The 144179-nt window shown below is 32.9% G+C and overlaps 13 protein-coding genes, 1 long non-coding RNA gene and 4 other non-coding genes across 21 annotated transcripts in view; 9 read left to right on the top strand and 9 right to left on the bottom strand.

Moving 5' to 3' along the window:
• Positions 1-3831, bottom strand: part of LOC122589267 (ATP-dependent Clp protease proteolytic subunit 3, chloroplastic) — a 5359-nt gene extending 1528 nt beyond the window's left edge. The window contains exons 1-2 of the mRNA XM_043761535.1: positions 3407-3831; positions 623-737 (exon numbers count right to left, since the gene is read on the bottom strand). Of these exons, the coding sequence (XP_043617470.1) occupies positions 623-737; positions 3407-3733 (442 nt within the window). The 5' untranslated portion in view covers positions 3734-3831. The remainder of the gene's footprint in view (positions 1-622; positions 738-3406) is intronic.
• A 4744-nt stretch (positions 3832-8575) lies between these two features.
• Positions 8576-14179, top strand: LOC122586443 (E3 ubiquitin-protein ligase SINA-like 7). The gene is made up of 2 exons (XM_043758431.1): positions 8576-9109; positions 13387-14179. Exons 1-2 carry the CDS (start codon positions 8636-8638, stop codon positions 14038-14040), a joined length of 1128 nt encoding a protein of 375 aa, XP_043614366.1. The 5' UTR covers positions 8576-8635; the 3' UTR covers positions 14041-14179.
• A 5820-nt stretch (positions 14180-19999) lies between these two features.
• LOC122586445 lies at positions 20000-26487 on the top strand. 2 transcript variants are annotated; one of them, XR_006321994.1, is made up of 9 exons: positions 20000-20083; positions 20248-21077; positions 21160-21453; positions 21546-21753; positions 22276-22581; positions 23293-24603; positions 25088-25624; positions 25736-26053; positions 26165-26487. It is a non-coding gene; the product is annotated as an uncharacterized LOC122586445 (long non-coding RNA). The 2 variants fall into 2 exon arrangements; XR_006321995.1 differs by having other exon boundaries at positions 21541-21753.
• Positions 26488-29143: 2656 nt separating this feature from the next.
• LOC122586444 lies at positions 29144-31555 on the bottom strand. Of its 2 annotated transcripts, none has more exons than XM_043758432.1 (6): positions 31419-31555; positions 31280-31318; positions 31088-31202; positions 30878-30983; positions 30474-30585; positions 29144-29952 (listed from the first exon to the last, which is right to left on the bottom strand). In XM_043758432.1, exons 4-6 carry the CDS (start codon positions 30948-30950, stop codon positions 29487-29489), a joined length of 651 nt encoding a protein of 216 aa, XP_043614367.1. In that variant the 5' UTR covers positions 30951-30983; positions 31088-31202; positions 31280-31318; positions 31419-31555; the 3' UTR covers positions 29144-29486. The 2 variants fall into 2 exon arrangements, with proteins under 2 accessions (XP_043614367.1, XP_043614368.1); XM_043758433.1 differs by having other exon boundaries at positions 31088-31193.
• Positions 31556-36255: 4700 nt separating this feature from the next.
• On the top strand, positions 36256-40160 carry LOC122586441. The gene is made up of 8 exons (XM_043758430.1): positions 36256-36462; positions 36960-37093; positions 37186-37243; positions 37333-37467; positions 37543-38145; positions 38227-38370; positions 38836-38964; positions 39062-40160. The coding sequence occupies exons 1-8, from the start codon at positions 36406-36408 to the stop codon at positions 39641-39643; spliced, it is 1842 nt and encodes a 613-aa protein (XP_043614365.1). The 5' UTR covers positions 36256-36405; the 3' UTR covers positions 39644-40160.
• A 16498-nt stretch (positions 40161-56658) lies between these two features.
• LOC122588628 (methionyl-tRNA formyltransferase) lies at positions 56659-61210 on the top strand. Its single transcript, XM_043760783.1, has 11 exons — positions 56659-56855; positions 56995-57057; positions 57208-57342; positions 58161-58263; positions 58616-58686; positions 58767-58871; positions 59407-59541; positions 59695-59754; positions 60158-60361; positions 60465-60580; positions 60696-61210. The coding sequence occupies exons 1-10, from the start codon at positions 56700-56702 to the stop codon at positions 60558-60560; spliced, it is 1128 nt and encodes a 375-aa protein (XP_043616718.1). The 5' UTR covers positions 56659-56699; the 3' UTR covers positions 60561-60580; positions 60696-61210.
• Positions 61211-69416: 8206 nt separating this feature from the next.
• Positions 69417-70791, bottom strand: LOC122589686. Its single transcript, XM_043762010.1, has 2 exons — positions 70554-70791; positions 69417-70284 (listed from the first exon to the last, which is right to left on the bottom strand). Exons 1-2 carry the CDS (start codon positions 70717-70719, stop codon positions 69494-69496), a joined length of 957 nt encoding a protein of 318 aa, XP_043617945.1. The 5' UTR covers positions 70720-70791; the 3' UTR covers positions 69417-69493.
• A 2373-nt stretch (positions 70792-73164) lies between these two features.
• LOC122589638 lies at positions 73165-74603 on the top strand. The gene has a single exon (XM_043761953.1). The coding sequence runs from the start codon at positions 73224-73226 to the stop codon at positions 74451-74453; it is 1230 nt and encodes a 409-aa protein (XP_043617888.1). The 5' UTR covers positions 73165-73223; the 3' UTR covers positions 74454-74603.
• An 893-nt stretch (positions 74604-75496) lies between these two features.
• LOC122588891 (protein AAR2 homolog) lies at positions 75497-79851 on the bottom strand. Its single transcript, XM_043761111.1, has 13 exons — positions 79671-79851; positions 78725-78807; positions 78550-78607; positions 78285-78344; positions 78072-78201; positions 77329-77552; positions 77141-77233; positions 76996-77067; positions 76880-76912; positions 76638-76778; positions 76401-76457; positions 76036-76131; positions 75497-75867 (listed from the first exon to the last, which is right to left on the bottom strand). Exons 1-13 carry the CDS (start codon positions 79764-79766, stop codon positions 75808-75810), a joined length of 1203 nt encoding a protein of 400 aa, XP_043617046.1. The 5' UTR covers positions 79767-79851; the 3' UTR covers positions 75497-75807.
• Positions 79852-82600: 2749 nt separating this feature from the next.
• LOC122589276 (pyridoxal kinase) lies at positions 82601-88241 on the bottom strand. The gene is made up of 13 exons (XM_043761549.1): positions 87950-88241; positions 87769-87870; positions 86933-87026; positions 86751-86855; positions 86542-86625; positions 85772-85845; positions 85389-85453; positions 84310-84373; positions 83731-83796; positions 83526-83582; positions 83393-83437; positions 83236-83289; positions 82601-82911 (listed from the first exon to the last, which is right to left on the bottom strand). The coding sequence occupies exons 1-13, from the start codon at positions 88004-88006 to the stop codon at positions 82771-82773; spliced, it is 1008 nt and encodes a 335-aa protein (XP_043617484.1). The 5' UTR covers positions 88007-88241; the 3' UTR covers positions 82601-82770.
• Positions 88242-92562: 4321 nt separating this feature from the next.
• On the bottom strand, positions 92563-106192 carry LOC122586802 (protease Do-like 7). Of its 2 annotated transcripts, XM_043758789.1 has the most exons (25): positions 106099-106184; positions 105694-105981; positions 105532-105602; positions 104411-104545; positions 103949-104007; positions 103449-103485; positions 102695-102820; positions 102376-102465; positions 98668-98733; positions 98517-98573; positions 98365-98430; positions 97730-97837; positions 97223-97303; positions 97089-97138; positions 96840-97005; positions 96314-96751; positions 95999-96181; positions 95754-95859; positions 95509-95679; positions 95275-95390; positions 94984-95208; positions 94631-94846; positions 94372-94529; positions 93693-93804; positions 92563-92962 (listed from the first exon to the last, which is right to left on the bottom strand). In XM_043758789.1, the coding sequence occupies exons 2-25, from the start codon at positions 105965-105967 to the stop codon at positions 92792-92794; spliced, it is 3282 nt and encodes a 1093-aa protein (XP_043614724.1). In that variant the 5' UTR covers positions 105968-105981; positions 106099-106184; the 3' UTR covers positions 92563-92791. The 2 variants fall into 2 exon arrangements, with proteins under 2 accessions (XP_043614724.1, XP_043614725.1); XM_043758790.1 differs by having other exon boundaries at positions 95311-95390; positions 105694-106192.
• Positions 106193-110798: 4606 nt separating this feature from the next.
• TRNAL-CAA lies at positions 110799-110882 on the top strand. Its single transcript has one exon. It is a non-coding gene; the product is annotated as a tRNA-Leu (tRNA).
• A 1602-nt stretch (positions 110883-112484) lies between these two features.
• TRNAL-CAA lies at positions 112485-112568 on the bottom strand. The gene has a single exon. It is a non-coding gene; the product is annotated as a tRNA-Leu (tRNA).
• Positions 112569-114218: 1650 nt separating this feature from the next.
• Positions 114219-117655, bottom strand: LOC122589341 (U-box domain-containing protein 4-like). The gene is made up of 2 exons (XM_043761628.1): positions 117292-117655; positions 114219-115301 (listed from the first exon to the last, which is right to left on the bottom strand). The coding sequence occupies exons 1-2, from the start codon at positions 117546-117548 to the stop codon at positions 114446-114448; spliced, it is 1113 nt and encodes a 370-aa protein (XP_043617563.1). The 5' UTR covers positions 117549-117655; the 3' UTR covers positions 114219-114445.
• A 6871-nt stretch (positions 117656-124526) lies between these two features.
• Positions 124527-128114, bottom strand: LOC122588980 (double-stranded RNA-binding protein 6-like). Its single transcript, XM_043761205.1, has 6 exons — positions 127888-128114; positions 126646-126908; positions 126253-126463; positions 125174-126158; positions 125014-125107; positions 124527-124893 (listed from the first exon to the last, which is right to left on the bottom strand). The coding sequence occupies exons 1-6, from the start codon at positions 127925-127927 to the stop codon at positions 124876-124878; spliced, it is 1611 nt and encodes a 536-aa protein (XP_043617140.1). The 5' UTR covers positions 127928-128114; the 3' UTR covers positions 124527-124875.
• A 10791-nt stretch (positions 128115-138905) lies between these two features.
• On the top strand, positions 138906-139841 carry LOC122589045 (calcium-binding protein CML24-like). The gene has a single exon (XM_043761284.1). It carries the CDS (start codon positions 139019-139021, stop codon positions 139469-139471), a length of 453 nt encoding a protein of 150 aa, XP_043617219.1. The 5' UTR covers positions 138906-139018; the 3' UTR covers positions 139472-139841.
• A 2077-nt stretch (positions 139842-141918) lies between these two features.
• LOC122590366 lies at positions 141919-142009 on the top strand. Its single transcript, XR_006322502.1, has one exon. It is a non-coding gene; the product is annotated as a small nucleolar RNA snoR14 (small nucleolar RNA).
• A 46-nt stretch (positions 142010-142055) lies between these two features.
• On the top strand, positions 142056-142154 carry LOC122590362. The gene has a single exon (XR_006322498.1). It is a non-coding gene; the product is annotated as a small nucleolar RNA Z101 (small nucleolar RNA).
• Positions 142155-144179: the final 2025 nt, after the last annotated feature.

Here is a 144179-nt window from a genome sequence, read left to right as displayed (position 1 = left end):
AATGGGACCCGGGAAAAAAAATGTTAAATGCCCTGAAAAACCCATTTATTTATTGTCTGAAAATATGTTTGCAGATGAGCTTGTAACCTTTTCTGAACAACGCACAGACACAAAACTACACACCACACCTATTTACTACCCCAACCACTTGACTGAGGATACAGCTCGGAAACCACTAGGCGAAGACCTTTGGTTATAAGTTTAGGGTTTAAGAATGCTTACCAAAAAAAAAGGCATAACATATCAGTGTATCACATTGTTAACATTATGGTGCAAGATTGGTAACATATTATGCATACCAATCTGCATACGTGTATTCTCTACGTTGGAATTCAAGCCTAATTTCTATAGCTGGAAGCATTAACTGGAGAATGAAACAAATATATTTGTCAATTTGCATACGTTTTTAAAGTGGCCATGACCTGCAGTACTTTTGTCTTTTCAGTAACTCACACACAAATTGCTAACCATGATATTTATAAGCTGCAGTAATATATTAGTGATTTTATTTGAATTTTATTGCCAAGTGATCATCTCCAAGTGGTTGAGCAATACAAAAACCATAAATCATGAGTATAGTAACAAAAAAAACAAAACTAGTTAACATAAGCCATACGCATACCAGCAGTAACAGAACCACCAGGCGAATTGATGAACAATTTTATATCCTTTTTATCATCCTCCGCATCCAGAAACAACAATTGGCTGATTATGAAATCAGCTGACATATCATCCACCTGCACAATTCCATTCTTGTCATACTTCATACTTATTCAATAAGATGTAAACAGGATAATTTAACAAATAAAAACTATGCATGAAGTATACACAATAAAACAGGATATGCCAATACGCACAGCTTTGCAACACTTCATCCACGGCAACTTTATCATCCTATACTTTGATGTGTGTTTGGTTTATTTTATTTGAAAGTAACAATTAGTGTTTTCGTGCCAAGTTTTTTTTGTTCTATCGATATGTGCTGGCTGTGTTGAAAAATGTTGTTGCACGAAACTTTTACCTGATATCATAACAAAAAATAACTATATAGTATAGGATCATACATATAGTGTTTCAACACACGCTTTAATATACTGATAATATTTGTAAGACAGACCAAAGTTTGCTAGAACCAGTTTACTCGAGTATTGATGAGCTCCTCGGAACATTCATTCATGTAGGAATAAGACGTTTCATGTTGTTCTAGGTCGATTCAAGTTATTATTTCTACGAGCCTTTGGTGAAATCAAAAGTTATGCTTTTGAATCATTTAGATGTACATAACCACATAAAAATTAACTTAAATAAGTATATTACAAGAAAGATTAATCACAAAATATTCACAAGTTAGTGGATTAACATACTTTCTGAATAAGTTGTTTCTTGGAGATCAAGGGGCGGATGTCTGTTTCTCAATTCAAGGAGTTTATTGCCTAGCGTTGAAAATCAAAAACAGTGGATTAAAAATCATATACCTCTTAATCTCTTATTCCTTTGTGATAACATGTCTAGATATATACGGAGTATTTGAGAGTGGTACCACTATTGGCTTGTTCGTCAGGTAACCAAGACACTTTATGGCACAGTGCTGCGGGAGTGTTTGTGATGTGACTAACAAGCTTTCTAGAGACTTTCTGGGGATCTTGACTACGCCCCAGACGAGAGACTTAATAAGTGTTATCAGAGTCTGAAACCATATGTGAATCAAGTAGTGATTATTGCTCCTGTCTCCTGTGTCTCCTAGGTTTAATGGGTAGTAATAAGTTCTTAACCAGCAGCAAGTGCTACAGCATTTATGACACATGTAATAGTATGGGATTGCTGAGATCTAATTGAAAAATATCTTCTTAACAAAACTTTTTAGACATCTTCGCAACAAAGATGTGGGCGAGGCTTTTCCTATGTGACTTAGAGATGATGCTGCTGCCAACTGAGACTTGTGGTCTCTTACGGCTCAGGAATAAGGATTTAAGTACATGACTGTTAACAATTGATGAGAACATCATGTTTAGGAAGACAAGTGTGCTGGTAAAATCAAAAGGTTCAATCTTTGAACACCACTGAATCAAATTCGCCTTCCAGGATTGTCCTCCTCACTTACCCAAAAGACGGTAGCTCTGCCACTAAGCAGGCCGGCAGAGAGGGTACCAAATGCCTAAACAAGACAAGAACTATATGCTTAACACAAACTGGTCTATATTCATTAATGGGGTTTAGTCTTAGTAAATATCTACGTGTATAACCTGACAGAATAGCATAAGATTTTCTAACCTGCTATCAGAGTTTGAAATGAGTTTCGCAAGATTTCTTGTGTCCCACACTTGTGAGTGAATGAACTTTTCGTGGGTATATATATGTAAGTATGTGCACGATATTAGTTAGCGTTAGACCTGAAGGGAGGGTTCCAAGGGTGCAAAACACCCAGTGCGGACCGTGAAATTGGACTTGAGGGACTCATTTAGGCAAACTTGGCACATTAGACATCAAAGCTCTTACGTTATGAGCACATGAAGCAGGATGTGCAAGTAGTCATATAAGCCAGCTACATGTACACCATCTACATTTCTTGAAGCAATTAGCAATCATTTAGATATAACTTATGTGCGTGAATGAATTGGTACCGAAAAGCGGGTGGGAGGGCTGACTTGGTAAGCTACACGAAATCGAAATCGTCAAACCCAACTCCCTGATCCCTAACAAAAAATAGAATCGTCTATAGTTTGTCTCAAGCGCTGAAACACAAATCTTGTAAAAAATCATTCAATAACATACAACTCGAAAGCAACACTTAAGATTTAATCATTGAAATATATGATATTAACAAACCAAATATGATCATGATTTTTGCAAAGAATCGGGTAACTGGGATTGACAATTTAACTCTATGTTGCCTAATTTGTCACCCTTCTCTCCCAGTCTCCCTCCCTTTCATTAATTAGTTGGCTACACGCAAAAATTTCACTTTTGGCTGCTAGTATATGAGAACTTAGACCTACTAATGGCCAGGGGTGTATACACAACGTTCATATCTCACATCCAAAAGCACAAGCACTGAAACCCCTCACCATAAGGCTTTCACGTCTTAAACATCGAGTTAACTTTGTGTATATGCTTACATAACCTATGTCAAGTAGAACATAATAAAATAGGCCACTATCATTTTAAGCTCCAATAATGCATCCTAGGGAGCATTTAACACAAAAAGTCTAATACTTTCTTGCCAATACATAATTACCTAAGTAACAACTACATCTGTGACCTCGAAAACACGAATAGCACAAACAAAAACCCCACAAACCAAAGACCCACATAAGAAACCAACAATATAGACAAAATTGATACACCAAATTGAATAAAATCAAAACCCCGAAAAATAAAAACAACAAAGTTCATAACTTTATTATACCTGAGACCCCAAGAAAACAATGCGTTGACGAAGAAGCATGTTGGTAGTATCAAGTTCTTCAAATCTAGGCATCCAAGAAGGCGCTGATGCTGAATTTGACAAATTAGTGTTTACATCCCAATTACTTGATAAAGTTTGAGTCTTGAACGATGATGATAATGATGCTTTCACAGATAATAAAGTCCTGCCGGAGCTGCTTGTGGTATTAAATTTTGTGTAATTAGTAGTAGTATTAAGGGATGGTAAATGGGTTTTAGGATTTGTGGGTTTTGGAAATAAAAGTGGTGGTGATGTTGTATAAGCCGCTGATACACAACCATTCTCCATCTTTCTTTCTTTCGGGTGCTTTGTGTAGTGTTGTGGATTGTGTGTGTTATGGTCTTGGTGTACTGTGTGTGTTATTTGGATAGATTTTTCATTTCAGACGCCAACTATGTTTTCATCACAAGTTATTATTTACCGGTATCCCTAAACCCGACCCGATTGAGGTACTCCTGAGTCATGACAAAAAGTTTAGGGGTTTGTGTTAGGTTTTAAAGTGAAAATGATCTAATGAAATAGTGGTATGTTAAACATCCCAATTTTTATTTATAATTAATTATAACTATTTACCTTTTGTTATACTGATAAAATTCAATTAACTTTAAATTTTTACTTATATTCGCAACCCAAACTAAATTAACTTTTTTACTTGGTATGGAGTATAACTGTATGAGTTCGAACCACTTCCACTTATATTTTTGCATAGATCGACATCGTCTTCTCATCTCTTATATTTTTTTTTTATCTTTAATTATTCACTTATCATTTAAACTCCATCTTTATTTAATTAAAAAACATAATAATAAGATTATTCGATCCACTTGCAAAAGAATCGCATGAACCACAAATAATAAAAGTAATTGGTGATCCAATTGGTACCCAATATTCGAACCCTGTAGGTAGATAGTAAACGTTCACATAATGACATCGCTTTTTATCATCATTCACTTAACTGACCCTTTTAACATTGGTTTAAGAGACATCAATATCTTGTTGTATAGTTCGGGTACAATGTTAATTTTCATAAGAGATATCAATAAGCTAATTTCATGAATTACTAAACTTCAGTCACAATTTTATAAAGTCGTCAATTTTTAATCCGATCCTCGTCTCATTTCATTAATGAAAGTATGGACAGTGGTTTGACTAATGCTTATGTTTGATATTATATCATTAATCAACAAGCTGTTCTACCTCAAGGAATTATCCCCTTTTTTGCTAAATAATGATATAATGTCCATCGACCATCAAGATATATTTAGCTCCGGATTAGTTTTCGTTTTGTAGTTTTCGTGCATTACTGATCGACGTGTATGTTGTGTTGAATGTCGGTATTATATTTATGCATTCTTAATTTGAACATATAGTCTAAAATGGTAACCCAAAGGGCAAGTTCACACACAACCAGCTTGTAACATGTGCAACAAAACTCGGAAATTTTCATAAAAAACATGTTGTACATTGCCTTGCATATATAATCCAATGTTGCAATCTCTAATGTGTTCTTTGTTGTTACATGTTAATATCTGGAATGTTATAGCTCTACCGATCACTCTAGTGTACTACATTTTGTCTCTTTTGTCCGTCTTATTTGAAGATAAGTTTTTGGCTGATGAGGATTTTGTTAACTTTTAGTGCAAAACCCTGAACACGTACATGTGAGTGTGTAAAACAAGATCGAGTATATATATATCCAACCAAAAAATTAAGCGGTGAGGCACTTAGGTCTTACTCATGAGGGGCAGAGGTTCAATCCTTGACTTGGCTTTTGTGGGGGTTTTCCCGGAATTGGTGCATCTTGGTGGGTCTCGGCTTCATTTCGACTACAGTAGTGGTCGTTTCAGCCCACACTAGTGGTAGTCTTTGTCCATTGAGCTACCCGGATGGAAGTCCGGGTTTTGTGTTTGTTGGCTGTTAAAAAAAATAAATTAAGCTTAAGCTTTTCTTATACTCCGAAATTTTGTGAAAAAGCTTATTAAATAGGTTACTCATATAATTTAGTTTTCTAACTAACATGGTTATTGTTTCTTCTCTTTATTTTCCTTCCATCTTTGTACTATGAAAGGTTAACATATGACATCAGGGACTGATCATAAACTTAACAAGTCTTTGTCTTCCATGATACCAATTATTGTTACAAGTAACTTGTTTTTCAATTCAATGTCACCCATTTCGGTATGAAGTGAATGGCAATATGGTTTCACAGATATAGTTAGAGTAATGATTTCTTCCTATTTTGGATGTATACATGTTGTTTAATCTAAAACCCGCAAAAATATTGTTTAACTTCTATCATCATCTACAGGATTTAGTTGTGTAATTTTATTGGTTTTATCATATTTCAAGTTTTTGTGTGTATGTGTGGTATTGCAGTGTAGGAAAGGGCACGTAGCATGTTCCTCTTGCCGCTCCAAAGTGCAAAGAAAATGCCCTTCTTGCCACAAGCCTATTGGTGATTTCCGTTGCCTAGCTATTGAGAAAGTCATCGAATCAGTTAAGATACTTTGCCAAAACGCTCACAATGCATGGTTGCAAAGAGATGATGGCTTACAATTAGAAGAGTAATCACAAAAGATTAATTGTGTCCCCATGTTACATGCTTTTGCCCGTTCCCATCATGTCTTTATGCCAATTCTTCCAAAACCCTCTACCTTTACTTTGGCAGTCAACATGCCACTTCCACCACTCTTTTCACCTACAACACCAGTTTCACCACTCTTGTAAAACCAGATGACAAACACATACTTCTTCAAGAACAACACGAAGGCGTCATCTTTATCCTCAATCATGAAGTTAAAGAGCATTGTCGCGCTTTTAGTATTGATTGTGTGGGACCAAGAATGTTAAAATATTCTTTTGTATATCAACTCACAACTAAAGGCATGGGGGCTACTCTCTCTTTCCAATGTGTGCCCGAGATATATGAAAAATGGTCTGAACATACAGCCAAGCTGACTTACTTGATGGTACGTACCATCTGATTTTCCATGCGACAGTGGGGTGGTTTCACTAGATGTGTCCATAACGAAGGCTCTCTGATGAGTATGAACAATGTTTTGTTTGCAAAGTGTTGTTTACTTTTTATCCAGGTGTTCTTAAGCTAAATATAATGAGTTTTAATTAAGGCATGCATTGTTAAGATATTGTTGATGTAGCTTTTGGAAAAACCAATGTTAGGGGATTTCTTTCTTATGAATGATATATTGTTCGATGTATTTGGTTCTTATGTCTATTTAGGACATGACTAGTTAGGATTCATGAGTTTATACAATACGAGTATATGTTTTGATGCTATTCTGTATATGTGTGACAGTTTAAAAGCAAGTGGTAGGCTCATTTGTCATGTTTAGTCGTTTGTCTGCTAAAAAAGACTTGGAGTTGACTGGAAAGAAAGTCAAATGTGAGAATAATTGTTCACGTTTTTGTTGCTACGCCTAAAACAAGTGGCATTTATGGACATGGGCGGATATATGTAGCTACCTTCGGTAACACATGGCTACTAGTCAATTGTTTTTAAGTTGTTGTTAATTTGCTCATGACAAAATTGTTTTTAAGTTGTTCGTTTGGCCTTCAGTGTTGTTTGACTCGTCACGTTTGCAATCGTAATTCCTTCTCTCACTCATGGTTTTAAGCCGGGCCTGTAACACTTCTAAAGTTTGGACTCTTTCTTTTGTAATGAAAGTTGGATGTTTTGTTTCTCACTTGGTAGATATAACCGAACCCAGAAATAATAGGCTTAAACTTTTTTGTTACAGAAGTTGCTTATGCTATTAAGATCTCGTAACTTGCAGTTTTGTTATATCAAAGTCACATCAACATATATAAATTTAAATTGTCATATCTAAACGAACATCACCTCACCGTTTTCTCATCACGTTTGTTTTTTATTCTTATCAAATATCAGTTAATTAAGCATAATAAGTTAAAAATAGATATTTGAAAATAAAACATTATAAGTAGCTTAAAACTGAATTGTAGACGTGTGACATTGAACCTGTAGAATTTTTTTGGGTGGTTGTGGACCATTGTTGTTGCATGACAGCATGAGTGATAGCTCACACCCAAAAGTCCTCCGACGCGAGTCATAGTCGTTGTGGTCCGGTCAATTGGACATTTGGACTTGGTAATTTTGCTATATCTTGAATGCTTTGATCCATCTAAACCCATACCTCTGGATTTTTATTTAGATTATATATGCAACTAAGCCTTGTTATAAAATTTCTTCCTATAAATTTTGCCATCTTTTAAATATGACTTTGTTACAATGTATACTGTAATACTTTATTATTACATTTTATATATATGTTTGTATAGCCTCAAGTTTTCTTTGTTGATTAATCAAATTGAAGTAGTATAAAACTTTGTGAATATAATGTTATATGAAACATCCATTTATTAAAAGTTTTAACTAGATAATAAAATAATTTTATCTCAAATTATGGATAAGATATTTGTATTTAGACCTGTATAAACTTGCTTGCAATTTATTACGATTCGTATAATTGTTTTATCATGATTTTGTTTAGCATGTAATTCAATTGATTTACTTTACTAGTTATTTTATAATAAACCTATCTATGGATATAGTCATATAGAAAAAAAAAGAAAAGAAAGTTATGAGTATTATTAAACGTTGCCTATATGGCTGCAACTCATAAAATAAAAAAGAGGTTGAACTTTTTATATAAAATGCATAAATTTTTTATGAACGTTAGGTTTAACATTTCCTAAAAATTAATTTAAATTACGTACCAAATGAGTATAAAATCTATAATACCTTATAAAGCAAACTGGATTCCTCCTTTAACTTAATTAAGAACCTGATAAAACAAAAATGTCCTTAAATAATCTTCCTTGCTAAGCACCCTCACGTGATATACCAACTATGCTCTTCAACCATTTTCGTCTCTAGCAAAGTAAAACCCTATCAACGCCACCACCAGATTATCTTCCCTACTACCGTCGCATTGCACGGATACTATGCTCGTTTCTTCAATATATAAAGCCATTTTTCCATGTAAAATTCCATTTGGATTAGGGTTAAAAAGTTTTAAAATGAATTAAATATATTGACACTACTTTCGTGCGTGTGAAAAATATCCACACAGACAAACAAAACTAACCACAAAATCTCAAACAACCGAATGGAAAGTAGTAACAATAATAATAGAAAATAATAATAATAGAATGGCGAGATTCTCAATAGGCGACGAAGACGAAGATGCTCCACTCACCTATAAACGTGCACGTTGCTCGGAACCTCCGTCTCAATCTAACCGTGTTATTGATACGGCAGAAGTCGATAACGACGACGATGAAGATTTTGCAGTTACCTTTGACGCTCACGAATTGACTACGGTTGATGACGTGGAATCCGATTCGGGAGATGAAGAACTTGAAGAAGTGGATGAAGATGGATCTGATGGTGATGAAGAAGAAGAAGAAGAAGATGAAGATGATGATGATGAAAATGATGATGACGTGGATGAGGTTCCGCCTGTATCAACCGCTAGACAGATTAATTGCCTTCCGCCTGTTTCGAGACCGGTGACGGAAACGGTGTTTAATAATACGAATGGAGCGTTGCAGGTTGTATTGACCGATCCTGATGTTCTCGATTGTCCGATTTGTCTCGATCCGTTATCCGCTCCGGTTTTTCAGGTATTTTTATCTTTATAATTGTATATATATATGTGTGTGTGTGTATGTATAGATATGGATTTATATATGTATATCTGTGTTGGTAACTGAATTGTTGTTGGATAATGAATGATGATGATGATATTGAAATGTTTTAGGAGATTAGTAAAAGGAAGTTGGAAACTTTGTGAGGAGTTTTTTTAGGTTTTAGTTTGGTGAAATCGAGCAATTAAGTACATTTCTTACTAGTGAAGTGGGAGGCAGTCTATAAGGAGTTTGAGTTCATGAGGTGTAGGTTAAGATCTTGAGAATTCCAGGTGCCAAATTGTTTTGTGAGTTCATGTGTCAAGTGTTTGACTGATTTTTAGGTCTGTGCTAATATGCTACTAAGTTTTTCACTATAGGGCAAGTAAGGCGATTCTTTGTTAGGGAGGAAGACATCAATTGCTATGTGCTAGGGAATATATCTTGGTGTATCTGAAGTTCTGAACCATGAGCCTTTTTGTTTGGAAATATATTTGTCAGTAAACCTGAAGTTATATTAGAATCTGCCTGTCAAAACTTTCTTAATATATTCGTCTGTCTCGAAACCTTTATTGTTGTAAGTTGTTACACTTTCTGTAGCTCAGACCCCATAAAGGGAAGCGAGTAAGTAGGTAACTATGGAAATAGCTAATACCTTTTTGGATTTTGCTAAGTGTATCCCTTAGGGTGTGTTTGGTAAGGGGAAATGAAGGGAGGAAACGGAAATGGATGTATTTCTGTTGTTTGGTAGGGTGAAATGAGAGTGAGAAATGTGAACATGGAGAAATTATTTTCTCAGAGATTAAGTTACGTACAACTTGATTTCCCCATCTTTTGTAAAAAAAGGAATTCTCAACTTTTATACTGCAGAATTGACAGCAAGGAGAAATCAAACTCTCCACCGCAACATTGTAAACATAGTATAAAGTGAAAACTCACATGACACAAACAAAAATGAAGTCTCCTATAACCTACAGCCATTTTTACTGGCGATTGAGCCAATTAATACGATATCGTCTACTCTTTACTTTTAATTTTATACAATCCGATCCCTAAAGTGATCATCTTCCCCCTTTTTGAGCTGTCAATTTAGAACCAAAGATCGGACCGTTTAAACAAGTATTAAAAAAAACCACAAGTTGTTGGCCGGAAAAGTACAAACTTACCGGAAATGGGTTTTATAGATTTAAAGAATATAAAGAAGAGAAGAGTGATTTTCTTAAGTGATTGTGTTGATTAGAAGTTTAGAAAGAGAATAGCTTGCTGTTGTTTTTCTTGTTTATTTGATCGAAAGAAATATCAGAAAAGTGTAATACTTCTTTCAAATTGGCATCATCACACCTTTGTTTACGATGATGCTACGCATTGACAACTAAAGCTGACCACTTGTTATGACTTTTTTCATTAATATATTTTGTCTATGTTCATTTCTCTAGATATTTAACCAAACATCAAACATGATTTCCCGGGTTAAAATCTCAATCATTACCAAACAAGAGAATTTTTTTGAATTTCTTAGCCAATTTCTCTTTCTTACATTTCATTTCTCTGGTTCATTTCATTTCCTTGAATTTCTTCTTACCATACGTGCCCTTAGGGTTATGTACGACACTTTTCAGCATGTCAACCAGAGATTCCTAAGGGCTTTGGTTAGCAAAATAATATCTTTTTTAGTGAGGTCACATACTAAAGTATCTTTGGTTAAGTTGATTGGTTTAAGCGTTCTTCAAAATCCAAAAATCTTAATTTACGGAAATTTGATGTTGCTCTAATGGTACAGCTCTAATACTTTATTGTAATAATACTGTCTGTAGTCACTTATCTATAAGCCTAAAAGGGACACCCTGACATGTATTCTTTGGTTGCACTCTGATTTCATAAATTCATGCTGCTATCTTTGGTGAACATGAGAACATCAAGATATTAATCTAGACACCACTAGTCCTCCAGGCAGTTACTGCTTTTTATTAATTTTTTGTCCATGCTTATGGTTAGTTTAGTTGTATCCTGTAGGGGTGTGCTAACTACATTATTTTCGTTCTTTAGTTTTATATTGTCATTAATCTTTTCTCTCTATGTGAAAGTGAAAGGTCAAATTTTTACCAAAAAAATAAGCGAAAGTTGCCTAAATAGACGTATTGATGATGTGTTATCTCAAGCTAGCCCAAGATGTTTCAGATTTACCCAGTTGGACATAAATTTTGTGTAAATTGGGAGGATTCCGTGTAGATGAATGAGGAAAGACGGCCCCGTCATTCGTGACACGTGGATCGGTTGTAAAAGGATCTGTATAAAAAGAATACATCTGTGTAAATAGGTTTAGATGGTTTTCTAAAAGCTCACTGCTCACGTCGACTCATCATAAATTTATTTGTAGCAGTTTGTACCTTACTTTAACCTTTTATTTAAAAAACATTTTCCAATTCTCTGTTGGCTACAAATATTATATTCAACATCTTTTTCTGTTTTAAGAATGTAGTTATACCAAAAATTAAATGCTTAAAGCCTTTTTATATGTTAGTAAGCCAAGAAACATATCTGTATTGTTGTATATGAAACTCCACTTATGATTTTTAAAGTGTAAAACCATCGATATGTCTATTTGGGTCATTTTACCTAAGAACAAACATCAGGGGAATTCTTTGTTTTCCAGTAGATGAATTAGTGATGCATATTTGTAGTCTTAATCAGTATGTGTTTGGGATAAATTGATAATAGAGTCAAGGCTATTCTCTAGTTCAAAGTTACTCTAATAGCTAAATGAAATAAATAAAGTTTTCAAGTAGATGACTGAGGGGGTGTTTGGGGCAAAGGTAGCTTATGAAGTTATGAGCTTAATAGCTTTTGTAAAAAGTCACATTAAAGGTGCTTTTGTGAAAAGCCAATTTTTGTACTTCAAAAGGCTAGTAAGTACTTCCTTTAGAATTTCTTGTTTGGGTTTTGTTATGTTTTAAGCTTGTAAGCTATTTGGCTACCCCACCCACTGAAACAATGCATTGATGGGGTTCTATATAGTTGGAGTTTTAACTTAGTGTATCGTATGGTAGGGTTTAAATACTTCTTATGTTCCAAGGAGAAAGACATTAACTAGCAAGGAGATGTATCTAAGTGGCAAATATCTTGTCAGCAGGATTAAAGTTCTGCGGGAATGTATCAGTTCAGGATTATCTTATTACATTTGTCCATTGATATGAGGCTGATTGTTGTGACACCTATTATAGCACAACGATCATCAAGTCTAAGATCTACTACTCTGTAATAGATTAATGTTTATCTTAGTAGAGAGACACTCTATAGAATCTTCTGTAGAAGTTTATGTGTTAGGATTATTGGCAGCTGGATTCTTTTGAACAATTAGTGATGCTACTTCAATGAGTTTTGGTGTGTTATCAACTTATGAAGCACATATGCAATATTCACGCTGAATTGATATGTATTGTGGATCAACTGTTATTAGATTTAGGGAGACTGGTGAAAGGAAGTCAGGAACCCACAGAAAGTATTTTTTAGTTATTTAATAATTAAACACTACTTTGAGGTGTAACTAAGGGTTGAATCAGTCAATCATAGGTAGTGTACATGTAGTTTGAGGTGTAAGTTACTAATCGAGAATGCTAGGTTCCACGTTTTCTTGGTATGTTTTATGTTATAAAGATGAGCATGAGTAGACTTATAGCTGTGACACGATGGGGCTTTTCATGGAGTGTTCATTTAGTGAAAAAGACATCTAGTAAAACGATCTATGTTATTATTTATGTACTATGGGCCTTTTTGTCAACAAGTAACAAGTATGTTGTCTATAAAGTATATTTCTATTAGAATACATCATGTTAAAGTATCTTAATCAACTATATAGACTTTGGTTGTTATAACTCCTACTAAAGCGTAAACACTGTCCGGGTTAACAAGTAACAACATTTAATCTATGAAGAAATAAATGCTAAGGCTATTTCAAGATATTAAGACCTGTATCCTTGAAATTGTTATGTTGCAACCCTAGAGATGCATTCTGGAATGAAATACTTTGCAGTTACATGTGCATGTATGTTAGGAGAATCTATGATGTTATCTTTAAAAAGAACGATCTAGTATACCTGTTTTCTTTACTCCCAAAATGTTATTGTATATAATTATGCATTAGATTTCTAAGAATAGGAAATAGAGTAATTATATTTTGGTATAGCAAATTTAAGCAACACAATTCATTGATCTTGTTTAGTTTATAACAAAAACAGACATTTTGACAGTCGATTTCTGTGTTTTTGGCATTGCAGTGTGAGAACGGCCACATAGCGTGCTCTTTGTGCTGCTCCAAAATAAATAGAAAATGTCCTTCTTGCTGCATGCCTATTGGTTATAACCGTTGCCGAGCTATTGAAAAAGTCATAGAATCAGTCAGAATATCATGCAAAAATGCTCAATATGGTTGCAAAGAGAATATGACTTACAGTAAGAAAAACGAGCATGAAATAATTTGTCCGCACGCTCCATGCTTTTGCCCTCACCCGTCATGTCCCTTTACTGGTTCTTCCAAAAATCTCTACCTACACTTCCGTGTTAAACATGCAGCCTCTACCACCCGTTTCACCTACAACACCACTTTCACTCTTCGTGTAGAATCTAATCAAAAACACGTTTTTCTTCAAGAACAACATGAAAGTGTCATCTTTATTCTCAATCACGAAGTTCGTGAACAAGGACGAGCTTTTAATGTTGATTGTGTGGGTCCAAGCACATTAAAAACTTCTTTGGAGTATCACCTGACTACTAAAAACGATGAGGCAACTCTGTCATTGCAATGTGCTCCACAAATATATGCAAAGTGGTCTGAACATAAGCCCGCAAAGAATTATATAATTGTCCCGTCTGACTTTTCACATTGCAATGGGGTTCTGTCTCTCGATGTCTGCATAAGGAAAACCCTGTAATCTGTATGAATGATTTCTTGTTTTCTGTTTTATTTTTTATTTATAGAAATTACAATCTTTTCTAATGCAAGTGTAACTGCATATGTAACGTATATTTTACTTTCAGTTGAATATACTGTAAGAGAATTGGAGTTTGGTAGACTCCAATATGTTTTTTTTTTTTTAGTTAGAACGACATATTTTGTTAAAAGGGGTAAAGGTGGCGGGGTGGGTTTCAAACCCAAGACCCCAAGAGGCAGTCATATTTGATTTATATGTGATTTGATTTATATGTGATTTGATTTATATGTTAGTTGCAGTCATATTTGATATTTGCAAACAATTTTGGTTGGGGAAAGTTTAAGAACTCGTCTAGAACCCAATCCCAAACAAATATCGTTATAATGCTCCATATTTGCTTGCAAACAATGTTGTATTTTGAGCATCTGTGTTTTTGGAACGAGGTAAAATTGTGTTATTTTTCTATATAACTAAGGGACGATATATTTTATCTTTTTTGACATTTTTATTTAAAAAACTAATTAGAATTTTTGCTTAGTTGTCAATTTGTGGGTAAAAGTCTTTATATTAAGTTGCACACGTCATTTTATTTAATATTATAGTTGGCAATCTTAGTTAAAAAATTTAAAATAAATTTTAAAAAAATAAAAATTTGATAGATATAAAAAGTTGCCATTGCATTTGTGAGTTGAAATAGGAGGGTTTTTTTTTTAATATACGAGAGTAGGTACCCGCGCGTTACGGCGATATAACAATGATGATAATAAAAACAATGGGAGAGAAATTGATATGCGTGTATATAAATAGAAAGTAGAGAAAGAAGTAACTGTGTGTTAGAATCACTTAGATCTTGCTAGGTGTTTGTCTGATGGTGTTTAGAGATATAAATTTAGAGGTAATGTGTGAATTATGGACAATATGGGGATCTTGAAAAAATTGATTAAATTTCCTAAAATAGATTTCTAATATATATTATAAGAGAGTATAGATGGATAAGGATAAAAGAGCATCTTTCACTCTTTCGTTGGAAAAACCAACGAAAATCTCATATTGACTTTCTTTCGCCCTACTCTAAGGGTACTTTAAAGATTTTGATATTTTTTTTATTATTTATATTATATAAGGCCCCAGAACGCTAAAAGGTGAGGGAACCAGAGTTCTCTTTCTAAAAAAAAATATAAATGACTATAAGGAACCAACTATTATCGATTCTTACTAAACCTATATACTTAGACATAACCGTTAAGAGATAAAAAAGATTACAGTATATAATATATTGAGATTTATTATATTAATTATTCATCATCCAATTCTTTATCGAATATAACAACTAACAAATAAAAATAAATGTAAAATAATTTAAATCTCTTATCTAATTTAAATATAACAGATAAATGTATATGTATAAATGTTGTTTTACATCTCGGTAAATTAGTTGCTAGATAATCTCTCATTAAAAATTGAATAAACAACTTTGCATGCGAACGGAAGTTTTTCTTCTTTGACAATGAATATTCTGAAATTTGATTTCTAACTTCATAGAAAGCTAGGTTGTGTTTGTTTTTGTTAATTTGTACAATAATTTAACATTAATGAAAAAAAATTTTGAATTCAAATTGGTCGAGAAAAAGAACCGCTACAATTGCTTCGGAGATACTATCGGTATTGGGAACAAGGATAAGCGAGAACCACTTAAATGGAGGAATCGATTGAATTTCGTCCTTTGTTTCAAAGAGACCGGAACTGGTAAGCGATCGTGAGCTCGCCGAGATCACCGACCCATCGGGCAGGAATAATCATTCTGGTCCTGAGAGAGGTGGCGACCATTCTCAAGAACCAAAAAGACTGAACTGAGGGGAAGCCCTATGACTCACTGAAACGACGGTATATGCATTGATTTCTTTGGTTATAGAAACTATTCCCTTTTTCTAGAACGACAGAAAATATTATTAATGAACGGGCTAGCTAGCAAGATGCTAGAAGGTCAAAGTACAAAAAATACAATCTAGAATACACTAGTTACACATCTAGAATGATCTCAAGGCTTCAACTACTAAGACTGTAAAAAGGTTGAAAAACTCGTGCCTAATAGCTGACACACGAGAAAAAACCCCATCAACGAAACTGCGCCGTTATTTTTTAACTTTATTATACTATTGTTTTTTCTAAATTATAATAATTTGCAATCTTATTTATGTGTAAATGAAACATTTGTATGTTCATTGTTTCTTATTTAGTTATTCACTTATTTGGACGCATGACATGTTATTAAACACTGGTATTGAAGGTCAGTGACAATTTATGGATTTCATTTTTATATTACTTCAGGTAGATTATTCGGTTGATTTTTATGTTAATATATTATTACACTTTCATTGGTGTTAAATAACAGGGGAACATGCATGTCTTTTGTTTATCTCACAGTCATTTGAGCATCATCTATTATTCTCTTATTATTGGTAGTAAAATGTTTGTGAATGTAACTCTTGAATTTTATTTATTGCATGGTTATTGTATTATGGCGGTTGTGTTTAATTTTGTGGAAGATTTCAAATTACATGTGAGTTTATTTTCATTTTTTCTGTATTGGATGGATGTCATGTTTTTCTATTGTTTACAATGAAATGTCTTCACTCATATTTTTAATGTTGATTTTTAATGTTGATTTATTTTTCTTGATTACTAACCTTGATGGTTGATTTGATTCATTTCTTTTAATACCATCCAATCATGCAAATATTAATTGGAAGTCGTGAATCGACCGTAGAAAAAGCTTTGAAGCGTATTTTTGCAACCAAGCATTAAGGTCAATAATTAACAAATATACTATCTTTTTTATATCTTCTAATTATTTAACGTAATTTCACCGTTTTTAAGGTAATTTTACTTAGAAAATGACATGCATATTAAATTTCTGTGCAATATAATTTGCCATCTATCAAAAAAATACAATTTCTTTTATTTTCGTTCTTAATCTTGGTTTTGGTGATGTATCATTACTTTTTATTTACGTTTTCAGTTATTCTCATAGAATGTACGTGTTTAATCTAGTTTGTATATAAAATTTAACATCAAATAAAGAATTAGGATAATACAACTCGTATCTGTTTTTTATAATTATGAGGCATATCCTTGATGGATAAGATTGAAGCATTTTTGAAACGACACGACTCGATAACTCGAAAACAAAAAAGTTTTTTTTTTTTATATGCCCCACTGCGCCGCAGTGAGGTCGAGTACTCCCACTGCGCCGCAGTGGAAATTCTCGGACCAAAACTGGAAGAACCTCCACTGCGCCGCAGTGGGCTTGGCCCGCTCCCACTGCGCCGCAGTGGGAAGAAAAGAAATTTTGGCAGTGGGATTCCACTGCGCCGCAGTGGGCTCGGCACACTCCCGCTGCGCCGCAGTGGCCCACAACCCAACATCATCAAACTTTGCCCACTTTAAGACTTAACCAAAACCTTTGAACCACAACCAAAATTATAAGAAAATTACATTCCATAATTGAAAGTAAGAGTTAACCCGAAAACATTCATATTTGTCAAATTAGTTTGATCCATGATCGACCATGCAACTATATGGGTCGATTACCCATTTGACATGCTACAACCAAACCAACTAACTTTATCAACTCCAAAAGACATGAACATGACCATTTACAAAACATATCAAAATGTGACCAATAACAACCAAAATGTACCATGAGCCAATGTCAAGAGGGACAACTAGGTTTCTAACCAAATCATGCTATTCTTCCGAGAATAGCCAAGATACCTTCCAACTATCTACAATCCCTAGCAACTTCGTTCTCTATTCTTCGAGACAAGCAAACCTAGTTCCTTCTTCCGGAACCACCTATAATCAAAAGGGTAAACATCTGAAAGGTAAGCGAATGCTTAGTGAATATGCTTGCATAATATCATATAAACGAAGGAGGACAATGCTCAAGGGACTGTTGCATATGGACTATGACACCGTCGTGTCATATCCATAATACTCACCCTTGGGCTAGGCTTTACATGGATCTATATAAGCAAATGATTACAATCACACAATTAAAACAATAACAAATGCTCCACATGAGCCTATGGCCACCACTTAGGCCTGTAATCAAACTCAACCATAAACATGGGACTAAACGCCAAATCAATTACCACCATGGACTCACTCAACATGATTGGTAATTGACCCGACGAATATACAATATATGCAAGTATACTCACCTCCTTCGCGACACAACAAATAATCAAGATAACCGCAAATACACAAACCAAGCTTTCAACCTATCAACATATCATAATGCACATATAAGACATCATTCACATTTCCTAGCTATTTCACTATAGCTAAACCAACCTTTCACTAGCATTCCTAACCTTAACCCTTCCCATTAAGTCATTGAGTTGCTTACTTAACAAAATCTCATATTAACCCGAGAATTCATCATCAACATCATCATATAGCTAGCAAAGTCACCATTTCCATATTTGGAGTTTCACTACTAACATTCTCATTATTAAAGATTTCAACATGCAACTCAATGACACAATCATAATATACAAGAATTTTGGGGAAAAACTCATATAGACACCCATTACTAGCAAAATCTCCAATTTCACCTTACAAGAACCCTAATTCAAAGAAAGGAAAAGAAATTAGGTTAAGAATTCTATACCTCAATGATGGAAGATAAAAGATTAGGGTTTTCAAATCACAAACTCTTCCCTTTTTCTTTAAATAATTCGGCCACCACCACTACTCCAACTCAAACCCTAACTTTTCAATTTCTTGATCAGATAAGGTTATTGTTATGATGATTCTTGGATAAATTAGTAGTATTGCAAGAAGGATTTAGTTGAGGTTTTCTTTGAATTAAGAAGAAATATGGAGATGAAGAAGAAATGATGAGTTAGTGGAAATATGAATAACCCACAACAATGTGGCTGGCACTCCATATGGATGCCACAACCCATTTAGGATTTCTGATGATAAAACACCAGCTATCCGTTAACGTTCCAACTAAATTAACCCCATAATCAAAAATAAAATATTAGGAACTTATTTTAATGTCAAAACTACAAAAAAGGTTATTTTATTACCTTAAAATTATTGGGGTGTTACAATTTTCTAAAAACATGACACTTTCCCTCACCAAAAATTTCTTTTCAACATATATACCTCCTTTTATAAGAGATAGGTTATAAAGTGTCAGCAAATATCATATTTGTTTTGAAAGCTTGAAAAATGCATTTACTACATTTTACATTGTATTTAGCTTGGATGCGATTAAATGTATCATTTTTTGATGAAGTTAGCTTGAAAATCAGGGGTATTTTGGTAATATATCAATCATTTATATAATACTAACATTTTACCCACGCAATGCGGCGGCGGTAGCGGCGGCGGTGTGGTGGCGGCGGCGGTGGTCGGTAGTGGTGGTGGCATGATGGGGGTGTTGGTGTGGTTATTATTGTAAAAATAATTAATTGAAAAGAGGTAGTGTAATTAATTTTAGGAGTTGATGAGTTTATGTAGTAAATTATTTAATTAAATGTATTATAAGTTATTTAAATGAAGATTTTTAAATTAATGAATGAAAGAGAGAAAATTGATTACTTGAGGGTAGAATAGTTATTTCGCATAAGAACATTTTTATGAGAGGGATTGTTGAAAAGTGTTAAGAGAATAAGGGTGATAATTTTTATAAAGTTGTATAGATGTGAGAGGGATGAGTAAGATTACTGAAATACCGAAACCGTCGGTACCGATAGGGATTCGGTATAGGTTTTTAGTTTGAGCTATTTTAGGTTTTTACTGAGATATAAAATTTTTTTATGTAATTATCTATCATTTCCCATGTACAATTTTCTGATTTCTTTTCTTTTAATAAAATCTCGGTATTAAACAATCACCAAAGGAGGAGGAGGAGGATATATATGTAACTTGTACTACTACTAAACTGAAGAAGATTATCGTTTTACTTTGAGCACACTTTGTGTGTGTGTCATTTCTTCATCAATGGCGTCTTTCACGAGTTTACTCGGTAATTAATCACCTTCTTTGCACAATAATTTCAATTTCAATTTCAGTATGTATAGATATACAGGTTGTAATTATATATTTTCACCCTAGGTTAATTTTTATTTTCGTATAATTCTGAATTATATATATATATGCTATATATATGTAAGTTGCACATTTTTGCAGGTGGATGCATTTGTGAGGAAGCATGTGATTTCATTTCACCAAATGGTCAAAGGATTTTACTTGATTTGTTAAATTTAATTTTCGTGATTTTTTTCTATTTAATTTCGTTAGTTCACTACCTAAGAAAATTTGGAGTCAGTGAGAATAAGTTTAGGAGAAGTGACCGGAAATTTCTGGTAGCAGTTGCATTTTGTTGTTTTCTTACTGGCTGTGCTTACTTTGGTGATTGTTTATGGGAGGTGGTAAGTAGAACTAGATGCTTTACTTGCTTCGATTGGATGATGGATGCTTGTAGAGTATTAGTATGGGTGACTTTCACCGTTACGTTGCTTGTTGAAAGATGGAAGCTGATTAGGATTTTTGTTTCTATGTGGTGGATTATAGTGTTTGTGTGTATCACTACGACACGGATCGGAATTTTAGTAGAGAAGCATGGGGTTTTAGTTTTGGAGTCCATCTTGCTATAATTGTTTTGTGCGCTGAGCAATGGCATAGTCATACTAAGATAGTTTTTTTTATATGAAACGGTAATTATGTTGATTTGAGCCAACGCATATAGAGCATTACCTAGATTGCATCATTATAAGTATATTGGTAGAAGTTGTCACATGTACTAAACAGAAACAAAGAGATGCTTGTAAAAAGTAGTTAAACTAATCCTGCAGGCTTCAACAGATTTAAGTGTATTGGATTTTGACATAGCCTTCTCGTTTACTTTTGTGGTGACTTCCGGTATTGAATTACTCACTACAATCACTGTGATGGCATCAGTATCATGGGAAGTCCTTATCGTAGGCATCTTTGCTATAATAGCTACAAAATATTTCCAGGTGAATTTTTAGCTCCATGTTTTTTCCACACCAAAAGGAAACAAAACATTATTTAGATCAATAATCCTTTTGGTGCATGCAGGGTTATTATCAACCATCTGCAAGGGAACTTATTAGAATCAATGGACCACGGAAGCACCTGTGGTAAATTATGCATCCGAAACCTCTCTTGGAGTGGCTACAATCAGGGCATTTAGAAAGGGGGACAGGTTCTTTAAAAATTACTTAAAACTAGTAGATATCGATGCACGTGCTTTCATTTTTACAAATGCGACATTGGAGTGGTTGGTTTTGAGAGCAGAAGTGCTTCAAAACTTGACACTATTTACCGCTGTTTTTTTCCTGGTTTCACTTCCAAAGAGTTATATTCCTCCCGGTATGTATGTTTCTGTTTCTTATTAAAAGTTTGTCATAAGTGTCAAATGTAAATATACTTATCAAAAGAATTTGATACGTTTGCAAGGTTAGTTGGGCTTTCACTTTCATACGCACTGGCACTGACAAATGCCCATGTGTTCTTGACACGTTGGTATTGTAACCTATCCGATTACATCATTTTAGTAGAAGGAATCAAACAATATATGCACATTCCACCCGAGCTCCAGCAATTGTGGAAAACAACAGGCCGCCAATTACTTGGCCTTCAAAGGGTAGGATTGAGCTCCAGGATGTCAAGGTCAGCCTATTATTTCTACTAGAAGCTGTAAAATGGGCAAGTCAGCAGTTTGGGTTCCGGACCAGAATGGTTGGGTGACTAGGGTCAGCCAGGGTTGACCAGAAACAAATCCCTTCCACCAAATTTTGAATGGTTTTATAACTAATCGCTGTGTCAAATATGTTTATGAAGGTTATATGATTGCAATATCTTCCAGTTGTTTGGATAAACGGACTTACCAGGTTTTCATTAAAATTACACTTTTGGGTGACTTGCCTAGTTGCTGCCCATTTGACCCATAGTCATACTAAGATAGTTTTTTTATATGCGTTGGACATAAAAACATAGCCATAGTCGACTTATTAAAGAAATAAATTGGTCGAAATTGTCACTTCTAACTTTCTTTAAGGTCCATGAAAGTAAGAATAGGCTTAATAGAAATGCTTATTATATCCTGCTGTTGCATTTTTTTATTCTGAAAGGTTGTTGCATTCTTTCAACCCCCATAATGTGTTAATATATGATTTTGGCTGTATCTTTCAGATTAAGTATCATTCAAATGCTCCACTAGTTCTCAGAGGAACCACATGCGCATTTAAAGAAGGCACCCGTGTAGGGATTGTCGGAAGGACGGGAAGTGGGAAAACTACGCTTATAACTACACTTTTTCGTTTGGTTGAACCTGATAGCGGAAAGATTCATGTAGACGGTGTGGACATTTGTTCCATAAGCCTGAAGGACCTGAGGATGAAATTAAGTGTCATTCCCCAAGAGCCGACCCTTTTTAAGGGTAGTATACGAACAAACTTGGATCCTCTAGGACTTCACTCGGATGATGAAATATGGAAGGTAAGAAAAATTAAACATATAAAGTTTTGATTAATCTATATCATATCTAAAAAGAAGTACTCATTTTGATTATAGCTTAAGTTATTAGTCTGTAACATCAGTTCTTTAAGCAATCATCACTGCAAAGTATAGAGTGCAAAGTAGAGGTGGCCTGAAACATGTTGGTCTGACCTTAAACACTTTTTGTTTCTATGTGGTGGATTATGGTGTTTGTGTGTATCTCTACGATAGGGATTGTGTTGGTGCATTTCCTAGTGACAACAGCATTTGTGAAATGTAGTTTTGAGTCTTTAGTTAATGTAATAAAGTCGAACGGGAAGTTTTCGCGTATAATAAAGTCAACCTCGAACTTTGACCAGTTAACCTCGACCTTTGACCAGTCAAACTCGACCATTGACCTGGTCAACCTCGACCATTGACCAGGTCGAGCTTGAGGTCGAGATTGGGCTTGGGTCCGTGAAGTTCGAGGTCCGTTTAAGTCTATTATGTTTAGTATAAATAGAGATTAACCTTATGTTTAAGGTTAATCTTCTAGTTTTGTTTTCTCTCATACTCTTGCACTTAGGGACTTGGTATTTACTTGTAATTGCATTTACTGAAGTAATATACGGTTCCAGTTTATTCATATTTGTGTTCGTATTGATATATTGTTGTTGATTGTTTTTGTATAAGATTTTCCGCACTTATACATTAGATACTTAATCTTGTTAGATCCGATGGCAAAGGGACTTACAGATTGGAAATTTAGTAGAGAAGCATGGGGTTTTAATTTTGGAGTCCATTGAATGGCTTGTAAGCTTCTTGCTATTGTTTTGTGCGCTGAGAAATGGCATAGAGTTTGTTGGCCAATGGGGAAGTAGACCTTATTAGATCCTTTATTGGATAACAGAGTAAATGATGGGAGCCCAAGTTAAGTAGAAGAGCCTAGTTTTTCTAGGAAGTTAGTATTTTCATGGGTAAATCCTTTGATTTCGCTAGGGTATAGAAAGCCACTAGTACTTGAAGATATTCCCTCTCTAGCGCCAAAAGATCAAGCTCTTGTCGCGTACTTGCGTATAAACGATTCAAGGTATCATGGGAGTCACTTCAAAGGGAGAAGAACAGCACAAATATTGTTAACCTGGTAGGCAGGGCATTACAAAGGGTTTATGATAAATAAATGGTAGTGGTAAACTGGTAGGGATTTATGCATTGCTTAGGACTACTGCCGTCATAGTTGGTCCACTGTTACTCTATGCGTTTGTTAACTATTCCAATAGTAAGAGAGAAAATTTACAATATGGACTACTATTGGTAGGATGCTTGATTGTTGTCAAGGTAGTTGAGTCGTTGTCTCAAAGGCATTTTTACTTTGATGCAAAGAGATTAGGTATGAGGATGAGATCGGCCTTAATAGTGGCAGTATATGAGAAACAACTCAAACTTTCTAGTTTTGGGAGAAGAAGACATTCCACGGAAGAGATTGTGAACTACATCGCTGTCGATGCTTACAGAATGGGTGAATTCCCTATGTGGGTTCATGTAGCTTGGACTTCTTTCGTTCAGCTCTTTCTAGCCATTGGTGTTCTGTTCTCTGTAGTAGGAGTTGGTGTTCTCAGGTTTAGTCCCTCTGAATTTGTGTGGGCTTCTCCACGTGCCATTTGCAATAGCACTTCAGAAATGTCAGTTACAGTTTATGATTTCTCAAGATAAGAGACTGAGGTCCACTTCTGAGATCCTAAACAATATGAAGATTATCAAGTTACAGTCATGGGAAGACAAATTTAAGAATTTCATCCACTCTTGTAGAGACAACGAATTCAAATGGCTTAAGGAATCTCAGTATCAAAAGGCTTATGGCTCGGTTTTGTATTGGATGTCACCTACAATCATTTCTTCAGTTATCCTTTTGGGATGTGCGTTTTTCAATAGCGCTCCTCTAAATCCTTTTGGGATGTGCGCTTATAATGAAAAAGTATTCAGTGCGTACTCCATGTATCCTTGGGCTGTTGAAGCACAGGACATTGCATTAAAGTTGGAAAGGTATGGCTCTTAACTATGAAATATCTTGATTTTAAATGTGTTAGAGACTAAAGTTTAAAAAGTATTAATAATATTGTTGCTACTGCCTACTGCCCCTGTCTTTGGCTGCTGCTACTCTTTAGTTTCATTGTTTATGTTTATGTTACCGTTTAATGCTACTGTTGCTACTGTCTTGTTTCCATGTTTCTGCTAGGTTTCTCTCTCTTAATGCTACTGCTGCTAAGTTCTGTTTAATGTCTGCTAGGTTCTGCGTGTTTCTGTTTCGTAGCTACTGCTGCTAGATACTGCTGCTATGGTTTTTTTGGATCAATTAGCTTTCTGTTAATGTTTCTGTCTTCTGTCTATGTTTAGTCTTCTGTTTTGTTAATGGTGCATTGGTGCTAGTATTCTGATTAATGTTTTTGGTCTCTGAATGTTTCCATATGTTTCTGTAATGCGTTGGTCTTATTGTTTCTGTTGTGTTTCTGCTAAAATTATTTTGCAGCATGAGCGTGACACGTGAACAGGTTTTGCGTCATCCATGGTTGTTTATTCCAGACAATCGCATATACTACGTATGTGAAAGCGCCCAAGTTTTAGCTGGCCTGAATTGTGATCATGATATGAGTCTTAAGTAAAAAGAGTTTTTTACCCAAAACGATTGGAGGGTTATGATTCCGGAAAACCTTATGAGTTACATGGACAATTGGAATTCTGACGGTGTTTCTAATAATGATTCTGGATGTAATGCTGACAATGGTAAAGCTGTTAAGATGGATAAATCTGAACCTTACAAGGGTGGGAATCCACGTCATCTGCTAAAATTTTCTCGGAATATATATCGCCACCGTCTAGACATAAGGAAGAGCGTGGGAGAAATGGATTTTCTTGATAGTGAGAACGCATTTGAACATCAACTCTCTCTATGGTTTCCAAAACTGTTGCTGGGAACATACAACTATGTTGAAAGATTTATAAAAGCAACGAAAGAAAAATAAGAGAGGGAAGTTTGGAGATTTAAAAGCCTACCATACCGTTTAAGGTCAGATTCTTATCCTTAGTTTTTAATGTTTGCATCTTTAGTTTTTACGAGGGTTAAAGAGCCCATGGATACATTAATGTTATGTATATTCTAATCTAATTTTTTTTGTAGGCACAAAGTGTTGGCAATACCAGTCCTACTACAACAAACACGATGGATATTCAAATGCGTTCTCACTATCAAGAAAATCCATTTCTCCCACGCTCTTCCTTATGTCTAGACGGTGGCGATATATATTCCGAGCAAATTTTAGCAGATGACGTGGATTCCCACCCTTGTAAGGTTCAGATTTATCCATCTTAACAGCTTTACCATTGTCAGCATTACATCCAGAATCATTATTAGAAACACCGTCAGATTTATAAAAGCAACGAAAGAAAAATAAGAGAGGGAAGTTTGGAGATTTAAAAGCCTACCATACCGTTTAAGGTCAGATTCTTATCCTTAGTTTTTAATGTTTGCATCTTTAGTTTTTACGAGGGTTAAAGAGCCCATGGATACATTAATGTTATGTATATTCTAATCTAATTTTTTTTGTAGGCACAAAGTGTTGGCAATACCAGTCCTACTACAGCAAACACGAGCCAAGTTCTATATGTTGCAGCCCAGAATAATCAAGCCCGATTGGATTCTGAAGCTCAAGACCCAAGAGACAATATTTGGGTGTCGATACAAACTGAGAAGTGAGGGCTTTTATTAAGTCAAGAGAACTTCATGCCACATGTGTTATTTATTTCAGTTTACTTTAGGTGTTGACAGTGTATTTCATGCCTTATTTGTAGCTTTAGTAGTGGGTAGTTATTTACTTACAACTCTATTTGTACGTGTTTTGAAAGAAGTGGCAGATTTGATGTTTAATATTAGTATCTTAATCTTAATATATATTATAAGACAGTTAAACTATTGACTAATTAACTAATCAAATCACGTGATTTCATCAAATTGACTATCGCTTATGTCATCATTTAGATTAACTATAAATTAAAAATCCCAATAATCATTATCCAAATATATTATTATATTAACATTTATATTACCTTCTAGAAAAAGTATCATTAATTTACAAATTTTTTGTTTTCCATCAATAATTTACACTTTTAGTCCTGGATACTTAATTTATATATACTATAAGACAGTTGAACTATTGACTAATTAACCAATTAAATCACTTAATTTCATTAAATTGACTATCGCTTATGTCATCATTTAGATTAATTATAAATTAAAAATCCTAATAATCATTATCCAAATATATTATTATATTAATATTTATATTAACTTGTAGAAAAAGTATCATTAATTTACACTTTTTTGTTTTCCATCAATAATTTACACTTTTAGTCCTAAATACTTAATTTATGTTTATTTTTAGCCATAACTTGAGAGGATTTTTTAAAATTTACAATTATTTAATTAATTAAAAAAATTTCAATATATGAAATATATTGTCTATAAAAAATTATTTCAAAACCTAATGACTTATTAACAAATGTTAGATTAGATTTTCATAAATTATAAATATTAATATTTAGCTTAATATCTAATGTAAACACAATTTGTACTCTAGATACATATTTCAAACATAATAACAAATGATGATATACAATGTTTTTATCCTAAACACAACAAGAATCACAGAACATGAGACAATCACAAAACAACACACGATTTACAACAGATGTTTACTAGACTATTAAATCCAAATCAATATGAACTCATTCAAGATTTATTCTATCTCTCAATCAAATAGGTATATAATATTCTCCTTTTTTATATATTAGTTTTGCGCATTAATGTTTGAAGTTACAATTGTCACTCAAATCAAGAGTCTTAATTATTATCAAAGAATATAAAAACAATCCTAATTGCTATCTAATTATCATAGGACAGGTGATTGAAAATAAACCTATGCGTGCTATGGGTTCGCATCATGATCAAGTACATATACTTGAATATCAAGTATAAGATCACAAGCATGTTTATATTTTAATTCTTATTTATCTTTCATAATAATATCACACTATGAGTACAACTGGTTTCAAAAAAATTTATTATAATGAAATTATTGTAGCATGTGGCTTGTGGAATGACTATGACAAACAATTCCACCATATGTCTCAGCTAATAATGACAGTGATCCAATTGTGGTACTGGGGCTAAGTTTCCCCCATTACCCTAATAATGACAGTGACAAACCTATGATTACTGTACAACAACTTACAAAGTATAACACTTGAAACCGTATATCTTCAAAATTATAAACTTTTATAACTTAAATGTATCTATATCTAATATTGATAATATTGTAAACCCGTGTCCAGTGTTGGACACGAGTCTAAAATCTAGTTACTTGTCTAAAGGTATGTTTGACTAAATGAAATAACAATGAAATGAAATGTATGAAAGGAATGGAATGAAAAGGGTAATGGAATAGGTCATTATCATTACATCCTCATGTTTGGTTGCCCCATTGGATTGGAATGAATCATAAAAATATATTGTAAAAATTGACATAAATAGCCTTGTTAAATGAACTTTGCCCATCGAAATTAAAACTCGTTTTTAGCTATAAAACATTATAAAATGCATACTTATTTTAATTAACATATACTCATATTAAATAAAAATGCAAACAAAATTATCACATTATCATTGAAATATCAAAAATTTCTTTTAAGTTTAAATACTAATATATTCATCATATAATCTGAGAACAGACTATAGATATGGAAATCAAATTAAAACTAAAAACCCAATTTTATGGCAATTCTGAAAGCGGAAGTCGTTAACTTAAACAAACAACCAAAGTTATAGATTAGTCATTACATACATTGCACTTAACAGACAAACAACCAAAGTTATAGATTGGTCATTACAGAAATTGCAAGCCATGAGACATAAAATTAAAAGTACTACTTCAAAATGGTCCTTAGGAAGCATATCAGTGAGCATTACTCACTCTTCCTTCACCCTTAAGAACCTCAAAAACCCATAGTAATTTATCTTCATCAAGATCACCATCAAATCCTCATCGCGTGAAAGCATGTGTACAGCTTTGTCGCATTCACGAGAAGTGAAACCAACAACTTTTTTCATCTCCGCGTGAAGCTTCTTACGAAGCTCCTCACGATCCTTTCGATTCCCAGAACTGCGGTGAAGCTTTTTGTTGCTTGCTCAATCTTTGGTACCAACTATATCCGCCAAGTCTTTCAAGTTGTTGATAAGAGGATCTAAACTATTGCATCGTTTTCTCTTTTGACGTTTGCCCGAGTCTTCTCTTAAAAGGGGAGGGGCAGATGGAATGGATGGAATAGTGTTTGATTGATTATCAAAAGGTAATTCTTCTAACCCATCATCAATGTCTTGTGTATCGTCATTTTCCATCTCGGAGACAATATCTACCGTGTCTGGGCATCTTTTCCATGTGCATAAACACCTACCCGCCCCAGGGACTTGCGAGGACATGTAATGTAGTAATGCATAAATAAGTCATTCAAACACTTGTGAAGGACATGTAATGTAATGCATAAATAAGTCATTCAAACACTTGTGGCAAGTTCACAGATTCATGATGATAACACATCAATTCATACGATGGTTTTGTTTTGCAAATAAACATACACAAAGCAGGTACACGGAAACAATTATGCAACAGGCATGCATCAGGCGGCTTCCAACTTCACCTATACATTCTCTCCAAGCTTCATATCTATCACAAGGGAGAATGTTGGCTTGAGACTTCTCATCACAAGAGAGTTCCGCTTCTTGTTTTGACATTAACATTCGCTTTTGGATTGTGCTGAACTTTCTTCTCAGTGAAAGGGAGAGTCTTTTTTATTGGGTACTGTTTGATTCCCCGTGGTTAAACAATTTCATCATCTGCAGTGCCTTTATTCTTCTCATTGTGACATTGGCCCACCTTTTTAAAACTTTGGATTCCGGGCGCTTTAACATTAACACTCTCCTTGTGAGACGGTTCCAACTGCTGTATAACATCAACATTCTCTGCGGCATCTTTCTGATGTTTCTCCTTAAGGTAAAGAACCTTTTTTAGTATAGAATTGGATATGACATCAAAAACAGAATGTGGATCTTTAACGTCTAGTACTTGGCTGTTTCCATCATTATTGGCATGAGCAACGAAGATACCAAGCTCCCTCCTCCCATACTTGAACCGACCAAGCTCTAATTGCAAGCCCCTGCGCCCCTTCATCTTAGATAGGACGTCATCTTCCAATACAAAGAGGTTGACAATATTTACGGCTACACCGTGCTTTTTAAATAAATCTCCATAGTGGCTCACCAATGTAGAAACTATATGTGTAGGACTAGCAGCAAAAAAAAAAAAAAACAAAAACAAAAACACAATTAATTGGTTAGCATATATATATATATATATATATAAATATTACCTATCCATAGAAATTTACTAGGGTCATAAATTTTATGGACAATACAAGTATATCCAAAAAAAATATAATTTGTGCAGATAAAAATGAGGATAGAAACTCTTTTTAATGAGTAGAAAAAGAAAAGAACTTTTTAAAAATTAGTATAAGAGATCGTCCTTTTATTTCTAGTTACGTGGAAGCAATTTTCAATTAAAGTATTCGCACAAGTTCATATAGTTAATCGGTGCTATAACGGTCCAACTAGCTGTGTTATAGCGTTTTTTTGGAATTAAATAAAAAAAAAAAAAAACTGGCCCAATGTCAAAGGAAACACTAGCATTAAAACTAATGTTTCAAAGATTGACACTTTCAAGGTTAGACTTTATATTAAGTATTAATAATCAAATATGGGTCCTTGACCACTATTTCAGTATAAGACTTGGCACAGAAGTACATACCTTGCAACAAAGAAAAGCAAACTGTTATTCATATTTGGGGGCCTATTCAAAAGATGACCCGCTGCCAACACAAGCGTATTATCAAAATCCGCCTTGCCGTAACATTCTATACCTGAGAAACAAGCACAGACCCGTCAGGCACGGTGGTACCAGGAAAGAAAAAAAAAAAACTGGCTTAAATAGCAATCCTTGGCCAGGGCATTAGCTATGAATTGTCTAGAAAGGTAGCAATAGCAAAAATCGATCACACAACATGTACTAGAAAAAACTAATGTGTTTGAGGGGTTAACACATATTGAATCTGTGACACATTAACAACCTATGTATTAATTGATTAATAAACAAGTATATAAATTAGTTAGTGAATTGAAGGCAGTATATATAGAAAGAAGCCAACTTCGTACCTTCAAGGCATTCTCGGACTTGTTTGATATCATTAGTGGGAGTATGCAGAATTCCAAACTGTTTTGAACTCATTCCGTATAAGCCCACCAAATGGTTTGGATTATCCTGTAATTAATTAAGAAAACTCCTTCATATGAATGAATATTTATTGATATGAAATTAATAATAAAACAATCTTTTGGAAGAATTATTGGGGCATGAAAAATCACCTGAAATATAGCTTTGCAATACGTTTCAACAGCCTTAATTTGAGCCCTAAATGCAAGAACCGGCTTTATTAATATCCATCATTTCCCCAGAATTGTCGATACAGATCTGTGTAAGCTGGTATTATACACAAACGGTTATTTTTATACTAATTATTATGAAAATCTAATTAAATAGCAAAAAGAAAAATATACCTGCGTGGGCTTCTTCGGCATTATCAAGCTACGGTACTTCTGCAAATTCAAACAAAAAAAGAATCACAATTTCATTAAACATCTATAACAACACGATGACGGTGATGAATTAATAAATAAATAAATAAATAATCCTTACCCAAAAAAAAAAGGAAACAAATTAGGATCAGCGTTTCAGATGGATCAAGACCTGAAATCATCAAGGAATTATTATTGTTAGATCCAACAACGCCTTGGATTTATCCATCCATCGAATCGAACTAAATAAATATAGACCATACCTTTTAGATTAATAATTGCGTATAATCGTGTATATATATAGAGGGAGAGGAGTGTAAATTATGCGGACAGTCCTTCTATTTCGCTAATGTTTCTTTCCAACCCCCTCTTCCAACTTTTCATTATAGGTCAAAACCCGGAACCTTGATTGGCAGAAATGGGGACCCGAGGCCCGACATCACAATTTTCGATAATCGTGGTGCTGGTGGTGGACGTTTATAAACACATTGGGTTAAGTTTCAACTTACTGCGTGTTTTATTTTTGTAAAGTTAGCTTTGATTCAGACGTGTTAGAGGTAATTTTAACCAGCGATTTGTTGGACCTCCAACCGCCTTTCTCATTAAAAATACCTTGAGATGAGAAACCCAAGACTCGAATATGAGACCTTGAGAAAAAACTCAGCTCCGAGACCCACATAATCGATTTAGAAAATACCCCTATCGAACCCACCTTTTTTTTCTTTTTCTTTTTTGTAAAGTTAGTTTCGATTAACACGTGCTGAAAGCAATTTTAACCAACAAATCGTTGGACCTCCAACCCCCTGTTCATGAAAAATACCTTGAGATGACAGTTTTAACGAACCCACTTAAATGGAGTTGGTTAAATCACAGTGTGTCTTACTTACACAAATTTTAATTTTTATATTATCACAACCCATACACTTAATTACTTAAGAATAGTTTAAACATGTCTTGTCAATTCAGTTATTTATACGTAGATTTTATTTTATATATTTTTTCTTTTCTTTTTATCTTTAATTCTCTATCTTCAATCTATCTTCAAATACGACTCATTTCTTATACAATAATATATATACATCTATATTTAATTTGATAATAAAACATCTTAGTACAGTACCCGCGTAATACAACGATGGTCATGGTGGCCACTATTGGTGGTAGAGACGACGTCGAATAGTGTACATAGTTAACATAAAAGTATTTTTTTTAATAATAATATCATCATATTTTAACATATCTTAACCATTGATTATCTATACTATCTATTTATAATATAACTAAAAAAAGGAGGAGGTTAGGGGTATACTTGGCACCCCTAATCTCCTTCCTTTAGCCTAATTCTCCATCCTCATTAATCTTCTATTTTTTAAATATTTTTTAATTATTAAATCTATATGACGAGCTTATTATTAATAAAAAATCTTTTATAAGATCAAGTATTGGGGGAATAATAATTTCTTATAAAGGGTCACACCCCAAGTTAGCAATGAGAGTGCGAGGCATCTAACGCGCCCAGGTCTGGGACTAGGTCGTAGGCGATGAGGCGTAATGTGACGTTTTAGTGGCGCACTTAGCACGCTCGCATCGTTGTGAGCCGCTTTATAGTCGCCTTTGTTTTTGGCTCGACTAGGCTTGGCTTTTGGCTAGCCGAAAAATGGGTGATTCCAGGTTTGACACCATAATACATGATTACATGATATTCACTTGCTGCAGATAAAAGTGTAAAACTATGAAAATAATATCAATATCATAAAGTAATATTTCATGGGAAAATTTACTAGTTGCTGATTGAACTTCAAGATGCTTCAACGGTTCAACCTCTACACTTGCTGAAAATCAAATCTTGAAACAATATATGCATCAATTTATGCATCATACATTCATATATAAGTATGCAACAACTTGAAGTAGATGATGGAATACATCGAAAGATAAAATAACGCGAAAATGTGTTGCCAAAAGAGTAAAGCTGAAGCTTCACTAACGGCATAACCCTTAACTCGCGATTGCACCAAATAAGATGGCACTTGGTGTGGTGTATTGCAACAAAAGCACAAACTGGAACATCCCATCGCCTTGTATCAACAAATTCATTTTATCGGCCAAGAACACAACCCCAATACCTAACACAGGAAGAATCAAAAGCCTTGCAACTAGAATCCCAACTGTGGTTCGTAGCCCCAGTCTAGACTCATTAGGACCCTCAACTATCATTCCACTAAGAACCAACCCTCAGCTACTGCATCTTCCAATGAATCAGGGTCCGGTGTGGAAGTCTGTCAGATATACTTGCAAAAACCCGTGTAATAAACGGGGTTTTGCAATGTTCTGTCTCTTTCTCTTCCATACCAGGCCATTGTGCTTATGTAGAAGTGGCCTACTGAGGGAGTGTTTGGCCTATCTTTTGTATTTAGGCTTATGCTTTTTTGATAATGCTTTTATTTATAAGTTTATAAGCTTTTTTTTAGTGTTTGAATTAGCTTATATTTTATAAGCCGATAAACTCTTTTTGAATGTTTGGCTTAGCTTTTTTTTATTTAGCTTATGTTTGTAAATGACCAAAAAAGACATGTTTATATTTCATATGTATCTACTTTGTTTTTATTAGTTATATATAAGCATATATTTTATATAATCTAATCATTGTTTATAGAGATGTAGTAATCCATGGATTAAAGTGTTTATACAGATGTGGTGCTGAACAAAAAGATTTATATTTCAAAGAAAGTATTCTTGACAAAGCAATCTTGCCTCATTGATTATCGATTATGATTATAGAAAGAAAAAAGAAATCATAGTTTAAATCATTTTATAAATTGATTATGTCCATTGAAAAGATAACTAAACAAGCCATGTATATATGTCAACAATTAAAATATGTAAGTATTGGCCATTGATTGTGAAATAGATTATCAGAATAGAGTGGAAGATACCTCATCTGTTTTCCTGGCAGACAAGCCACAAGGTGGAAAGAAACAGATTGAAGGAAGAAGGGACACAAGAGTCTTTACAATATCCTTACAAAAAAAAAGCCAAAAGCTTTTGTTTCAAAACCAATGTTGGAGTAGCTTCTATAAAATGACTTATATAAGCTTAAAAGCCATAAACTCAAAAGTCAAATTAAACACTAAATTAGCTTTTGTTCTTCAAAATAAGCAAATAAGCTAGAAGCTAAAGAAAAAAAAAAACTAAGCCAAACACCCTTGAGATCGTTTACGGGAAGATTCTATCTCAATTTCACCATCTTCTTCCACAACTTCATAATATTCCATTGGTGGTTCCATCATATGGTAAACTAAAGTATAAACTAGTAACACGGACACCCATTGAGCCAAAGATACATAAGCAGTACCAGCAGTATGACAATCTGGCCCAAACGGATTGTCTGCACTATGACAAACCGAACCAACTATCGCTAAAATCAAATTACCCGTGTTCCCAAAACCTGTCACAATGACAGTAAACCTGAAATACTGGTGATGGCCGACAAATTACGGCCACCAACAAGCCCAAAAAACAAAAAATAACGTAAAAGTGTATACATGGCACACCATATGAGCTACCACGTAGAAGTTTTTGATTGGTCAATGTAAAAAATTTACATTAATCGTTTAAATTTAACAGGTTAGTTGCATACAATGAACCAAATGAAAGTTACATTCATACAATAGGAAAAATATAAAAGTTACTTACACTTCAAGATACTTAACTTATAAATGATTTGATTGTTAACAAATAGGATAGTGAGACTGAAAAGTGTAAATTCCATTTTATAGTTTTGTTTAATTGTAATGTAATGTAATTGTCTAACTTTCTATCATATTTTGAGTTAGAAACTTAGAATTATTAGATTTGATATGATTTATGACATTAGAAATTAGGTATACCAAATTTGAGTGAATTTCAAAGGGTAACTAAAGTACTAAACTAAAGTATATGATGAAATCGTTACACTCAAATTAAAATAAGCCCACGAGGATTTTTAGTTAGAACAAACAACAATAATAAAAAAAAATACAAAAAATGAAAAAATACTTGATAATTTATTTCAGTTCTAATAATGTCTTCTGTTTTTTATACGAGTATATTAATCGTGTAACTCTTTTTTTTTTTTTATAAAAGTATAATTCTTCAATAATTTGTAGCCATTTATTTTATGAGTAACTAGATTATAATTGCGCGTAATACGCAGTATGGGATTACGCGGGGAATATAATATAATTAATGACATGTTAAACTGAGTAAAAATTGAACCACTAAAAAAACGTGAAGTTAGATTGATGGTCTATGAGATTCCGGTTAACGGTGACCGGCCGGTTGGAAAATAAATACATTATCAATTAGAGGTCTTGCTAAGTAATGGTATTTGTTTTTTTTTTCCAGTTCTTCATTAACTAAAAATTGTTGAGTAATTATTGAAAAGTTATGTCAATATGTGTATCATACCAATTGAAATGAAAATTTTATTTAACAAAAAAGTCAAAATTTGATTTTAAAGATGAAAAATGATATAAAGATTTAAAAAATATTAATTTCCATAGTTATATCACTAAATAATATTAATAAATAATGTCTACAAATATATATATAAAGAAATAATAATTATTTAATTTATTAAATTAAAATTAAATCTAAAAAGTTTAAAAAGCTATATGACATCAACATTTTGATCTAATAACTCGATAGTGTATAGAGGAGATTGAGATGTAGACAGTCTTACGTCTACCTAGATAAATAAGCTGCTTAAGATTCTATTTAAATGATAAGAAATGACCCTCGGTGGCCCGGTCTTTACGTGGAGTAAAGATTGAACCCTTGATCTTTGTCTCTAAAATGTTTTTTTTATCAAAATTATCAAAACCAGGCCACATACGAAAGACAATCCATAAAATAGGGACCAATTATGTAAAATATCACCACTATCAGTAAGAATGCAAAGATGGGGGGCAGTTTCAATTGGCATCCGATCAGAATCAAAACAAAACAATAATAAAAACAACACCTTCATTCCCCTTTTCAATTATCTGTTATACTAATCCAAACCCAAATTCACTTCTCATTCTTATCAAACCCCATTTAATAAAAATCAAAACTTTCTTGAATTAATGGTTACTGATAGCTCTCCTAATTTTGATGATGGGACTGACATTTTCTCACCAATGGTATGTACTGATTGATTGATTAATTGATTCATCAACCCTTTTCATATTTATACAATTTTTAATTTACATTATTGAGTTTTGTTATATAAAGGTGGAAACTTTATGAGTTTATGATCGGTTTTGTTGTAAATATATGTGGGTGTGTTCGATTTTTGATTATTATATTACAAGTTTGATGCTTTTTGTAAATGTGAAATTGGGTTTTTGCTTGTTTGTAATCTGGTATTAATTTGAGTGTGCTATGAGTGTTTTTATCTGAATTTAAGTTTATATCTTTTTGGGGATAATTGTAAATTAGGCTAAAATCGGTGGTTAGTGTGATTATACAGTATATATTTTTGATCAATTAATGTTTTAATTATTAAAATAAGAAATGTTAATTTTGTGAAATGGGTTTTAGTGAACTTTTAGAGCTGTTTGTTAGCTCAAGGGGTTTTTTGGTATTGTTTTTTGTTGATTATATATTAATGAGTTTTATGTATTATTTTCTGGAATAGATGCCGAGTGAAAATGATTCCTTGATGGGGAAGAGAAAAGAAATGGAGGTTGTAGAACTTGAAGGAAGCAGGAGGAAGAAAAAGAAGAAGCAAAATGGGACACCTCGTCCGGCTTGCTCTTGGGTACATTTTAGGTAATAAATGTATACTGCTTTTTGGTACTTAATCATATGCTGGAGTTATAAATATCTGTTACTGACGTATCTCGTTGTGAATGATGTTCTAGCCGGGAATTTATTAAGGAATATAGCGCTTCCCATCCCGAATCATCTGGTCTGAAAGTTGTAAGTGTCATGGCCTGGATTTAAGTTTTGATGATCCAATTTTTTCTCGTGTAAAAATGCTAACTGAGTTGATTGGATACTCTTTTTAGGCGACAAAAGCAGCTTCAGATGCTTGGAAAGTGATGACTCTTGAAGAAAAAGCAAAATACACAAAACGAGCCCGTGAAGTTTGGGATGACTACTTGAGCTCTGCTCCTGCCCGTGAACCTAAACCTAGAAAGCAGGTGATAACATGGCAGTTCTCTTTAATTATTTGTTGGTTTCCTTTTATATTTTACTTAATGGGCATTGCTATGCAGGCCAACCTAGTCACCAGGTGTTCCCCTGGTCGTTTAGTCAACGTGTTAAAACATTTCACACCTGAACAAAAAGAAGATGTGAAAAGTATGGGATTTGGTAGTCTACTTGATCTCAAGTGTAGAACTTTGAGGCGAAGTTTGTGCTTATGGTTGCTAGAAAGATTCAACACCATTAGACGTAGCTTAGAGATTTGTGGCGAACGGATTCCTTTATACCCTCATGACGTGGAACTTGTAATGGGATTACCAGCTAATGGTAAGGATGTGGTCAACTCAGGTCCTGATGACTTAGTTGCAGAGTTGCGCCAAAAATACAATGCCTCAAATAGAGGAATTTCAGTTCGTTTTCTTGAAGAAAGATTGGCTCAACCAGAAGGAGGAGATGATTTTAAAAGAGCGTTTCTTTTGTATGTTTTAGGGACACTTCTTTGTCCTACAGCAAGGCTAGATGTTAGCCCTTCGTTTCTTCATCTTTTGACTGATATGGATTGTATCCATGAATACAATTGGGCAAAATTCTTGCTTGACAGGCTCGTTAGGGAAGTGTCTCGTTATCGTCAAGGGAAACAACGTGCCGTGGGTGGTTGTCTTCTGTTTCTTCAGGTAATAGAGAATGGATTTATATGTATTCTGCTTTTTTATGAAATTTTTGTTTGGAAATCTAAGATGTGTAAACATCCACAGATATTTTACTATGAGAGTGTTGCCATTGGAGGTGCTTGTGAACCGGGTCCTGTTGTGGTTCCATGCTTATCCTTGTGGACAGAGGAAGCTATTTCCGAGAGAGAAAAACAGGAGAAAGAGCTTGGTGGTTACGGATGTGGAGAGGTATGCTGTGTGTGTAACTGTGTATGTATGTATATACGTAGTAGACATATACGTTACACTCACACTACAAAGAACTCTATCTTTGTATATTCATCAAATAATTGTATTTGGTTTTCTATAGCTAACAGACCATCACATAAAGATCCAGTGATTTTTGTTATAATACTGTTCTTTCTATAAATAAGGGGATTAATACTGCACCTTATATGAATGCATGAATTATGATTAGAGAAACAATACTATATTACGATAACAATCTGAATGTACAAATAAAATTCTTTACAAGTTTTTATTGGGTAAACATAGACTTTTTAAGTTTTTTGTGGGCCGACCATCTGACCCATTAGAGATCAAGTTTAACCCAAATCAGCCCATTTGCAAGTAAATGGGTCAACACTGCCGTATCATTGACTACTCATGTTTCTTATATCTTCATTCAAGTTCACAGATTATGGTTTTGTGCAGGTGATTTGCAAGGAGAGAGGTCTTGGATTAGGGTTGTTGCATGACAGGTATCATACGGACGTGCTTCCATTAAGAGAGGTGGCTACCAGAGTTAATCGTGGTACTCTTGTTCGACAGGAAGAAAATCTGGTAAAACTAACACCAATATGATAATGAAAAACTTCTAAATCACATAAATATTATTTATAGAATGAAATAATCTAATACATGATTGGTACTACCACAGGAAAATGTACCATTTGCTTACAAGAATGAAAATGCTCCGCCTATACGGATCGATAACTATGGCTACAAAGCCCCATTAGATTATACAAACACAAATCCTCATGACAATAGAAGTATGTACACAGATCAATCCACATGCCCGCTTTTGAACTGCAACTTCACTGGTTTATTTCAAGAATTATCAGATCATTTCAGCACTAAACATTGGGATTCTGGAAGACGTTTCCAGTATAACTCCCCGTTACCCGTATCTTTAGGCATGGATGAAACCTTCCTTGTGCTTCAAGCTGAAGATGATGGTATTCTTTTCCTACTGAATAAAGGGACTGAAAATATTGGGCACACTGTAATGGTAACCTGTATTGGACCGAGTACCAGTAATGAGCGCTTTCTTTATTGTCTCGTGTCAGAAAGAGGTAATAGCTCATTAAGGTTGAAGTCATTCACACAGACTCTTCCTGGTCGAGTTGAAGGTATACCTCCAGCTGATTTTCTGTTGGTCCCATTTGGGTATCTAAATTCATCCGGTGAGCTGAATTTAGAGGTTTGTATATGGAACCCTTCAGATTTAGGTGAAGTTTGATACCAAAAGACCATTGTTTTCAAGAGTTGACTTTTTAGACCATTATACTTGGTTCTCTTCGTTAAAAGCAAACCATCGTTCTTGTAAAGATGGCAAAATAAAACACTAAAGAACGATTCTTGAGAAAAAGTGGCAGTGTGTGCATTTTGGATTTTAACATGAGTGTTTTCTTTCTTTCTTTTCTTTTAAAACGAACGATGGCTAGTTTGTGACAGAGAAGATGGGTATCGCGGTTTATGAAAGTCGTAGCTCTTTTTTTTATTTTTTTTCCCTTTATAGGAATGTATGTAGTAGGGGAATGTTAAAAAGGACGTGCTTCTATAAGTTTTAGTTTTTATTTATATCATCTTATAGTAGAACAACATGTATAACTCCTGGAAGTATCCAAGAGGTTTTCAGAATATATATATAGAATTTAAAGATTGCAGTTTCTGATCATATGGTTTGTGTAAAACCTTCTTATTTGATGTTTCTGTATGTAATGTAATATAGTGAAGTTCAGAAACTTGATCTGATATATATTTTGTTTGAACTGATGTGTTGCAAGAAAATTGAGCCCCTTAACCTGAGATAACCTGTTTGAACTCAAGACAGGACGGTCCAACTTCTTGATTCAGCAACTTTAGTGGCTGTTCAGTGTGGGTTAACGTCGAGGATATGGGCCAAAATATATAATAAACAGTTTCTAAACTTGGAATAGTTTTATTGTACCAATGTATAAAGACAGAACTCTGAAGTGAACCACAAACAATGTAGTTTTACATATTGATAACATCTGCTGATATATGAGTCGGGTAATTGGTGTTTGAAACGATGATGAAGTAGTTGTAAAGAAGTACATTATTAACTGAGAAAACTCTCAAGTTGATATATAATGTAGGGAAAGGTGTGCAAAGTGCAATATATATATTTTCCATCATTTTTCTTTGTGGATTACTCGCATATGATATAAAATAACTAAAAGCATTACTGGGATAGGAAAAAACCGACAATTAATAGAAAAGGAGAGAAACGTTAAAATTAGCAAAGTGCAAGGACTGGGGGCGTAAATTAAATTTCCTATACTATATATATATATTTTCCTCCATGTTCCCTAATACTCGTTATTCGTATTTTATCTATATAAATATTAAAATAATAGTTATCATAACGTTTTAAAGCCTTCTACAATTTAAAGTTATTTTTAAAAATGGCCACCTAGGTCTTTATCCTATGTGGCATCTCTATATTTTATTACAATATATAAATCTACAAAATTATATTATCTAAAACTATTAAATTAAATAAAAATAAAATCTATATATAAACAAAATCTTACAAAAATAAAAGTAAAAAATCACATTTTATATCATAATAGAAACCGTATGAATTTAAAATCTATTTTTAAAATTGGAAAATATTGGCTTGGTTGATTTTGTCAGAAAAGAAAGTAGGTTTCCGGGGTTCATTGATTAGTACACCCCCGGTGCTGGTAAGGTCGGGACCGTGGTCGTACGTCTCCGGTTTGCCGGCCTATCTTCTTTCTGAGATTGACCAGCCAGCTGGGTTGGTTTGGCTATTCTTTTCTATTGAATAGGAGTCAGTTGTCTGCACGAGTCATCTTCTTCTAGGCTCCGCTGGATGACACGGCATTCTCGTTTAAATAAATAGATGTCGGTCGTACTTGTGATGGTTCCCAAGGATCCAATATGACCACTTCACTTAAGTATATGTTGCCACGATATTGTTCTATGGAAGCAGCCAATATTATATATCACATTGTAATATAGTTTTTTATCCTTTTCGTGGTGGTGATTTTACGTTTTATAAAACCTATTATCAATTACTAGGTGAATTCAACATAATTTGAATCATAGGTTTGTTCTTTGTAATCTAATTATAACTTGAATTTGGTTTCTAACTATATCTAATTAAAGCTTTTCAACTTTTATGAATTTTATTATTTGATGAAGTAAGTTTTATGAAAGCCGTACGGGCTCCGCCCTTGGATTTAAAAATTTGTCGAAAGTATATCGAATGACATCTCTAATGAAAGAGCATGAAATTATAAGAACACCAATACAATTTTTATAATTTATCGTTGTACGGTTTTTGAGATAAAAGATTTTAAATGAATTGGAGGAATAAATGATTTATGGAGGAGAGAGAAAGGGTATTGTAGTTATTTTAGGTAAATATATAATAGATAGGAGGGGCATTTTGGGAAAGTAATTAAAATCAATATTGAAAATTTCAAGTTCAATGTTAAAAATCTAGGAGAAATCTGCTTTATAATATAGTATAGATATAGATATATGCGTGTTGATTAGTTGGTGGTCCAAAACAACATAACGACATTGTATTTGTAACAATTAACTGTTTGTAAGTATTGATGATTGGAGCACCCGTCCTTGTAATTAATAAGTATGAATGAAGTTGTTCGATCGATCTCTGCTTGTTACAGTGTAATTCAGAGAATTGAATCGTGTGGGCATATTCGGAACGTCTTCTTCTATACGTGGTCCCAAGCTTTCTCCTACTAATGATTTGAGCTCCATCGTCTCCTTCCTTCTCTTTAATTAGATAGCTATATATATACATTAATTAATATTGATAATAATAATAGTGTATGTTGAACTTAAAAATGGGTCTGTGCATGCACTTTTCAGGTATTTTCCGTTATAATTATGGCGATAGGGCAGATTTCTTTTATTAGATCAATGGAGGATGCATTGTCTGTTCTATGGGATTTCAGATATATGGAAAAAAGGATACTTGTGTTTGTTGGAAGGTATATATGCGCACAATTTGATCCTATGTATGCTTAATGGTTTTATATGTATATCAATCCATGTATATGTGTGTATGTGTTTTTGCTAATCAGGTAGTTGTATATATCTCTTTGCTGCTAGTCCGATAGATCTGCATTGGACTTTAACTGAGCCACTTGGAAAGGAGCTCAAAGAGAATTAATTGTATCGCTTTATATAGATGTTGTCAACTTCTTGATAATAACAAGGGAAAGTGTGGAGTTTGGTAGTGATGAGTTTGATATGCTGTATGGTAAATACCATTATGGGAGGGAACAACTTGGTGAACTTGTTACTCTTGTCAATACTAATGACAACAGCCACATTGTGGACATGGAAGACGTAGATGAAAATACTGTTGGCAGGAGACTACAGAGGTCTCGCATATTAAGAAAGCTAGAATGTCCGTTACTGCTTGAAGAAGGATAAGAAAAAGGCAAAAAATGTTGTTTGTAATCTTTTCTTCCCAGCATGATATGGTAGTCTGTGACACTGGCCAAAGCCTTGTGAATTAATGCATTCTTTTTCATAAAAGCAGTTGGAAAAATGTAATCATTACAAATGTTGTTTGCCGTTTTAAGGCATAAAATGCAATTATTATTTATATTACAACACAAGTCCGCTTACGGACACTAACGTTTTGACCCTTTTTATTTCTGCCATATGACTTTTGCTTTGTAGGTTTTTGACACTACAGCTTTCTCTTCTCCATGTTCTTCTTTTTCTTTTCTCTTATTATACATTTGTGTACATTGTCTTTGATGTTAAAATATATTGTTATTTCATTCTTCAAATATGGAAGACACATCCTTTATTTGTATGACAATATAATGTGAGTCATCTATTCACAAAAGTTTATAATAACTAACTGTAACATGTAACACATCGGTTTAATCTAGTTTTATTATAAGTGTTGAATTTGTGCAAGTAATTATGTTAATCGATCCGATTATGACATAAATACTTATATATCGTTCACTATTCATTAGTAATTGTATCACAATATATTATAAAATAAAAAATTTACTGAGTGAAAACTTCATCGTCCAATGTATCACTTTGGTAACTAGAATGCACACCGCATAAACTAATGCTTGGTAAAATATCATTCTCACACATGGAGGAGAATATATATTTTCTTCAATTGGTTTTGATAAGTTTTGAACATGTGACGACCTTCCAGTTTACTTCATACCACAAATCAGGTTATGATTTGATCATAAAGTATCATTCCAACCACGTAATGGTATGCGATTCCGGGAGAAAATCGTCACTTGAAGCAGAGGCGGTACCAAAAAAAAATTCCAAATGGGGCAAAATTAAAAAATTCGTGAAATATAAATATAAGAAGGGTTAAAATGTTAAAAACCTATAAAAAAATTTTAAAATTGATGAAAAATTTAAAAGAACAAAATCTAAATTTTGAGGGGGACATTTGCCCTCCTTCCTTGCCCCCATGTGGTACCACCCCTGGTTTTAATGGAGACTTCTCATTTGGATATTGCCCCATATTGATGAACGTGCTACCTATCTAAACATATTTAGGAAGGTTTTACTTTCAGTGAGCATATAACAATGGTTTCTACGAAAACTTCAGATTTTTATGCACACTTCGGGGTCCTTTTTCACGAGACAATGAGTCATCATGATGAGTTTAAGCCAATATCTATATGAACGAACCCGATAAAAAGAAGCAAAATTTGGTGCGTAAAGAAGCATCGAATGATTCATTGCTCTATTGCATCATTCAGGGTTGTGATAACCAAAACTACAGTCAATAACCATAAATTCTAAAATAATTAAATACCTATATTTATTATTTATATAAATTTATTATTTATAATAATAGTCCATAGAACTTATCTAAAATATAAATAAATCACATGCACATGAAAATAAAAATAAAAATTCGTTTTGCATTATTGTAGTGCTTTTCTATCCCCTTATTCAAATAAAATCGCATACACCCTATCAGAACACTCCATGTATCCTTCTAATTCATTCAAAAATTGTGTGTTTTTTCTTTTGTCCATTCTCATCTTCTTCCTTTGAGTGTTTTTCTCTCTCTTGCCTCTTTTTTCTTGTTTTATCTTTTCACCGAAGGTGGAGTTGCCAGAACAAAAATCAAAGCTTGTTCCTAAACGTTAAGGCCGCCGAATCCCGTTATTTGACCGTTAACGATTGGATCTTTTAAATCTACCCTACATGCCTGATAACGTATGTATTCAGTGTTGTGGGCATGGAAGGCATGCTGACAATACTAATTGATGGAAATTTCTCCCTGGATGTATTCAATGTTGATGCCTACCAAAAGGAGGCGGATACAAAACTCCATTCTAATACCCTCTAAATTTTCTTAGTAAATGTGTATGATGGATTTTCAATCCTTTCTATTTCAACATTGATTAAAAAATATAATCGAGTTACAACGATATGATTTCTTAAACTTGTCATATCATTTGACAAGTTGTAACCCGACTATTGTTTTCTTACCCAATGTCAAAGCAGAAATATTGGAAAATCCATCATACTTATTAAGAAGGTTTAAAGAGTACTAGAAGGAATCTTTGTATCCACCTCATCTTGGTAGGCATCGACATAGAGTTCATCTCTGGAGGAATTTCGATCAATTTGTATTGTCAGCATACCTTCCCATGTCCAGACTGTAACTAACAGATATCTAATGGCCCGCAATCAGTGTTGTAAATAATGGCCAGCCATTGTAACGGGTAAAAGAGGGCTATCGTTACGTTTATCTTTCTTGTAGGGTAGATTTAAATGTCCAATCTTAACGGTCAAATAACGGGATTTGACGACCTTAACGTTTAAGAAAAACCTTTGAATTTTTTTTTCTGGCGACTCCACTGTTGGTGCAAAGATAAAATGAGAAAATAAAGAGAGGATATATATATATATATATATAGAGAGAGAGAGAGAGAGTGAGTGAGGGAGAGAAAGACTCAAAGGAAGAAGATGAAAATAGACAAAAGGAAAAGTACACCACTTTTGAATGTATTAGAAAGACACATATGTTAGCCTCTCAAGCATAGGTATTCTACAGTCACATATTCTTTAACACCTCTCTCTACATACTAGCACAGTACCTGCACAATGCGACCATGATCATGGTGGCGCAAGTGTGGTGGTGGGGGATGACTGTTGGTGGTAGAGATGACATCGAGTGGTGTAGATAATTGATGTAAATGGTTAATGGAAATATTTTAAAAAATAAATGACTGATACTGTAATTTAATCATTATGAGTATTTTAGACAATTTTCCCCATTTAACTTTCAATATGGGTGTTTTTTTCATAAGAATATAAGATAATATAGATATATACATATATACATACAGGGAAAGGTTATTCTATGAACCTTAAAAAGGCAGAAACCTTTAAAAACCTTCTTTGTATATAACTAAGAGATGATATGAAAATGTTTATGTGACAATTTTTTTGGATGACATGTAGGATTTTTACTTATTTGTCAAATTGTTATAATTTTTGCTTACTTTTTTTTATTTATTTGGAAATTTAAGTTTAATGTATTTTAGTATTTATTATTAATATTAATAATAGAGTTGTCATTTTTTTTAAACCAGTAATACTTTTTATTCCCTAAGATTTAGTTGAGTTGTTAATTATTATTCATACTCTAAGTTGTAACTTTTTTGGTTTGGGGAGTGATATTCATACAACAAGTTTTAGCCATCTACATCATAAGTACAACATTTATTGTGCAGTATACTACTGTATTAAGCAACAATTGTTGTAGATGGTTAAACTTTGTTGTAGCAATATCACTTACCTTTTGGTTTACTGTCATTTGATTTGATTTAATACTATGATTAATTAATTAATTACTCTCTTATATCATCCTATTTATATTTGTATTCATTTTACAAAGCTAACTGTCATTAAATTATTGCAAGTGAGATTGGGTAATTATCAACTATAGCTATAGTAATAATCTTTTCCATGATTGTTGTTTTTTTATACTTTTGTTTAGCAATATTAGTCATATTACTCGAATATTTGAAGATAATGTTGCCATGGTTCTATTGTTTTCTTGGTTTTAATTTGTGAAGTTTCACTTATAATTATTTATTATTAAGAGAGGATATGAAAATGCTTATATGGCAAAAAATTTTGGATGACATGTAAGATTTTTACTTATTTATCAAATTGTTACAATAATTATTGCTTATTTTTGATTTATTTGGAAATTTAACTTTAATGTATTTTAGTATTTAATATTACTATTAATAATAGAATTGTCATTTTTTTAAATCAGTAATACTTTTTATTCCGTAAATTTAGTTGAGTGTTAAAGTTCCCGTGAATGATATAACTGTCCAAGTAGTGATTTACGAATACACTTTGTTGTTTTTGTTACTAAGGTGCATTGACAAAAAGTGATTTACGGAATAAACTTTCCAAAAGTATATGAAGCATGATTGCATAGTTCACAACAATATAGTAGGAGATCAAAAGATATAATGACAAATGCCATCATATATGACAAAGAGAGATTTATTTTCAGGCTATGCGAAGAGAGTCGGATAGTCGTCTTAGATGAATGTAGCGATATATTCATGGTTATTTCTGGAATACCCAAGTACGTTTACTTATCCACCACTTATGATTATTTATGCTGAACTACAACACAGATTGCAATTGTAATGACAAAAAGACATGTTTGACAGTTGTTAATAAATAGTTGATATGATTTGCAGTTTGCTGAGTTTTTGCATTCACTTGTTTCAGGTTCATGGAAAGAAGTCGACGATTAAAAACATTGAAGCAGAGATTGAAAGGATCTACGGGAAGTAAGTTCTTGGTTTACTGGTATGTATGCTTGAACCTCTTTTTTTCTGTTGTGTTATGGGACAAGTTTCTTACTGGATATGGTTTAACTATAGGTCAGAAATATGGTCCTTTTATGAAGAAAGGTTTGGGAAGCCAAGTGAACTGCCTAGCTCTCACCATAAACTTATAACAGCCGCCAATATGAAAGGCAAGGATGGCGCTACAATCGATAAGTAAGAACAACAACAATAATGCGGCTGCTGCTTTCCCAGGAGCTTGAAAGACAATTCAGTTGTCTAAAATATAAGAAGACACTATACATTATTTTTCTCTTAAGTTAATTGGAATATATAGAAATAAAACGTATTAAAGGTTAACACAATCGAATGATGGGTACATAAGTCGTAGAAAGAGGTATGTAAAATATGACTTCAGGACTGCTTCTATGATCTTATGTTACATCCAGGGTATCTTAAGTTATAATTATTGGGTTAAATTCCGATCCTTCTTCGTCACAGGGGTTTAGTTTGTTCTGTTTCTTCCTAACGTACCGTAATATCATGTTGTCTTGATCGTCATCGGACTCCTCATCATCTGTGACTCCATTTGGAAATTGCATAGGACCTGTAAAATTGAAGAACAATAAGTATGTTAGTGCTGCGTCTTCGAGTCGTACGTGAAGATCGAAAGGTAAAGTTGAAGATCGATAGGTAATATGATAATTAAGCAAGGGTGTGTACATTTATATTTAAGAAGTACAATTGTGTTATTGAGTATGTATTAATGTGACATGTTACCTTTACCCTTGTCGCCGGACCTCTTGTGTTCTGTTTTGACGAGTGTGTCAATCTGTTTTGTTCGTTTCATAAGCGACTTTCTCTGGCTCAACGGGACATTATCTTCTTCATCTTTTGATGAAGAATCATTCAAGATAGGCTGCTTCTCATGCATAAGAGAGGAGTATACATTTCGAAAGCCTGTATTACCTTTTTTTTTGGCTCGTGTTCTTCGATTTTGATGGTTATTGTTGTATTTTTGGTTTTCAGAATCATATTCTTAGTCAGATTTTTTTTCTGTGAAGGACCATTACGTGAAGAGGAGGTCGACATTGGTTTGTAATGATGAATTGGATGGACTATGTGTGTGTTTGAAAAGAGAACCGTAAATTGATATAGGATTTGTTTGAGATATATATTGCTCGTTTGTAAGGGTAAAGTGAATAACCGATGCCTCTTCATATTTTGTATATAGTGACAGCCATAGCAAGGGAAGAGTTTCATATTACAATAAATGTAAAGAATGTGAATGGATATAATTGACATAGCAAGTTAAGAGTTTGATATTATAATAAATTTAGAAAATGTGAATGGTATATTATTTTTTTAAATGTTGTCTTGAAAGTATTAGACACCATGGCATTGTATATGTGGACGTGTTCATGGTTTGTTGTGCAAGCATTCTCATCCTACATTGCCGGTGAGTTGGACTTATGGATCTAACCGTGTACTCATGGTTATATATTTATTCAATACAGAATTGATGATTGTGATATGCGTTTTCTTTTCGGCCGAAGGTGAAGGTATAGCGTTTCTTTGTGGGCCTAAATACCATTTTCTATTGATCATGTTTGAGTGGATGTATTTGAGTTGGGCCGACTTTTCTTTATATATAGATTGTATCAAAGTAGATGTTCATGTTCAAGGATAGTAATAAAAATCTAAATTCGCCCTGGAGTTATTCATTAAAAAACTTATAAAATTAAACTTTCAAATGTTGATAGTGATGCTCTGTTCCAAGTTCTGTTAGTGTTCATATACACCACGTAATTGTTTATTAAAAACTAATAAACAACAAACTTTCAAATGTTGTTAAAATGTTGCATCGTTAATGTGAATTACATGTACCATATTAGAACATCTTCAATTCGTAAGGAGTAAAAACATGTTACACTAAAGAGTTTATTATAAAAATGGTTAGTTTCTAAAGGGTAGAATTTATTATAAATATGTTTATATCTCTTGTGTTTGTAACGTCAAAATTGTTTTGTTCCTCTAAACGACTCTTAGATTTCAAAGTAGCAGCATCCTCTACATTTACCCCTATATTGCCGAGAAACCATCCATAGATATATATACTTTGTTCTCGTAATCAAAGTTGTATGTTTACGTTAGTATATTTATTCTATTAAGCGTCATATAATTAGGTGGTCAAAGTTGGGCTACCTTTGCGAATATAGTTTTGTCTTGGTCCCTCTTATCATCGGAAATGGACAAAAAGAACATTCCAACATCATATGAAAGACCCAAATATTTGTTGGGCTATTAATTTTTGATAGAGTGTATTAATTTAAATGACCCAAATATTTGTTGGATTATGAATTTTGATCAGAGTGTGTATTAATTTACATATAAATTGTTTATTCATTTATCTTGTTAAAAATATGAAGGTGTGCATTTATAACTTCTTGTAAACTTAACTATTAATCAATTAGTAACATGTTAAAAGTTACAATGTTTGATCTTAATGAGAAGTATGTTTCATACTGTTATGTATGTATATATATATAAGGAGATATAGCTTATTGATTATTTATTTGAAATTGAAGTTGTAATACCTTAAAACACTACAGGAATCATTTATGGCGGCAAAGGATGAATTTGTTGCGTTTGACTATGTCGACATTGAGAAGGATGATCCGTGTAAGTGTGTGAGGGAGTGGATGATGATAGAATTCATGGAGGTTATTGAAGTTTTGTGGTGGGATGACACTTATTCTACTCACTCGGTTGATATGTTATCTTCGCGAGATGTCGATTGGTTACAACAACTGGTAAATGTTGCGCCTGCTAATGCCATGCCAAATTTAGTGGTCAGTAAGTTTAAGCAGGATGTTATAAATCGAGTGGAGGTATTGAAGAATCAAAAGAAAAATGATGGTGCATCTAATTCTCAAGAAAAACATAAAGAAGGATAGGATGCATTGTTTTCTTTAGAGTGAAATTAACTTTGGTATATTTTATTATGTCATTAATAATTGCTACTCTATTAATACAATAAGGTAATAGTCTTCTAACCTGAAGTCATATTTTACATACCTCTTTCTACGACTTATGTACCCATCATTCGATTGTGTTAACCTTTAATACGTTTTATTTCTATATATTCCAATTAACTTAAGAGAAAAATAATGTATAGTGTCTTCTTATATTTTAGACAACTGAATTGTCTTTCAAGCTCCTGGGAAAGCAGCAGCCGCATTATTGTTGTTGTTCTTACTGACCTCGCTAGCTTATTTCCGCCATGCGGTCCAGCCATCGATCTCTATTAATATGGATCTAAATTTCAGTGTTACAAGAAGTAATTTAATGTTAACAGTTTTACTTCTTCTTTGTAGCGCCATCCTTGCCTCTCATATTGGCGGCTGTTATAAGTTTATGGTGAGAGCTAGGCAGTTCACTTGGCTTCCCAAACCTTTCTTCATAAAAGGACCATATTTCTGACCTATAGTTAAACCATATCCAGTAAGAAACTTGTCCCATAACACAACAGAAAAAAAGAGGTTCAAGCATACATACCAGTAAACCAAGAACTTACTTCCCGTAGATCCTTTCAATCTCTGCTTCAATGTTTTTAATCGTCGACTTCTTTCCATGAACCTGAAACAAGTGAATGCAAAAACTCAGCAAACTGCAAATCATATCAACTATTTATTAACAACTGTCAAACATGTCTTTTTGTCATTACAATTGCAATCTGTGTTGTAGTTCAGCATAACATAATCATAAGTGGTGGATAAGTAAACGTACTTGGGTATTCCAGAAATAACCATGAATATATCGCTACATTCATCTAAGACGACTATCCGACTCTCTTCGCATAGCCTGAAAATAAATCTCTCTTTGTCATATATGATGGCATTTGTCATTATATCTTTTGATCTCCTACTATATTGTTGTGAACTATGCAATCATGCTTCATATACTTTTGGAAAGTTTATTCCGTAAATCACTTTTTGTCAATGCACCTTAGTAACAAAAACAACAAAGTGTATTCATATTAACTTACGATAAAGATTTAGGCAATAGGTGAGTTGGATCTTTTATTTTCGGCTTAATTTTTCTATTTGATGAGGTTCATTGACTTGAATCTGGTACCTCCCTTTTCCGTGCTCACTTGTTTCACCGGAGTTATTATAATCAATCTTCTCAACACATTGAAGTTACATAAACAATTCATATATAAACCTTTTCTGCTTCAGAAGATTTTACGGGCTTCAACAAAATAATAAAGTAATTGCCACTGATATGGACCAACCGTGCGATACACCGCAAGCCTTTGGATTTGTCATTCGTGTGTAGTCCTCGAGCGGTGTATTATAACAATGACTCCCAGCTTACAAATCTATACCAAGACATTTTAAAAGGAATGTTCTTAATTCCACCAAACCCTATGAAGCATCTCCAAAAGATGGTAGTCTATCTCTTAAAATTCTACCAACATCATCCGAAACTATACAACAAAACCCAAATAACCCAAATCATATCAACCAAACCCCATTTAACACAATCCAACAACACCCAACCTAAAGGTGGAAACTGGAAAGTATCCTTCTTGACCCATTACCCATTTAACATAATCCATCAAAATAACTTTTCTTTTTAAGCACACATTATGTAACCTTAAGGGCTTACTTGCAATTTTTTTAGCTTAGTTAGTACTTCGCTGATACCTCTAAAATCTCCTCATCATAGCAATATCCTGCATATTAATCATATAGGTTACAGTAAGTATTAAAGATATCAAACGACATGTTGGTTTATACGCAATTTGCTACAAAATAAGGTCTTAAACCAACTGCTAAAATAACTAATAATTACCAACATAAATATCAACCTTACATAAGAATTCATTTTTTGTTTGTTGTAACAGAACGATTCTAATCGTCATTAAAATGTCGCCTAGCATTTTTTTTTCACAACCAATTGATAAGATTTATACCTCAAAGGGATTGACGGAAAACTTCCCATATCCATCAGCAAGGGAAAGAGACTGTACTTGCTAGAAATTTATTTACGTTGGCCTGGAACTTCGGCTCCTTGACCTCGTAACTAAACATAAAAGCGAAAACCACTTCAGGCATCTTAAGTTTTAAGCAATCTGATTTGAAATAAGGGAACACCAACTCAACGTATACATTAATACCATCAATAATTGCCAACAAATGTATCAAAAAAAGAGCAAAGATACGACAAAAACATACAAAATAATACTTTATGCAAACTCGAGAACACTACTTTGCTTTGGTTTTGGTACTGGCGCGCAAAAAGAATTCTTTTAACAAATTTATCTTATTATACATAATAAAGCCCTACGAGTAGTAATTAAGTTTATTATTATTATCAAATATATTGGAAATTAGTTATAGCAAAAAAATCAATAATAATAATAATCATCATATGAGAATCATCAACTAACCTAGCCAAGTACTATACCGATATCCGATCCCTTTTCGTATGCATCACGCCTTATTCTCCTTGCAAGGCGAACATCAAAATCTGCATTGGCTTATTATACAATAAGTCTTTTTTTGGTGTCGTTTATTTGCTGATTTATGAGCTTATCGTGACTTTTAAGTGCAAAATAAGCCAAAAAATAAGCTGCAAAAATTATCCAAGTAATAGATGCTTTGAAAGTTGGATTAAGATACTTAAAAGATGAGCTTCTAACCTGGATTTTGCCATCAGAAGTGCCATCAAAGAGCATTTCATATTCATAATTTGATGCTAAAGATGTGAATTTGGTGTTCCTTAAACTACCCATCTTCATGGAAATAAATTTTGTTAACCTTTTTTTCAACATGCCTCAGTTGTCCCATTTTTAGTAGCTCCAAATATGAAGTCATTGTTCACCACTAAGTACTCGATATTATATGCACTCGACACAATCCAACTAATGCCCGTTTCACAACGAAAACACATGTCATACCTCCTTTGGTACATATTCAGTTTTGCAAAGTTGTCTTATAACTCGTTGTACAGTATACAATATGCTTATCCAGAATCATACACTTTACCGCTTTATAAATCAATAAATAAAATAAATTTATTCCGCAAAGGCAAATTAAATAATAAATACTACACAAAATTATGACTATAACTTAATTGAGCAAATTTTGCATATACATAATTTTCATGTTGAAACTTGTCATCATGAGGCATGTTGTGTACATGGGTCATAATCCAATCTTACTGATTCTCACATAAGGAAAAACAAATTCAAAAAATTTGAGTTAAGATTACATTAATCATTACATACTCATTTGAACAGCTTCAAAAAAAATACACACCACATGATATTAAAATAATGAAAAAAACACATAAATTTTACAAAATATTAAAGAACCCAAAGAACATTGATATATTCTAATAAAAAAATTACTATAGCAGTGAACCAAAACCAAAATCAGAGAAGATGATTACCTTGTTCACACACAACCTTCTCTTTGAGGCATAATATCAAACACCTTGAAAGCAACCACATGTCTTGCAATAAACAAACACAAGATCAAAGAAAAAGAGGAAGAAGAAACCAAACGAAGAAGATGAATCCACAGATTGTATACTTTCAAACGTCATGTTAGATTGTACATATATATTCACAGAACATGGCCCGAAAGAATCAAGAGAAATAAAAGAGAAAAATAGCATGTCAAAATAAAGAAAAAAAGAATACGTGAATGAAGATGTGACTAATGAAAAGTGGGTGTTTATCAAAAATCAAGATTGCCCCATTAGTCCCAAAATTCTCTTCAACGCCAACCTTATCACTTCTCCATTGTAAATGTTGGTTCTATGTGCCCATTCAGTTACCAAACTGATAAGTGTAAAATCTCATTTATTAGCATATAATAATTAATTATAAAGTAATACGAAAAGATAACAATAACCACGCATTCATTAAACCATCCGTAATTTTTTTCACCACAATCGTTTTAAGACATCAATCATTGATTACAACATTGATATATAGATTCAACTGAAATTCACGAATATAATTGCTTAAACCAAACTAAGTGAATCTAAAATAAACATAACCATAACCTAACCATAATATATAAATTAAAAAGAAAATTATGGCTACGACTTATATGTTATATATATTGTACACTAAAATATATATACTTAATAACACATAATATTGAATAACAAACCGAAACGCGAAACTATGGTAACGAATTTATTGGTTAATAGTCATATTAACAAATTTAGTGCCTAAAAATCGCTAAATGATGATAACAACTATTTACGAATTAGTTCATTCATAAAAATACCTTCACATCCTAATATCAATGCAAGATATACATATACGATTTATTATACACACTATAGATTGCATTCAATAACATAATATAAGCTCAATTGGCATTATAAGAAAACAAACAATGCATTCAATGACATAATAACCAATTGCAAGAAACAACCGATCCAAATTAAACACTACTCGTATTAACTAATTATTATGTATAATGCAAAATGCATATAATGAAACCAAAAAAACCCACAAATAAACGATACCAGAATAATGAACCCTATTAAGTATCCTAATTAACCCTATTAAGTACACATCAATAAAGCGTCAAGAATGCGTCAATTTTTCCACTTGCTTGATAGAACTTTTAGATATATATAGATTAATTACTCTCTTATATCAACCTGTTTATACTTGTGTTCATTTTACAAAGCTAACTTTCATTAAATTATTGCAAGTGAGATTGGGTAATTATCAACTACAGCTATAGTAATAATCTTTTCCATGATTGTTGTTTTTTTTATACATTTGAATAGCAATATTACCCATATTACTCGAATATTTGAAGATAATGTTGTCATGGTTCTATAACTTTCTTGGTTTTAATTTGTGAAGTTTCACTTATAATTATTTATAGATATTATGTATCAATTAATATAACTAAGAAATGATATGTTTAGCCTTATGTAATTATTCTCTTATCTTTACAAATTACCATTTTGTATATGTGTCAAACTTTTATGTTTTTTTTTAAAAATTTTTTTATTAATAAGTTCTAACTCATCTAGTCTTAATCCTAATCACTAATAAGTTATAATAAATATATATCAAATAATATAGTTGTCATGTCATATTTTGCTTAATTTCATTTTATCCTTTTATTTTTGTTTTTTATGTAGTTATATTATTACTATATTATATTTTTTTATTTATATTTTCTAAACATTTTTATTTTTTTATTTTAGTTCTTTTTATTATAACTACTACTATTATTGTTATTATTCTTACATATAAAGTTGTTATAACAAAATATCACGTTTAATTAATCATGTTTTAACATATTTAACATCTATTATATATGGGTTGGGTATTGTAAAACAAGTATTAAAGTAAAACAAATAAGACAAGATCTTGACCATTAGATCATGGTTAGATTGATGCACGAAGATTCACGAAGCAATTGATGCATAATGATTTTCGTGATGCACGGTGATTTTCAGTAAAGAAAAACCTATTGTTTTATTTGTTTTACTTTAATAATTGTTTTATTTTACCTAAAATCCTATTCTATATTCTGAATTATAATCTTATTTTTCAAATTAATTATAATTTCATAATTTTTATAATATCATAAACTAAAAATAATATTGTACGAGTAACTATTAACATACTAACATAAACAGACTTTTTATAAACGGTTCATGAATTAGTCGGTTCGTTTACATGAGTACTCTTACTCCTTTCATTTTCATATTATGCGATCTTATATTTCTCTACTCGATAATGTTTTTTTTTCCTGAAAAACTAAAAAATACAGCTTATGTGGAGAAACAAAAAATAAAAATAGATTAATTACATGACGAATTTACCCTTTTGTCCAAGTAAAATCCGGCGAAAGCGGACGGCAATTAGGGTATGTTCTTGAGTATTGTTTTAAAAGAAAAGGAAAAGATTGTAAAGGATTTTAAAAATATTTGGTTTCTTGAGTTTTATTTAAGGGAAGAAAAGAAAAGAAGGGAAAAGATTTGGAAAGAGAATTCTATAAAATTTGTTAAAGATATTTTCCTCTTTAGAATGATTTGGAAGGAAGGAAACTCCACCCCTTCTCTCTTAAGTCTGTGTTCTCGAGTTTATATGTAAAGGAAGGGGAAAGAAGAGAAGATGGATGAATGGAAGAGAAGGGGTGGAGTTTCCTTCCTTCCAAATCATCCCAAAAGTGAGAGGAAAATATCTTTAACAAATTCTATAAAATTCTCCTTCCAAATCTTTTCTCTTCTTTTCTCTTCTTCCGTTAAATAAAACTCAAGAACCCAAATATTTTTAAAATCCTTTACAATGTTTTCGTTTCCTTTTAAAACAAACCTCAAAAACATACGCTTAGGCTAAGCGATACTTTAGCTCACCAGAATTAACCGCCGGAATAAAAGAAAATGCAGCATCTATCATCATCTTCATTGATGCTCCGCCGCTTTAGCTGTCTAGTAACACCACTTCCATCCGCCACCGTATTCTCAACTTCTTCTTTTGCTGCTAATAATAATGGCAAGAAGAAGAAGAAAAAGCTTGTTTTTCTAGGCTCTCCTTCTGTAAGAAAACCTCTTTTCTCTATTCATATAAATATACACCTATAAATAATTATCAGTTGTTTTTTAATATTATTTATAATAATATTTATGAGTAAATTAATTAGGTGCTTATGGATTTTATATTATTTCTTATCATTAGGTTTCTGCTTCTGTTCTGGAGAAGCTTCTAGATGCATCTTCTGCTTCTGATTCGTCATTTGAGGTAATTACCTGTTCTTATAATGGAGTGAATATGTGTGTGTGTGTGTGTGTGTAGTTAATAGCAGGAAATTTTGGTAGGTAGGTAGGAGGATGAATGGTGATATATAAGTGTGTATGTATATATTTATATATGTATTTATGTATAATACAGGTAGCAGGTATAGTTACTCAGCCAGCTTCAGGGAGAGATAGGGGAAGGAAGGTGATGCCGTCGCCAGTCGCACAACATGCTCTCGATAGAGGCTTCCCTCCTCATCTCATTTTCACTCCTCTTAAAGCCTCCGAGGTCGTTTACTTACTCTGATGCGGAACCTTCTAGGTTTCTATTTTCATGATAATTGTCTTTTTAGTTTCTCGATATATTTAATTTACCTCATAAATGTTACCGTTTCATTCTTATGATTTTCCTATATAATTAGGGATTTAGGTTTGATATTAAGCAGTTTTTTGATCAATATATAAATTTCATTGTTCCTCCCTATCACAAGTGTGTGTTAGTGTGTGTGAATTTTCCAAGTTGTCGGTATTCATTTTGAATCCACGATAATTTGAAGAGTTGTTCCTGGGTATTCTTAGAATCAACAGGTTCAATTATCTATATCCCTTTTTCTCTCGCTGCGTCATACTCCCTTCCGTACCTTTAATAACTACTAATTCTTTTTGTATCTTCTGAAATAATCCTAGTTTATCAAACATGTATTCCTTCCATTGAAGAATGAAAAATCGACGGTTTAACAGTAGCATATGCATTTAAGTTTGGTTACGAGTAGATGAAATAAGTTTTCACATCAATGACATACTAACCAACCGTGTTTAGTTATGTAGTCATTAGTTAACTATAGCAAGTTATAGCATTGATATGTATCAAACAATGTAGTTTAGTTAACACTAATAATGTGTTAGCCACTAGTTTACTCATATATAAGAGATTAAGAGGCCTACCAAAAACAGAAGGCCTTAAGATTGATTGTTTTACTTTTTCTTTGTTTTCCCTTACTTTACTTGTACCATCTTACTTGAAATGGTCTCTAATAGGCTTGTGGTTTATCTAAATTGAAGAACCTAATTCGATAGTCTTGAATTTTGTATTTCACTGCGATGCAGGAAGAATTTTTGTCCAACTTTAGCGAACTTGAGCCAGAGCTTTGCATCACGGCGGCATATGGAAATATATTACCAACCAAATTCTTAAAGATTCCTTCGTTAGGTTAGTGTTCTTTTATCAAAGTTTTTGTGTTTGTAAAGATGTCACGAGTCTTCTAGTGAGAGAATAAAAACCACCATAACCATTCATGATATAACCACATAAAAGAGTACAATAATTAGTGATATAATTGTAAAACCCATATCAAGTATTGTTGCACTGTATTTATTATTGATATAACTTTCTTTAACTTTTATATTATACAAACAAAGATACTTACGGTCAAAATTAGAAAAGAATGACTCAGCAAGTCAAATTTGGACATTTAAATTGAGATGGAGGGAGTTGTATTTAATTGGAATTAGAAATTTATTGAACTCTGATGGTTGGCATAATAGTCTTTGAATATTTGTAGGAACTGTCAATATACACCCAAGCTTGCTGCCTTTATACCGTGGAGCAGCTCCTGTTCAGAGAGCTTTGCAGGTTCATTTTCCGTTCATACATCTGGTAGTAACTGGTAGAATGTTTATATGCCATTGTAAGCGAAATACAAAGTTCATCAGGATGGAGTAAAAGAAACTGGCGTATCATTGGCATTTACCGTCCGGGCACTGGATGCTGGTCCCATTATTGCATCCGAGAAAATGGAAATAGATGACAATGTTAAGGTACATTTTAATTTTTTTCCAGGTTATATAGGAGGAATGTAGTGATAGATTTGATGCACCTTTTTCACAACAGCAGATTAAGAAAAACAAAAATGAAGCTAAAATTTATGGGACCAGCTAAGAATACAGCTCTTGGTGTGCAGCACCTCATTTTTCCAGATAAGAGTCAGTTAAATAAATAAATGAAAGTGATTCTGATTAAATTTTAACTCATTTACTACAGTGACATTTTTCTTTATATGGTCAAACTAATAAACTGAGATCCCATGTTTACAACAATGTTTGGACTTTGGACCAACAACCATGAGATTGTAGTGAACTACTAATATTGCTAGGCCAGAGGCATGTTGGTTACTCCTTCAATGCAAAGAATAACTCAACGTTATTAGCAGAACATAACTTATGTGATGGTTATTTTCAGGTTGTTATTTCTTAATTAAGTAGCAGTGTGTCGCATTCTCATATGTAATCTGTAAGAACATATAACTTTGTAAGTAGTAATTAGTGGATAGCACATAATGTGAATTTTCTGCAGGCTCCAGAATTGCTTGATCTGTTGTTTGCTAGAGGTTCAAAACTACTTCTTCAAGAACTTCCATCTATATTTGATGGGTCAGCAAGAACAAAAGCTCGAGCACAGGATGACTCAAAAGCTACTTTGGCTCCAAAGGTATATCTAATTTAATGCTGGAATTGCCTGATTGCTGAATATGTGCCACGAGTTAAATTACATAATTTTTTGAGTTACTGCAACAGTGAATTTTTATTAATAGTATATACTATTATCTCAAGAATGTCAATTTGGGTAAGCCATTTCATGCAGATGAATCAAGAGGAGTCGTGGTTATCCTTTGACGAAGAAGCTTTAGTTCTACATAATAAGGTATGCCATTTGCATATATCTTAGAGGTGGCAATTTGGACCCATATATGTTAGAGTGGTTTATCTGGGTTAGATTTGATCTCTATAAAGTCAGTTTTGTTGATACAAAAAATTTAGACAAGTATAAAACGGGTCAAGTTGGTCCATGATTGCCCAACATGTATTCCTAATCTCTTCAATCGCTTTATTAAGATATTTAGAATATTGTTGTAGTTTTTTTTAGCAATCAAATTCAACACATCAATTGTATATGATAATTAACAAAAATCATAAGAATAAGTGTTCGTGGTCTGGCGAAATCGACCCGTTTGGACTCACAAATCAACCTGCCTTTATCCCCCAGCCACCTCTTATATATATCCTGTTTAAATTCTAGTCTATTATCACTACATAAAACGGTGTAGGTACGGGCTTTTGCAGGTTGGCCTGGAACCCGAGCCAAACTTCTTGTAATTGATGAGAAGAGTGATAAATGCAATGAGCTTGAGCTCAAAGTTATAACTTCTAGAGTTTATCAAGGTAATGATGTTCAGAGGAGCGAAGATGATGAGGTCACCTTCAGGAGAGGGTCACTGATAGTACCATGTGGTGGGCACACCATTCTTGAGGTAAATAACATTCGTTCGTAGTTTTTATGTAGTGTTTTTCATAAAATGTGAAACGTCTATTTCCTTTTAAGATTGTAGCTGCTGTTTATCTCTCAATTGTCAGGTCTTGGAACTCCAGCTGCCAGGTAAGAAAGTGGTAAATGCAGCTGCATTTTGGAATGGTTTGAGAGGTCAAAAATTGATGAAGTTGCGGTTATAGTACTTCTCCTAAAACGGAAGGTATGAATGTTGGTTGTCTGTTAAGTGTGTGCAGCATGCTACCTACTATTTTCTTATATTTTAGTTTTGCTGTAACAATTATGAAATTTCAATCTTATTTTGTTGTGATATTTAGATTCTAGCACGTCTATTCGAGGCTTTGTGGAAATGGCACATCAGATTGTGCATAAAAAGATTTCTGCATTGTGAAAGGAAGTTTGACGAACCAATCGAGAGTACTTCACGTGCCTTATTTTTGGGTCCAGATTGAAGATACAAAGGTACCATTTTTGGTGTTTGGAGCTTAGAGTTGAAAACTATCTTAAACGCTGGTAGAAGCAGGTTATGAATGTATGATATATTTAGGGTACACCCGTTTTTCCTTTAAGGTGCTCAGCAACCAAATTTCCAGCAGTTATGCAGTTCCAAGTCCATGGTTACTAATAACTATGCGTGTATGCTCTTTCTGTTTTAGAACCGTGATATGTAATATCCACTTTGGGAATTGGTAGGGTCCGTAGTTGGACTGTGCCAGGGAAAGCGTCTCTTCCACACGAGACGATAAACCTAAGTAGGATGGGTTGAACCTCTTCCACTACTGATGTCAAACCATCTTTGAGCTTTGACAATTTATAAAAATTAATTTGCCAATATTGCAATTAGTATGGATGCAAACTTAAATACATATTTCAACTATTGGTTAATTGCCTAAAATTTGGGTAACTTTGCCAAATAATGTTAATATAGTTTAAACACCAGTTTCATGATAATCTTTATAAAATCTCTATAATGAATGTTTACAAAATATCAGGTAAAATAAAAAAAATGATTTGTAAGATGGAAATTATATTATATATCTTTTAAAAACCAACTTGAAATTTACAAATTTTAATGCCTAAAGTACAATACTTCTTTACTTTTAATAATATTCACTTTTACCCCTTAAATTTTAATCTTTTCATTACATAACCTTTTGACTTTGCTTCTATTCAATATTCCCCATTAAAGTTTCTATATAGTATCTTTTGCCACCATAAAAGTTTTAATTTTCAAATTTTTACACTAAAGTTTTGGGTTCCCATGTTTCTATTAAACCATATTTACACAATTTATGGTTTTACCTTTAAACATTTGGTTTTATTATATTCTTCAAATTCGGTATAAAACGTTTTTTACTGTTCGTGTAGTGTTTCCGCTACAACTAAATGACCATCAATTTTAAATACTTTCTTACATTCATTTATATCGTTTGTGTAGTACCTTTTATTACGTTGAAATTTACAAATTTTAATGCCTAAAGTACAATACTTCTTTACTTTTAATAATATTCACTTTTACCCCTTAAATTTTAATCTTTTCATTACATAACCTTTTGACTTTGCTTCTATTCAATATTCCCCATTAAAGTTTCTATATAGTATCTTTTGCCACCATAAAAGTTTAAATTTTCAAATTTTTACACCAAAGTTTTGGGTTCCCATGTTTCCATTAAACCATATTTACACAATTTATGGTTTTACCTTTAAACATTTGGTTTTATTATATTCTTCAAATTCGGTATAAAATGTTTTTTACTGTTTGTGTAGTGTTTCCGCTACAACTAAATGACCATCAATTTTAAATACTTTCTTACATTCGTTTATATCGTTTGTGTAGTACCTTTTATTACGTTTTATGTATTATTATGTCTCCCGGCAACATCGGGTTAAAATACAATATGTTATGTACAAGACTTTATGCATGATATACAATCCTTTTTCACTTTTGGTTTTGTCACTTTTACCCCCTATATTTTATATCTTTTATTTTTAGCTATGTACAACAATATATACTTTTTGGTTTTTATCACTTTTACCCCTATATTTTATATGTTTTACTTTTGGTTATGTACAAGACTATATGTATGATGTACAACCCTTTTAACTTTTGATTTTTGTCACTTTTACCCCCTATACTTTATATGCTTTATTTTATCCGTTAAACTGCCTATCTTTTAACTTTTGTTTTTCGTCTACGTTTTTGTTTTCATTATTTTGAAATTAAACTTTTGGGTTCTAATGTTTATATCAAAGATTTTTTATACTTTACAATATTATCGCTAAAAAAATTTAATATATCTTTTTTTGTTTCTTCATATAACATTTTAATATATAATAATTTTTATCATAGTTACGTCTTAACTTCATTTAACATTTAAAAAAAGACATTATGCTATATCACCATCGTCAAAATATCATCTCTTTATTTGCATTTATATAGTTTTTTTGTTACATGTTTTTATATATTTATTAATGTTATTATTTTTTCGCGACATTTTTACTACTGTTACATGTTTTGTTGTATATATCTTTTAGATTTGGTTTCGAGTATTCGACATAAATGTATTTATATTACACTAAAACTATTTGTTTACATCCATACATTTGTCATGTAAATAGTATGTTCCGCAGCAACGCACGAGTTTATTATTTCTTAAATTATTAGTTATAAAATATGAATAATAACTTTGTCCTTTCAGTTGACTATCTTTTTATCTTTTTACCACTTATTTCTCAATGTTAATCCTCAACAATAACACATAGCTGCTGTAAAAGACATGATGCTAATTTTTAATTGTAGATAATGCGCATTGATATGTGACATTTTTTATGTATATTTGGGTCAACTATTCACCAATAACATTAATTCTGTAGTAACAAAAGTTAACTACTTGATAGGGGAGTGCTTTGTTTGTGATTTTGAAGAACTTGACAATAATGTGCAATATTTTGAATAGGGCACGCTACACTTTTTTTTACTTAAAATTACCACCATCAGTTTCTGAGTAATATTTGCATCATTATTGTATGCATTATGCAAAAGAGAAGTCGATCATGGTGATTTGTACACATGCATTGCAGCTTATACGTTTTCTCTTTTCGCTTGCATTTGATGACATTTATGGAAGTTGTGTGTGTTTTTTCTCATGTAATTAATTATTGACATTTCATGTCAACAACAATAAAATTCTACAAAGATCGATGTTTTTACGTTGTATTGAACGGCTGTAAAGAAGAATCGGTAGTTTCGTGTGCGCCGCCGCAACGCGCGGCGGGTAAAGTTACTAGTATATACTAAAAACCAACTTCCTTTTTACAACTTTTTATGCATAAGTCAATATACAACTACACATTCATGTAACTTTCACCTCTTTACCTTCTAACCCCTTAAGGTTTTAATCTTTTACATTTTTGTCCATGTTCACCTCTTTACCTTTTAGCCCCTAAAGTTTTAATCTTTTATATTTTTGCCCACAAACTTTTACCTTTTACCATTTAACCCCCTAATATTTTTATCTTTTACATTTTTGCCCGTCAATAACATGTTTTGTTCAAGAATATAATACATAAAGTATAACTATATTTAACTCTTGCTTCTTTATGTTTTAATCCCTAAAATTTCTATATTAGGTTCTTATGTTTCTCTTAAACAACTTTCATTTATACCTAACACTTTTAATATTTAATAATGATTTCCATTAACATTACATCTTACATTTGTCTGATTACTTTCACACATTTACGGTTTTACTACATGAGGAATTTTATTTTATTTTTTTTTGGCTTTTTTATGGAAAACTAAGTCATATTAGTTGTAACCATGTTTGTTGTGTTTAGTGTGACGTTTATTTTTCTTTAAAGTGATTATTAGCTATTTTTCTTATATTTTTATACTGTCAAATTAATGTTTGTTAATGACTTTATCAAATTTGTACCGAATCATTGTCATCTAAAAATGTGTCATGCAACAACGCGCGGGTAAAATACTAGTATGGGTCTAAAAACAGGGCTAAAATGATATCTCAAAGCCAGAAGTGAACATAAAATGAAAATAACTGATGAGATGCATGTCTTGATCAATAAATGAGTTTGATATATTTTTAGATTCATACATTATGAAGACAATTGCATGGAATAAAATTTGTTTTGGCTTATCATTGTATTTAAAAAAATTTCATCAACTGTTATCTGATCACCATTTTTGTCATTGACTTAATATCATATCTAAAAGGTATTTATGTAATATATTTTTTTAGACCTCTAACTAGTTTGGAAAATAAATTGAAGGTATTTTGGTGGAAAACTTTTTTTTTTTCCAAAACCAAAAGCTTTTAATTATTTATGTACAAAAACAAAACTTATGAAATTTACAAAATCCTTTTTCAAAACTCTCAAAAATAGCTACTAGGCCAAACATAAGCGGTGCTAAAAACGCTAGTTAATTGGGTTTGTTGTTGGGGAAGAACTTATGAAATTTAACTCGTGACAAGTTATAAAATGTATTCAGTTTTTCTGTTGGGTGTCAAAAATCAGAAGATTTTTACTTAAATTGGTTTGTCGCATTGGGAAGGGTGGAAGACTGATTGACAGTAACCCCCATTTCGGCGAAAAGACAAGATGCCAAAAACTAATTTTTCCTTGAGTTTTCATTTTTACCTCCTTTATTTTAACTTTTGATTTCACAATTCACAATTTCACATTCTTATCACACATTGATCAATTCACATAAGACCGGTCATAGTGATTTTTTTTAATTTTCACGCCAGCAACACACTAAATTTTATCGGTTTTATTTTATTACTGTCATTCTTTTATTAACTTGAAACTTAAAAGATGAAGTTGTTTTTCAACTTTAATTTATCCCTGACATAATACATTGAATTACTTTTAGCCATCCCTATCACATTAAAAACTCAAGTAGTTATGTGTTACATTATCATTTAAGTTAGTACTTAAAGAAACACTTTATATATTAAATTAACAAATAAATTAAGAAACATATTTCATTGAGAATATAATAAATACCAATACATTAATGAAAAACAAATACATTAGCAAAAGTTTAAAAGTTAAATTAAAAAGCTTGCAAACTAATTATTAAGATTACATCATTTGTGGGTATGTTTGGCAAAATTAGTTGTAGCTAGTAGCTGTAGCTGTAATTTTTAGTTAAAGTTGTAAGTTTTCGCTTTTAGTTGAAGGTGTAAGATGTAACTTTTATATTTTAAAATGTGTTTGGTATGTTAGCTTTAGCTGCAACTTCAAAAGGTATTTGTATAGCTTTTAAAGATTAAAAGTTTTATCGAAAATTTAAAGCTTCTGAAACACTATGTGTAGTGTATAATCTTTTAGGGATGCGATGTGTATCTCTTTGTCATTTTAATTAGGTATGTTGATGCAAATCATGCGATTTCCTCAAATATTCGACCTTGAAGGTTGATAGGATCAAGGATGGTCATAATATGTTATCGGTGGTATTTCTTTAAGTGCCTCATTTTCTTTAACCCATATATTGCATACATAATTCGTGAGAATTTGTTTGTGATTCAAGCTCTTGCAAGATTTTTGATGATGGTCTATACACTCTGTAACACACTGATCGAGTGCTCGTTCAACATACTTTCTTATCGCTAAAATAAATAAGAAAACATGGATCAAAACAAGTAGTAGTTTCTAGTACTTTATAGCACTTAAGATAAGTTTTTACGATAAGATATTTGCATATATTATGTATGGCTAACTATATTCCTTTAAATATTACGAGTACTCATTCTCTATAATGGTATTACATGTTTAACTTTGTTTCGTGGTATTGCATTTTTTGCAAAGCCAATGCTAAAGATCCTGTCTCAACATAAATTTATTATGGGACTTTGGTGTTAAAAAGATAAAAATACATATTTTTACTTTAAAATAAAAAATATAAAAACAAAAAGGCCTTTGAGAATAGTTTTCTCTAGTCAAAATCACAAGTTTATACACTTCTCTTTCTTTCTCTCTCTCTATATGTATATGTGTGTGTTTTCAATCCTTTTCATAGAGCTGCTAACTTGTACTTTGTAGTCTGTTGGTATCATACCAACATTGTGTCCTTGACACTTTTTTTGGTTTGAATACAACTTGTTGAGAAAGGAACCTTTCTATAAACAGCAAAAAAACAACAGTAAAAAAACAAAACAAAAAACAAGAATGCCTTCCGCTACTGATGATTTCCAAATCATCCAGGCCAAGGTTTGTGTAAACCTTTCATTTGTTTCTTGATAATCGGTTTATGTGTTTCTTGATACTCTGTTTTCTTAGTTGTGTTTTGTTTTTCTTGTATAATCAGGGTTGTGCTTTAAAAGTTAACATCCATTGTGGTGGATGTAAGAAGAAAGTGCACAAAATCCTCAAGAAGATTGAAGGTGTAACATTTGTCTCTTCATCTTTTTATTTTTTGGTTTTATTGATATATTATTGGTTATAAAGATGATGTATGAAACTCCTATTTTAGTTGTTGTGACCATTTTATTAAACTTTTATTTTTGTTCATGTTGGAATGAATTACTACTTTCTTAGTTTCTTTCTCATTCATTATGCTTTTAAAATCTTATAATACTTGGTTCGGAAAAAGAGGACCGTTGCTCTGTTGTCGTTATAGTTGCTACAGAGCGGCTCTCGTGAGCCGAGTTTTCTGTGCATCAAAGAACCATTCATTGGATAGGAATGGAAAGTAAAGCCCATAGTTTATGATGATGTTCTAATGATATATGTGTTTGAAATGTATGCCTAAATGATATATGAAACTCCTATTTTTTTAGTTTTATTGATTATTCTCTGTTCTAAAATGTTATAATACTTCATTATTTATGATGATAATGTCCTAATGATAAATGTGTTTGAAATGTATGCCTAAATGTAACATTAATGATACCCTTATGGAAAATTACACTCTAAATATAACATTGCTGAAAAGGATATATATACTTCAGGCTATAGCGGGATTGGGTATTGTTGTTGATAAGAAAAGGGAAAAAATAAGGGGAAAAGGGGAAATTTTTGTATTTCTTGGCATCTTCCATGTATAGATATAAAATGTTATTCTTTACTAAACTGGGGATTATGATTTATGAGTGCAGGAGTGCACTCTGTAGAAATCAACATGGAGAAACAAAAAGTCCTAGTATTTGGAAATGTTGACCCAACTTTTTTAATCAAAAAGCTGGTAAAATCAGGTAAGTATGCAGAGCTTTGGCCATCCAATGGCAAAAACCACAGCCAGAACCAGGAAATTCCCAGTTCCATCTACCAAAACCAATTGCAGAATCTGCTAGCAAGTCTCAATGCTCCAAAAAGTCAACCTTTGTTGACTTCTGGTTATCCGAGAAACCAAGACCAAATGGCTTTTGAGAGGTACTTGAACCAGGGGATGAATATGGACAATCATGCACATATGGGATGGGATGATAAAAGTCTAATTGGTGACAATGGTTCTGGTTTTATTGAGCTTGATGGCAGTCAACTTGGAGGCTTTAATGGAAATGGTGTATTGCCAGCTTACCCTTACCCTGGTCATCAATCGAGTTTGCCTATGATGAACATGTATCAGCAAAGCCAAAAAGCACCGTTCATAATGAACAGGAATTTGCAGAATATGAGCATGCCTACTGGTATGGGAAGTGTTATGTTGCATGATAACATGTACAGGCCCCACGTGTCAAATCATGCGCCTCCTGTGTTTCTTCATGCTCATGCTGCTCACCACTACTAATTTCATACAGTATATTATGGCTAGCTTAATTAGATTTTTCTCCTAAGGTCCAAGGGAATACTAATACAGAGATGATCGGATATTACTAGATGATCAAGCATTTGTTACTTGATTAACATCTGCATTTAGCACTCTTTAGTAATATTAAATGTATGGTTATTACTGCCTACTAATTTTGATTTGGACCTTCCTTGGATCATTCTCTATCTTAATGGGAGTCACATACCCAAGCTTTTGCGCCTTTTAAGGGTTTAAATTACCAATGATTTCACAAATTGGCAAGTCTGGCCCTTTGGTGAGCTGATCTGTGTCAACTGGCCATTTCCAGTTCACCCTTAGCCAGACCATAGCCAAGGCTTTATGTGTCGTGTCCTTTAAAATTCACAATTTGTTGATCTCACTGAGGATATTGTTTGCTATGCATTAATATAGATGTGATTCAATCAAGTTGGTAAACAAAAAACAAAATCATGTTTTGATGCAAATGATTTTCTGATAAATTTACATGATTTTCTGATAAATCATGTTTTGAGCAGAGTACTAATTACTGACTTTTTATTAGATAATGAATGGGTAATAACATTCTGTTGTCACATCTAAATACTTCTATAAGTGGATAAGACATGTCAAACGCTATACAGAATTATAAACACTACAAGTTTTATCCATTGCTAATGTAAAATTCAGCAAAATGGAAAGGATTACATATAATTACGAAATAATTCAATTCATTACTGTATGCCAAACAAACAAAGTTTCACATTATAATGGCCCATTCCATTCTAACATCCATTACTGCATACCCAAACCCGACATTGGTATTGAGCATCACATCTCTGGACCCTGGAGCTCAAACTCAGATGCAATTTTCTTGAACAATACTCTTGTCTCTTGGTACATGAATTTTACTAGGCTGAGGTAGTCAGAATTTGATGTGAGTGCTTATCTTGTATCACAAATCTTGTTCTTTATGGTGTTGTCTTGTACAAACCATGTATGCATCTTAACTGGCTCTTTGCTAGTATTGGGTTTTATATAAAAATTTTCTGCTGTACAAAAGAAACAAAGAAAACAACAACATAGTACTCTTGGTTTAAGAACCAACATCCAAGAAAGCATATGATTGAAACAAATTTCGGGCTATGATCAGTACTATGCTACAAAATCAAGAGGGTCTATTTTCCACGTGCAGAGGTGCTTTAATGCAGTTAAAAATCATGACTTGTTTACAAGCAACATAAGTGACTCTTAAAACTAAAACTAAAACTAAAACTAAAACAAACCACACAAATTAAACAGAAACTCTTCATAAAATACCAATAAAGTTGACTTATACAACTGTACGGAGGAATAAAGAACAGAACCTTAACGCTTCTGTGCTTTCCTCCTTCTAGACTGTGCCTTTTGCCATTTCTTTCGTGGTACCACTTTGCTCTTAGGTTTTAGCTTCAACTCAGGCGAGAACTTATAATTTGGATCCCTCATACGCGCTTGTATATCCTTAAAAAACTCCATGTTCAGTTTCTTGGGCCCATCTTTCCGGAGCTCTTCATATTCAGGTCCAGAAACAATATTTTCAAAAGCACCTACTAGAATATCCAAATCACTCATGACTTCCCATACATTAGTGTATCGCCCGTCAGGCCCTTTCTTCAGTTTCTTTAAAGCATTCTCAACTGCAAGTTTTCTAGCTTGTTTTCCTGGTGACAATTCTTCTGGTTCCTGCTCGGATTTTAATAGCTCAGAAATCGTTCGATACTTAGGTTTTTCATCAAACTCGAATAATCTATCAATATAAGGATCACTCTTTTCATTAGGATACGGGTCTGTAGGAATATCGTTGTCATCATCACCTTCACTACCGGTCCATAGAGTCTTCTCTTCATCACTCCCGGACCATACACTTCTTAACTCATCACTGTCATCACCATCAATAAGATCCGAGTGATCCTTTGCTTCTTTTTTCAGTTTCTTAATCTCGTCATCAAGACGGCTTTTACTGTTTTCGGTATCACTTTCATTTTCACTTCCTGTCCATAGACAATCATCTTCATCCACTTCTTTTCCCCATGCTTCTCGGAACTTCTTGTCTCCGGGCCTCCCCTTTCCAAACAAATCATAATGAGGTTGTTTCCCTCTAGCATACGACCGAGATACTGCAAAACATAAATTCGATCATTTTAATGGCACTTGCAACATATATAACTTTGTTAGTTACACTAAAATGTAAATAGATATATACAGTAATTCATTACATACAGTGTGAATGATAACTTGATGAAAGTTAATAACATTTTGATGCAAAATAACCTTATAAAAAAATTCAGCATTGTTTAGTAATTTACAAGTAAGTAAGTGAGTGAGGCATTTCAACAAACAGTTAGACTACATAAGAAAAGACTAGAAAGATTAGAGCTTTACTAACCTTGTGTAAATGGGAAGAGGGGTGACCCATTTGCTAATTGGGTTCTTGAGAAAAGGGAGTCGGGTCGGGTTATGGGTAGCCTGAGATATGAGTATGAGTTTGGAGTGTGAAAATTATAGATTAATTTGTAAAAAGAAGGTAACAGAGGGAAGAAGCGTGGCGCCATTTTTCACTTTGTAAAAAGGGTTCTGACTTTGGTAAGTGGTGTTTGGCCTAGTTTAAAATAGCTTATTTATTTTTAACCTTAATGAAAAAAAGAAAAAAAAAACCCTTAAGTTGTATAGTTTAACTTATAAACTTATTATGACCTTAAAGTATGTAATATAAGCTCATTCCTAAAAAAAAATCAAAAAATTTAGCTTATTTAATAGTAATAATCCACACACAAATAAGTACTAAGCTAGGGGTTAGTCAAGTTAGGGGTGTTTGGGTTGATAAACATCAAAGGAGAGCCATTTTATAACAATTTACAGTGTGCGATCTGCATTTAAAATAAATTTAATAGACGACTAACACATGAAACAAATGATATTCCCTTTTTTTTTCGAGTATTGAGTTTTGATAATGTAATCATTTTAATGTTCAAAATGGAAATTCATTCCTTTATTAAGAATTTTAGATAAATATATGACCTTTTTTAACAAAGATTTAACCCCAAAATATAATTAAATAGTTTCAATAGCAAATGATTTATTGGTAGATATGTTTGCATGTATTATTAAAATTGAAATTATCATTTGTATAAGGCAAAGAAATTTTTATATTTTTTTCAAAACATTAATACTTTAGTACTCGTAATATATTAGATTAGATAACTAAATATCAAACATTAGGTTAATTTATGTATACCAAATTGTACATTTATATCTATATTATATTATAAATCAAAAAGTCATGGTCTAAATTTTAAGTTTCAACATTTACTTTTCAAAAATGTACCCTATCAATTTTATATTTGCATAAAATACCTATATTACCCTTTTCTCTCTCCTTAAATCACAACCAATCATTTTTTTTCTTTTGCCTCTATAAATTATTTATTCTTCTAATTCATTCAAAATCTTTTATCTCAAAAATCATAAATTATAAAAATTATCTATACTATATTACTATAAATCAAAAAACCCTGGTCTAAATTTTAGGTTTCAACATTAACTTTCCAAAAATGTCCCCTTATCAATTATAAATCTACATAAAATACCTATATTACCCTTTTCTCTCTCCTTAAATTACAACCAATCATTTTGTTTTTCTCTTCTATAAATCATTTATTCATCCAATTCATTCAAAATCTTTTATCTCAAAAACCATACATCGATAAATCATAAAAATTATATGGGTGTTCTTAAAATTTCATGTTCTTTCATTAGAGATGTCATTCGATATACTTTCGACGAATTTTTAAATCAAAGGGCAGAGCCCGTACGGCCTAGGCATTTGGCTATTACACTCTATGACCTATCACACTCTATGACTTGTCACCCCACCATCTCACCACCATAACACGCATGTATTTGCTCTCGTATACTGTTAAATTAAAATGTTATATGTTGATCAAGTGAACTATACAACTTTTGTTGTGTTAATGTGTGGATGATATGTTTTTGTAATAAATCAGGATAACAAATGTAATCTTTTAACATTTCTCTTAAATTTATTTTTTTTATTTTAAGAAATGACATTATAAAAGTTTTTTTTAAGAGGAAGTGATAAATTTATAACAATTATTAGTTATCTACAACAAATGTACATATTTTACTACACAGTTTACAACTACGTAAAACATATATATTGTTATAGATTGCTAATAATTGTTGTAGGTATATCATTCCCTTTTTTAACCGGAAATGATAAATACTCTTAAAATAATAACTTGAAAATTCTCTTTAACTATTAGACTAGCTGATCAAACCCAGATAATACCCGAGTAGATCGAAAAGATATATTCAGAGTTCAATCGTGTATATAGACATAACAATGAATACAAAGAAAAAAAATAGCAAAATCATAATCTATACATGAAACGATGAAATATGAATTAATTTAATCAATTTTGTCACGTTGATAAAAAATATATATAATTTAAAAATATGTATAAAAATACTTATTAAATAATATGATAAAGATTAAAAAAATATAGTAAATTAAGTAATGTAATTTATTGTTATGATGATGTCATAAATTTTTTTAGTTGAGAAAGATATAATTTTTAAAAATGATTTTGAAGTTGTCATGTAAGATATTTTGGTAAAATGATGATGTAATCACAATCTTGTTTTATTTAATATAGAGATGAGGACATGTGGAAAAATCAAGAGGTAAGATTAGGAAAGAGAATTAATGAAATCCATATATCATCTTTTTATGATTTTAGGAGGATATTTAGTCTAATTTTTAAAAGAATTTATTATTTTTCTTTTTAAAAATGTATATCATTTTCGTTTAGCGTGTGCTCATAATGGTTAATCATAATAAATGTATAAATTGTCTTTATAATCAATCAACTTGAGGAGCGCACAGCACAAACGTCTAATTTTTCTCCAACGGTCATAAAACCAAACTTTTTAACTTCTCCCAAATTCCCCAATCAATCTTCATTCACCCACTAAACCTCCATAATCAAATCTCTCTCTCACTTTCTTTCAATTCAATTTCAATTCTTTAATAACAATGAGTGTTCTTACTGAATACCCAGATGCCAAAAAAGATGTGCGAATATGGCACAATGCTGTCTTCGATAACGATTCGGAAAGTTTGAATCCTAATCAAAATCAGATCAAATCGCCTTCATGGATGCCCATGAAATCGGTATCGAAAAACCCATGTTTGGATTCTTCAATTTCTTGTAAAGAAAACCAGAGCCCAATTGTTGGGTTATCAAATTCCAAGAATGTTGTTCTTATTAACCCACTTCATCAATCAAAACCCTTGAAGAATCTTGAAATTGGGAATGTGAAAAAAGGGGTGGCTCTTGATGAGGAGATCGAAATCGAGAAGGAAATCGCTAGATTGTATGCGAGATTGGAAGAGATTCGAATGAAAAAAACAGAGCAGAATGTGAAGAATAATAGTAATAATCTTGAAAAACAGGGGAGTTCTGCTAAGTTTCTTGATCCAGTCAAGAATAATAAAGATTCTTGTGGTGTGAAAAAAAAGATTGAAGATTCATCATCTGGGTTTTCGAAAACCAAGATGGGTCAAAGAAGGGGTTTTAGTTTGGGCCCAAATGAGATCAGTAATTTGAAGTCAAAACAATTGGGTAATAATAATACTCCAGTTCAAGTGAAGCAGCAGGACAGAAGGAAATCTTGTTTTTGGAAATTGGATGATATTGAAGAAGAAGAGAAATTTGGGTTTTCAAAAGGAAAGAATTCGGGTTTAAGAAATGCTGTTACAACGATTGGAGCGAAAAAGGGAATGAAAAAAGATGATTTGGTTCTTGCAAGTGTTCAACCAAAGAAGCTGTTTGGAGAGCAGTCTGTTAAAAAGCCATTGAAGCCAGGTCGGGTGATTCCAAGCCGTTACAATCAAGCAACGGTTAATTCATTGATGAAGAAGAAAACGTTTACTGATAACGTTGTTGACAGGAAGTCAAAGACTGAGGGTAGAGTAAAGAGGAAATGGGAAATTCCAAGTGAGATTGTGATTCCAAAAAGATTGGATCTTGATGATGATGATGATAATGAGAATGATGATTATGTTGGCCCGATTGATGCTGAGATGCCTGTCGTTGTGTTACCAAGGATTAGAGCGGTTCGATGTGTGGATGACCCGGGTAGGGATTCTGGCCCGGCGAAAAGGGTGGCTCAGTTGGTTGGAAAGAAGTCTTATTTTCAACAAGTGGAAGAAGAAGAAGAAGAAGAAACAGTTTGTCAAAAGTTGAGTTTTGAAGAAGACTGAGTTTTATAAATGTAAACAAATGTTTTGTTGCTTTTTTGATTGAATTGTTAATTGTGTTGTGAGAGGGAAAGCTTGACTTTTGCTTTCTCTAAATGAATATTGATTGATAATAAGAATAATAAAATGATGTGATTCATATTGTATTACAAAGTAATAGATCCATCAATTTCAGCTACCATAGCTCGCATACATATCATGTGTAATATTAAGATTGATTTTACAAGCAGCTGACTTAGAAAAGGTTTAATGCACAAAGAGGCAAAGAAGTCTGCATGTTTACTTGTTTAAGTAGGTGCTTTACTGTGTGTTTAATCGGATTAAAACAAAACCTTCAGTTTTGAAACTTTGAACATATAATTTACTGAGTTTTTGATACATTGGTGATAGAGAGAATGTATTGGTGAAAGGCTTGACATGTGCTTTTTCTAAATGAATTGTAATAATGAGGTGATTACATTGCATTATTTTGATAGCACCACATTTTCTTCTCATAAATTGCTGAGTTAGAGTTGTATGCAAAATATTGTCAAGTACTAATCACAAATGTGTCGGCTTTTAAAGTAGTCAAAGTGATTACTTATCCAAAATGAGTTTGATTATGTCTTTGTTAGGATACAATCTTCGAATTGCCTACACCTTTACAGACTAATAATGTGAGGATATGAAATTGTGTATGTGTTACGTGCCTTAATTACTTGACAGGATGAGAAAGGCAAAAATGCCCATTAATCGAAGAATACATCATGATGACCAGGATGATATAACAAACAAACTGTGATTATTATCAAGTTTCATTAACGAGGATGACGAGAGGTATGGAGCCTAACCAGGATATCCCGTGACCTTTTGATTATTGAACAAAAATAAAATCAGCATAATTGGCATAAATGATGGGCAATCACCAAGTAATCTGCCTTTTGATTATTGTACACTTCATAGATAATCTGCTTGTATCTGTAAAGAACTTATAAAGCCCGCTCTCATAAGCCACAGCTTTCTAAAAAATGGTTCACTTGTCAAAAATAAGTTGATATGCCAAGCTCTACTCCAACATGATAATGGATTGATTATCTATTCATCAAAATTTACATCATTAATCATGCAAAACTCTCAAGCTACAATTGGAATTTTGTCTATCTATTATGTCGTGCCATATGCTATTCATTTCAACCACATTTGAATATAGATTCTTGAGCTGGCGAATACCCACTAATACCTAGTACCCAGGAAGAAGCTTGATGTTGTTTTCAGATGCTTAAGAAGCCGGAAACTCATAGTAACTTGACTCATCTGGCGAATACCCACTAATAACTACGTAAAACCCAGGAAAAAGCTTGATTTTGTTTTCAGATGCTTAAGAAGCCGGGAACTCATTGTAACTCGAGTCATCTGGTATCACCACCACCGGAGCAAACTGCAAAATCACAAGTTGTTGACCCCTGAATCCTTGTCATATTTTGTAATAAAAAAATACCAGAAAATAAAAAGTTTTATTCTATCCCCCATTTTCTCATATATTGTAATGATTAAAATCAAATACCAAAGATAAAATCATTCAAGTACTTTAATCCACCATACAAACCTCGTCGTCTTCTTCATAAAACACACCATCCCCCGTATTCTCCTGCTGAAATACCCAACCTAGAGACACCTCAAGTAATCCCTTTAGCTTCCGTGTCTGCATATATTACAAATATATGCTTCAAACTCCATTCAATATGTGATTTTGATAACACAAAAAGTTGGCTTCAAGAATATATAAAGAAATCTTGGAACAGACACCATTTTTAGAGAATATTACTTCAGGAGAGCTCACTAACACCTCTCATTCTAGGAATAAGGGCATAATCTAAACCTCCAGTAAACATGACACTTTAACCTAATATATGTATGATCCATATGAATGCAAACAAGTAGAAAAAAGAATCGAAGGGCATAAATACTCACCCAAGACAAAAGGTCCCCATCAACAAAGGGAGCTTCAAGCACAAGCCAAAAGAACTCCTGCAAAAATCCAATAAAACAACCACCAATTCAAATTTCAAACATCAATGAAAAAACCAAACTGGTTCCATCAACCTATCCCTATAAAAAAATATAATAGGCAAGCATATATTTTTATAATGAAACATGAACAGAGAAAGAAGATTCAAAAGATACTTCTTAATATAAGGATGAGAATACCTTGCACAAATGTTGAAGAAAACTATCAGCCGCCAAGAAAGAATCATCTAACAATGTTAGAGGCCCTTTTGCATCAATGCTATTGTCTGAGTGTTCTTTCTGAAATGCATATTTGAGTTGATAATAGAGGACCTTGATGAACTATATAAGAAAAAGAATTATGAACATAAATGTCAGCCAAATAGTGCAGATGATATAATACATTAACATCCATAATAGACAAAATCAGATAAGATAATTACCTTGGTAAACAGATGACTCCGTGTGTGGAGTGGCTTCAAATTGAAAAATAGGAAAGTTAGAAAAGCTTGTTATAAATAGTCCTGTGAGAAAATGATCTAGTTTCAAGATAACTTACAGCTTCAGTACAGCCAAACAGAAGGTGGACAAAAGCTTTCCATTGAAAAAAGGCTTCAAGTGATTGTCCCATCTGCCACATTGAACACCTTTAAATCAAATAAGTGACTTTGACTAGTGAAGACTCTATACTGCTAAACACTTGCCAAAAATGCAACAAAAGCAAATTGCAGCTCTCCAAGAAGCATATCCTCAGCTCCTCCGTAGTCTTTCATCAATATGCTTTCCAACAGACTTGTCTACATGGATATACAATACTATCAACTTGAGCATCTCAAAGAAACTTTTGCATATATTTTGGACAAAAGAGCAAATGTTTTGTTACAACATGTACCTTATCAAGATTTAAGGAAGTAAGGTCTTGCCCCGGGATTCCCTTTTGCTTAATTAGACGGGGTATTTTAGTGTAGTAACAACCTCTTTTTTTAAGCTTATCATCAGATATTGGAATCTTGGAATTCTTTAATTGCTCAGACAAAACTTCCTCCATTGCAGTTTTAGGACTGCTTCCAAGAATGTCAGGTTCATTATTTACAGTGATCTCTGCTCCGATGGGTTCTGCATGTGAACCAAACGTTATATGTCATCCATTTACACTATTTACTTTCATTCTTCAATATGTGAGATTCATCTGAATTCTCTTTAAATCACCTAAATGGCATGTTGATGTATCCTATCCTTCAAACATACAAGATAAGAGTTATTGACTTCCTAAGTGATGTTCATAATATTTTCATTAAAAAAAAAAACTTCTCAATCTCTCCGTGTTGCAAAGCTAAACTTTTTTCCAGCATTTAGCAAGAACAGTGATTATTTTGCAATGAAATTACCCATCATTATGATTTATAAAGAGAAAATGCAAGTGTTATAAGTTTCTATAAGCCTTTAACGGTCACGAACTTGAGTAAGATGGGATTTATATATTCAATAGCATGATCCCGAAATCTTGCAGGGACCATTTAAGTAAAAAAAAAAAAAAACATTGCCTATGTATCATCAGTATAGAGAAAATTGCCAAGAAAAGTAACAGAACTTATAAGAAACCGTATATATACGGAAATGAGTAATCATAATTACCAATACGTTCAATGACACTCTTTGTAATGTAGTTTGATAACATCTGCCATTCTCCAAACTGACTTAGCGTATAAGGCCCAAGATACTGGTCGAACTCAAAACCTTGTACAGCTAAAGAGTATCTCTCTTCCTTCAGCAAAGCAGAAAAATACATATAAGAAATCGGCATAGATCATAACATAATAATAGAGAACAATGAGAAAACTTTTGAACCTCTTCTGCTGATACTTTGACTAGTCGCTCCTCTTGTAGATCCCACTTACGAATAATTACCTGTCATTTGGCCATGACATATCTTGATTTCTAGAATTATAATCATGCTAATGTTACGAAAGCCAATAGTTCGAATTGAAGTTGATAGTGATAGTGTAACAGACATCATAAGTCTTATTGTTTACACAGAAATCATAAATTTTCTAAAATGCCTGTAAGCAAAGGCTGTTAAAATTGTTGTTAACAATAACAAGTAAAATTTAACCTCAGAAGGATTCACAAAGATAAAGAAACCAATCATTGGCGAAAATTCACTGCCACCTCTGCAAAAAAGTAACAAAAACTAGCTTACATTACGAAGTAGATTAACATTAACGTAAGCATCACCAAACCAATGAATAAACCCACATAAGAAAAGAACAAAATCAGGTGTAGCTAACCTGTTTGACGAGCTGTAATAGATAAAATGAGGACCCGGAGGAATCATCTTGATACCTTTAAATTTAGGTCCCACGGAAAACATCTGCACAACAATAATGATATTCTTAACACCTAGTATTTATTACATCATGATACTAACAAAACTCGACTCTTAATAAACACACACTCAAGAAATGGTGTTTCTTTACTTCTAACTACATAAGTTTGATTATTATAGTTAATATTCAAGTGAATACAAGTATAACATGTGCTTTTAACCCATGCCCACTAAACAACGTTTCACACTCTTCACTACTATGACATAAGACCGTCATTACCCGTTAGTCTATGATTATACGTCTAGACCAAACCTACCGTAGCTTCTGTTATATGGAACATTTAGGGGACTTAACGTACTTCAATTCTCCTAAAAGTTGAAAAATGCAGTACGTTTAACACTATTTCATCCCAATAGTTGACCACTACCAAAAGTTTACATGACTATTACATACAACAAGCAGGCTTTTTCAAATTATGCAGACCACATTAGGTACAAAAACGTAACTTTTCATAAAATTCCTATAATAATGAACAGCATCCTTAGAATATAATAATGTTTTAATCCTAGTCTTGTAATTGACATAACCATCCTAAATTTCTAAATGGCAAATATATACGGAAAACTACACCGATGGTATTTGTGTTTTAATTAAATTTTATTATTAGTATTATTATTGGGATTAAGTGCTTGTTAAATGTATCTCACTGTAGCCCAAAATCTATTACAGTATATGCATCAACTTTCAAATTTAACTAAGGGAAAAAGTGTTTCTAGCTAAGGGGGAAAAAAATTACATATGGATGTCACATATGGCAACTCATAAAGATAAGCAAAACATATCTCCAACTTTCTTTTTAACTTTGGTATAAAAAAAAAAAAAAAAAAGAAAAGAAAAAGAGAGAGACCTGAGTATCGATGCCAACGAGTGTTTGTTGAGGAACTTCAAGGAAAACAAGACTCCCTCCTTTTTTCACCAGCTCTAAAGCTCTTTCTGCATCCATTCTTTCTTTCTATGGAAGAGGGTTTTTCTTTTCTTTTATCATCAATCGAGACTCGGTTTTTCACAGTGTTTTCTTCTTTATGCTACAAAGTCTACAACCTTCCTTCCAGAATATTTGTCAATCGGGTCGGATTCGAGTTTAGGTTTGGGTCGGGCCGGACCATGTAATCAACCAACATTTAGCCTGCATTCTTGAGTTATTTTTTTAAAAGAAAAGAAAAGAAAAGGAAAAAAAACTCATCTTCTTGCATCCTTGAGTTTTTTCTTTTACAAGAAAAGAAAGTGTAAGAAAAGAAAATTGATGGTTTTTGAATGGAAAAAAATTTTCCACATCTTTTCTTTCCCCTGTCAAATCTAATCCTTTCTTTTCTTTGAATAAAAACTCTAGAATACAGTCTTAAGTTAATTAATTAAATACAAGTAAAATTACTTTATTTTATTTTTTAGACTTGTGTTAATGACATTCGAGTATTAGTTATTTGGATGCATTAAAATTTATACTTTGTCATGTTAAAATTCAAGGGGTGGTTTTTTATATATAAAGTATTACTTTTTAGGCATGTAATAAAATATTAATGACAATTCTTGGGGCTGTCATTATCATTTTTCTATATTTTTTTAAATTTGTATATTACTTCACAAAATATCATATACATTGTCTTCACCGAATCCTTGTTAGGTAGTCATTACAAAATAAATCTTCACTTTAACCCCTTGATGAGAAACTCTTATCATCTAAATATCTAGAGTGAAAAATTCAATAAGACCCATGATATATTTAAATTAAATAGGTGTGACCACCTCTAGATGTGCTTAGATATGACTCGAACATGAGACTTTTTTTTTATGAGAAAACATATTTACTTATCAATTACACTTTTTGGTGACAATTATAATATAATACAAATAGTGTAATATATCTAACTGTATTTTTAGGGAAGAGTAATTTTGGAAAATCATGTCTTCCATACACAACAAGTTGTACACTTATACATTAATTTCAAGTGTATGAAAATGATAACATATTATCCACGCAAAGAATAATAGACAATATTTCGATGAATTGCTGATTGTTGAATGCTGAAAAACTATCATATCGATATTGAGATAAAGTTAATAGTTGACTACCATACATCATCTAGTTCGGAAAATAGAATATCACCTTTATATATAAATTACATTGTAATAAAACTTAGAATGGACGAAGTGAGAGTCGGGTAGAGGATTGGGTTGGGTTAAGTATTGTTTTGTTAACTTAAGGTATGTTCTTGAGTTTTTTCTAAAAGGGAAAGGAAAGGATTATGAAGGATATTAAAAATTTTTGTGTTCTTTAGTTTTATTTAAAAGAAGAAGAGAAAAGATATGGAAGGAGAATTCAATAGATTTTGTTAAAGATATTTTCTTTTCAATTTTGGGATGATTTGAAAGGAAAGAAAATCTACTCTTTCTCTTCCATTCATCTCTCTTCTCTTCTTCTCTCTTCCTTCATAAAAAAAACTCAAGAACACAGGCTTAAAGATGGAAACGGGAGGAGAGGAAAGAGAAGTTTTCTTTCCTAATCACCTTAAAAAAATTAACTTCTTCCTCTAATTCTCTCCACTCATTTCCTTTCCACACGTAAAAAGATCTTAAAAATGCATTTTATAATTTTTCGCTCTTTTTTCTTTTCCCACCCTTAGATAAACTAAACAATAGGGCTAAGGTGGGTTGGGTAAGGAATTGGGCAAGTAAACCGAGTTGGTGATATGGTGGGGGGAAAAGAGTTATATGACATTTGGGTACATGACATTTTGGGTAAATTTGGGTAAAAACTAGGTTGATTTGACATGAAGTGTTTATATCAGAGAGTGGTAACATGGGACTTTGGATAAAATTGGGTTGGAGACTTGGAGCTCACCACTCCTTCACGCTTTAAAGTCTCAATAATTGCACCCATAGTTTTGCAAAAATTATATTGAAAATTTCAACCATTTTTTTTAAAACTTTTTTCTTCTTTTTCGCTTTTTGGTTTTTATTTTTCTAAGTCATGCCCTGCAAATTGTGAAGTTACCCAAGCGGCCAAGCATCAAATTGATGACATAGTAAGAGGGCCACCCAAGGGAATATGAAAACAGAACATGTACTAAAAAGGAACAACAAGAAACACTTCAACTCTGAAGCATGGCGGATCCAAAAGAGAAAAGCCTTCCCACATTTTTGGTAAAAATCGGTTCCCCGGTGCCAATGCAGCCGGTACCAAAACCATTTTCATCAAATCTCTAAAATTGATACCGAACACCATCGGTACGGTATCGGATTTTGTGAATTTTGTTCATCCCTACACCGTCCCCAACAAAGAATCGCGGAAAAATACATTAAACGATCACAAGTACAAGTATACTTCTCATGGGTTTTGGACTTCATTTATATACTTTCTATCAATAACTTGATAAAATTTCAGGTTCCTCAAGTTATAGATGTATGGCACTTTAAGGCGGGACGTGCTGCCTCCAGTTTGGTTAATGTTGACCATAAAGGTATGTGATGTGGCAATTCACTATCTTGAAGACTGAAAACTATTAGATGAGTGAAACTGATCAGGCATTGTAATGAGTAATGACCCAACAAGGTCAGGACGCATACTGAGAAAAAGGGATGACTATTTACATCATTAAGCATACTAGCAGCTGGGGATGACTGTTTACATCACCATCAAGGCATCAACATTGTGGATTTCATGATTTGGAATGAACAGAATCATCAGACCACGTTGAAATGGACTCTCCAAAAAGGTTGATTATTTTCAACCTCAACCTTAAACTGATACATAATTCATTTCTATTTCTGTACTTATAATTATAAATAATGGTAGGATAGTATATTCCACTATGACTTGAAACTATATATAAATTCTTGTTTGAAATAGAGAGAGAAACCTATACCATTACAGAAAATGTAGCCACATGGCCCTTGTATATGAGAAGTTTTAAGCACTGTGATCATATGAAACTTAATTGTACAACAAATTAATCGTATAGCTGCGAATTGTATTTAATTTCTGGGTTTCGAATATCATCCTGACTTTGAATTAATCTAATCTCCAAGCTGCTTGTTTGCGGATCATACCCTGCCTTCTCATAATCCTTCAAGGTTCTACTCAGAACTGCCTGTCGAATTTTAAATAAAGCTCATGCTTAGAAAGAGTTATAAGATTTACATTGAGAACAAGATATGCATCATTCTAAGTGAGGAAAATTCACTTTTAGGGAGCAGGTATTTTACATATAAATCTGAAAAGCGACATGGTACATTGACGGGAGAAATATTACATGCATATGCAATTACAAAGGATGAAGTTACAAGATGAGAAAGTATGTATGTTTTCAAAGAGAGAAAATGTTTTTGTGGTTCTACAGCAAAAGTTGGTATTCAAAGAACAATATGGTAGACATGATGTTTATATATGAATTTTAGCTGGAAATGTGACATACCTGTAAGCTTGATACAGCAAGCTCTGCTGCTTTGTCAAGGTTGTGAGGATATTTCTGAAAGACAAAGATACAGTTCATAAGATGCATCATTTTTTAAACAAAAAGATTTTAAAGTTGGTGAGTAGTAATTTAGTCGGCATATAATGAAGTGTATTACATTGCTCCATCCAAGTAATAATGCAGTCATTAAGTCTCCTGTCCCCTGCAAGCACAAAGATAGAGGCATAAGAAGAAAAGCCTTGATCAACTAAATGTGGAAAGTTACAGCATAACTGTAAGAAAAGTCAAACCGTGAAATATGCAGGGATTTTAGGGATCACAATCTTGAATTGCACTGGAGCTTGACCCTATCATAGTTAAGATTCAGATCAAAGTGGAGAACTTACAACTAAAGATATCCAATCAAGAAACAAAATGAAGCAAAGACAAAGTTGTAAGCAGTAAGCACTACTAATATGATAGAATGGAGTTGCTAAACATTCCTTGAATGGGTACCTTTTCTTTCTGATGACTTCCAATCAGAAGAAGATTGCCATTTATGTATATGCTTGTTATCACAACCTGAGAAATAGAAGAACTGTGAAATACAAAAATATGAAACAACGCGGAAAACAACTTAAATACTACAGCATTGCTAGATTTTCTATGCCTCGTTAACCTGCTAACATTTCTAGTGCGTCAGATTCTGCAACTTTTATCATAATACAGAATACAGTGACATAAGTGGTCTCTAGTCTGAAATGACAACATACATTTCTCAAACTATGTGTCATTTCTCATGGGGGTACTGGATTTGAGATTTTGGAATGTTGTTATTCATGGTCATCAGATTACTTGGTACAGGAGCAACGATTAAATCCAATAAATGTTTAAGTACCGCCAAAAGGTCTCTTGACTAGCAGTATCCGAGGTGGTTCATCAACAAAAAAGTTGTGGGTTCAAGCCCAATCGGTGAATAATTGTGTAGCAGGTATACATTTGCATTTAAAAAAAAAGGATGAGTACTAAAAGCAAAAGAGACATAAGAAACTACTTGCGATGCTCATAGATTAAAATTCAAGTTTGAGAGTAGACCTTTGATGGACCAGCAGCATGAAGATGCCTGCATGCTTCCCGCCCATCTTGCTCAGTTGCAATTCTGCATAAAATGAATCCTTTAGAAGGCTGATGAGACTAGTCTATTAAACACGAACACATCAGAATACATAGCAATAAGCTATTTCTAGAATCTCAACATTTTTAAATAACAGCAGTCATGACTTAACCATTTGCAGGTGAGTTTACGCTTAATAATATACGGGCAACCACTAATGTTCACCCTTACATATGATTTATTTCAGGGAGCTAATGACATAAATTTGATAGTATCGGAGTTCAACTCTCAAAATTTTACTAATATTTAATAGAAAACAAGAGTATGTAAATTGATTTTCACATGAATAGCAAGACATTTGTACCAACCAGCAAGGCCCAACGCATTGACTACTCTTGTCCAAAATTGGCACAAGCTATGTCAGATGCATAGCTGACGTTGACAACACTGACAGATGGTCTGCATATTATGGAACTTGTCGCTCTTTCGCTGAGAAAGAAGACAGAATGTATGAAGAATGGATGTGGTGGTGGAGGAAGCACTAAGATTCTAAGAAAGATGACGGCAAGTAAACCCAGGTTTGGTACATTCTTAACACGGTAATCCTTTGGAGATAAAGCCATGGTATGACTCGCTAGATCATGCAACTGAGAGCAATTTACTTACGATACTTGGTTGACATTCATAAAAAGCAATAGTCCCGTTGATACATGGAGGATGTCTTGTGCATAAAGGGGAAGAAATAGTCCATAAAAAAATAAGATATGTTCAAACTGAAAAGACTATTAAAGAATTAAGGGTATTGCAAATAACCTTTGATATAGATAAAGCAAGTTATAGAGTGCCAAGAAAGATGACATGGAAAGCTCTTCATAATAAGAAAAACAATGCATGATTGTGATCATGAGATAGATGTGTGACACCTTTATCAACGAGCATATAAGCAAGTGAAAAAAAATTCAGACAAGAAATTTAGCGTTTGCTTGGCCATACGAAGAGCTTAACAGAGTGCAGATAAAGTATAACTGTACTTTATTAAGCTGAAAATGACCTTTAGTACCTGAATCCAGTCAATTGTTCAGCTTCAAACTGATTAGGAGTCAACATTGAAGCAAGTGGGACAACCTACACATGAAAATTAGGAAGGACTGGTAGTTATTTTAATCATAGGCGAGATTATGCCAATCTCCTAGTGTCGATACGAAAACTTTTATTCATCAAATTTTTAGCTATGTGTACAAGAATAGGCTAACCGATTAAATCTTAGTCTTTATAGGTGCTTTGAGTTATATGGTACCTTACTACCATTAGATAAATCAGAAATGACATGTAGGTGTTATGACTTATATCTCATCAGTCAAGTTTAAGAAACAGAAGCAGCAGCTATATGAGTACATTTAGTGTGCTCCTTGGAATTGAGATCATTGGATATTAAGAGGTTACCTTTTCACGATATACTGATACCAATTCTGGAGGGACATACAGCTTTCCTTCATCACCCATAACTGGATCACAAACTAACAGGAAAGACAACAGAAACCACAGAAAGGATATACATTAATTACTTTGGAAACCTCTAGTCTTATAAATCGCAGAGCCATCTCCAACATAGAAGATAATTTACAGGAAGAATTACATATACTGACACATGTGTCCATAGATAAACCAAATCCACATGCCAGAGTCCTGAAGGTGTGCTTAAGGTATGTTTAAAGGCAGAACATGGGTAAATTGTTTCTATCCAGGAGATCATTTACTCCATAAAAGTGTGTGCCCTTGGATCTAAACTCCTCGTGCAAGCTACCAACGTTAACCAGTAATTCTATTTTGGACGGCTGGAAATTTTGGAGGCCAGCCAGTATGATATCTTATAAGATAAATACTACATTAACATCAAGAACATAATGATTTTTCACACTATTGACTCTACACTTGGCAACATAATAAGGGGATATCAAATACGTACACTAGTAGTGCAGATCATATTACAAAAAAAACACATATTGATGAGGAAAGATTAAAACTGATCTATAGAGTTCTGCTTGTTCAACAAAGTTACATTTTAGAAATGGGCATTCAATTTCCGCTTGGATATTTTAGATTTAACTTGTATAATGCACACAAATATTCATCTACATATATTGCACAGTGCAGAGTAAGGCAGATCATCTTTTGTAACTTACTACAGCATCAAGAACCATTGTTGCACTCACCATATGTAAGTGTAGGATTGATGGAGCGAAGCTTCTTAACGACTTCTAATACATTGTCTAGGAAAGAAACTGAACCAATGTAACCTGTAAAAGCATCAAGAACCATTGTTGCATTTAAACCAATGACCAAAGAATGTATGGTGCCATTTTAAGATACCGATTCTTAGTTTAAGGGAAGACATAAAACTGAATAATCACCTAGACAATACCTGTTAATAGATGTGTGTAGTATAATAGATTATTGGCTTCCAGGCCTTGTATCAACTCCCAGAGTTGTTTCCCGTTCAGAACTTGGCCCTTAAAAGTGGGGTAACCTGCAAAATCCTGATGTTGCTAAACCATGGACATGAACAAGAATGTGTCATTAACAAAATAAATAGAACCAACTTGCCTGTATGGTTTGAGAATTGCACCGACATAATCGGATCAACATCATATCCCAATAGTTGAAGCGGAAAGACAGCTGACTTGTTGCCAACATAACCCTGTTACAAAAGAGAGAATGATACAATTTTTGAAGAAAAAACTAGTGACATAAAATTGACCTTACTGCTTTGCACAGTATCATTTGGTTTCATTTTAGTATTCACTTCAGGCATGCTTTTAGTAAAGTACAAAAATGGTTTTCTAAAACCCATACCATTAATCTAGGTTTTGGGAAACTATTTCACGGGTTTTATAAACACCCCTAGTATCCCAACCACACTTTTTGGTATCCCAACCAAAAAGTGTGGGCCCTCATGTCTATAATGGTATATATGATAGAGTAAAAAGCGTTATAAAACCCATCTCCTTAAAACAAACACCATTTATTAACCTCATTAATTAATGGGATGAGTTCAGATTATGTATGATGTTTTCAAGTGTTTTTTTTTAATTTTTTTATTTACATTACATGTACAACTAACACTTGAATTTTGTGGTTCTCCTTTTGAAGTTTTTTTTTTTTTTTTTTGGGGGTGGTTCACAATAGAAATTGCACCTATATATGCACGTCCATATTCATTAAAACTATTTGCTATGTACAAAACAATTTATAGACCATGGTCACAATTATAGCTAGACAGACACGATTTTCGTTCCAATTCATAGTCTTTGGTTCCTTAAAATGATGTAAATAGTAGTATAACAGAACTAAATTAACGCCCAATATCACAAAAAGTCAAATAAAATTAGTCAGTCAAAGTAAAAGTAAAACTATACAGTAAAAAAAAAAGGTGGGGAGACCTGAACAGTGTGAGACTGGATACTAAGAACCCGACCCGTTTCAGAAGGTAAAGCTAAGGATAAAATCGGAGGAGGCGCCATTCTTGCGTTGGACCACCACCTCTGTTATCCAAATTCACACTCACTTAATAGATATAATAAAACAAATAGGATCAAAGATAAAAATGTGATAATTAATTACCTGATGAAAAGAGATAAGCTTGGGAGAAAGTGATGATAAATTGTGTGATTTAAGCATAAAACAACCAATAATATATGTATTTTAATGTATATATACACACACACACACAGGATTTAAGTAGTATACAACCTGTGTTGGTGATCAAATTATCAATTGTTTTAATTTTCTAATTTAATAATGGCGAGAGGGGCAATCAGTCAGTAGGAGGGTGGTCAATAAGATCATCGGAAGAAGTTTACTCTCATTTTGGGGTGGATGGGTTAGTCAAAGAGGTTGGTTGGTTGGATGGCTGGCTGGCTGGCTGGTTTTAATTTTTAAATAAAGATTTTGTACAAATCAAATCATATCAAATCACATATCCACGTCATGATTGTGGGTTGGTTTGTTAACAAACAAACAAAGCAAATTTCACAAAAGAAAGTGATAAATGTAACAAACTAACAATGTTTTGTGTTACTTTACGAGAAATAGCTTAAAAATCCTCATAATTATTGGATGATGACATGTGAAAAAATCAGGAGGCAAGATTAAAAAAGAAAATTAGTGGATATCACATGTCACATTTTTATAGTGTTAGGAGGATTTTTAAACTATTTTCTAATGATGATTAGTTATTTTCCTTACTTTACCATCAAAAACATTCTTTTTTTACACCAACAAATTCACCAGTTAGCATTCGAAACATTATAATGATATCTAAATTAAATAGTATGTCAAATCACGCATAAAATTTTGGATTCTTAGATACCCCTATAAGAGCACTCGTGTATTTGGAAGTATATTGGAATTCAATGCACTTGAACACCATTAAAAATGTAGAGTATTGGAAATGTATTAGAGATAATTGTGGTGGTGAACACGAAATCTTTAGGCTTTTGTTTTTCTTTTTATTTTAATTCTCTCTCAGACAAACAATTAATATTTGTTAAGTTAAACTAGCATGTTATCCGCGCAATGTGGCGGTAGTTGTGGCGGCGACGATGTGGTGGTACATGCGACTATTTGTGGTAGATGATACGTCGATTGATGTAGATTATTAATGGGGATATTTTAAAAAATAAAGGATTGATAGTATAACTTAATCATTAATGTAAATGGTAGTATAAGTAAAAATATTTTAGTGCTAAGTAAAAATATTACATATCTTAAGGGTGGTAGGTGAAAATATTACATGAAAGGGCATTTTAGACATTTCCCCCTATGTACTTTAACATGGGGGGTATTTTCTTTAATAAGTAAGTATAGATAGTGGGTAATGAAAAGTATTGGGTATTGAGTGTGAATTGAGAGAAAATGTATTGGAACAAAGTTTTGTTAATGTGGCAATGTATTGGATGTATTAAGAGAGACCATTTGGAATGCTTAAATTATCCACGATAACAAATATAAAAAGTAAGATTCAAACCCTGAAAGTTACTCTTACTCTAACTTTATATTATACAAAGCAAATGCAACAAATTTATTGTATCAATTTTTATGGTACTAGTTCACTTTTTTTTTTTAAAGAACTATAATCAAAGTTAATAATGTAAATAGTAAAATATCAAACTATGTTAAGATCAGTTAGATTTTCTAATCAATAAAATTTTTGTATGAAATTTCAAAATAAAATTTTGTATATTTTTAATACTTGATTTCCATTAACTCTTTTATACGTAAAAGAATAATCTCTGTATAGTTTTTAAATGTTTGTTTTGATGTGGACATCTTATGTGAAAGACTTTGTGTGATTGGTAAATCTATGAAAATACCAAATAAAGCCAAACACTATTGGTTGAAGATAAGGATTTAGGATATTGCATATCTAAAGTTCAAGTTAATAATTTTGTATCTTTGTGAAGCTGATTAGTTCAATGTTGATTGTCATATGTCGTTTAAGCTTGAAAATCAATGGATCAAGCGACGATATCTTGCAGATAAGATTGTTTGGAGCTTAACTCGATGGAGGTTACCACTGAGGGGATAACTATGATGAAAAGTGTTGTACATGTTTGTAATTAATGATTATTTGTGTTTGGCAAAATTGATAGCAACGGTTAAGGAAGAGTTAGTTAATGCATGTTGGGCATGTATAACAACAACTTTTTAAGAATTTTTTACAAACTTAAGGGTGCGTTTAGTTAGGGAAAACCCCCTTGTTTTTCATTTTTATTTTCCAAGAAAACATGAAAAACATAAAACGCTTTCAAATCATAGTTTTTCAAAAATGTTTTACATGAAATTAGAAAACACTTTTTTAGTGTTTTTCACTTTCATTTTTCATTTTCTAAATTTTGCAAACCTCAAAAAATTCTTAGAAAGCTGTTGTTAACTTGTTATACATTCCCAACATCATTTTTCAAAAATATTTTTCATGAAAACAAAAAATATGATTTTTCACTTTTCTTTTTGCATATTCTAAAATTTTCTAAATCTCAAATTGTTTTCCATATTTCAATTTGGACCCGTTTTCCAGATTTTCATTTATTTTTTAGAGATGTAAAACTTCTCTTATTTTCTAGAATATTAAAAATGAAAATATAGAAAACATTTTTTACAACTAAACACGCCTTTAGTTTTTAATTTTAAACAAGTCACTTATTTAATAAACTTTAGGTCAAAATCGATTTTTTTTTTCTTCGTATATATATACACGGTGCAGATCATATCTCCGTTATTAAAAGCCATTACAAGAAAAGGAAAATATTTTTTTTATATGAAAACACGAAAAAGAAAATCAATTAACAAACATTTGGTCTACTGATAATCCACACACACACACACACTACTCAGCTACTCTGACTTCCCACTCCTCCGGACAACTTTCCCGGTTAACCGCCGACAGAATCTGAACAAAATGAAGAGAAAAAAGTGGTCAGAAATCGAAGAACGAACCCTTTTAACAAAATACTCCGATCTCCAAACCACCGGTATCTTAGCCAAGTTAAAAACCAGAGAAAAAAAGTTCAAACCAATCGCCGAGCATGTAAATTCCGTTCACCATCTTCGTGATCCGATCAGTTTTCCGTTCAAATGGTCATGGCGTGACGTGTCAATCAAAGTACAAAACATGCGTCATCAATATTTGGGTGTGAAGCAAAAAATCAGGGTTTCAGATAGTGAGTATAATTGGGAAGATGGTGAGAATCATTGGGAGAATTTCGATAAGTATAAAGATGTTTTCGGAGATATCGAGTGTAATAAGAGAGGTTTAAATGACAATGAAAATGATGTTGTGTTTGGTGATGAGTTTTTTGAATTTGATGAATTGGAAAATGGTGATGAGGAAGGGACTAGTGGTGGCGGTGGTGAGGAGTCGGGTTTTGTTGGACTGAAAAAATCGAGAAAAGGGTTGGTGGGTGCTCAAGTTTTGGAGTTGAGAGATGTTGTAATGAGGAGGGAAGAGAAAAGAAGGGAAAGGGAGTGGAGGAGGGAAGAGAGCAATGTGGATGATGGGGTTGTAGACGCGTCGAACGATATGGAAAGGGATCGAGAAACGGCGTGGGCGAGGAAGGAAATGGAGAGTCGGGTGAGGTTAGAAATGGAATTCGATGAGGAGAGGAGAAGGAGAAGGAAAGTGGAGGAAAAGTGGGAAGAGGAGGAAATGAAATGGAGGGAGAAGATGGTGAGTATGCAAATTGAACATGAGAAACAGATGATGGAATTACACGCGAATGCTTGTCAAAATCAAATGCAGGTGCTTGGAGTGATGGCTCGGTTTTTTTGTCAGTTTTTCGGGTCAGTGAATGATGGGTTGGGGAATTTGGCTCCTCAAGTTTTGCAACATCCGATTACAGGGGAATTGGATGATAATGGGAAGGCGGGTGCTACTTCACCCTCAGAATTCTTGTAGTGTAATTTTCTTATAGTTTTGTTGAAGTTTATAGTATAATGCTATGTTTATAAATTCCTGTTGTCAGTATTACAAGTTAGTTGGAATTTAACTGTTTATAAGTGTCGATAACTTGATATAGAAGTGTTGAATAATTAAGCCTTTTGTTTAGGAGATCAGTTTGTTTTGGCCAGTCTCTTATTTTTGTTATGAAGATTGAAGATCAATGAAATTGGATTTCTTTTTGCAGAGAAAATGTGTTATACCTTATACGGTTTTGATGTTTCTAATTATATACTGATGCTGCAAGCCTGCAAGATCTGTTGTTTTATCTTGAACCTACGCTCGTTGTTATGATCCTGTTTGGGCAAACTAACTCGCCAATGGAGGAAACAGATCAGTTTGAATTAGTTGCTATTGTTGGTTTATTTGTTAGAAATGATTATTGCAACTCAAATTAGACCATTTTTGCTATGATTCCTGACCTGTTTATTTTAGTCTAATTACTTTGATCTTAAATTTTTAAAAATCATAATCATAATTGGTAACTGAATCTGCTTATTATGAATCCAAGCAGATCCAATGCCCTCACCCCTAAGATTCCGCTGATTTCTCATGGCTGCTTTTCCTTCTCTACCAGTAACCCGTGACCCTTATCATTACATAGGACAACCTCAATCATCTATCATAATCAAATGATCACAATGCATAATCCTATAACATTGATTGAAATTTACAAATATTTTCAAAAGGAACAAAAGTTACACTTTCTTCTATATCACAACATCAACCCTATAACAAATGAAACCAAGGAAACTACTGTAATAAACAAAAAACAATGTTCAGAATGCTAGGAAAACCCAAAACAAAAGCATCACACAATACACATACAGTTTTATAGTGTAGCATAGGGACCACATGTTTGGAACAAGCTCAGAATTTTGAATATAATGCTACAGCTACATTACAATCCAATTGGTAGTATCATTCAAATTAATATGTACCAAGTGTTCAGTGACTATCACCGATCGCTAATGATTTGCTAATGATTTAATGATATGTCGGTGCCACATTGCAGTCTCGGAGTCAAATCTGAGCTCCCATGTAGGCCAGTAGTGGAGGTCCTGTTTCAGTGTCAGCACTCGTGGCTTCCCGTTCAATTGAATCATTTTTATACGAACAAACTCCCGATCTTCAATTTCCTGCACATCAATTCCATCGTATGGTAAATGCAGGCACATCACTTGCAGTATTGACAAACAGTCAATCCCCAAATTAACTTAGCTTTTAAGACAATTACTATATAAAGAATATATTTATTCCAATGGAGTACTCGTCTGCATTCGCTAGGATCCTACCTGCATCGTAGTGGATATTTCTAAAATTTCCAATCAAAGTTTAAATAAATGGGGAGGTTTTCCTTATTCAGGTTACCAGGGAGGCGAGTTTTTTTTTAAACTTAGATGTATGTTGCCTAACCAGGGTATTCTGAGATCGTTTCCAAACTTTTCCCTGACCGCCTCCAAGATGATAACCACTAGGCTATCTTGGACTCTTGGAGGTGGTTAACTTTAAGTTTAAATTACTTAAAGAATCAAGTTTTAACCAGGGCATACGGTTAGAGATGGCGGCGGCAGGCTTTGCCAACCGCCCACTCAGGATTATGGTTGGTTCTGGTGATGTGAGGAACTTTGTTGGTGGGACTCTTGTATGTTAATTATCAACCATTGATATTGGTTAGGTGGAGGGTTAACATAGTAGTTCCCTTCTACTTAAAAATTTCAAAATAATGGTCATATGCTTTATTAAAGAAAGTAGTGATACTTCTATTCCAAAATATATGATATTGATATAGATTTTTAACTAATTACATTCAAACACCTGACACCTATCACATCAACAACCTTGAACACTAAAGAGGAACATTTTTACCTTTGTCACACTAACAAAGGCGTCAAGATCAGGAGTTGGTTTCCCGTTAACTTCCACAATCCATTGAAGAGCATATAAACCATATCTATTCACAGGACTCCCATGAGACCACCTGCAAATTTCACAAGAATAATTAATTGTTGGAACTTGAAACTGATGAATGCACGCCTGCACGGTCCAAGATTAGTCTTCGACCCATAAAAGAAAGTTGAGTGGAGGTGTTTTAGGGTGTAACATCAAACTTACCCCGGCTGATTTTTACTTAGCTAGTATAGTGGCAGTTAGAGGTAGCAAAACGAGCGGGTTAGGTAATGCCCAAAACATCTTTGTTCAAATTTTTTGTACTTCTAAATATTTACCGTGTCAAATTTGATTACAAGAAACTGATGTATGTAAAAAATTTGATTACACATACATCAATGATAACTTGATATATAAAATTAACTTTTGATTACAGACGTCTCAGTTGATCCATTTCTTTTTGACCTCCCGTTAAAAAAATAAATTTCTTTACCCGTTTGACCCACATAACCTGCATCGATTATCCATGAGTGTATGGGTCAAATTTGCTAGATAGTGGCAAATGGCAATACATGACCAAGCATTGCTCAAGGGATTACTTTTGTCCCTGATGCTGACTATGGAGACTCTGTATTATGCAATAAGGGTCAAACTATACCTTGTGACATATACACCATGACCCTCTTCGGGAAGAAACCCGAGGGCACGTACGTCCGGGTGTGGCTCCTGTAGAAAGCATCCACACCAATTAATTACACGTGTGGTACCGTTTCCATCTCTTATATCTGTTCCCACAAGTAGCTCCATTTCATGTCCCTAAGAAGCAATAAAGAAAAACTAGTTAACATTCTCGAAATGTGGATGGTGATTGGTGAACAACAGATAATATAAAGTCTAAAGTAATATATTTCAATAACCTGACGAAAGATGGTTAATTCAAGTTTTCCTTCCATGTCATCAGAAAGATCCAAGGCATTGCATGCATCATCGAGATCGTTAAAACATGTAACTGGCTTTTTGTTAATTGCAAGGATCATATCACCTTGTTCTAATAAATTTTCAGCTTTAGATCCTGCTAAACAACCTTTGACACGTAGAACTTGACGTCTTACCGGATCCTTTTTTACAAGAGCCTATGAGCAAAGCAGCCGACAAAGCAGCCGACAAATAGATAACATTAAGTTGTGTATTTAACCAAGTTTCTGTACCATCATACATAAAGAAAACAATCAGAGCATATATAAAGATAATAACAATGTTTGAAGCATACTTGGATCCATTTGTTGCTGAGCCCAAAACTTCTAGCCTTGGAAAGTAAAGCAGGATGAAGCTCAACCTCTAAAACCCTAACAAGAGGCATCGGTCTTTTGATACCATTTATAAGGAGGGACGGTCCTTTTGCACCTGATATGATTTTATTTAGGACCTGGCTGATTGAATGTATAGGGATACCTCTGGCAAATTGATGATCTTCAGTTGAATTTCCGTATTTCAGCTGCAAGCAAGACTTATTAGCTTTGGTGAACTTTCTATTGATTCGAAATGAACTAAGGGAACCAACCTTCCTTTTCTTTTTTGATCCACGATTAGTACGAACCTGAGTTGAAAAGCTCCCCCATATAGCTTTAACCCTTCCATGCTCATCCGTAAGCACTCCTGAAAAGCTGCTACCAAAGTCTGCATACACAACACAAGTGAACTTAAATTAATATATTTCCAGAAAAAGGTTTGGAACGGAGAAACTAAAACTACTATATTTAAATATCATTTTAAACAATAGATAATAACAAAGTACCAGTGTCGAGCTCTATGACTTCCATGTTGGTTGCTCTATAACGAGGAGAATCGGCTGATCCAATGCTTAGAGTTGCACATGGATTGGTAACAACAGATTTTCTAGATGTTGCTCGTAAACTCCTACTTAACCCCACAAGATACACGCTCTTTCCACGACGTAATGCAGGTTCTGCAACAGCGTGAAATAATAAGTGTTCAATATAACTATAACGAAAAAAAGGTAATCTGTACAAATTTTCCTACCGGGAAGAAGTTCAGCAGCTTTCACCACAGAAGCACCGGCAGGTCCAAGGGCAGAAGGATTGTATGCAACAATAGCATAATTATGAACAGGATGTAGAAAAACCACCTAAGAAGTATTTAGTCAAACACCTAAAATGGTTAATGAGGAGTATAAGAGTTAAAGTCAAGCCCTGTTTTTTCATTCTGCTGAAAACCAAATGAAAATCAAACAGTCGGCCTTCTTTGTATATAATTTTGCCCCATACCTCCCCAGGAATTTCAATCGGAAAGGCAGCAAAAGAAAGCATGATATCAGATGCTGATATAGCAACGGTATTCTTATCAACTGCAACCAACCCCATTTCTTTGGAATGATATATAATCACACCGGTTCCAACAAAATGCTGACAGTGGACACCATCAAGCATACATGATGACGGTACATAGACCTGGCATGTCATACACCATAAGATATTGTAAGAGGACATTCAACATTGTTACATAAATCTTGTCAAACTAAATAATAAATCTAGAATGAGCTGCAGAAAAATATGAGAATTAAATCAGTTATGATAACTTACGTCGAACATGACAAGAGTGGGCTCTATTACACGCTCAGCAACAGAAGCATTACCAGAATCTGCTAATGTGTCATGATTGTCTCTCTCAACTGAATCTCCAGGAGACGTTGGAATTTCTGGTTCAGAAATTAAAATATCATCAGCTGATACATCTTCACTCACTCTAGGCTTTTCTGTTTCGTTGCCAGATTCCTCTTGAACACGTTCAGAGCTACTAATGTCCATGCTGTCACCACCATCAGCCAGTTCACCACCATCTTGGTGCACAGGCTCGACAAGACTACCTTCTACAACGCTATTGCTTGTCAGTCCAGAAGAGATAGGTTGGGAATTTGGAGGCAGAGCTTGCTTTGCTATCCAACTACCAGAACTGTCATCACGAGTATATATCTGAGGTGGGGCATACCACTCATGTCGATCCACTGTAACAAGGACAGACTGAGCCCAAAAAGAGTCAACTTTTCTACATCTAAAATACCCTTACCAATGGTTCTTGTGACAATATTTGCAGATAATTAATCAGTACCTTCCTCCTATGGCGATCCGTGTAAGTTATGTATTCCAAAGGAACTCTAGCTCCTCTAGAAAGCTTAGAAAGAACATTAATGAAGTCTTCAAGATGTGATATGTCCTCACCAGCAAACTTCTTGATGATGGCATGCCGTGGTACCCCCGCTTTATAAAGCATATAACTGTAGATGAAAATGTGCTTATTAGTGTCATCAACCCACCAGCGAAAGAGAGTTAAATTATCAGATTCTATCAAAGAAATTACCCAGGTTCTGAGACATATACAAGACCACAGTGAAAACGAAAATTCCTAGCCTGTTAAGAAAAGATGATCAAAACAAGTCTAGCAACGTCACGGATAAAGAATAACATGAACTAGTCACAGATGATCCAAGTTACCTGTTGATAGGAGAGAGGGTGTATCACTGCACCACTAACTTCCAAAAAGTAGTTCGGAGTTATGGAGTGTAAATCCTCAACCTGAGTAAAATATGGAAATTAGATTGAATTTTGCATCAATAAAGGACAGCAAAGCATAATTTTAAATAAAATATAGATCTTTGTCAAGTCTTTTGAGCCAATATAACAGGTCTTTCGTAAATTTGTGAGTTGCAACTTTTTTAGTACTTACAAAATGTAAGATTTTAGCTAAACCATATACACAGGTACGTCTTTAATTTTCAGAACTCCTGACCGTTCAAAACCTATAGAATGCTTGTTGCGATAGTCATTTTCCCACAAACTTGTGATAGTATTAGACTAATATTCGATAAAAAGCTAATTTCACATGTGTGAGAATAATTGTTAGAAGATAGCCATTGACTAGTGTCTTGACTCTTGACTTATTTAACATGTTGGCATCAAGAAAAAATTGTCGAACATGGATGTAAGACACTAGTCACTCACCGCCAGCTGAACAGTCAAAGATGTGCCACCCCTTTCTAACTCCAACTCGACATTTTTGCCCACGCAATCATCTAGTAAAGTCTCCATCTTCAGAAACTGAGTAAGCACCTGCAAGAAGGCTTATTCACTTGAGCAAATATTTGCAGATTATGTCTTAAGAATCACAGGAGCAGAAGTTTTTCACTTGCTGCATAGATGAATCTATCATAAAACATATGATGATATTATCTAAAATAACATCAGTTGTCAATTTACGCTATTAGTAAACAAGATCCTATGCACTGAATCAAACTTTATCTCTAAATTAAGGACACCCAAACCAAAAATCGATGTTCAACAGTTTCATATAACGTTGACCACCTAAATCTTATTTATTAATCCTCCTAAATATGAGGCTAACCAGTTAAAAACATGCTTCTTCTCCAACAATTCTCAAGTAATTATAGCAGGAATGTTGTGTATGATAGGTATCTTGTTTGAAAAGTTTACGATTAGGTGAATTTCTAATCCTACCAAAAGTTCCTAGAAGAGACCTAAACAAGTGAGCCAAGAAATTCAATGTGTACATTTCCAGAATAAAAGTACACAAAAAGAATTAAGTGAGATAAAACTAAGACTTATACAGTTATACATACCTCCCCATTTATGCGAACAAGCACGTCACCTGGCTCTAAATGTTTATGTGCTGGGCCACCTGGCACCTAAAACATGCCGATGACAGCATCAGGCACTAAAATACTGTTTGACAAGTTGAACAGCATTTTAACCACAGAAATGGGTAACTCACCACTGAATCAACAACAAGCATCCCAGTTTCACTTAGTGGAGATGCATGGCGAACCAACTAATCCAAAATTAATTCAGATAAGCCAATGGGACAATTTTAATATTTAACTTCCAAAAAAATCAACATATAAATTCGAGTAAAAACTACAAACCTGCTCAGTTTCAGTTTTCAGACCAAGCCGGCGGGTTTCCTCAAATCCTTTGTGGATAAAGGTGGCCTATAATCAGAAATATTATACAAAAGTGAATCCTGAACAGCCCACATATGCAGGAAAATGATAGTCACAGTAATTTACTAAATTAAAAAAAAATTGCATTGCAATGCAATCCTTTGCGTTACAAATGATATTTGTCTAAGTAATCAATAAAGTAAAAAAGCTTGTCTACTTTCCATGTGGGTTCATGCAACAAAGTGTAAAACCTTGATAACTCTGTTGGAATTAACCATTGACATAGTTAAAACGAAGACTTATATGCATAGTTATATTAGTATGTAATTAGAAGGTGCGATTATGTAATTAGACAATACTTGAAAGGGTGTAATGGTTGGCCAAAAGACACAACCATCAACACCACCGTAGGAATAGGTGGCGGTTACCACCAAGCAACACCACCAAAGCATTGCAATGGTTCACTCGTAACCATTCAACTAGTATATATAGGATATGTGTAGACAACAATTCATAAGTGTGTAATAACGATTATATTCATTCTATATACGAAGTTTATTACATATTTCTTGTTCTTGATCCTACTGGGACAACAGTACCGCTTTTTTACTCAATTGCCGTTTAATTGACTGCCGTTTTTCAGTCGCTTCGATTGCCGTTCTCAATCACCGTTATAACCATTTGATTGCCATTTTCAATCACCGCTTACAACATCACTTGATTGCCGTTTCAATCACCGTTATTCAGATTTTCGATTGCCGTTTTCAATCGCCGTTGATAAAACCTATTCAGAAAGTTGTTTGCCGAATACCAAACAACAGAAGATCAAAGTTTATTTTTGTCCGCCGTCATCGAACAACCGAAATATCGAAACTGTTTTTTTCGATCAGTTAACAAACATTGAAACATAACCGTTTCAATCAGAAAGCAAGAAGAGATAAACCGTTTTTGTTCGCCGTCTTCGAACAACCGACCATCGAATCTTTCAATCAGATTTTAAAATTGAAACTTTTGTTTCAATCAGATTACTAGAGAGATAAATAGAAAATAACTTCATTAAGAAGAATAAATGATTCAGAAGCATAGCGATTCAGAGGGAGTAGAAGAAGAACCCTAATTTTTTGGGGGGTTTTTGTGCATATAAAAGCGAAGGAAGAAGCATATATTATTTGGGATATTGAAGAATTAGTAACAAGAAAAGGAGCGGTCATCAGGGACACGACGGGTCTTTTAAAAGGCCTCCAGGTTTTACTAGTCAACCCCTTTTCATTATTCCTAAGAGATAATTGTTTAATTGTGAAAGTGATTGTGTAAGGATAAGGCTCTACTAGTTTTATACAAGGATTTTATCAAGGATAACATTCCAGATTCTTATTTAAATATTGATTTTATTTAATATATAAGTTATCTTTGAAACAAAGATATAGATCTCTAGTATTTGTTTTTAGAGTTCAAAATCTTTTATAAACCTGTGATTTCCAAAAAGATTTATTTTTAAAATTAAAGATCATTATAAACACTTTTAATAAATAAGTATGAGAAAAGAAGATGTGGAGAGTTCGAATAACGATAAGGGATTAGGATCGACACACTATTTCCAATGTCTGTTATCGACGACAACAAACTATACGATATGGTCGATAAGAATGAAGATTATTCTACAAGCAAATGGTCTATGGGAAATGGTCGCGTCCGATAAAAGTGAAGCCGATGAAAAGCGAGACAAGACCGCGATTGGGTATCTATTTCAAGGATTACCCGAAGATATAATATTGCAAGTAGCAAGTTGCGCAAATGCAAAAGAAGTTTGGGATACATTAAAAACTCGAAATGTTGGAGTAGATCGAGTACAAAAGGCGAAACTACAAACTCTCAAATCCGAATCTGAGATGTTACAAATGGAGGAAGATGAAACTATTGATTCATTCACCGCGAAAATGACAAGTATTACATCACAAATGACAAGTCTTGGATCAACACTCGATGATGCAACCCGTGTGCGAAAATTGTTAAATTCTGTACCAGAGAGATTCATTCAAATTGTGGCGTCAATTGAGCAATACTCGGATCTAGATGAACTGACTTTCGACGAAGCTATTGGAAGATTAAAGGCCTTTGAAGAAAGGATAAAGATTAAGAAAGGAAAGATCTTCGAGCATCAAGATAAACTATTATTTACAAGACATGACAACAATGGTCGAAGACAACGCTATGATAATCAAGGAAGAGGAAGATATGTTCCACCACATAACCGAGGTTATGACAATTCAAGACAACATGGAAGAAACGATAATTATTCGAAAGATACATTCAAGAGTTACAATGAAGAAAAGAAATCCCCTCAAGATCAAGAAGGATTTACAAGGAATGTGAATAATGTAAGATGCTATAATTGCAATAAACTTGGACATTATGCATCAGATTGTCGACGAAGACCTCAAAGACGACAAAGAGAAGAAGTATCAAACCTTGTGGAAGAAGACGTAGAACCACAATTATTAATGGCATCCACAAGCTTTAACGAGACTCAAGAAAAACTTGGCAAAGATGCGCCAACGAATCAAAGCAATCCGTTTGAAAATTTCGATGATGATGAAGACTTAAAGTTGGGAAAATTTCTACTAGAAAAATATGTAAGAAGACTTGATCAAGAGAAAGAGACTGAAGAGGACTATGAGGAACTAAGCATGGAAGATCAACAAGTCAAAAGCAATGATATGTATGAAGGAAGAAAGCCTAAAGTCAAGACACACTTTTGGAGCACTATTACTTCAAAGTTGGTTCAAAAGATCAAGCATAAGATGAAAAGAAATTCAAAGTACAAGTGAAGACAATGAAGACAAGATTGAAGATTAACTACGTCAATGGTTAAGGGGGAGAATGTTGGAATTAACCATCGACATAGTTAAAGCGAAGACTTATATGCATAGTTATATTAGTATGTAATTAGAAGGTGTGATTATGTAATTAGACAATACTTGAAAGGGTGTAATGGTTGGCCAAAAGACACAACCATCAACACCACCGTAGGAATAGGTGGCGGTTACCACCAAAGCATTGCAATGGTTCACTCGTAACCATTCAACTAGTATATATAGGATATGTGTAGACAACAATTCATAGGTGTGTAATAACGATTATAATTCATTCTATATACGAAGTTTATTACATATTTCTTATTCTTGATCCTACTGGGACAACAAACTCTTCTCCACTCCTTTCTTAAATTTCAAGACAGTTAACTATTTCCAAATTAAGCATACTTTTGTACCTGATATCCTCTTGTCATAATTCCAGAATAGCTGGACAAATGATGACTTTATCTCTAGGAAAATTTCATAGTTATTTATTCATAAAAATTGGTTCTTGATAATCGCCTAATCTTTAATAAAAGCATTGTTAGCAAGCGTTTCCATCATATTTATGCTGGAATTACTAACATGCAACCTAATCACTTCCAATGAAATAACAACAGTGATAGATAAAAAAAAAATGATCCATTTAGAGATGACCATCAAAATCTCATCAAAAAGCAAAAAATGCAATGTCACTTGAATGTCAATAACGGAAACAAGAAGTTGATAGTGATCAAATATGTTCAATATTAACGCTGACCACTATGAGATAGTAGCTATATTAACCTACAGAATAAAGCAGATCTATAAAAAGACCAAGAAGAAAGTCACAGACCTGGAGGGTACCGCGAGGTATTGTAACAGCCTGCCACTTATCTAGACAAGAATCTCTTCCCTTCTGCAAGAAACTTAACGCCCTCACCACCTGCAAATTCCAACTTTAAAGCTCATGGCTCTATAAAATTTGTACTAGTAAAACAAGATACCCACTGAATAATGCTCTCAAAAGGAAATAAAAGGGGAACTATATAAGAGCCTTAAGCCTTCTAGGAAAAACGAACATCTTGAAAAAGTACATTATCATTTTGATGACTTTGTAACTTACTTCTGTTCATGAATAAAGCCTAACAGTCATAATTACAAATTGTACTTACTCGTTCTAAGGGGAAGAAAAAAGCTGAAGCACCAGAAGTCTTGCCACCGGCATTCAATGCAATTGCCCTTCCCTGCCAATCAATAACTGGGGAGCCACTAGAACCACCTTTAGTACCTGAAGCTGCCTGGTAGGTATACACATCAGTGAAAACTAACCAATTTCATGACATAATGTAGTCACATTGTGACTAGTAATATGTCTAAGGGTTTCTATAGTTTTTTTCCAGAATTGTGTGTTATATTCCTATGTATCTAAATACATAAGATGGTTGTTGATAAAGAGATGTTAAACTAGAAACCAAAAAACACTTGGAAAAATCTAACAGCAATAAACAGACTAAAACACCTCAATGAATGATGCGCGACAGTGCTGCCAATATGAACTAGTATGTACAAGTAGCAACTTAATCATATACATAAGTAGTGGGTTGGTTTGGGTTATATTAAGCCTGGCTAAAAATGAAACCAGTTTAATGGCTTAAAACTCGCCAAAGATTAATTTGCTAGCACCCTCTTTGTTTTTAACAGTATAGATTGTTAACAATATACTTGCTGCAATTATATAAAGAAGGGAAACAAAAAGGGTCAGTGGGTTAACCCACCCGTCCCTTTCTGATCCATACTTATAAACCACCTGCTTTTTTACCCAACCCGCCCACCCCGTCCATGGTGGAATCTCTAAACGTGTGCAGCAAATTACTTTCTCTCAACCACTACAACCAAAACGAATGACATGAATAGCAGAAAGCTCACCTGCAAGTAGAATGTATTGAAATCATTGTAGCCATCCCTGCAGCAAGAAAAGGTCTTATTGTTAAAATATGATGAATGATGGCAAGGGTTGCATTCATTTTTTTAAGCTATTATTACATGTTAAGAGATCCTAGAGAAAATTAATATAACCAACGCCAATTATATAAATTAGACGCATAGGTGTAGTGAAACTCATTAAACTGAAAAAAAAATGTAAGTTGCAAAGGTTTTTGATGATAAAAATGTCGTCATCTTTTCCAAAGATGCAGTTAGAATAAAAACATGTGAGAGAAAAGGAGAAGTTTCAAAAAAGTTGACAAGATATAATACCATGTAGCAAAGCAAATCAAAGAATATGATGATCAACAATAACAAAAACATAGTTACTAGACCTATTTAATCGACCCACCAAAATGGCTATAACTTAATTTTACACCCACCAACATAATATCAAGAATGATACAAATAGAGAAAATACTATCAAGATTCAAGAAGCATACTTCTTATAAACTGGGGCATCCCTATCCAGACGAGCAAGGGTACCAGCCAAAATAGAGATCTGTAAGTTTCAGAGTGAAAATAAATCAGCATTGCTAATATATGATTTGATAATAAAAAGTATAAAGGGTTATTATCAAGAAGAAAGTTACTATCAACTTCTGAATGGTTGTAACTTGTAGGCATATAAAAAAAAAAGAACATTGAGAATAGTCACAATTATCGAACTATTGTCAGGTATTAACTAATGGAATATTATGAGCAAATCACTGTGTGTGCAAATGTAAGTGTTAAGTGATTTGAAGAGATCCAATGTTATGTTATTTTCAATTTTACACCCTTGAGATTCTGAGACTAAAATCATGTACACAGCCGTATCATCGCATAGTCACATAGGTATCAACTATCAAGTATATCCGACGCTCTGACAGTCATGCTTGATCATTCCAATAACATAAATGTACCTTCTCTCCACTATCATTACCAACAACTCTAATTTCCAGTCCTACACAAGCAGCTTCAGGAGCAAGAGGGATCTCTTCATAGCTCAAAAACTGTACTGCAGAAGGATCGTAGCGAAAGAATCCAAAATCATGAACCTGAAATTACAGAAACAAAATATTGTCCATCATGCACGAAATGGCTATCTGCTGCAAAGTTTTTCATAAAAATGGTTTTCATGTCAAAATTAAAACAGTTTTTTTTTTTTTTTTTGCAAGGTAGTATATAAAAAACAGTAGAATACTAAATCACACATGTTTTAAAAAATGACTTCACTTGAATACACCCAATAAAGTACCAAAATATTTAGACAATGGACTATTAATTTCAGGATATGATATACCCAAACTGCAAAAGCCTCATACTTTATGAACTAGTATATCTGGTATAACCAGCACAAACTGTGACCGCAAAGGTAAATAACCCCTTAAAGTTGGTTCTAATGGATAATGGAATGGGTTAAAGTCACCAAAGTATAACGTATTTTTGAGGGTTGCTCATTTTGTGTAATGCACATATTTTAGTTCATAAGGTCATCGTACTCTTACATGGTCAAAACATATGTTATATGCTTATAAGAATATGCAGCTTTTAATACAATGTGGTTACCTATTTTGAAATTGATATATGAGCTTAACAATTTAAATTACTGTTAAAAAGTTCATAAAGGATGCAGCGGGGCCAAACGAAGAAAAAAAAAAGGTATAGGACACAAAATGAAGGTATATTAAGCAATTACAAGAATCTAGGAACAAGAAAGTTTCTTAATTTATGTTTTAAACATCATCATGTATATATAGAACATCTCCAAAACAAAAACAGTTTCTGGGAAGTTACAAAACGTTAGGGACAACTAAAGGTCTTATGGGTCACAAGTGAGCACGATCACTGACACTGATCAAGTGTGACCCTGATTAACATTTGATCTTAACACAGACTTATAAGTGTACATTTGGTACCTCCTAACCGATCAACAAGTACAATTTGAACAGCAAAATTACTTTAAAATCACTAACACCAAAAGTTAAAACTTTTTTAATTTTAAACATCCATAAATAACAAGACATCCAATTAAACAACTCACTGGGTCCCTGTATATCGGATACACCGGGATCTCTTCACGATTCACAAACATAGCTTCTGCCACCACAGGACCTACACTCACAAAAAAACCATATAAATTATTTTATTTTTTTTTAAAAGAAAAGAAAAAGAGGACATTATTGGTAAGAGTCGATCATCTCACCAGGCTTAACAACATGACGATTAGTCAGGATAATTCCACGGCGTTTATCAACAACAAAACCAGTAGCGTGGCTGGAACCAGCTGATTCGGTGTCGAAAGCACGACAGCCAGTCATACGTAAGACGACAACAGCCGGAACAATCTTGTCCAATGCTTTTCGCCAGTCTTCAGCCGTGGCATGGCCTTCTTGTTTCTCTGACGGTGGTGGATCGATTTCCATACCCAACTGATCATTCTCATCTTTTATTTCAGATGAATCCAATACGTCTTCCATCTGGGCCTGACTAGCTTGATTTACAAATACAACTTTATAATGTTAACAAATTGTTTGTATTTATATAATGTGATGTATATATATATAACAGAAATAGGAGGGAGGGAGGGAGGTTTGACCGAGAAGAGTACAATTTCAGTTGGATGTTTTCTTTTGCTGCTTTTTTGTTTATGACTTTCTGATGTGGAGCTACATGTGATTTACTCATATGTGTGTGTGTTCCGGTGTGTTTTGGGCCTTTTTGGAGTCAAGTCAAACTATTGGTTGATTTAGTTGTCAAATTTTCTTCTTCCTTCGATAATAAATTAAAGAAAATATTAAATTTTTCTTATAAAGAAACTTTTTTCACACCACACCCCTAAAATGACAGGTGAGATTACAAGTTCCATACGTAGCATAAGAGCATTAGTAATGGTACCCCAAAAACTATGACCTATAATATTAGAAAAACCAATCTAATAAAAATAAAACAATAAAAAATTAACCACACTATCACCACCCAACTTTTCTCAAGGTGGACACACTCACCTTGAGGCTTCCATATCACTACCACACCACCTCTTATAATGGATCACCCTGACGACACCGAAGTGGAAGCCTTCCATAGTCCACATAAACTAAGGCTAGCATAACAGGTCACACGGAACCTGTTAAGACACGAACCTGTTAAGGTGAAATACGAACACGACCTGTTAACTAATCGTGTCATTTTTTTCAAACACGAACATGACACGAAAATTAACAGGTGCACCTGTTAAGAAACCTGTTAACATATATTTTATAGAATTCTTGACTAATATTAAAAAAAAACCTTAACGATACAAATTTTTTTACAATTCCCAACTATTATATAGCAATAATAATCTTTACATTACAAAAGTTCATGGACATTTACCTTATAAAAATCATATATCAAATTATAATATAAATTCGTAGTATTTTATATATAGTATAATCTTAACAGGTCCTAACAGGTAATGATCTGTTAATACACGAAACCTGTTAAGGTCAAACACAAAACCTGTTAAAAACATGTCGTGTTAACAGGTTCCGTGTCAAAATTGTCATCCTTAACACAAACACCATTACAAACACTCAAAGGTTATAAAAGAATGAATTTACACCAACTTTCCATAGAGAGGTTGGACATTCTACCTCTATCTTATACCCAAGAAAATTTTTTAAAGACTTCGCAGTTCACACTTAACACAATTGAGTCCCTATTACATTAGAGAATTTTTTTCGTTTTTAACTTTTAAATTTAACTAGCATGTGACCGATGACAATACCTTTAAACACTTTTTTTTTCTTGATCGACACCCAATCCCACATATTCGTGAATAACATCGAAGGTAAAGAATCTGTTGGCGTTAACCAAACTTGCCAATGTCAACCCAAAAAGAAGAATTTATTCATCCGATAAATCAAGCTTACAAATCATCGTTCCTTTGTAGTTCAACGAGCATTGTTCTTAGACACACAAAAATAGATAGACATCAATGTTCACAAATTAATGTTAGTATCTATACCTCCTTATAATGCATATTGGATTAAGAAATTCCACATTTTTTCTCTTAATTTCCAAAATACCCATATTAAAAGATAAAATCCTTATATACCCTCTTTTCCTCATTCTCTCTAATCATAACACACTTTCATCGGCCTTCTATCACCTGCCGCCCTCCTTCTCCATCGCCTCCGTCGATCTCTACCACCACACTTCATCTCGTTTTTTGCCGCAACGCGCGGACACTATGCTCGTTAAAAACTAAGGATATTATAATCGTTAATAAGGGAAAAAAAAAAATCCTTTTATCACTTCAAGTTCATTAAATGTACACTAGAAGTAGGTCTCTTTTTTTTTATAGGTGAATTTCACAGGAAACTCTGAGTTGCGATTCGGCAGCGAGAGGTCTAGCATACGTTGTTTTAACCGGGTCCATGCTAGAGAGCTCTCTCGAAGTAGAAATATCTAATTTAAATACCCGGTGGAGGAAAAATCCCCTACTAATCTGCCTGAAGGCACGACGATTAATATGGGTAAACCTTTCCCTCTCAGACTCGAACCTAGGTATGTCCAAATCAAACCCTCATAAAAAAAACTTAATTCGTATGTGCTCAAGGTTTGAACACAAAACCTCTTACAAGGGAATGGTCTTACATATCATCATTCCTTAGTAGTTCAATGAGCATTGTTCTCGGCAAATCATTCCTTAGTAGTTCAATGAGCATTGTTCTCGGCACACAAAAATAGATGACATCAAAGTTCACAAATTAATGTTAATATTAAAAGTTAGGGATAATAATACTTACGAAGAAAACGTTTACCACTTCAAGTTTATTAAATGTTCACTAGAAATAGGTCTCCTTTGGCATGAGGTAGTTTAAAATTAATTGGTGTAATTTAGTAGACTAAATATTTACCGTTAAAAAAAAAAATCTCCTAGATTTGAGTGTAACACCACCTAAGACAATGCTTTTCCCATAATAACATACAAATGTACATAAATTGTTTGTTAGAGTACATCAAAATATATGATAAGATATGAGAACATAAAGTTGTTATGTACTTAAATTTTAATATAAAAATCACTTTTATCTTAATATTTAAATTCATGAAAAAGTGAAACTAAATCATTTATTATTTAATTACAATAAATATTAAAAACATATTATATGACATGTTATATACTTAAGCTTAAATAAATAACAATCGCTCATTCAATATGTCCACATATCACTAATGAATTAACTCGCAACATCTATTTATTAACTCTAAAATAACTACATTACATTATTATATATCAACAATAACACATACTATTCGTCGTCACCATCACTCAACCGTCGCTACCATTATCACCGTCGCATAGCGTGGAACTACTGGAACATCTATTTAGTTAATATTAATTAATATACTACTAGCCTTGTACCTGCGCAATGCGGCGGGACATAGGAAAAAAACATTGGTTAAGTAGCGGTACCGTGTTATTACATGAATGTATGATTCAACTCAAGTGTTTTTTAGTCTGACTGAAAGTGCAAACCGTCGTTGTTGTTTTAGAGTGAGCGTTTTTTATGTTGATTGATTATTAAATTCAGTAACGCATATGTGTTTTTTGGGTATACTATGTGAGTAACTTCAGGGAAGAAAAGGGACACGCGTAAGGTTTTTTTAAGGGTATTTTTAAAATTTCAGGGATAAAGTGTTTGATGGTATTATAGATTAAAATGGTAAATTAGAGATTTTAAAGGTAGAGTGTTAAATTTTTTTGGGATAATTTGTTTATATAAATAGTATAAATTACGTTAGTGGAGATTAGGTATTAACTTTTTTTTTGTTTTTGCTTTTTCTTCTTCTTTTCCATTTTTTTGTTCGCGTCGAAAAGTTGGCATAAGAAAACAACAAAATATAGAAAGCAAGGCAAAGTTGCCAAGTTTTGCAATAAAAAATTGAATTTATGACGCCGAAGTCTTCTATAGTTTCATTCTTTGTGTTGGATCATGAGGATTGATATCTTTTGAGGTTTCAACATTTAAAATACTTATGGATAAGATGTTAATGCATATAGGTTGATCTATTACATAAGTTCTGGTTGATGAATTTGTAACTTAGTAACATTTGAATGGACTCGTTAAGCAACATACTGTTTTTTGATATTTCATATTGGTCCACTTATATATATTTTAAGGGTTGGTTCAATTTCGGTCAATACTTAGTTAATTAGTTACATTTTGTTTGTATATTGTCAACTTCATGTCTTTTATTGCTTCGCAAAAGTTTTGTAAGTTAATTGTGTAACTTGGAAGGTTTTTAATGCATTTTGGAGTTAAAATAGATGAAAGACGATCTAAAATTTTGCCCAAATGAGCGTGAAATATTCAGGTGTGATACAAAGCAAGCTGGGTGCAAGTTCAAGCCTAAAGGAAGCAAATTTTAAAATAGTTATGTTGTAAATTTATTGCTCATGGTCGATGTTTTGATAAATTTCCTGCACTAGACCAAAAAATTACTACTAGTGCAAAATTTTGATGTTCATATGGGTGTCAAGATTTGTAACAATTTTTTACTTTCAGTTTTACAGTACAGTAACAAATTTATGGTCTGACAAAAGTTATATATATTATTCTCCTAGTTTCTGATTTTGTTGATCTTTTGACATACGTTGATCATGTTTGATACTTGTTTTATTACATACCCTATGCAATATTGTTGCATATTGTCTATTTAATTTTTTTTGAAAGGTGTAGATCAATTGCTCGCAACAAAGAATCTAGCTTACGTTCTCTTAATCGGGTCTATGCTAGAGAGCCTCCTCACCCTCAATACCTTGTAGAAGGAGAAACCTCTAACTAAACTGCCCGAATGCACGACATTTTAATTGGGATAAAGCCTTGCCCCCTCTGCAGGACTCAAACCTGCTTCACTGAAGGACTTTTTATTAAATATTGTTATTTAAATGATTGATGATTTTATGTTATTTAAAAAAAATAAATTATTGTCGGTTTAATGGTTGTGTAGAATATTTTAATTATTCCTTTTTTTTTATTTTTTTGATCTTATAAAGTTTGAAAAAAAAATATATTATAAGAAAATTAAGATTTTAACCATCATTGGTACGTAGTCATTATCTTATCTCAAACATAATTCAGGTATGACTTACAACTTAAAAGAATCATAACACTACAAAAAGAATCAAATTAAATTATTTGTAGAATTTCTTTTAGCAAAGAAGTACGATTTATAAATGACTGGGATATGAATAATTTAAAAAAATTGCTAATATATTCTCGTTTATATATATAGTTATTCAACAAATGTAAACAAGATGTCAGGATGGCCGAGTGGTCTAAGGCGCCAGACTCAAGTTCTGGTCTTCGAGAGAGGGCGTGGGTTCAAATCCCACTTCTGACAACTCTTTTCTTTTATACTCGAAAGCCTTGCTTGTTTTTTTTTTTTTTAAAGCTGCTTAATATTGTATCTTCCATTTAACTCCTCCATTTTTATTAGTAAATTCTAAGCCTGTCATTAATATTATTATGTGATTTGTAAACGAATGTCTTCGGGTAGTGCGAACTCCGAGTTTTCTAGTTAATGTAATTAATGGTTATTAAACCAACGTCTAGTGAGTTGGTGACTCAGCCCCCGTTTTCGTGTGGATTTTTCTCGCATATCGGGTTTCTTGTGGTTGGTGTGAGTTTTTTATTTTATCCTTTTTATAATCCTCGTAGTTCAAGTTTCAAGAGGTATCTAGAGTCGTGTATTAATTGATTCCAGATAATGTAACTACAATTGTATTGTTTGTACTCTTGAACAACTAGCACTTTACTAGATGTTTCTTGTTTTTAATATATAATGTCGTTCTTAAAAAAAAACCGAACATCAAAATAGTCACAAAATCAAGTTAATTCTCACCATTATAAAATGAATCATAACTATATATTTTTTTTAATATTAAAAAATCAAGTTAATGTCCTGGGCATTCGTTAGCAAATACCTATAATTATATACGGAGTACCAATAAAGCAATCATTGATAGTAAGCCAGTATATAAATGCAAAATATTACAGGCTAGTAGAATACCACTTCTAAGATGTGAAAAAAAGAAAGATCACTTCATGTTCTTTTCACATGTCTTTAGAAGACTAATCAAGTCTTGCCCTTTAGAAACCGTTTGGATGCATGGATTTTAATCTATGGTGTCTTATTTATACAACTTAATCGTAAGTAAGGGAAGTAACTTTTCCGACACTTATCTGGGATCATGAATGAAAATTGATGATGGCCTCTAACATATTCACCCATTTTACAATTTCACCTTAGAGATGACTCTTGAGGTCCGTCCCACGTTAAAAATGACTTAACATCTTTAAGCATACGCTTGTTTTAGACGTAACCACTTTCAAATACTTAACTTCATATAGCGTTTAAGTAGAAGTTTTCACTTTTGGGTTCTGCGCATAGACAGTTGGTGAATTCCACGAGTAATGTACTCTACACTGAATATATCTCCGCGTAATTGTGAAGAAACTGAAACAAATGAAGATCCAACTTGAAGCGGGGTAAACTTTGGACAGTTGCTACCGAAAAATATTAAGGTCCTGTTGTTTTATTGTAGATAAGCTAAAATTGTTTAAGTCGTTGGCTTATCGATGAGTAAACACTTGTCTTTGAAGTGTTATTAACAAAATTGGCATAATATTTGTGCAAGATCCAAAACATGATTCGGCTCCAGGGTCCAGATAATACACGATTCTTACATGAGTACTAAAGGCCAATGCAATCTAATTAAGGTGGGTTTGGTGGTCAATCATGGATTTTTTTGCTGATCCAGGAAACGTTGGACTTGTTATTTTGATTTTGCTGCTCTAAGTATTGAGGTATAGTATATGTTGCAGCAGACATTTAGTTGTCTAATATACAAATTGTGTTTCAACAAACGGAATACTCAAAAGTGTTTATTGTAAAATAAAATCGTTCTATGTATTTATCTGGTTATGAAAACAAAATAATTATTGTCAGAAGTGGGATTTGAACCCACGCCCTCTCTCGAAGACCAGAACTTGAGTCTGGCGCCTTAGACCACTCGGCCATCCTGACTAGTTACTTTGTTTCAGATCTTTTTACTATTTATCCAAAACATCTCAAATTAATAATTGTTTTTGCAAGCATAATTAGATCAGTTTAAAAAAATATATCTGTGTTGTTTAACTTGTTGAGTCACAAAGACCAGTAACAAATCGCAGGAAACAGCTTCAACTTGGTGACTTTGGTGATATAGTTTATAATATGTATCGTAATATGGTATAACATTTTTTCCGATTAACAAGCAAGGTGGGATTAGCCGGAAAAAAATCTTCCAGTAAAGAAAGGACGGAGTTTGATTATCATTCCTTGAAAAGATGGTCGAACATCCTCTAACAAGCAACCTATCTACCTTCGGTGTAAGGTTGCCCATAATACACTTTCCCACTTCATAGAGGACCGGATTTGGTACCATTGATACTACTGTGGATTTTTTGATTACTTTCTTTTTAATTGTTATTCTCGTTGGTCACATCATCCAACTAATAAAAATGTCCACCGGGTTGACTCAAAAGGCATGGAACATTACATTACATCCTTGATAAACAAGCTTATTCATTGACTTTTTGCAAAACAAATTAACAAATAAGAGAATAATCTCTATAGATCGAATATGTACACACGACTTTAACTGAAAACCAGTTGGGATCCATGTTCATCCTTGATTCGTTACTTATATTGAAGTCTTTAGATATTTAGAATAAAGCTAATAATAACATAACATAACATGACATATTGAATTAAAGCCAGAACATCCGACTTTATTTTTGGTTCGTCCCACTCGATATTTTTCTTGCCTAATTCTTAAATAAACCAAAACCACGATATAATCGAATGTAGCCAAACACGACATCTGAGTATATGCTATAACAAGATGTTAAACACCCATCTAGCCAGCCTACTTTAAGAGAAAAGTATAATTTGGTTTGGTTAGACTGGCCTATTTATACATATACACATGCATGTCACTATTTGATGATATTTTATGCAGTTATTACAACGGATAGAATAAACTTAGACTAATGTCCAAATAAATTTCTGTTTATGGCAACCATCATTCTTAAAAAACAAGGCTTTATGGTCATATGATATGTTAGCCCAGCCACCCCACACATCTTTGTTTAAGCCATAGATAGGTCCACTAATAACTCCTCAGGTCCTAAGATACCACAAAATTAAAGTTAAGGATGAGAGTTAAAGTTTGACACTCTTTTTATCTATTAGTATATATCATAAATATCATCATCCACTCAATGTAACTTTTGGAGATCGCCCTTAAATACTATCAAAACTACTACGAAGTATCTTTAAAATGAAAAACATTATTATTACATCTATTATTGGTTAGACTAAATGGAAAATTGCCATAACGGAATGAGCATCGTAATTGATTGAGTCATTATTATTCCTTTTGTAATGTTTGGTTATTATGATCTGATGATACATAGTAAGAGGTAGTTGGTTAATTGAGAACTTGGAAGACTACATCTATACTTTCATCTCCATTCCATGATGAGAGAAAGAGCAAACCATTAATGTTTTAATCGGGCCAGGCCATGGTCCAAACTATTTGGTTATACAGAGAATCAGCAAGAAGGAAATGTAAACCTATAGGTCATCCAAAGCAGAGCTTGAAAAGCTACTCTGATGTACAAGTACAAAGACTTGAAAAACACACAAGTTCATTAATTTTATGATGAGCAACAATTCTGGATTTTTTATCAACACTTACCAGTCACATGATACCCAACAAACACACAGGGCCTGGACTGGCTTCCTTTTACTATGTAAAACTATCTCCCAATTTTCATATAGTATATTCACGGTCACGGAGTGGTAAAAGAAAACAAGAAACCCCACAAAGTCATATATTCAATCCACGAACGAATCACTTATTTGAAATAAACTTCAGAAGCACAGTTACTAGTAAGTGGTAAATCAGATGGAGTGCATACTAAAGCCCGTTGCTGCAAATGTCTTAAACTCTGTTCCATACTAACTTGCACCATATCTGCCAGCATTTGCTTTGCATTTCCAGATTGTTCCTCACCCTCAATCTGTGATATAATGTCACATACAATGTTCTCAAGGGTATCAGGTTCAAGTTCGGATCTTGGGTATGGAGATTCACGTAATAAACGTAGAAGTGTATGGGCTTTTGTTTGAGAGTCTGGGGTGCCTTGAACCGTGAGCTCTAGGAGGCCTGGGATCACACCTTCTCTAAGTATTGGTTCCCTATATCTACACCGGTCACTTTGACACATGGTTAAAAGTGTCCCTACTGCGTGCTCACGGTTTTGAGGGGACCCACGTTCGAGAACCTCCACAACTGCAAGCACACCGCCTTCTTCTGAAGTTAGAGACACCCGTCCTTGTTCAAAACCAACGAGAGATTCAAGAAGAGCAGTGCATCTTTCTGAGATTTTTGAGGATTTTTTGGAACTGTTAAGGATGTTTACTAAATAAGGAATAGGGTCAGCTTGAAGGATGAGACTAAGGTTGTCGTTCTCCGATGAAAGATTAAAAAGAGCCATGACGGCGTCCACCTTGGCTTGTGGGGTACCCTGGTCAAGAGTTTCCACAAGAAATGGTATGGCGCCAGAAGCACCAATGGTTGACCTTTTAACAAGTGATGCAGACAGTGTGGCTAATGCAGCCGTTGCGTGTTCTTGCATACCATAGTTACCCAACTGATACAAATCAACAATTGGTTCTAACACTCCAGCATCCACAATACTGATCTTGTTTCTGCAGAAATAAAACATAACAATTAACAAACTTCATTCAAGATCTTAATGTTCCATACTTAATTAACTTAAGTCATGTAAACTGAGTCTTTTAGCATGTGATAGGATAACTAGCTTCATTTAGAAGATGTATCAAAAAAGGTAAAAGAAAACATTGAAAGGAAAAAAGAAAAGAAAGAGTGACAAGTTAATAAAAGCATAAATACAGTCACCCCACCAGGAAAAAAAACATTATCCATATCATAAAAGTATCAGATGCCATCCTCAATTAAAAAGCTTTCATTGTATGAACATGCTTATTTGCCTGTAAGTATTAAATTCTATGGTTTATCATAAGTCAAGGCGATATTATATAGCAAAAAATCAAATTTGCTATAAATGTCAAAGTAATACACAGACGAAGACATAGATACATGCACATGGGCGTGACGACACATTCATTTATGCAAATTTAGTAATTATGATGTACCGAATTAACAAAATGAATGGTACATCGGCCATAATTAGTACTGTATCCTTGCCAAAAGATAATGTAAGTCTTATAAAGAACATTAGCAGATACAATGATGTATTTTCTCTTTAACGCACTAATAATGAAAAACTTGTGATCCATTTGGCTAGCAGCACAGATCTGGCGTGCAGTTATTGAGCTACATAATTGGACTACACATGGCCTTTTAAATGTCCATGTGGGATCATGGACCTTGCCCAATCCAACTTGTAGTTGCACGCAAGATCCGTGCAACTATAGCAGCACGGATCATTTCTAGTTAACTTAACCCCTTCCCAAGAATCCCCTCACCCTCACAAAATAAATTCAATTTAAACCATGGCAAAAAGGCTATGTAATGTACCCTATTACTAAAGGCATGGGAATGTAAATATCTTGAAATATGAATAGATATTGTTTGATGAGCAAGTCACATGAGATTCTCTGCAATATCTCTGTTTTTTCAGTTATAGGAAACCAAACTTGTGGTTGTTAAAATTCAATTTAAACCAACCAATTAAAGTATCACATATCACGAACATATGCCTTTCAAGGTTTGCTTCATTAGTACATTGATGATACCTCGGAACAAAAAACTTGGGCATACAGAAACAGACATTCAAGAAAGTGACACAAACCAGTCTCCCATAAACAACCACCCCACAATTATTAGCTTCAAATTCAATCATTCAAAACCAACAAACAAACTTACTTTGTTTTTAGATCAATCAAACCAATTATCATCAAAATAGATAAAATATAATCGCGGAGAGTCTTACTCGGTCTAACTTATTTCATTAACTTCCCAAACTTTCATAAAATAAGGTCCATATTGGTGAGATCTTACACACCTTTTGCTAAAAAAAAATACTTAATATAGTTAAATTCATGATTTGCTTAAACCAAACTTTAACTTGATCTATTTACCTTTTCATCAGTTAACCAATCATATAACAAATACATAAAAGAAAAAAAAAAAAAAAGTAGAACGACAAACACACTACTACTTTAATAATATACTATTTATATATCTTGTACCTTTTTTTTTATTTTGCTAACTTGATGAATCCGAGGAAAAAAGAGACACAAAACAACTTACTTAGAAAATGACATGAACCACTCTCCAAACTTCCAAACCATCAACAAACTATTAATTTAATAATTGATCGATCGAATCTATATCTAAACACACAAATTAAGTCACACACCTATATTGTCTATAGCATAAATTATTGTATACATATTATGATCCATAAAAATTGGCCATTTATGCTGATGCATATTTATTTAAAAAATCGATAAAACGGATAACCGATCCATTATCGCCCTGACCGGTCTCACAAACAATTAATATAAAATTAAAGTTAAATAACAATATAACATGATATACTATATATAGCTAAAGGCGTAGACAAATTACTCGTAACATATATATATATATATATATTTAAAACTTGTTATATATATATATATGCAAAGTGTAGTGTATAAAAAGGCTTACGTTTCGTCTTGGACAGCAAGGTTAAGGAGAGCTAACAGAGCAGCTGTCTTGAAATCAAGGGAGGGTGACCGGAGCATGGAAACAAGCGGGGGTATGGCATCGGAAAACTGTCGCCGGAAACGTTGTGAGGTTTTGGTAAGTCGGCGGATGTCTTTAGCTGCTTGAATCTTGGAGAGATGGTCATGGTTGGTTTCTTGGATGAGGTGGAGTATGGTTGTGTGATCTCCGGTACCGGCGGAAGTGGTGAGAGAGTCCATGTGCAAATGAATATATCAAAGTAGTAGCTAGCACCGACGACGAGAGATATATAGAGAGATATACAATTACAATATGTTTAATTCTATATATATATATATATACAAGTCAAGTGAAGTGTGTGTGAGGGGTGTATAATTTTATATATGTATTTTTTTGAAGGGTTTAAATTAAAAAATAAAAAAAGAGGAGAATGTAAGGTGGGGAGGTAACGTGAGAAGTGGTGCCGTCGCGTTAAGCAACGGTTATTTTAAACGCCCATTTTTCCTTTCTTTTCTTAAAATGAATTTATCTACTTAAACATTTACTAGTATCCCACTAGAAATAAACACCCACGGGTTTTTATACTAACATCACGGATAAGTATTCATTTAAGCTTAAACATAGTTGTGTATTCAACACGTTGTCGCATATTATATCACACACCTTACAGCGGGACTCAAATAGATTGTTTTTTTAGATGACAATGTTATTTGATAAAGTCACTAACAAACATTAATTTGGCACTATAACAATATAGGCAAAGGATGATTAGTTTAAAGAAAAATAAACGTCACACCAAACACAACTTAGGTATAAATGGAAGTTGTTTAATAGAAACATAAGAACCCAGTATAAAAACTTACTTAAAATGTAAAGAAACAAAAGTTAAATATAGTTATATTTCACATATTATATTCTTGTACAAAACATGTTATTGACAAGCAAAAATGTAAAAGATAAAAATTTTAGGGGGTTAAAAGGTGTAGAGGTAAAAGTTTGTTGGCAAAAATATAAAAGATTAAAAGTTTAGGAGTTAAAAGGTAAATAGGTGAAGATGAAAAAAGTTGTAAAAGATTAAAAGTTTAAGGGGTTAGAAGGTAAAGATATAAAAGTTATATGCATGTATGGTTGTAACTTATGTATAAAAAGTTGTAAAAAGCAAGTTGGTTTTTAGTATATATATATAAATTTGCGCAGCAATTTTTTGTTTGCAATTTATTTATTATTCATTCACAAAAGTTTAACATTGTTTTGAACTCGGGGATCTTCTTAATCCTAATATATATGTATGTACTAGTCCTAATACCTGTACGATGTACGCTAGCTATATATATTGTATCATAATTTTTTTTTAAATGACTCATACATGATTCATGAATATGAATTAAATTGTGGTTAAAGTAAATCGATGATCGAAGTTAAATAATAATGAACAATAATGATAAATATATTATATGTTTAGTTAGAATGTTGGATTTATCGTAAAGTTTTAAATACACATCAAAATCGGAACCTGTAAGCATAATGGATGATAGCATATACCCTTGTGATTTCGTTTCGAAAACTCAAATTTTTGAAGTTTCATGTTAATAACTTATTATTATAACTAATATAAATTAATAGGAATTGAAGAATTGAGAAAGAAAAAAAACAATTTACTATTGAGAAAAACGATCGATCAAATTAGGTTATAATGTATTTTTTTAATTAATAAGTCAAGAGCTAGAGTCTAATTTTAAATTTAATAAGAAAATTGAATTTATATACAGCTAAAAAAAGCTAATTAAACAAAATAAATTAATTAAAAGGACACGTGTCGATCAAGGATTAAGTCATGTGTGGTTCAAGAACGTGTCAATCTTGTTTTAGTTTATTGATAGATATGAAAATTATGTTTTGAACTCGGGGATCTTAATCCTAAAATAATAACTATAAGTTAAATTAATTATTAATGAATATTAAGTATTATTTTTATTTATAAGGTATTTAGGTATATTAGCGTTTAATTCACATAATATTTTTGAAAGTAATGAAATCTGTCAAAAGAATAAGAATTTAAAAAAATGGAATTTGACGGTATGTTTCTTATTTTTTGAACATTCAAGTGACGAACAGAATGAAATTCCTTCTAACATCCCCAAGGAATGGAGATTTCATCAAATAATTGAATATTTACATTCAAACGGAATGATATTTCTTTATCTTTGAACAATCAAACACACTAACAAATGAAATTCAATAAAAACTATGTGAACCAAACGCGATCTAAATAAACAGACATGTAGTAGCCTTTGTATTGGTTGTAGTTTTATTTGTTTTTTTTTCCTAAATGTTTTTATTGGTTAGTCGTTGTGCTTTTTAAAAGCGGGTCTCAATATATTTTCATTTGCTTCAGTTAAGCTAGAAAGCTCAAACTGAGTTACACTATTAGGCAAACCTTAAGTGATTTACTAAATACACACGAAAAAAAAAAAACAAAAAAACAACTAAGAAGTGATATACTGATATCTACTATTTACAAGATATTTAATATATTTTGGAAATTTGAAGTTTTAAGCAGCATCGTAAGTTACCAAATTACCTGACACCTAACACTATACAGTATACATACCATTTATGGAGTTTTACTTTTAATAAGCAGCTGCATTATTACTTAAGTTTTATATGGTCGAATGTTGTATATAAAAAACGTAAATTACCTAAAAACTGATTTATAGATTGGTAATTATATTTACCCTACAAGAAATTTGGGTTTTGGGGACGACAAGTCACATTTGTTGTTCCAAAAACCTAGCGACGACATTTGCAACAACATCTCATGGTCGCCGAATCCTCATCTCCTAAAGTGTTTCGTGACGACAACAATGGGGCCCACCTTTGAATATTTTTTATCTAACTTTCTTAAAAAAAAAGTGACGATTTTAATGACGACAAAGTCACCCCTGAATATTTTTTTTTTATCTAACTTTCTTTTAAAAAAAAATTAAAAGTTAAAATTTTATTTTTAAAAACAAAAGTTATTTCGCGACGACATTGGCAACACCGTTGTCGTCCCTAAATGAAATTTTATTAAAAAAATAATTTTTTTTTACATATTTAGCATTATGTATTTATATATTATATATGTATTTATGTATTCTGTAAATGAATATGTGAATTAATAGATATAAAATCAATTAAAATCAGGTATAAAAATTAAATATATATAAAACATCCAAATCACCACAAATTTTCATTTAAAATCATACACAATATATTTACATTTCATTGACATATATATAATCAATTATCAAAATAAACAAACATAACACTACATACTAAAATTACTCAAACTAACCAAATATTACCATATAAATTTCACTAACAAAATCAACCTTGATGGTGGTGGTCGGCTCCGGTTGCTGTGGTGGTTGAGGGCAGCTGCAGTGGAGGATAAAAAGCGACGACAGTGGTGGTTGAGGACAGTCGCAGTGTAGGGTAAAAAGCGACGACAGTGGTTTTGTTATAAAGAGATGGATATAAGAAGAAAACTGCTCATTGTCGTCTTCTGTTGGTTTTGAGTCTCAATACTTCGACGGTTTATATGGGATGATGATTGAACCATTGAAAGGTCAGAGTGTTTATCACTGATCCGATATGAAAGGTATATAAAACGTTTGTTTCGGGGTACTCGACTATTGGTTATGAACTCACAAAACAACGGTTTAAAGAACATCTTTCAAAGAAAAGTTATATACAAACCTTTCATTTGTTAAACCTACATTCTACATTTTAAGATGAATATCTTTCAAAGAAAAGTTATATACAAACCTTTCATTTGTAAAAGAAAAATCAATGCATCAATTATTTTGGTAGAAAAGTTATCCTAAGGAGGGGTTAAGACCATTCCCTGTTCTGACCTTGTCGTTATTTATTTTAGACGGTCACATCAGAATTTTATCTCCAATACTCACCCAAAAATTACTCCTTACCTATCATATCTTCATCCTCAATGAAAATATTACAAACCCCCACACACATACATTCTTTATCCTCATTCCCAAATACAAAATAAATAAATTCTCACACACATGCTCGTCTATGCATTTTGTAAAAACCACAAGTGATGATGATGAATGCCTCCCTCTGGTGGCATGACATGATGAGAAAGACTACCAAAATGACGAAGCCCATACTCCATAGGGAAGGGCCTAATAGAAATGTATTATAAACATATTAGCATCTATCCCGTGTATAAGTAAGCTAACTAGCTAAGTAACAAACTCCTTTATTAGTATCATAGATCGAAAATATATCTGTTATTTACTAAGGAACTTCTTCATTTTGAAGACCATGATGATCCAAAAACGAGTTGCGAATTTACAGGACATATTTTATGGTTTTTTCCCCCTAGATGTGCTTAGATGTATGTGTTTGTACATCCGATTAGGTTATGTGAAGAGGAGAGGTGTTTGGATAGTTTGATGGCGATTCCCCGTTGGTAGGAGTTTTTCTCCCTTGTATGCCGATTGATGTGTGTTTAGATTGTTTTAGGGTTTTTCCCATGATGATCATGATGATGATCATTTAGGGTTTTTGGTATTTAGGGGTTTTCCCATGATGATCATGATGATGATCATTTAGGGTTTTTCCTCGTAATAAAGATCGTGTCCTTCTTTCTTTTTTTCCTTCTCCTTTTATAGTGCAAATATGACTTGGAAGAGAGGAAATAGGATCAGAACGAATCTCTTATTGCTGATGGAGATTTCCTCTAATTTAGGAAGTGATATGACAGCCTTTATTTGTGCTTATCCTTTCAGCTAAGGTACTGTGCAGCCTGTGTAGTACCCTGCGTGTAGTCTGCGTCTAGGCGTCTTCCTGGGTACTGATGGTCTAGGTGGGTACCACCCGTATAAAGTAAGCATGGAGTGAGACGATTGGGCTAAGAATTATCGTTTTAATCGATTTTGATTATATGAATATCAGTCGTTCAAAACAAAGGTATGTATAAAAACAACATTACGACCCGTATCAAAATGAAAGATGAAGATTGTGAGAAAAAATTAAACATAGTTTTGTTAATTTGTTTTTCTCATTTTTACCGAGTACATATCATTACTTAATCAAAAGAAACTAGTCAACTAGATAAGAAAATGTGTATTGCTTAAATATAGTTGAGTTCTTATAATTATATTTCAATTATATTGGTAGATAAGTTATCCCTAATAGGCTAATATTATGTGGTCGGGTTGGATTACATACTTTTACTGTAAGCATTGGATTCGTGCATATTTTTTTCGAATGATAACATAATCTTGATTAAGATTCTTAATTGAAAATGACTCATTGTAGTTTTTCTTATGTTGTTCTTCAATAATATTTGTTTTCTCTTCGTTTGAAAATGATGACGATAAACTTGAGAATATTAAGTCTCGTATTATAATATATTTTCTTGGAAAACAAATGTGACCCGTTTAATATAAGATTCCAGATAATGTGTTAACCAATATTTATAACTTAAAAACTTAACTCACAATTTATTCCATGATGATATATTGATTATTTTATTTTTTTACAAACGTTATTTGTCAATTTGATTTGTTATTAAAAAGTTATCCGTCTTGACCTGAGTATTAGGGGTGAGTACGGTTCGGTTTGGTTCGGTTTTTGACTAAAACCGAAACCGAACCGTTATAATTCAGTTTTTGAAAATTAAAACCATTGGGTTTCGGTTTTTTCGGTTTTGGTCTATTTTGGTTCGGTTTTTCGGTTTTAGTCGGTTTTTAACCACTTGTGGTTTAGGTCAAATTGAGCTTCAAAAGTTTATAAGTTTATACCCTATAATTACACCTTAATTAATTTCAACAAGTTTTCAAAACAATATTAGTAACAATAACACAACAATAATGACAACAAATACATAAAAGTGGGTTGTACAAACTTCAAACAAATTTTATATATAACTATTTATATCTTTTACGCGTTGTTTAATTATACAATTATTAAAACAAATTAATTTTGTTGTGTATTTTCAATTAAAACATATAAATGATATTATTATATATACCTATAAATGCAAATATAATAACATATTTATCAAAAATTAATAATAAAATGATATAAATATAAAATAAAGTAAAAATATATATTTTTGGTTCGGTTCGGTTTTAACTGTTCGGTTTTTCATTAGAAACCAAAACCGAACCACACTTTCGGTTTTTAGAAAACCAAAACCAATAGTTTTTGGTTTTTTCGGTTTTCGGTTCGGTTTTTGCTCACCCATACTGAGTATATATATTATTTCAAGTATAGTAAATACAAGTTATAATTTATATAGAAACAATGTAATATTTAAAACATGTCAGACTAATATAGATACAAAATGATAGATATCAGATATAAAAAATGAACAAGACAACCGATAAACTCTACACTGATCTGAAAAAGATTCAATGACGCAACAGTCTAAATCATCAATCCCCTAACTTTAGTACCGATGACCTTCTGAGGAAATGAAATGTAAGACTTATTTTTCTCAAATTTTCTAACCATAGTATATTAGTATGCAACAGACCTGAAAACTGCATTTTTCAAAGCGTGACAGCAGAAACGACACCACCTATTTGGACACGAGTCCAAAATATCTTTGTCATTACTCGTTACTATGTGATAAGCATACATTGCAGATTCATATTTGTATATGTTGGGAAGCCGCAATGTTCTTATATATCTCGTACACAGATTCAAATACTTAACATGAAATTTCTTTTCCAATCCTGAGATTCCTAACTCCCAAGACCATAGAAGTAAAGATTTGTTGATGACATTGTTAATTAGCAAGCTGACGTCTATAATGATCAACTATAACTAACTAAGAGCTATGAACAAAATATAGCTGATCGTGAGCTAAATAACTACCTGTATGCAACACAATTCATAGCCGCTTTAGCTTGGTAAGTCAGTCCAGGTATAAGATCACAGCAGTAGAAGGCAAAAGCTATCAGCCAGACCACTTAGGCAAGGATTTAAGGCAAGTAAACATAAACATTAGAAATAATTGGAATGTGTTGCCCATGAATACTTGCCCCCGTTTTCATATACAACAACTAGGTACTTAAACCAGGGATCTAACTTTTCAAACTAGTAGGATGTCTTTAGACTTTAATCCTTATCTTTCTAGACAGATTATTTTATGCTGACCCATTTTATTACCCAAATCAAACCATTTACGTATAAAATGGTTAAAACTGCAACTTCGGATTATATATAGAGAGGCAACTAATGAGCCTTTGACCACGATCTTACAACTGTATATGCATCAGCAGACATGTAGACATAATGATGAGTTTACGATTTCCTGACATATTTTAACTTAACAAGACTAATTTCGATAACTTTAAAACTTTTACTAACTCTAATTTCCTTGACTTGCCATCTAGAACAGAAAATGTAGACATCTACCAAAGTCTAACTACAGTAACTAAAATCTAACAATTTGTTCAAACAATAAGATCCACGCCAGCAGACAATCAAAGCTTAATGGTCCAGATCTAAACTCCATATACCCCCAAGAAGCAATTCCAAGGACTAGCGCTGAGATGCATTCTGCAAATTCCATACAAGAACAATTTGTTAATAAAAATGTTGCAAGTTTCCATATAACTATGAAGCTGGGAGAACCAAGTAATGGATGATCTTTAACTATACTGGCATCATTAAGAGTACCTTATGTGACATTCTACTATAATTCCCTTTGCTTTGTGAACTTTGCCACCGAAATGGCTGAGATTGGCTTGTATGAGTCCCAGGGACAGGCCTCCTGAAAATAAAGAAACAGGTAAGAGCAGAACACTTGCATTCAAATTCAAGATTGAATTTGACTTACTGAGTATCAACACGCGTCTTCTTTTGTGTATTCTTATCATCTTCCCAGTGGCGTTTTCTCCCAGAAGTTTGTAATGTCAGTCGTTTGTGCTCCATAGAACGTTGCGATGATAAATTACTGGCCAATTGCCCAGAGCTTGGTGCTGATGCTATCATGTTCACCTGAGCAGATGAGGCCCGTGCAAAAACTACAGGCCTAGCTGTCAGTGGTTTGTGCTCCACAAAATGATCCAATGTTGAATTACTGGCCACTTTCCCTGAGTGTTGTGCTGGTGTTACCATGTTGACCTGAGCAGATGCAGTAGTAGGTGCCAAAACTGCAGGCCTGCGAACAGCTGGCCTAATTCCCTCTTGACGTGGTTGAATTACCACAGGAACAGTTCTAGCAGTTGAGGGAGTGGTTGGCTCAATTTTTGGAATGCCTGGGTGTGTTACCACAGTAGCACTTGGGTGAGTGGTTGGCTCAATTTTTGGAATGCGTGGCTGAATTGCAGTTGAAGTGATTGGCTCAGTTTTTGGAATGAGTGGATGAGTTTCCACAGGAGCAGCACGAGTGATTGGCTTGGTCGGCTCTTTGGGAGTGAGTGGCTGAGTTACCACCGGAGTAGCTGGAGTTAAAGGCTCAGTCACAACTTTTGCAGTTTGTGGTTGAGTCAACACATGAGCAGCTGGAGTGATGGGCTTAATAATGTGTGGTTGAGTCACCACAGGAGCAGCTGTAGTGACGGGCTCAATCATGTGTGGTTGAGTTACCACAGGAGGATCTGGACGGGTTGACTCAGTCAGCACTTTCTCAGTGCAAGCTTGAGCAACCACAGGAGTAGCTGGAGTTGTTGGCCCTGTAGGAACTACTGGAACGGATGGCTGAGTTACCACAACATTTGTGCCATTGTAAGCCTTGTGTATCGCCTCAAACTTACTTACTTCAGCAGCATGTCTAAACTTGCAATTAATTACCTCAGCCATATCACTCGCAAATTCAGAATCTGCAATCAACAGAATATTGACGATATAAAAGCAAGTCACGTGGATATAATCATTTGAGAGAAAACAATGTGATCTTAGGCTTTTGCAATATACCTAGATACTTATGAATAACGGCACGTGCAACTAATTGCTCAGCTTCTTTTATGCTCTTAGCATTGTCTCCTGAAAAAGTATCACCATTAAAAGACAATTGAGAGCTGAAAACAGCAATTGCTCCCCCCTGATGACATGTCACATACTTGGGTCTTTCTAGTTTCCTCTTAACTGAAAACTCGATTACAATAGACTTGCATATGCTTTTATCCTGGATAACAGCAGAAAGTAGTAATAATCATTATCTCAAACAAAACAACTATACACTTGTCATCAGATATGTATAAGATTATAGTCAACTTTAATGTGTCGCAAAAGAGACCTGCAGGTTGTGATTGATTAATGGCCATTCAGGTAAAAAATAATATACTCAGTAATATGTAAGAATTAAACCTCTAGTATATGACGCAATGCTTCTCTCTTTGACTTTCGAATCATGGAATTGTATGCAATCTCGGACACATTCATTTCAGCCATCTTAACGTTTGGAAATGTGTTTGAAGATGTGTAGCTCTCACCATCATACGTGACAGTAGATCTAAACTTTGGCAGATGATCAGATCCTTCATTTAGAGTTTGATAAACAGGAAGTGATTTCCTCATCTTCTGCGCATGTTGGTTGAGAAGACATCTGTAGAGCAAATGTGGTTTTGAACCTGAAAAGACCAAAGAGTATAGATATCATTTTACATGTAATCAAGTCCTATAATCATATACTCGACATCAAACCTCACGTCATAGGGCTTCAGTAGAGCACCAAAAAAGTGACTACAGTTAGAAATATATACCAACAACAAATGCAAATAGAATTTGGGTTGGAAAGTGTGGGGTGACTATTATGGAAAAATATTACCGTATTTTTTTAAGAGACAAAGCAAAGCATATATTAGTAACAACAAAAATCCCAAGCAAAGTAGGTGAATGTATTACAGTAATTACCCAAAGTACATTACAGTAGCAATACGCTGATCCATATTAAGAGACTTAATAAAGGATCAACCATAACAACATGATCTTGATCTTACAATACATGAACATACAACACTACCAATGCACCAAATACTACAACTATACTATATGTGTGATGACCTGACACTCATTGTGGGCCGAACGCTAAATCGTGAGCATCGTGAGCTTAAAATATAGTCCATGAAAGTGTATTGATCATCACATCATGGAACTATGCTTGTTTCATCTGATGGTGACTCCTATTTTAATTCAGTTTTCTGTTTTAAATTTTAATAGATTATATTACCAAAGAAACCTTTCCCAACCAACTTTACTTTTCGTTCCCAATGATCCTTTCAACATACACATTTTTATAAATTAAGACACCAAAATTGTCACATTTTGCTATTCTATGCATCTAACATTCAAATCTATCTTTTTCATTTCATCAAAAACCACAAAATAAACTAAACGTTTGATACAGACAATAGATGATGTACATAATTAAATTCGAAAACCCACAAAATCCGCAAAAATAATCATTAATTAATTCATATATATATATATATAACACATGCTTATATAAAAACTAAACATAAGTAGAAGAAAGAAACCAGCAATGTAAATAGTCAAATCTGCAAAACAAAAATGAAACAATTTGGAATGAAAAAAGCTAGAAGAAGTTACCGGAGGCGATGGGTGCCGGCGCCGGCGCCGTCATGGGCATAGCTGATCCGTGCGTACAGTGGGTGTGATTGGAAATGAAAATGAGTGTTTTATTTTGTAAGTGGTGACGATATAATATACAGCAGTGTTTAGGTGAAGCCTACATTTATTACCCAATAAGCTTTTTTGATTCAATTTTTGCCAAAATTTGATTCACTGCCTGACTGACTGACTGACTGACTAGTGTACTAAATTTTTAAAATGATTTGCAAAATAATTCCATAAAATGAGGATATAATATGTATATAGTGGGGTTTTTTTACTGACTCAATTTGGGATTCTTTTTTGCCAAACTTGTATAGTCAAGGTTGTACATTGACTTATGTCTGTAAATGCTTTAACGAAGAGAACAAAAGGGAATTAAAGGCACTAGTCTCTACTCTTGTAATAAAAAATGTTCCCTTTTCTTGCTCATCAATGTTCGGTTCATTCGTATAAAATTATCACATTGTGTGATGTATAGCTATTTAATTATCTCTATTCCCTAATAAAACAATCCCTCTCTCCTATTAAATATTTCTATATTTGAAATACCTTATTTACTCTTGGACTTTTTTGTTTTTTTTTTCTTTACGTAATTACTTAAAATCCCTAATAAAACAGACCGCTTTCCGCACTAGTGCTGTTGCATTGCGCGGGTACCATGCTCGTTAAAGTAAAACATATTATTATCATTACTATTAATATTTGAATTCGGGATTTTAAAATATATCTTAATTTTACCTTTGTATTTGAGATTCTAATCAAATCTATAATCTTTAAATCTTTAAAACTATATAAAACAAGTTTTCTTCCTTCTTTTTAACTTTCAATTTTTAAAATATTCATGTTCACTTTAATAATAGCTATTTTTTTTTAATTAACTCATATACAGTTTTTCAAAATATTAAACAATAAAAAAATAAAAGTAAATGTGTAATTTTACACTAATATATCTATGTTAAAATTTGTTTAATATACATTTTATTGTTTTTATTGCTTATCTTTATTGTCCGGTATCCTGAATTTTTTATTTGGGTAATGATCAATCCTTCTAAATTTATTAGCCTAAAAATCCTCCTAATTAATAGGATTAGTGGATTTCATGTGTTAACAAGTGGATATACTAAGTGGATTTTTAGCATTTTCCCAGTTTAATACTTTAATGGTAAAATCAATAGATTGTACCCCAGTTACGTCAGCTGGCCCAATGGGCTTCTCCACTAGATAGGCCCCTTCCAGTCTTCAAATGTCCTGAAAATATGTTCTACTCAAAAACATGAGGCAATCCGTATTCAAAGGGGAACCATATATATTGACCAAAATTTTTGTAAACTATTTATATATCCCTAAACTTTTTTCTAACTAAAAACAAATTAACCCATATTGATAAAAGAAAAAAAAAAAAGAAAAAGAAAGTGAACAACACACAAAGTCATATCGAGAACAACAATATTATCATCATATAATAATCATGATGGAAGAGGATACATTACAAGAACGTGAATTTATTTTTAAACGATTTGATGACAATGGAGATGGAAAGATCTCTACAACCGAGCTCGAGAAAAACTTGAAGAAAGTTGCATCTGTTACCGCCGAGGACATCCAACGTCTCATGGCAAAAGTTGATACCGATGCAGATGGGTATATTTCGTTTCAAGAGTTTACTAATTTTTATCATGCCAATAGGGAAATGATGAAGAACGTTGCAAAGATGTTATAAATGTGTATTTTCTTTACATTCCAGTAGAGTGAATTGATCATCAATTCATATTCATTCGTTTTTGATGAATAATTATTTGCAAAAGAATATATCCTGCATAAATATGTTTTCTTAAGGTCTGTGAAATTAACTCTCTATATCAAAAAAATTAATTCAAAATTTCAATTTCTCTACTCTAAATGCCTCCTCCTAAAGCAGGTAGTAAGATAACTTATGAAAGGTATTCAACGCACCAAAGTCCAAATATTATTTAAACACATGTGTGGGCTTAAGTTAATTAAATCGGGATAAGCCCAATACGTTAGGCCTTTCAAAAAATGGGTTACCGGTGAGTGGTGAGTATACGTGGGCAGAATATCTGGTTTCAAAAAAACCGATTTGAATTATCTAGGTACTGGAACCGATTGGAACCTGTTCCTCAAGAAGCGGTTCCGGTTCCTCAACAACCGATATATAGGGACCGGTTCCACTTTCGGATCCAAAAATCGGTTCCAAACCGGTTCTTTGACAAAAAAAACCCGAAAAAAGCGGCCATTTTGACGTTTAATGTGTGTATAAAAAAATTGAATCTGTTTATATGAAAAGTCTAGAACAATTATTTAATATATATTATATATAAAAAAAAAAAACTTAAGCTTTCATTTAACAAAACCTTAAATTTAATTATCACAATACATCATCCAAGTTTTGGTTATTTTATGACCTTTTAATTTGTTTTTCTTAAAAGTTGTCTGAGTATGCTTACTATATATATTTTTTAGATAATAGCTACAAAATGCAGTAAAACCTCTATAAATTAATAATGTTGGGACCGAAATATTTTATTATATTATCGAGATATTATTGTATCGATAAAATAATAAATTATAAATTTAAAGAGGTTCATGTATCACTTTTAAAATTTTTATATTCAATGTACATTCACACATTAAATGACACAAAAGTTCAAAGCAAATTGCTTTCAACACGATAAAATTCGTTCCATGAATTTAATCGACTCAAGTAATTTAAACGATGTAAATATGAAAAAGACATTCGTGAGCTTGAAAGCTTGATTACGGGTATGCATTATTAGCACAAAACGGATGTGAATGAGTTGCGGGATTGTCCTGGTGAAAATAATGAATATTTTGAGATTCAAAACATTGAAGAAGTTGTGATGGATACTGTTCAAAATCTAGTTAATGATGAAGTTTACAGTAGTTTTTGAAATCGATCACTCGAAAAAAAAAATTATAAGCGGCAAACAACTTCTCACAATTTTTTGTTGCGACAATGTCTCAACTATTAAATGCAATGTAGAAATTTAAATATATATTCAACATAGATATAAAGTTTTAAAAAAAATAAGTGAATATAGATTATTTTTTACTAAACAATATTAAAATTTTGGAATATTTAATAAATTATTAATTTATAGTTTTGATGGGACCTATATTTTTATCTTGGGGTTTTAAAAAAGTTATTATCTTATTATTTTATTGATTGGTGTCCCATTTTGTACTGGTCCCAAGTTAAAACCAGACAAATTATTAGTTTTATCGAGGTTATTAATTTATCGAATATTAATTTATAGAGGTTTTACTGTATGTAATATGTATCCATCTTAGAATTAGTCTATTACGCAACTTTCAATTATTTATATTGTATGTTTTTGACTAATGAAAGCTTTATAAAGTATATTCATGTTTAGAACATTCGCATTGAACCATGATATTTAGAAGATTCATTTATCAAGACATTTATTATCTCATCAATCATCATCAAAATTCGCAAATAGCTCATACTTTTACATAAGACAATCATATATATAACCATTTATCGAAAGCAATGTATTAAAATATCGCAGGTATATGTCAGGGTCACAAAGTGACTCATAGAATTAGCATAATACGAAAGCAAGTACCTGTGCGTTGTGGCGGTAAAATGATGAGCGTGATAGGTCATAGGAGGTGATATGTCATAGAGTATCATAGCCAAATGTCTTAGCCTTACGAGCTTCATTCTCGCATTTAAAAATTCGTCGAAAAGTATATCGAATGATATCTCTAATGAAAGAGCATGAAATTTTAAGAACACCCATATAATTTTTATAATTTATCGATATACGGTTTTTGAGATAAAAGATGTAACACCCCGCTAATGTGGAATACAGGATGTAACAGATATATAGTACATAGCACAAGTCAATAGACCATAACACGCCATTATATTACAAGAAGTACAAAAAGAGGATTTCAATGTACAAGCAAATCCCATGACAAGAGACTAAAAGTAGACGAGATACATCATTTGAAACATACCAAAAGACTATACATTGATCTAGAGAACAATGTATCTTGATGAGGTACGAGTCTGAAACGTCTTCGCGAGAGCTGACCTTACTAACGATTTCCTGAAAGGCACGCGAATAAAACAGAATCAACTAAAAATAGTTGAGCGAGTCCATAGGTTTTCAAGTTCCATGTCACCTTGTTTAAAAGAATATGCTTAGTCAATGTATATAAATAATATAATTGGTTGATTAAGTCTAGACATTTAGTATTCTTGAACTGTCAATTGCAATGAGGCCATTACTAAACCGCTTGATCGACTGTGCCCTAAGAGGATTCATACTCTAACATCGTATGAATAGGATATAAAGATACCATGCACCCACTGAGTAGTGTGGATGAGGGCTGGTCTGACCCTATATAGCGCTATTCCATAATATCTACGGCATAAAGTTAATAGTAATATGAATGTCTCAGGGACTTAAAGTGTTAGAACTCATGCAATAACATACAAGTATACAAAATATGTCTAAAAGTCTATAACAAGCTCAAAAGCTTAAAACATGTCTATCAGTTCAACAAAAATATAAATAAGTCTAAAACTATTAAATATATACAATTATGATCAACCAAGATTTAATTAAATAAATCATGTCTTTCACCCCGAATTTAAAAAACATTAAATTAAAAGCGGTTATGAACTCACCTTTAGATATACATCTAATAGAAATACGAGAACAAGTAAGTCGAACAAGCTAACGTCCTCGAACGTCGTCTAAACCTAGTCACATAAACACGCAAATTAATGAGAACCAAGTCTCATGCCACAAATAGTCCTCCGCCTAAAGACTTATATGTCTTGAAATGCCATTACAAATTTGAATGTCTTTTAGGTGAGTTGATGATGTAGATTTTAGATCACCACTTGATTCTATTTATAAGCATATCACGTTAATACTCATACTTAAAAGGAAGTGATTTATATTAACAAACTAGGAAGTGTATATCCCGCGTTGTGGGATTTCAGTTATCATGTTTGTATTTGTTATTAATGTGGTTTCATATTTGACAAAAGAAAGTTTAGGAAAAAAAAATTAACAATCACTAAAAATCAAAGGCAGTACAAAAAGCACTATATCATAGACATGTTTTATTACGATGTTTGTCATATCGAATTTATATGTATTTAAGAACAATACCACTGGTATGCCACACAATATTCTAAATGAAACATATAGGTTTGTTTGTACAATAAAATAAAAAATATATAGAGAGAAAAAAAATAAGGGTAAACAATCTCAAAATGAATGTAAGAGTAATGCTCAAAAGTTTGTGACGTGTAAATATATAAAAGTTTCTAATATGTTAGCTGAGAACATAAAGGAAAAAAAAACTCTTGAGATATCAAGAAATACAAATAGGAAAAATTCAAACAGTATCCAATATGCAAAATCCGAATAGTGATGCGAGGTGTAAGATGAACGAATGGAATAGTGTCAGCTCTCAATATATTAGTTAAGAACACAAAACAAAAGTTGTGCAAAAAAAAAGAAAAGTCTGATTCGATATGGCAAAATCCGAATAGGGCGAGGTTTAATATGGACGAATTGAACAGTGTCAGCGCCCAATATATTAGTTGAGAACACAAAGCAAAAAAAAGTTGTGACAAAATCCAAATAGTGATGCGGGACGGAATATAAACCGACAGAACAGTGACACTTGAGAACACAAAGCAAAAAAAAACTGTGAAAAAAACCAAAAAAAACCTAAGAAATATAACTCAAACGGAATCCGACATAGCAAAAGTTAAATAATGATGCGGAATATAATATAAACCAATGGAACAGTGCCACGTGGCGGTGGCCTGTTCGTAACTTTGAGGCTTAATGATATTGCAATATTTACATTATATACTTATTATCATTGTTGTTATTATTAGTGGCAGTAACTTTCATACAATGAAATGAATATATATACATACTATTTCCTACACATGCTGCAAATTTGATGCACATACAATAACATTGTTTTCTTAGATTCACTAATACCCATATAACATGATTTTCTTTGATACATTTTTACGTATATCATGCATGTTACTAACCACAATGTTCATGTACATATATATTTCTACTTAGTTTGTAAGATGTTTGATGATATTTTTGTATGTATTTAAATGTCTAAATGATTCAATCCAACAAGACAGTTACTCATATATATTTTATTAATAAATTGGATGCACATGAAATATACATCAGTTCCAATCACCATAATACATACCAATTACATGCATGTTACATATAGCTTAAATATTTCCATGTAATGGTGTCATAAAACTCCATCCGTAAATTTTGCCTAACAATAAGTCAATGGGTATAGTATGTTTTGATATAAAATCATTTTGTTCGCTTTTTACGAACAAACAGTTCATGTACATTTGTTCGACTATCATGACTTCACATTATTAACCCACATATATGACACACTTCATGTACTTATTTAAAATCGGAATTTTAGCATTTATTTAGACTAGTTTCCAAGTATGAATCCATGATGTTAAATTATGTGCACAAACAAAATTTACTATCATTTATTTATATATAAAGCATCTAGATCATTTAGTCCAGGAACAATATTTTAACACTAGTTATAAGTGGTGACTTGTAATAAAAATACACAATTAAGAGCTAAAATTTTGACCACAAGAAGCTTACCAACAAGATGATGTAAAAAACAAACTTAAGGCTGCTCTTTTCTTTTTCTTGTAGTCTCGAACAGATTCAGAAGAAAAGGTGCAAGGCTAATTCTTATGTACCAAACTTTATATATATCTAGTTATTTATGTTAGATTATTAAGGTTATTAATAGTTTTAAGGATAGAAGATGATCAAGGATTATAGGTTGGGATTATTATTAGCTTACGTATTTGGAAAAAGGAAGAAAACTCCATTTTTGTTATTTGGTCTTAATAATAATAATCCTGTAATATGAAAGGAGGATACATGGTATGTTCTAGTTAATTACCGTAACATGACACGTTGTAAGTAAGGATGATTAAATTCACTTAAATATCTGCAAGTGTCAACATATTATTAGTTAACAAATTCGTTAATTACGCGTTTAATTGGTAAAAACAACAACGGCTATTATGATAAATATAAAATTAATCATATTATTAGAGTTTGTAGAATTCATGTAAGTGACTAAATCATTGATTGTTAAAAAAAATAAGAAATTGTTAAGGTGTCTAAATATAAGTGTATTGTTATAATATTTAATTATAAATCTTAAGTTTATTATTATTATTATTATTATTATTATTATTATTATTATTATTATTATTATTATTATTATTATTATTTATTCATATTTGATGGCATTTCACAAGATATTGACAATCTAGGTACTAGAGGACTAAAAATGTATGTGCTAGGTTCAAAAGTACTAGTTTTGTAAATTAAAATATAGATGTCCAAGTCTAACCTTGTAAATTAAACTTAACGGTTGTTACAGAAATTTTTGAAATAATTATAGAAATAAAATGATTTATTAATGAAAGATAAAGTTGTATGCATTGATGTATAGTACATTATACATTATTATGTGTACATTGTTGAAATTGAATGTTGAAAGGTGGATTTGCTTTATATAGAAATATAAATATAGATATAACACATCTTTTATACTTTTTAATATATATTAGATCAAAACGACAGGTAATACTTAATGTTGACAATAATGATCAAATTTGAGAATAAATGGAGAACTAAGTTCAAAATGTCATCATGCATTTATGCCACACGTAATATAATTAGTCATGATCTATAACTATATTGGAAATATATTATATTATCTACAAGAAAAGAGAAATGATAATTGAATCATTTTTTATTTATTTAATCTACTATATAAAGTATAAAGTTTTCAGCATAATGTATAAGTCGATCAGTGTTGTGTAAATGTGATAGATTTATTATCTTTGATGAATTGAAAGTTTGATACTCATGATCATTATGAAACAATGATCATCAAGTCGCTATGATACTTCTAAGGAAAACAATAAAGGGGGAAAAGGATCTCGAATATCATGGGGAGCACGCAAAGGTTAAAAAGGGTGTGGGCAGGTACATATCACAACGAAACACATGTCTTAACTTAACCAAACCTACTTTCCACTCCACCAAACTTAGAAACTTAACAATAGCACAAGATCTCTTTTTATAAAAGGAAGAAAATTTTGCTAGATGTAATCTTTATTGATGACTTACCCACCTAGACGTCGGCACGCAGGGTATATTCAGAGGCCACGTTTCACTTCCGGTAAACAAGGAAAAAATACATGCTTATCATGAATCCTATATCTTAGGAAAGAAGATCATATCAAATCCCCTATTATCGGAATTGATATGCACGACTCATAAAACCCTACTTGGAGGGAAAGTCACGAACCCCCTATAAATAGGGGGAAGGATGGCTAGAATAGAGGACACACACACACATATTCTTGGCGTACATAAGGCATAGCTTTACCGAAAGGGAATCGCTAAATAACAACCACAACCACCCCCATTCCTCCTTTCTAGATCATCGAATTAGCTGTACAAACAATTATACTTCATGTAAAATAAAAAGTTGTATATAATAAACATATACATGTATATTAAAACAAATTTTCGGCCGCCATATATAAGACTTCCATGCACCTAATTCATAACCCTACAAATAACAAACTTCAAATAAAAATACTCCTATTGAATTAGAAAATATGATTATTTTTGAGATCTCAACTAAATTGAATGATTACACTTTTATATATAACCACAATACCACGTGTGGTTATGGTCATCTTAATTCTAATCTTATTGGTATGACAAGAAAATAAATTAACCTATCAGATCAATTTTAATCTCAAACTGAAGAAACAATCTCATTATACTAACAAGTAGTAGGCGCAATTTGACGAAACGATGCAGCGGCTAGGCGGTATATCTTTTGGTTTAAGTATAATAGTTCGTTTATTTAAAGGGTATTATAAATAATTTAGGATATGAGAGATATATAGTATAGGTATTTCAAAGTTTAAATGACTTAAAAGAAAGTTTTGTATATTTTTATGAAAAAGGTTAGTTGTTACCGGTAGTAATTAGTTTTTTCTCACATGTAAACATTAATGGAAAATGATTAATCATCATAATCATTAGCCTAAAAGTCAATAAATGTGACATGTAGATTCTATTAAATGGAAAATGATTAATTATCATAATCCTCCTAAATATTATAAATATGACATGTAAATTCCACTAATTATCTTTTCTAAACTCACCATGATTTTCCATATATCACCTTCCTATTAATTAGGAAATGTAAGAGGATTATAATCATTACCCTTTAAAGTCAATACCCGGATTTTGGTTTTGTTAGAATTTTGAAGTCAATACCTACAAGGCCATAAGGTAGAATAAGTTAAAAACTCACATGGGACAATTAGCTCACATGGGACAATTTATATACGATGAAGTCGTTATCTCCACATGGAGATGCATAGCTGGTTCTTCTACGACGTGCCTCAAGCCCTCAACTAGACCATTGGGTGTCACTTTTCAATAATTCAAACCATACAAGTTGGTTATCATATCCTCACACTTTCTTTGTAATTTAACTAGGTAGCTATTATATTATGCCATCCACAACAAGGATGTCCATAGAAAATTTGTGGTGACATGGAGGATGTCTATCCATGGTTGTTTGTAGAGAAGGATGAGGAAGAATGAAGAGAGATAAAGGTAAAAGACAAAAATTACTTTAGAGTTTATTTGGTTGTTTGTAAGAAGGATGAATATATTATTATTGTGGGTAAAAAGTGTTTATGGGAATGATGGATGAAAAACTGACGTAGCATGTTGATTAGGATGTTTGTTAGAAGGATATCCTGAACTGATGCGGATAGTCTTATATATGATAAAATCTCTATATATTTTATTCAACTATTAACTGTTGAAGTTCATAAGGTTTTTTTTTTTTTGAACAACAGTACTAAGATTTATATGGAAACTTTATGAAACTTTGATTCATATATGTAACAATTTGAAGTGTTATACTCGTTGTTTAGTTTGGCCCATCCAAAACATAAATCCTGGCTTCGTCACTGGCAGTAGACTATATCGAATGTAGTTATATGTAGAAGAAACAAACTAAAGTTCATATAAAATTTATAATTTATGAAAAAAATGTAAACTTTCAGGAAGACATTGACCGTCAGTACGAGTCCACCATGGATCCATTAATCCACAATTCTATATCCACCATTTGTGTCATATATTCTACATAAATCATGACCCTCAGAAATGGTATTGCAAAATTTTTCGAAAGGGACAATTAAAAAATCTTTGAAAAATAAGTCTGAAAGAAGACAAAATGTGAAAAACAAAAAAAAAAAATTTTTAAACATGACAAAAATTAATTTCATAGGGGCATTGAGCCCCAATGCACCCCATTTGGTACACCCCTGGCCTCCGTACAATATGGGGATAGTTTGCATATATGAATGTTTAGTAAATAAAAGCAAAGTTGTTGTGTAATTAAAATTTGAAGGTTATACATCAATCTTTTTAAATAAAAAAATCATTAATTTATATAGCTTTTAAAGTACATAGTTATTTGTTTATGAATATTAAAACTCGATTCATATTAATGGTCTCAAGTTAAAATGGACTAATTATTAATTTTATCAAGTTTATTAAATTATTGAGTATTAGATTTATAAGGGATTTCAAAAAACACGTATCCTTTACATAATGAGTCAAGTATCGATCAGAGGAATAAATATTAATACCGTAATTTTGTTTTAGTTTATTGGTAGAAATATTTGGAAAGAAGAAATAATTATCATGAGAAAGACTATAAGAAGTCGCGTATAAAATAATAGAAGATATATAGAATCACCAAACTGTCACTCTACCGCGTATTTTTCTCCAAACGCGCTTTCATTCAGTTTCCATATATACGCACACCAACACGATATATACACACACATCTATATATATACCCTTACATTACGTATCAACCGCCCGCAATATCCAAATCCCACACACAAATTAAAAAAGGAAAAAAAAAAATGTCGAAAAATCCTTCATCAAACGAAGCCGAACAAGTCTTCAAAAAATTCGACGCGAACGGCGACGGAAAAATCTCAATAACCGAACTAAGATCAATCCTGAATGCACTTGGAACCGTGACGTCAGAAGAAGAACTAAAAATCGTAATGGAAGAGATCGATAAAGACGGAGACGGTTATATCGATTTGAACGAGTTTATTCAGTTTCAGCGTGGAGGATGCGCTTTAGGCGGAGATCACGCCGTGGATGATGAGAAGGAGTTGCGTGAAGCGTTCGATTTATACGATCAGAATAAAAATGGTAAAATATCGGCTAATGAGTTGCATTCGGTTTTAAAAAGTTTAGGTGAAAAGTCTACGCTCAAGGAATGTAAGCAGATGATTGCTTCTGTTGATGTGGATGGTGATGGTAGTGTTAACTTTGAGGAGTTTAAGAAGATGATGAATAAGTGATTTAATTTGTATATATATTTACCTAATCGTTGCTAAAATTAGGATTAGGTTTTTTTAATTTTAAAAAAATAGTGGATTATTTGAATAGGGAGGTGATTCGTACACTGTGTTTTTTAGCCATATGTTATCAAATATGTTTTACGGTACAACATCTTAGAACGTATTTGATAGTTTACGTCTATAAAAAGACGGTGTAAAGATTATAACCCATTTGAATAGCTCAGTAGGATTGTTAATGATCATCAGTAAGAATTGCTGACGTCATTGTGATTAATAAGTCATGGTTTCACGCTGTAAATCGTTTGATAAACATGTTTAGATTTTCTGATTTGGTTTGTTAATGGAATTAATTAGCTTTCTGGTTGTCAAATTTGAGTTCCCTTCTCTCTATATATATATATATATATATTTTGTTATTATTCTTTCGTAAATTATCTAATTAATTAGAGCTGTCCGTTGTCACAATTTGATATTACCATCTCAGTTTCGGTATGAATTATGAGACTTAAATGTGGTTGACGTTATTTGATGGCGTCTTTAAGAGGCTATAACCTATAAGTTAGGAATTTCACTTATTGAAAATCGCTTAAAATTTTCCCCAAAAGTCAAAACAGAAACACTCTTAAACATAAAGTTTTTTATGCATCTTTTAATTTATCAGTACGGTTATACACGAAAGAATCGATATATATGTTGATAAGTTTGATTGGTAGCTTTTGTATTTGAATAGTTTATAAGTAGAATCTTGTGCTACGAATATTGTTAGGTGGTTGGAATCAGTTATCTATGAGGAATTGCGTGTTTAGTTAGTTGGGAAAATATATATAATGTGATTGTGATTACGGTCACGCGGAATTGGTTGGTATCAGTTTAACTTTCTTCCAACTTGAATGCTGACTGGTTGTACTCATCTATATTTAATATGGAATATTAGTTAATAATATGCATGTCGTTGCAAAATATATACTCAGTTTCGTTGATCTTTTTATGTGATTTTAAAGTGATTTTTTTAATGCCGTCATATATGGACATAAATATATGATAGGTTGTATGAACTTTAGATTTTGAGTTTTGCTTCCGTAATATGGATAGTCAATGAAAAAATATATAAATAAATAATGATAACGTACATGTTAAATTTCAAAGTTGTTAATATGGGACAATAAGGTCAGCCCGGCGGAGGGGTTCTTGGAATTCCTCTTTTTGCTATCAAAGTGATGTGGAGTTCTTTTGTTAATGGAGAGTTCTCCTTGAAGTGATAGGTTTTCATAACCCTCTAATTATATAGGTATAAAAAAACATAGAAAGAATCTAGAAAGATGCAAAATTTGTGGGGTCCAAAGAAAAAGTAGAAAGAAAGTGGCGTCCAAAAAGGAACGGAGAAGAGATTTTTTTTTGCAAGGAACGTCCCCGTGAGCAATGCAGCAGGCGTTCCCAGGGCGTTAAACGCGGACGTCCTTTCGGAAAGAAACGCTTCACTCCATAAAGGTTAATATTAAAACTGAGTAAGTAGATAATAATGTTAGTTTGACATTCGCTATTCTTTTGTATGGTCGCGTCTATATTTAAGGTCCATATGCAAAAATCCGACTAAAATCAAAATCACCATAGGACATGATTCCGTTATTTATCAGCCTTCTTTCCAACTAAATAACCTACTCATAAATAATTAGTCCGTTTGGCTCATTGTAAATATTTTACTTTGAATATTTAAAATTTTTAATATATCTATTTGTGTTACGTAAAGAAAATTATTTAAGGTTAAACTTAGAAAAGTTAGACTTTGAAAGTCAAAAGATGATAATTCTAGTGGAACATAGAAAGTAATTTAGAACATGTTTCATTCTAATCACTATCAATCGTATCAATATAGCAATTAATCAAACGCTGGCTAAATACTTTTTATTAACAATCCTTATACCTTTATTTTTATTTTTTATTTAGTAACGTGACTTTCGATTAGAAACAAACTATCTCGTCCTAAAATGATGAGGTACCTAATAGGCTAATATTAATATTAATATTATTATTATGGGGATATTTTAGCTATATGCCTATATTATCATTAAGTTTAACTGTTTGGACTTGGGCTCAATTTAGAAATAAGAACTAGCACCACTAAAAATAGTGATAAATCTTTGGCTGGGCCGTGGGCTTTATCGGCCCATACATGTTTATAGCGAATTTAGGGTTTGCACTTTGCTCTTACCATATAACGAGAGTCGCATCATCTTTCTTTAGTGAAAAAATCACCATTCAAAATAGTAGTTTTTTTCTTCTTATTTTGTTCTACTTTTTGTCAAAATAAATGAAGATTATATCTTCTAGTTGATTTCTGCATAACTTCTAAGAACTTCTTACTATTACTTTTTGTATGTTCAAATGCTAAAATCATTATTATTATTTCTAATGCTTATTTTTGTTATTTAAAGTATTGGAAAATTCCCGCGAGGTGACGATAAAATTCAATGGTCTGTCAATCCACTGATAAATTTATTTATTGATGTTAAACATTGAATCCCGACAGGTTCTGATCGCTTTATGTTTTATTATGATTTTAAAAAAATTAAATTGTAGCATTAAAAATGGGCTTATGATGAAACTCTATCTAACAAATGGGTAATTTGCGTCTGAATGCATTAATTTGCTTGATGTTAAACACCTTGGAGAACTGATGCCCCTTTCTTTATCATTTGTTTTAAACTAATTAAAAGTTGGAAACATGTTATTTTTGATATTCACCCCCCAGGCACCAAACCTTTAAACGTTGGAAACAAGCATGTTACTACTTTTTTTTTTTCCATGTAGATTTGGTAAACATTGTTGATCATTCTTCTTTCAATGACATAAATTCGTCAATCGTGTTTGTACTTGTATTGCTAGACAAAAAAAATTCACGGTCCAAGTTACATTTACTCATGCGTGCGTTTTTGACACTTGAACGCTCGGGGTACATGTTATGTATTGTGTTGATCACGTATTGAGAAAATATATCGTTTTTCAACTACCAAAGATTTCGTATTCTTATTGGGTTAGTAAACAAAATTTTAATAGTACTTTAAAATTATTATCGGGATACATAATCGATGCTCCTTGTCGATGGATTGAGGGATGACAATCAAACAATATATTCTTTGTTGGTTTGATTTGAAATAGGAAAAAAAAAATGACGACACTATTTTTTGTAGGCCAATATTATTTATCTATCCAAGTTGTTATTTGATATGCATAAATAAATCCTACTCATCATTTTGTCATCACTTTGTATAGTTATTAGTCACTATGGTATCTTAACTTTTTAATTAGCGACTTAGCAAACTTATAAAAAGAGATTTCATATATACATACATGATACATATGGGATAGGTGGAGGTTTTTTTCTTGGAGAGATCTCAGTTCCCTGAAAGGTGTTATCGAGGATCGTAAATCATAACTCGATCTCTTCATATTGTTCGACATTGTCATGACTCTAATGTTAACTATTAATTCAATGTTAAAATGCTAACTATTAATTCACAGTTAAAATAAAAAAAATCAGAAGTCTAAAGACATAACTATTGCACTTTTATCGTGAGATACCCTTGGTTGTTAATCACATACGGGTATAAGAGGTATTTGTGAGATCAAGTGGGGTAGTGCCGTAGTGGTGTTCCTCAGCCGCATGTTCCTGTGATGTCAAGAAAAACACAAATTACAGAATCTAGATTTTGATTTTTGATAAATCTTAGTCCATTAGCTGTAGCTGTAGCTTTTAGTTGGAGCTGTAAGCTGTCATTACCGAAAATATTAGTAGTGTGGTTGCAAATTTAGAAAATACTTAAATTACAATATTTTTTTTTTAGGATTATTAGAAAATTCTAGGTTAATTCTTAAGAGAATGTATATCATTTTTCATTATTTTTATGATTGAAACGTGTTTACGGTCCTGTGGTATCATACGATTTGCAAGATTGGTCCAAACTTACTTGAAAGAGGCAATTCTAGCGTAATAAACAATAATTGAGATTGTGTGGGAAATTGGTCTGAAGTTAACCTACCGGTTATTTTTTCCATTAATTAGGTCATGTGCTAAATATGTCTTTTAGGTCATGTGTTTAGCCTTTAGGTATGTGATGGGTAAATATTTCATCCAACTACCTTTCTCTTTTCTTTAATCGTATTATTCTTTTATACATACCATTTTCCTCATAATTAACATCAACAACAACAAAAATTATAATCATTAACATCATCCATCTGGCAATATCTATATCTAAGTTATATATATACTAGGAATTATGACTTCGGAATGTAACTAACTATGTCAAAATATTTATGTTATGTAACTAACTACAAAAACGTTTATGTAATGTAACAAACTACCTGTTTTCGTCTATAGTATGTATTGGATTACCGGTTGAACACGTAGCCGGTCACCATTATATCCTGTGAATGTAACTAACTATGCCAAAATGTTTATGTTATGTAACTAACTACAAAAACGTTTATGTAATGTAACAAACTATCTGCTTTCGTCTATAGTATGTAAATTACCGGTTATCATTGGAAAGTAACCGGTTGTGCTTATGGAGATAGTAGATTCCGATGACACCAGCAAATTCAGACGACACCAACAGATTCCGGCGACACCAACAGATGCCGGCCAGAAGTAGCAAAACGAATATCTATATTTATATCTATCCCTTTTTGTTTATATCTATTTTACTCT

This window comes from Erigeron canadensis, chromosome 2 (genome assembly GCF_010389155.1).
Source record: "Erigeron canadensis isolate Cc75 chromosome 2, C_canadensis_v1, whole genome shotgun sequence".
Classification (NCBI taxonomy): domain Eukaryota; kingdom Viridiplantae; phylum Streptophyta; class Magnoliopsida; order Asterales; family Asteraceae; genus Erigeron; species Erigeron canadensis.
This window is presented reverse-complemented; position numbering and strand designations above follow the sequence as displayed.

Coding starts and splice junctions, on each gene's coding strand:
- LOC122589276 (XM_043761549.1), bottom strand. CDS start 88,006: ATGCTTAAATCACACAATTTATCATCACTTTCTCCCAAGCTTATCTCT. Junction 87,027..87,768: donor TCCAGTCTCACACTGTTCAG/GTCTCCCCACCT, acceptor CTTTTGTAACAG/GGTTATGTTGGCAACAAGTC. Junction 86,626..86,750: donor CTACACACATCTATTAACAG/GTATTGTCTAGG, acceptor ATGCTTTTACAG/GTTACATTGGTTCAGTTTCT.
- LOC122586802 (XM_043758789.1), bottom strand. CDS start 105,967: ATGGAAGACGTATTGGATTCATCTGAAATAAAAGATGAGAATGATCAG. Junction 95,680..95,753: donor AGCTGCTGAACTTCTTCCCG/GTAGGAAAATTT, acceptor ACGCTGTTGCAG/AACCTGCATTACGTCGTGGA. Junction 93,805..94,371: donor CATGGTGTATATGTCACAAG/GTATAGTTTGAC, acceptor TGAAATTTGCAG/GTGGTCTCATGGGAGTCCTG.
- LOC122588891 (XM_043761111.1), bottom strand. CDS start 79,766: ATGGATGCAGAAAGAGCTTTAGAGCTGGTGAAAAAAGGAGGGAGTCTT. Junction 77,234..77,328: donor CTTCCTTAAATCTTGATAAG/GTACATGTTGTA, acceptor ATATCCATGTAG/ACAAGTCTGTTGGAAAGCAT. Junction 76,132..76,400: donor ATGGGGACCTTTTGTCTTGG/GTGAGTATTTAT, acceptor TAATATATGCAG/ACACGGAAGCTAAAGGGATT.
- LOC122589638 (XM_043761953.1), top strand. CDS start 73,224: ATGAGTGTTCTTACTGAATACCCAGATGCCAAAAAAGATGTGCGAATA.
- LOC122586441 (XM_043758430.1), top strand. CDS start 36,406: ATGGTTACTGATAGCTCTCCTAATTTTGATGATGGGACTGACATTTTC. Junction 37,468..37,542: donor AACCTAAACCTAGAAAGCAG/GTGATAACATGG, acceptor ATTGCTATGCAG/GCCAACCTAGTCACCAGGTG. Junction 38,371..38,835: donor GTGGTTACGGATGTGGAGAG/GTATGCTGTGTG, acceptor GGTTTTGTGCAG/GTGATTTGCAAGGAGAGAGG.
- LOC122588980 (XM_043761205.1), bottom strand. CDS start 127,927: ATGCCCATGACGGCGCCGGCGCCGGCACCCATCGCCTCCG. Junction 126,464..126,645: donor CATTGCGTCATATACTAGAG/GTTTAATTCTTA, acceptor GCTGTTATCCAG/GATAAAAGCATATGCAAGTC. Junction 126,159..126,252: donor CGTTATTCATAAGTATCTAG/GTATATTGCAAA, acceptor TGTTGATTGCAG/ATTCTGAATTTGCGAGTGAT.
- LOC122586444 (XM_043758432.1), bottom strand. CDS start 30,950: ATGAGTTCAAAACAGTTTGGAATTCTGCATACTCCCACTAATGATATC. Junction 30,586..30,877: donor AGTCCGAGAATGCCTTGAAG/GTACGAAGTTGG, acceptor CTTGTTTCTCAG/GTATAGAATGTTACGGCAAG. Junction 29,953..30,473: donor TTGCTTTTCTTTGTTGCAAG/GTATGTACTTCT, acceptor TTTTGCTGCTAG/TCCTACACATATAGTTTCTA.
- LOC122588628 (XM_043760783.1), top strand. CDS start 56,700: ATGCAGCATCTATCATCATCTTCATTGATGCTCCGCCGCTTTAGCTGT. Junction 58,872..59,406: donor AAATAGATGACAATGTTAAG/GTACATTTTAAT, acceptor AATTTTCTGCAG/GCTCCAGAATTGCTTGATCT. Junction 59,755..60,157: donor CTTTAGTTCTACATAATAAG/GTATGCCATTTG, acceptor AAAACGGTGTAG/GTACGGGCTTTTGCAGGTTG.
- LOC122589045 (XM_043761284.1), top strand. CDS start 139,019: ATGTCGAAAAATCCTTCATCAAACGAAGCCGAACAAGTCTTCAAAAAA.
- LOC122589686 (XM_043762010.1), bottom strand. CDS start 70,719: ATGGCGCCACGCTTCTTCCCTCTGTTACCTTCTTTTTACAAATTAATC. Junction 70,285..70,553: donor CCTCTTCCCATTTACACAAG/GTTAGTAAAGCT, acceptor TATGTTTTGCAG/TATCTCGGTCGTATGCTAGA.
- LOC122586443 (XM_043758431.1), top strand. CDS start 8,636: ATGGCGAGATTCTCAATAGGCGACGAAGACGAAGATGCTCCACTCACC. Junction 9,110..13,386: donor TATCCGCTCCGGTTTTTCAG/GTATTTTTATCT, acceptor TTGGCATTGCAG/TGTGAGAACGGCCACATAGC.
- LOC122589341 (XM_043761628.1), bottom strand. CDS start 117,548: ATGGACTCTCTCACCACTTCCGCCGGTACCGGAGATCACACAACCATA. Junction 115,302..117,291: donor CTTGCTGTCCAAGACGAAAC/GTAAGCCTTTTT, acceptor TTATTTCTGCAG/AAACAAGATCAGTATTGTGG.